The sequence below is a fragment of the Leiobunum rupestre genome, chromosome 6, assembly GCF_980474605.1.
Source record: "Leiobunum rupestre chromosome 6, qqLeiRupe1.1.hap1, whole genome shotgun sequence".
NCBI lineage: Eukaryota > Metazoa > Arthropoda > Arachnida > Opiliones > Sclerosomatidae > Leiobunum > Leiobunum rupestre.
This window is the reverse complement of record NC_143389.1, coordinates 51,405,033-51,526,472: the sequence shown is the minus strand read 5'-3', so window position 1 is coordinate 51,526,472 and position 121,440 is coordinate 51,405,033. Positions and strand designations below refer to the sequence as shown.

At 39.7% G+C, this 121,440-nt stretch overlaps 8 protein-coding genes across 9 annotated transcripts; 7 read left to right on the top strand and 1 right to left on the bottom strand.

Moving 5' to 3' along the window:
• The first annotated feature begins 4,533 nt into the window (after window positions 1-4,533).
• LOC149941441 (integrator complex subunit 12-like) lies at window positions 4,534-6,883 on the top strand. The gene is made up of 6 exons (XM_090178888.1): window positions 4,534-4,977; window positions 5,037-5,174; window positions 5,234-5,575; window positions 5,637-5,726; window positions 5,783-5,932; window positions 5,993-6,883. Exons 1-6 carry the CDS (start codon window positions 4,798-4,800, stop codon window positions 6,494-6,496), a joined length of 1,404 nt encoding a protein of 467 aa, XP_090035014.1. The 5' UTR covers window positions 4,534-4,797; the 3' UTR covers window positions 6,497-6,883.
• A 29,472-nt stretch (window positions 6,884-36,355) lies between these two features.
• Window positions 36,356-38,629, top strand: LOC149941440 (sialin-like). 2 transcript variants are annotated; one of them, XM_090178436.1, is made up of 9 exons: window positions 36,356-36,466; window positions 36,595-36,929; window positions 36,993-37,265; window positions 37,341-37,484; window positions 37,549-37,687; window positions 37,751-37,816; window positions 37,883-38,030; window positions 38,099-38,213; window positions 38,284-38,629. In XM_090178436.1, exons 2-9 carry the CDS (start codon window positions 36,753-36,755, stop codon window positions 38,437-38,439), a joined length of 1,218 nt encoding a protein of 405 aa, XP_090034562.1. In that variant the 5' UTR covers window positions 36,356-36,466; window positions 36,595-36,752; the 3' UTR covers window positions 38,440-38,629. The 2 variants fall into 2 exon arrangements, with proteins under 2 accessions (XP_090034562.1, XP_090034561.1); XM_090178435.1 differs by having other exon boundaries at window positions 36,539-36,929.
• Window positions 38,601-39,658, bottom strand: MagR (Iron-sulfur cluster assembly 1 homolog MagR). Its single transcript, XM_090178437.1, has 4 exons — window positions 39,437-39,658; window positions 39,130-39,183; window positions 38,960-39,065; window positions 38,601-38,907 (listed from the first exon to the last, which is right to left on the bottom strand). Exons 1-4 carry the CDS (start codon window positions 39,512-39,514, stop codon window positions 38,759-38,761), a joined length of 387 nt encoding a protein of 128 aa, XP_090034563.1. The 5' UTR covers window positions 39,515-39,658; the 3' UTR covers window positions 38,601-38,758.
• A 362-nt stretch (window positions 39,659-40,020) lies between these two features.
• Gdi (GDP dissociation inhibitor) lies at window positions 40,021-44,090 on the top strand. Its single transcript, XM_090178160.1, has 8 exons — window positions 40,021-40,197; window positions 41,817-42,024; window positions 42,105-42,239; window positions 42,328-42,526; window positions 42,591-42,994; window positions 43,067-43,211; window positions 43,276-43,330; window positions 43,397-44,090. The coding sequence occupies exons 1-8, from the start codon at window positions 40,153-40,155 to the stop codon at window positions 43,538-43,540; spliced, it is 1,335 nt and encodes a 444-aa protein (XP_090034286.1). The 5' UTR covers window positions 40,021-40,152; the 3' UTR covers window positions 43,541-44,090.
• A 14,413-nt stretch (window positions 44,091-58,503) lies between these two features.
• Window positions 58,504-62,313, top strand: LOC149941437 (uncharacterized). Its single transcript, XM_090178350.1, has 11 exons — window positions 58,504-59,665; window positions 59,740-59,805; window positions 59,872-59,907; window positions 60,235-60,343; window positions 60,408-60,724; window positions 60,789-60,914; window positions 60,983-61,072; window positions 61,185-61,273; window positions 61,594-61,672; window positions 61,743-61,997; window positions 62,089-62,313. The coding sequence occupies exons 1-11, from the start codon at window positions 59,105-59,107 to the stop codon at window positions 62,230-62,232; spliced, it is 1,872 nt and encodes a 623-aa protein (XP_090034476.1). The 5' UTR covers window positions 58,504-59,104; the 3' UTR covers window positions 62,233-62,313.
• Window positions 62,314-65,861: 3,548 nt separating this feature from the next.
• Window positions 65,862-81,814, top strand: LOC149941436 (uncharacterized). Its single transcript, XM_090178732.1, has 5 exons — window positions 65,862-65,889; window positions 66,777-67,189; window positions 80,705-80,853; window positions 80,921-81,252; window positions 81,318-81,814. Exons 2-5 carry the CDS (start codon window positions 66,795-66,797, stop codon window positions 81,639-81,641), a joined length of 1,200 nt encoding a protein of 399 aa, XP_090034858.1. The 5' UTR covers window positions 65,862-65,889; window positions 66,777-66,794; the 3' UTR covers window positions 81,642-81,814.
• A 16,110-nt stretch (window positions 81,815-97,924) lies between these two features.
• LOC149941435 (uncharacterized) lies at window positions 97,925-101,393 on the top strand. Its single transcript, XM_090177713.1, has 2 exons — window positions 97,925-98,036; window positions 98,504-101,393. The coding sequence occupies exon 2, from the start codon at window positions 98,632-98,634 to the stop codon at window positions 101,125-101,127; it is 2,496 nt and encodes an 831-aa protein (XP_090033839.1). The 5' UTR covers window positions 97,925-98,036; window positions 98,504-98,631; the 3' UTR covers window positions 101,128-101,393.
• Window positions 101,394-108,135: 6,742 nt separating this feature from the next.
• LOC149941434 (uncharacterized) lies at window positions 108,136-109,605 on the top strand. Its single transcript, XM_090179704.1, has 3 exons — window positions 108,136-108,497; window positions 108,874-109,218; window positions 109,291-109,605. The coding sequence occupies exons 2-3, from the start codon at window positions 108,879-108,881 to the stop codon at window positions 109,317-109,319; spliced, it is 369 nt and encodes a 122-aa protein (XP_090035830.1). The 5' UTR covers window positions 108,136-108,497; window positions 108,874-108,878; the 3' UTR covers window positions 109,320-109,605.
• The last annotated feature ends 11,835 nt before the right edge of the window (window positions 109,606-121,440 follow it).

Below are 121,440 nucleotides of genomic sequence, written 5' to 3'. Positions count from 1 at the left end.
ATTTCCTAATCGGAGATGCGCTCACCGCAATACCCGAACCAGATCTCACTTCTGAAAACGTCAACCGCCTGTCACGTTGGCAATTGGGCCAACAAGTACTGCAGCACTTTTGGAACCGTTGGCGAAATGAATTCCTCTCTCGCCTTCTACAACGTCCAAAGTGGACTACACCAAAACCGAATCTACGAGTCGGCGACTTGGTCTTGCTTAAAGATGAAGATTTACCTCCAACCAAGTGGAGAATGGCAAGAATCACTGAACTTCATCCAGGACAAGACAATCAAGTTCGCGTCGTAACTGTCAGAACCTCTGACAAATCACTGAAAAGGCCCGTAGTTAAATTATGCCAGTTACCACTAGACTGATTTTAATTGTATTCAAACTGTTTACTAAGGGTTATTTATGTATGCAAATGTAACTTTTCGGACTTTTACTATCTCATTTGAAATTCGTTATTTCAAGGCGGGCGGAATGTTCGGTTGTACACATCGTAATTTTGTATAGTACATGTACCTATATTCGTTTTCAAATGTTTATATAGCGCACGCGCGCGTGAAAGTGAGTTTTTGGTTGCTGTTAAAAAAGGTGTTATTTTGCGCGTGTAAAAATAAATTAACGGCCAGTTCTGTTTTGAAATAAGAGGAAAAAGGTTTACCGGTTTTTATGTCGGAAAAGTTCGCGTCTTTTATTTCGCTGTTCACGACACTCATAGATATAGGAAACGTACATAAAGGTCTAGATAAAATACTTCAAAGGGAGTGAATACGGAGGTGACAGCTAGCAGAAACGCGTAATTTCTGCAGGCTATTCTTATAAGGCGCTATCTATCGGTAAGAAAGCTCGTGCTATCGTCGCGAGAGCCATTGTCTCCTGCTTAAAAATTATACTAAAAGTCACCAACGGATGGTGTCTAAAGACTACGGCCTGCGGAAAGGTCAAGCTCTTAGTACTAAAATGCTAAGAGAGCTCGCGCTCTTGGTCACGTGCCGTCCTCGGTGTCTGCTAGGTGTCAATTCCGTATTTTATGTTAGGCTTAGACGCCCTGAAATTTATCTAGAACTTTATATACATTTCTTATATCTATGTGTATTCTTCGGGGGTTTTTTTTTTTGTTCATTTTCAAATTCCGCGCCTGGAGTGAAGGCTTCTGCTATTATGTACACCAAAAACTTGTTACCTTTATTTCGAATTTTCGACCCCCTCCCTCCCGAGCAGTGATGTCAAGTCGAGGGAAATTTTCCAGATCTAGGGAAATTTTGTCCCCTAAAAATCCAAAACGCTACCTGAATTCCAAACCGGCCCGCATAAGTCAATTTGTGTGTTATTTTTTTATTCTATTTTTCGAAAGCACTATCAAACCTTTATACCTGGGGTTAATTTTAAAAAAAGTTATCGGAAAAATAAAAAGTTATTCAACTTTTCCAAAACCGCATAAATAAATTAAATTTTATCTGGTCTCTGGTAGTCGCGCCGTAGGCTGCTGCTGACAAATTTATGCTTGACTGTCCGCTAGCCGATTGTAATAAATTTCTGCAATACAGGTTGCTGATCCCTTTAAGATTTTCTCGGAATTTTCGAGGGATCTAGTAAAATTTCAATGCCAAAGTGGCCCTTTAAATACAAAACACAACAAGAATAAAAGATGTTTTAAGAACCGATATTTGATCTCCCGCCAAATTATTTTGACACACTTTTGTTAATTATGTCACTTTTGGTTAAACTAAAAGTGTTGAATAATTTGGCGGGAGATGAAATATCGGTTCTTAAAACATCTTTAATTCTTGTTGTGTTTTGTATTTAAATTAAGGGCCACTTTGGCATTTAAATTTTATTAGATCCCGCGCAAATTCCGAGAAAATCTTAAGGGATCAGCAGCCTGTATTGCAGTTATTTGTGAAAAGTTGGGTATAGTGAGAATACTAAGTAGGCGCGAAGCTACGTAGAAGGAATGATTAGCATAATTTAAGGACCTCTAAATTCAAATATGCAACGTAGGTTGCGAGAGATAATAACGAATCTGGAGCGAAGGGAAAACATTAATTACGTCCGTACGGGAACCCAAAACGTAAATGTTAAAATTATATTTAAAACTTTTCAGTGACACTCCTTACAAGGGAGTACAAATTAAATAATTTTTTAAATATCTGTGGCCTCGTCGGTTACCGAAACCAGATAGCCGTAGGTCAGATAAAAAAGCGTACAGGGAGCCAGAGAAATCAGGTTGTTTATCGGAAATATATCTGATATGAGAAGTAGTAATCAGTTTGGCCAGTACCGTAAATAGACATTGGCGGGGTTGGCAATCGCGAGGGTAAGGGGCGCCGTTTGGGGTTCAAAAGCTTAAACCAAAAGTGACATAATTACCAAAAGTGTGACAATCCCTGTACTTTCGTGTGCTAAAGGTTTAATGAATGCCACTGTGAACCAGTGGCGTAGCTACGGGGGAGCAGAGTCCGCAATGCAAGCGGGCCCACGGGCCTAGGGGGGAGACCATTCAAAATTATAAACATACTTTTCTAAACGGCAAATTCCAAAAAAGGTCCATGGAGTCTAGTTGTTGGCGGGTCCAAAATCTGAAGCTACGTCACTACTGAGAACTTAACATTTTTTAACCTCGTTTCCGGGTCCTGTGTGGCCTTACCGCGGTGGCACCTGCCTAGTTACGGAAATGGCTCTAGGCGCGGGGCCTCCAGAAACACGGGGCCCGTAGCATTTGCTACTTCTGCTCAGATAGACGGTCTCTGTTCTGCTATATGGCTAATCCGGCACTGCAAATATTAAGACTCAACTTTGTTCAACGGTCGCGATGGGAAACTGGAAATTTTTTATGGAATGAATTTAAAGGAATGTTCACAAGAAATACAGGAACCAATTTGTGTGCCAATAAGAAATACAGAAAATAATTAATGTGCCAATAAGAAATACACGAACCAATTTGTGTGTCAATAAGAAATACGAACCAATTTGTGTGTCAATAAGAAATACACAAACCAATTTGGGATTTGCCACACACTTTGTGTGGCAATAGCAACAGCCTTCCCTATGTCCGCGATTCGCGCGGGAAACTGACGAATTTCAAACGCCGGTGGGGCCCTTTAAGTTAAACAACATTACAGTTTTTCTCAAAAATGCCATAATGTTTACTCTTTTTTAAATACTTAATATATATTCCATGTTCAATTATAGTCTTTATAAAACGAATGTATTTTATATTCTATTAAAATAATTTTGTGTTCTGACTTTAAAAATACTTAGTTTAACATAAATATATTAGAAAATAAGGTTTAAATCAATACATTACACTTTGGAAATGAAAGAACGATAGTGTTACCATATCTCAAAACCAAATAAATAGATTTATGTGGTTTTGGAACTAAACATTTCAGTGCCAAAAACAAATAAATCATTTTATTAACTAAACTTAAGAAATAAAAAGGAAATAAATTCACCATTAAAAATCACACCTAGAAAATGTGTAAAATAACCTAATATATTTGAAAAATATTGAGGAGCAGGTTTGAAAACTACAAAAAGTCGTTTTTCTAAAATTGAATTTTTTTAGATATCTGGTTTTGGAACTCAGGTAACGAAAAGGGAAAATTAGACCAAAAAATTTCGAAATCTAGGGAAATTTGACGTGGTGTGATTTTAAAGTGACGGTACCTTAGACATAATAAAGAAATAGACACAAGATTCTACGAGCGGTTAATATGGAAGCGACGCCAAGCAGATAAACGGTAGCTGTTCCGTATTCCTAGGGTACTACGTTTAAGATATGTTTTGTTTGAGTAATTACTCCTAAAATATTTAATTAACCATTCTTCATTTTTTATTTAAAAAAAACTAGCTTTCTATGATTTGAAAGAAACGCGTTTTCTAGTGCGTTCTTAGCGATTGGAAATTATGGTAAAAAGAAAACTATTTCTAACACTAACCTGTGAAAAGATGTTTTCTTTTGTGTATTTACTCTTACATGATTTAATTACGCAATTTTGAGCCATTCTTCAACTTTAATTAAACATAAGTCGCTTTAAAGATGTAAAAAAAGCCGCGTTAGCATCGAGCTAAAGTCGGCCATTTAATCTTAGGCGAAATAGAGTGTTAGTTCACCAGTGTGACGCAGATGGCGTAACTTTCGTTTCCAGCCAAACGAAAAGCATGGGCCAAAGGCAGGGTTTTTTAAAAGTTCTAATCAGACCACGCGACAAAATTTCAAAAATCGTTCTCTAGTTTGTTATCCGATTTCTATGGTTAAACCATTCGTTATAGCTTATAATTAAGCAATGAAACTAACTGAAACATCTAACTATTAAGATAAATTGGGGGCGTATAGTTAAATATGGTTTACGTAGAAGGCGCTATGTATTCAATATTACTTTCTGAAGGCCAATAAAGAAATTTTTTCTTAAGGTTTTGGAAAAACTAGGGACTATTTGGGTCAAAAAGTGGAATTTTAAGACACTCTGAGGGAAATTTCATTTTTGCGACCTGGCATCACTGCTAACGAGTCGTTTTGACGAATTGACGGTGTTGTTGGGAAACGGAATTTTCAAGGAACGGATGTGTTTTAACTGCGGCTAGGTGCAGATCATTATTCTGTGCTTTTATATTTTTTCTAAAAGATCGGAAGCTGTCGAAATTGGGATTTAATTTTAATTGGGTTGTAAATTTATTAATTCAAAGTTTAGGGTTTTAATTTAATTTATATCTAAATCCTTTGGGCGTAAACAAGGGGGAGGGCATCGAAGGGGTGATGATTTTTGGGGGGTCGTCCATAAAGATTTTAAATCACGTTCCATGGCATCATTTGATTTGGATCCCATTTTCCTGAAGGGACTTAGATTACTACATTCAAAAGCCAAAGATTCAGCCGATCAGCTTCGTCAACTCTTGGAGGATGTTCTCGCCCACAAACATAGTTCTCCATTACCACCAATTACCCCAAGAGAGAAAGGATATTTGTCTACCAATAGAATAGCAAGTTCTTTTAAAACTACTGTAGAAAATTATTTAATTTTTATGTCTGAATTGTTTAGGAGAGTGAAAATAAAAATAATGGCTCCAAGAAGAGTTCCCCAAGACATTCTAATGAATCAAGTTCCCAAAGTAGCAGCAAGTCTAGTCTTAGTGATGAACCTAAGAAAAAAGAAGCTGAGAAAAGACACTTTGAAAAGGTCTATAGCCCTAAAATGGTTTTTTTTTTTTCCAAAATTACTAAATCTTTTTATTTCAGCTGAATCAAGAACTTTCAGAGTTATTTAACTACGATTCCGGTACTAAGAGACCACGGTTAATGGGGGAATCCCCAAGATCTTCACTTTCCTCATCCCCAAGTCCCCAACCAAACGCTATCAAAGTAGAAGAACAGACGTCTTCATCCACAACTTCAGGATCTGCAAAATCTGAATTTATGGGCTCTATAGCTATGCTTGCAGCAACAGCTAGTGGCGGACCTACAGATGCTGAAGACTTCGCTATGGAAATGGGCTTAGTTTGCATAGTTTGCAAGCAACTTGAAGTAACTTTACGTAATCAGCTTATTGAATGTCAAGAGTGCCATAGTCTGTATCATCAAGTAAGCAAGTTTTTAATTTTTTATGTAATAATTTTTTTTTTAAATTCTTAAAATTTTAAAGGAATGTCATCGTCCCTCAGTTACTGATACTGAAGTAAATGACCCAAGACACGTTTGGTACTGCATACGATGTACCAAAAATATGCGTAAAGTAAGAGTTTTATACTTTTTAAATAAGAATACAATCTTTAATGTCATAATTTTTAGGCCACAAAATCGCAAAAAACCAGCGTTAAAACTTCAACAGCATCTTCTAGTATCAGAGAGACTGTTATATCCAGTAAAACGCAGAAAACAGTTGAACTTCCATCTCCCGCTACTCCCAGTCTTTTACCATTCAAAAGATCAGAATTGAAGGTAATAGTTTTCTCAATTTCAAAGGCTATTTACTAGCTAAAGTAATTTGGTTTATTTCAGGCCTCTGGTGCGAGTCAAAGTAACGGGTTGTCTCATGGAACTAGTACCGTCGCTTGTTCAAATAAGCCTACAGGATTGGCTAGTTTAGCGGCCAATTTTAGTAATAGGTCCCCTGCAACATCCACGCTCTCAACAACCTCTAGTTCTACTAAAACTGGTTTTGGAAGTAAAGGAGGACTTTCGTCTTTAGCTAGTTCAAAATTGCCAAGCTCTTTCCCATCTATTGCGGGTTCGTCATTGAGCAAAGGGGGAAAACCACCTCCGTGCGCTCTCATTTCACTAGCAAGCTCTGTATCTTCCAAATCAGTGACTGCCCCCACTCGTAGTTTGAGTACCACTACCGCTCCAGTTAGTGCAAATTTAAATAGTGGAGGAAATGGTGGAAATTCTGGCAAGTCTTCTTCCACCTCCAGTTCTTTAATGTCAGCTGATAAACGACTTCAAATTATGAAGAAGAAAGCGGCACAGAAAATGCAAGAGAAAAGACGACTTTCTTCTAAATAGACTCTTTAATTAGGTTTATATTTAATTTCTATTATTTTAATGGATTGTGTCCATTTTTTTGGGGGGGGGGGGATATTCTTTCTTAATCTATATTAATAATCCATTGAATTGTGAAAATAGTCCACAGAGTGAAATGAAAGACAGATGTTTTTGTCAATTTTGACAAAAAAACATCCCCATGTGTACCAAATTTTGTATTATGTTTAAAAAGCCTACTGTTAAGTAAATCCGTGTTTTTCTAATTTGGATATTTATTGATGACCCCTTCCTCTTTGAAGAACAGAGTAGGATTCTGGACTACTGAATTTGGTTAAGTGGGATGAGTAGGATTTAAACCAATTCTGTTTACTTAGTGAGATTTATGGCTACTTCATAAATAGATACTTCTCTAATAAGTAATATTATAAAATAAAACGTATATTCGCCTGCTTAAGGTAGATACCAATTAACCTTTTGATTTTAAATTGAGCCACGTAGCGGACAGCGACAGAAGTACATAAAATACTGGATTATCGTCTGCTAAACAGATAATTTGCTTTTATAAAACGATGCGTCTACAAAATTCTAACAATGAGCTTATCCCGATTCCCGTCATCCACTACCCAGCTTTATGTAAATTGCAGATCCTAGTTGGCAGGAATGTTTTACCAAAAATCCATAATCACGTTTGAAATTTACCATGTGTAATCTGATTACCCCTGTAAAATGTTAAAATTACACCCCCTTACAATATTTACTTATTTATAAACCATATTTTTGTCTCTAGTAGTTCTAGAAAATAACTATTTTCACTAGTGCGAGTAGCAGTCGATTAAGTTGGACGGGGGGGGGGGAAGCAGTTTAAACCCGGGGGGAGGGGCGGTGCCCTGACGATAAATTGAAACCCAAAATCCGACTAGGTTTAGTATTTTTAGCATTTGGATTTAAATTGATAATATACAGAAAAATTTTATGAGGTTTTAGTTGAACAGCGCGTCATCAAACTTGGCCGTAGCAAGAGGAAATAGAGGCCGTGGTCTTATCTATAGTTGGCTACAGTTTATTAATTCCACCAAAAGTAGCATAAGACCCAAAAGTGTGTCAGCTGTACCTTCGCGCCTATTAAAATTTGTAGTGAGACCTAGTCACACTATAGACTACATAACCTACTAGCATGCTACTAGTTGGAACAGTACTAGTCTGGCGCGATTTTTTCTCTTCGATTTACTCGCCCGTATTGATGACGTATTTACCGACCCCCCTTCGTTCCCTTTTTTATTTTGCGACAAACTCTCATTATCTACTATACCGTTCTGACATACTTTTGGGTCTTATGCTACTTTTGATTCCACCTAATTATGAAAATTCAACTTGGACCAGTTTAATAATTGCTAGTCAATCGGAGACTGGAAGTTCAGCAACTTATCAACCTGAAAGTTCAAAACAAATCTGATTGTACTATATTAAATTTAAGTTGACTATTTTGAACAATTAAGAAAAAAATATTTACCAATAATTACGATGTTAGATTAAGCCTGGGAGGGCCTTGTGTTTCTGTGTAAACAATTTCTTCTAATATTGGGACCATAGAATTCTCATAGGTAACTAGAATGCTGCCGCCTACGGCCGAGCTTGACGCCAGTTCGCCTTGAACCTTCAGCCAATGAGAGGCCGTAGAGTGATTCCGCCAAGGAGGATAATAATCCTCCTTGGAACCGCTACTATAGCGGGAGATAGGTGACATCATTCTCTCTGGTGACATTAAATTCTTGGCAGAACCACTCTTTGAGCTCTGATTGGCTGAGATCTGGCAACCGTCTGCCACGGCGTTTGGCCCATTTGCCAGTTACACGGCAGCATTCTAGTTACCTATGAGATTTCTATGATTGGGACAAACACATTGGGCTAGTAAAAATTAAGAGCAAGGGGTCATTGGCCCAAGGACCAATTAAATAATGGTAAATGTAGGGGTCGGAAGGTCACAAGGGCCAGTTAAAAAAAACCTTATTTCCAAGCCTGGTTGGCTACGTCGCTACCTGAATTCCAAACCCGCATAAGTCGATTTGTGTGTTATTTTTTTTATTCGATTTTTCGAAAGTACTATCAAATTTTTATACCTGGGGTTAATTTTAAAAAAAGTGCCAAATTATTTTGACACACTTTTATGTAACTTTTGGTTAAACTAAAAGTGTTGAATAATTTGGCGGGAGATGAAATATCGGTTCTTAAAACATCTTTTATTCTTGTTGTGTTTTGTATGTAAAGGGCCACTTTGGCATAAAATTTTACTAGATCCCGCGCAAATTCCAAAAAAAATCTTAAAGGGATCAGCAACCTGTATTGCAGAAATTTGTGAAAAGTTGGCTATAGTGAGAATACTAAGTAGGCGCGAAGCTACGTAGAAGGAATGTTTAGCATAATTTAAGGACCTCTAAATTCAAATATGCAACGTAGGTTGCGAGAGACAATAACGAATCTTGAGCGAAGGGAAAACACTAATTACGCAGTGGCGTAAATAGTGCCCCCGCAGACCCGCGGCGCGGGGGGGCCTCCGAGAACTAGGGGCCCCCAAACGTTTATGATTACAATCGGTGCTATTTAAAAGGGCCCCGAGTTGTTTTTCGCGGGGGGGGGGGTTCCTAGTTACGCCACTGTAATTACGTCCGTACGAAAACCCAAAACGTAAATGTTAAAAATTATATATAAAACTTTTCAGTGACACTACTTACAAGGGAGTACAAATTAAGTAATTTTTGAAATATATGTGGCCTCGTCGGTTACCGAAACCAGATAGTTGTAGGTCAGATAAAAAAAAAGCGTACAGGGAGCCAGAGAAATCAGGTTGTTTATCGGAAATATATCTGATATGATAAGTAATCAGTTTGCCCAGTACCGTAAATAGACATTGGCGGGGTGCGCCCTCGCTAAGGGCGCGGGAGGGTAAGGGGCGCCGTTTGGGGTTCAAAAAGCTTTTTAAACCAAAAGTGACATAATTACCAAATGTGTGACAATTCGTATGCTAAAGGTTTAATGAATGCCACTGTGAACCAGTGGCGTAGCTACGGGGGAGCAGAGCCCGCAATGCAGGCGGGCCCACGGGCCTAGGGGGGAGCCCATTCAAAATTATGACCGTACTTTTCTAAACGGTAAATTCCAAAAAAGGTCCATGGAGTCTAGTTGTTGGCGGGCCCAAAATCTGAAGCTACGTCACTACTGAGAACATAACATTTTTTAACCTCGTTTCCGCGTCCTGTGCGGCCTTACCGGTGGCACCTGCCTAGTTACGGTAATAGCTCTAGGCGCTGGGTCTCCTGAAACGTGGGGCCCGTAGCATTTGCTAATTCTGCTATATGGCTAATCCAGCACTGCAAATATTAAGACTCAACTTTGTTCAACGGTCGCGATGGGAAACTGGTAATTTTCATGGAATGGATTTAAAGGAACGTTCACAAGAAATACAGGAACCAATTGGTGTGCCAATAAGGAATACAGCAACCAATTTTTGTGCCAATAAGAAATACAGCAACCAATTGGTGTGCCAATAAGAAATACACGAACCAATTTGTGTGTCAATAAGAAATACACAAACCAATTTGGGTATCAGTAAAAAATACACAAACCAATTTGTGTGTCAAGAAAAAATATACGAACCAATTGGTGTGTCAAGAAAAAATACACAATCTGTGTGCAAGGGTAAAATACACAAATTGTGTGTCAATAAGAAATACACAAACCGATTGGTGTGTCAATAAGAAATGTTACTAAGATAAATAATATATAATAATAATAATAATAAAAAAAATATTTAATTGAAATCTTAGACGCATAATTAATACATAAATCCATTAGTTTTTTACTACGAAAATACGAATTAATCATTATTTAAAGTACCGTGTGTCAATAGTTTCTTCCCTAATGACACACAAAATTGAATGTCGTAGTAGTGAAGTGACTATTGACACAAAAAGTATATCAATAGCTAAGAGACTATTGCCACACTCTCATTGAGTGTGTGTCAATAGTCAATCCGCTATAGCCACAGATTTCCCTATGTCCGCGATTCGCGTGGGAAACTGACGAATTTGAAACGCCGGTGGGGCCCTTTAAGTTAAACAACATTACAGTTTTTCTCAAAAATGCCATAATGTTTACTTTTAAATACTTAATATATATTCCATGTTCAATTATAGTCTTTATAAAACGAATGTAATTTATATTCTATTAAAATATTTTGGTGTTCTTACTTTAAACATACTTAGTTTAACATAAATATATTAGAAAATATGGTTTAAATCAATATATTACACTTTGGAAATGAAATAACGATAGTGTTACCATATCTCGAAACCAAATAAAAAGATTTATGTGATTTTGGAACTAAAATTTTCAGTGCCAAAAACCAATAAATCATTTTTTTTACTCAACTTAAGAAATAAAAAGAAAATAAATTCACCATTAAAAACACACCTAGAAAATGTGTGAAATAACCTAATATATTTGAAAAATATTGAGGAGCAAGTTTGAAAACTACAAAAAGTCGTTTTTCTAAGATTGACCTTTTTTAGATATCTGGTTTTGGAACTCAGGTAACGCCATACAAATCGGAGAAATAACTTAAACGCTCATTCGAAGGCGGGAAGCGACCTTATTATGCTGAAGCTTTGACCGTGCTTTTTGTTTGGCGGATGACGAAAGTATCGCCATCTCTTTCGTACCTTAGAAGTTCATGTTCTTATATGTGCCCAATGTGGCCAGGACCTTACAGCGCACGGAGCACCTTCCGTTTCCGGAGGCCCGCGAGTTGGCCAAATCACAGAGTTATGCTCAGGTATCCCGTCGGACCAGGTCTCGAGCTCCCGGACCCCCGCTTGTCCAGCAACGGGCCTCTCATCCCCAAATTACGCCGGCTCGCATTACTTCCTCGGAGGATTCGCAACAGCCGCCCTCCTCCCAGCCCCAGGGGGATAACACCACATACTTGGGCATGGCGGAATTTATCCGAGGGGTGGCGCAACTTCTCACGGGGGCACCAGCTGTTCCTCATCAATTGGATGCTGCTCTCTCCGTCTTGGTGGATCAAATTGTGGGACGTTTAGGCAACTCTTCAGGCGTCACCGTTAGTCCTCAGAGCTATGTCGCTGTCTCCGCCCCCACCGGTAGGCGTTCCACTCCCCCTCCCGCACCCCAAGATGGGGCTACATAACTTCGCCCTTCTTCAGTGGAACACGAAAAGCGTTAACGCCCGCCTTGGAGAACTGTTTAACCTCATCCGCATCCATAAGCCGTCCGTTATAGTGCTTCAAGAGATATGGCTTCAACCCCATGACTTTCTTCGTTTAGACTTTGGTATTTACCAGGTCTTCCGTGTTGACCGTCCACACCAACCGCTCTCGAGGGGTGGCGGAGTCGCTACTCTAGTTGATCGTCATCTCAACCCTACCAAGATGCCCCCACCCAGGGGTGGCGGGGTCGAAGCGTGCATGGTCTCATTCTCTCTCGATGGTCGACGTGTAACTCTCGCCAATGTCTACGATTCCCGGCGCTCGGTGGATCGATCTTTTCTGGGTCGCTTTTTACGGGTTGCTGGCCGCTCATGTATTCTTTTCAATGCGCATCATACGCTCTGGGGCTGTCAGGAGATAAACTCGCAGGGTGCCCTCCTTGTCGACTGGTTAGAAGATGAAGATAGGATGGTCCTGCTTAATACGGGTGATATTACTCGTCATACCCGGTCTTCTGCCGATAGTGTGCTGGATCTGGCGTTCGTCACTTCTGGTTGGCGCCCACTCTGTCTTGGCGGACGCTCCAGGGCGGCTCCAGCGACCATCTCCCCATACTTCTCTAGTCCAATACTCTGCTTGCCACCCACACCAAGAGTGGGACATGCTGACACTACCCGCTAGCAAAATTGGAACGGCTTCCGTCGGATGTTGGAGGCTGGTGTGGCCGAACCGTCATTTGAAGCAACGGTGGCCTCCACTACTTCTCTTCTCCAGAGCGCGGCCAAGGCGCATATTCCGAAGAGGGCAGTTGGCCCCGCCTCACAGCCTCGTTCTCCACAGTGGTGGGTTGCTTCATGCGCTACGCAGGCTAACCAAGTGACGGCTCTGCGGCGGAGGGCTTTCGTAGCAAAGACACAGCAGTATACATCAAATTCCGTAAGGCTTCGGCCGAGTTTCGGCGCCACGTGAAATCGCTTAAGCGGAAAAGCTGGCAAGAGTACTGTCATAGGCTGAATGGTCACTCATCCCTGGGGTAAGTCTGGAACCAAATAAAATGGTTCACGAAAGGATCCACCTCGCCTAGAGCCATTGCGTTGGTTGGTGGTGGACACAACTACATCAATGCGGTTGATGTTCCTAGAATTTTGGCCGCCTCCACCAGGCCCCTGGTCATCTTCCACCAACCCGCCGTTTTTTAGCCGAGCCTTCGATCGTTGACCTCCCTCAGGGGGCCCAGTATAACGCACCCTTTTCGTTTGCGGAACTTGCTATGGTCTTGTCGTCCCTAAAGAACACAGCTCCAGGCGCCGACGATATTTCCAATCTGATGTTGACGAACACACCCTCGCTCTTCCGCGAATCCCTCCTGAAGCTATTTAACTCCTTGTGGGATGCGGGCTCCTACCCAAAGGCTTGGAAATAAGCTATCTTGCACCCGATCTGCAAGCCGGGCAAAGGTCCCCAAAAGGCGTCTTCCTACCGAGAAATTTCCTTACTTCCGACACTTGGCAAGGTCTTCGATAAACTGGGGCTGGGTCGTTTGACTTGGTTCTTGGACGACAACGCTGTCATCCCGCATTCCCAATCCGGCTTTCGTAAGGGCAGGTGGCCCACGGATAACTTAGTGTGCCTCGTGCAGGATACTCAATTGGCCCTTACCAGGGGACACTCTTGTGTGGCTATCTTTTTGGATTTGAAAGACGCTTTTGGAATCATTCACCATGATGCGCTGTTGGAGAAACTCCGGGCGAAGGGTTTGTCAGGCTCCCTTTTCCATTGGCTGGCAGATTTTCTACGTGAACGGACGGCGGCGATACGAATTGGGTCACGCTAGGCGCACCGCAGGGGAGTTCACTTAGCCCAACGCTTTTCAACGTCATTCTCGGGGCCATCACGGACTCGTGCCCAGTGGGCGTTTTACTCGGTGAGCATGCCGATGATCTGGCGCTCTGGGTCACTGGTCTTCATGCCGTCACCCTGCAGGAGCACTTACAGATTGCACTTGACAATATGGTGGAGTATTGTAGCGAATGGGGCCTAACTTTTCAACCGTCTAAGTGTAAATACATGGTCTTCTCCCGCAAACGAAGCGTGGCCTTTTACGATGATATCTACTTTTCACTCGGGACCTTTCCTTTGGCGAGGGTGGAACAATTTGTCTACCTCGGTGTTACCCTCGATCATAAACTGACCTGGCGCGCCCACATTGGCGCCTTATATGGATCGTCCATGCAACGGCTAAATTTGTTGCGCGTGGTTTCTGGTACATACTGGGGAACCTCTCACCGCGCCCTCAAGGTGTTGTATTTGCAGTTTATTCGCTCATGGATCGATTATTCTAGCATCGTCTATAACTCCGCGGCTGTCACCCACTTACGGCGCTTGGACCGTCTCCAAAATGCTGCGCTTCGTGTCATCTTGGGTGTTCCCAAGTCGACGAGTATTCAGTTAATGGAATCTGAAGTGGCGATCATGCCGCTTTCCCACCGTAGAGATCTGCTGGCTATGCAGTTTGTCAACCTAGCTGCCGCCGCTGATGCTCCCGACTACTACAGGCGCTACATAACTGGCTCGGTGGCCACTCTCAGTCACTTTGAACACATCTGGACGTTACATAATACTTCAACGATTCTCAAATACTGGCGTCAACTCGTCACTCTTAATCTTGACTGGCTTCATGATTTGGTTAATTCTCCCAGCTTTTCCCTCCTTCTTGGACCCCTGTCCAGGCGGACGTCAACTGTCGCTGGCTGAGCTCCTCAAAGTCCGATTTCACGGATGTCGAGTTGCGCCAACTCTTCTTTTTCGAACTCCATGCAATGGCTGGAGATTCCGTGGTCATATATACCGACGGCTCACTCCAGCTGTGCCGGCGCCAGCTTCTGCATTCCTGATCGCGATGTCGCTCGTCCGTTCGTTGTGGATCCGGGCCACCCGATTAACACGGTGGAGCTCTTGGCCATTAATCAGGCAGTGAAGGTCTCGGGAACATTGTCGTATGCTCCGACTCACAATCGGCCTTGGCTATGACTTTGGGGAACGGCCCTGACCCTCAAGTGCTACGTTTCCGGAGCCTCTGTCACGGTTACCCCGGGCGTGTTAAACTATTGTGGTGTCCGGCTCATGCCGGTATCCCAGGGAACGAGATGGCGGACAAATGTGCCACAGTAGCGGCTATCGACCATCCTGCGCGGCCGATGGTTTTTTTGCCTCGCACCAAAAGTTACCTTAAAACACGGGTTTCCGTTCTGGTTACGGACTCTTGACGTTTCGCTTGGGAACGTCTTCGGTGTTGATCCGGACAGTGCGCGGCGATAGAGACGCTTCACCACATTCTTTTTGAATGTCGGGCTGCTAGAGGTCCCCGCCATTTGTTTTTGGCGTCGCTTACTGCAGGTGACTTTCTCCATTCTGTATCGGGTCTCCGTATGGCCTTTTCTCTAGGTGTACTACCGATTATTTCGGACGTGTGTACTCTGCCTTTGGCATTCGATAACTTTACCGAGTCCAATAGTTTTGTTTTTGGTTTGTTTATTTCTCTTCCTATCACTGTTTGTATATACTTTAAATTTGTTGTATAATTCTGTATGATGCACATGGTGTGAAGGCCTCCGCTGCCATATACACCAATAAAGTCTTTCTTATTTTTGAAAAAATTCAGAATTCAAATGGCTTTGTCATACACGTCGGTCAACCCTGAAGGCGCTTTGGTTATTTGCTCGGATTTGACGCAGCTTCACTCTCGTTCTACGGATCTGGTGGTCACCACCATTCACGACCTTTGTGATGGATCATGTTGGAGATCCAGGCAATGAAATGGCGGACCGTCTGGCGGGGGTTACTAAGCTTATACTTTGGACTTCCTCCTTCCTTCCATCCTCGCGGAGCTAAATGGCGTCTGCTGAAGGGCAATCTGATCGGCATGGTATCAAGGGGGGTGTCAAGTTTTTTTATATTGTACTACATGATTTAACCATTAAATATATAAGAGAGCTAAGATTGAAGCTACTTTATTCTCCTAGTCCATTTACTTAATGGCCCTGTCCCCTCCTAGAGGGCGTTACATCAGTATCACATAAATATCACTATGACATATTGTGACAGGTTTTTTTCTTTCTTTTTTTTAACAAGGCAATAGTCTTCGAGTAGACGGTTAGGCATTTTCGATATTCTTCCACTACGTGTTATTTGAACAGGAATTCCACGCGCAGTGAGTTCAGCAGTTGAACTAGGTAATGGGAGTCCAGGCTGAGGTCTGTCGTAGAACATGGTAACCAGTGGGGTCAATTCTTTAGGAACATCGGTATTATTCTCCATCACAGCAATTGAGTCTTCAGTATCTTCCTTGTTGTCATTATACCCAGTTTCATTAGCCTGATTATTGTCAATATCAACGACAATAGCTTCTGCATTATCTTCACCGACTACAGCGAGTTGAGGTCTTGAGGAGGCAGGAGAATTGCAGAGGGAGCTGGAAGAAGAGGGAGGAAGCTGGGGTGGTATTGGGGTAAGGTGGTTTGGGGTAAGAGAGAGAGAGAAGTGTGAACCGAGGAATGATTAGGCTTTAAATGCAGTTCAGTGCGTCTGTAGCGGGCACCATTTGGAGTTTCGATAATGTAAGAGTCAGGTTCGTCAGTTTTGGCAGCAATGGTTGCGGGAATCCAGTTGCGATGGGATGCAAAGTAACGAACGGAAGAACCAACTTCGTAGTGAGTAGGAGGTTTTGCAGGGTGTGTTATCAATTTTGACCGACGTTCAGTCAGTGCATTGTGAATATCATGACGAGTTGGGTAGTGTGGAGTTAGGACCTGGGAATTTGTAGTTGAAGGTGTTCGTAGAAGACGGCCCTAGGAGGACATAATGCGGATCTATGTCAGCGGCTTTTGCCTTGGACAATAGATTTTTATCGTTTGTATGTGGCGCTCTGATATTCCGTTGGATTGTGGAAAATGAGGACTTGAAGTCGTATGGGCAACACCCCATTGCTTTAAAAATTCCTCAAACTCTTTTGAATTAAAAGGTGGTCCGTTGTCGGAAATTATCCTTGAACTCTTCAACCAATCCCCGAGGAGTGTCGTTGGGATTTTCAAAAGCCTTCATGTTCTCTAGTGATAGAAGGTGAATAGTGTCAACAGATTGACTCGGTTTCTGCTTTGTGGTGAAAAAACGGTATCGCGATATTATTACGTTTTTATAAGGGGCAAAATAATTTTCAAAAGCATCAGTTACGTTCGTGAGAGTACGAGTAGCTCCCTGTGCTAAAGCTGGGAGATCCAATATCTTGAATATGTTCCTGCCTTCAGAACCAATGACATGTAGTAACATATTTATCTGCACACTTGCTGGCTTAGTTTTGAGTTCTGTGGCCTCAGCAAAAATATTAAATTCTTCATACCAATCCTCCCAGGCATCAGCTTGTTCCTTATTTAATACCAGTTTATATGGAGGTGGGAAAGTTGTGGTGGTTGTCATTGTGTTGTCCTGACTTCTACTGTTTCCTTTATTGTGATGTTCCCGCCTTTTTGTGTCCTTTTCCGCGGTTTTTTTCTTTTTTGACGTTATTTCAGTGATGGGCGACAAAGGCCCGAAATTGCATACACTATGTCGTACTTGTGGAAAATATATTGTTTGATTCCGAAATAATTACGTTAGTCGGTCAGTGCGAATATCTTGACAGCACTTCTGACACCATGTCAAGTTTTTTATATTGTACTATATGATTTAACCATTAAATATATAAGAGAGCTAAGATTGAAGCTACTTTATTCTCCTAGTCCATTTACTTAATGGCCCTGTCCCCTCCTAGAGGGCATTACATCAGTATCACAAAAATATCACTATGTCATATTGTGACAGGGGGTCAGTAACTAGGACACAATGACCTCTTCTGTGTTGTATTTACTTAGACTTCATTAAAACTCTAATATAACTTGTTGTATATGTAAATATAGGGATGACGCAATTAGAGATAGAGGGCGCATGCATAGGTTAGGAGGTCTGAAGGTGAGGTGAACGGAAGATTAGGACATTCGGTATTTGGGCACCGTGCGATACAGTATGACGATTGTATAATAATTATGAATAGTGTAAATAAATTAGTTTTTATTATCTATCTAATTAGTCGTTATTGTCAATGACAAACAACGTACATAACAACTGGCGACGGGGATAAAGATAAAGAAGGATAAAGACTACGTACGACGCACAACGACGTACAGGAATCGGGCCTTGGCGACGCCATTTTGAAAAACAAAAAAAGGAACAGCTCTTCGTAAGCCTAACCACTCAAGATGCCTACATATGGTCACTTAGATCGGTTCGATGCCAATACCGAATCATGGGTCGCATACTCCGAAAGAATGGAACAATTTTTTGCAGCTAACGATATCATAGATATCAATAAACAGAAGGCAATATTATTATCCAGCATTGGAGCAGAAACTTATGGAGTCCTGAGAAATCTGTTATTACCAGATAAGCCGGCAAATCAATCCTTTCAAGATCTAGTAAAGCTATTGAAAGATCGTTTTAATCCAATCCCTACTGAAGCAGCTCAAAGATTCAAGTTCCGTAATAGGATGAGACAAAGCAATGAAACATTAGCAGTCTACGTTGCCGGACTAAGAAAACTTGCGGAGCATTGCAACTATGGAGCGGAGTTGGATAACATGATCAGGGATATGATAGTATCAGGAATTGAAGATGAGCGAGCGCAAGTACGACTCTTAGAAGAAGACTCATTAACACTAGCCAAAGCCATGAGTATTGCTCAAGCTGTGGAAACTGCCTCGAGAGATGCACTTACCTTGAAGATATCTAATGGTCAATCCAACGGGGGAGCTACTAGAGATGTCAACGCCATATATAATACGAATAAGCGACGACATAGAGGAAGCTCATACCATCGTGGAGGGAAAACACACACAGAAATGGCAATGAGCGTATGCACCATCAGTCTGGGAACACCAAATGTATCCGATGTGAAAGAACAGATCACAATTCTAAATCATGCCCATATCTCCAATCCAAATGTCGTAAATGTCAGAAAATAGGGCATTTGGAAAGAGCTTGTTTTGGCAAGACAGTCACCAATAATAGAGGTCGTGGAAATAGTAGAACTTATCATTTACAAGAATACGACGTGTCAGAGTATATGTTGTACCATATACGGAGTACACAAGAGACTAAAAGTCGAGTTAATATTGTGAAACGTGAAGAAAATATACCAGTACCTGGGGCCTATTTTTGAACACCTTACTGTTAATGGTATTGCTGTGACGATGGAAGTCGATACCGGAGCTGGATTCACACTTATATCACAAACCGAATTTAAGAAGATTCCTAACACAGAGGAAATTAAACCATGTCACATTTCTTTGACATCATATTCCGGACATGATGTAAAGATTATTGGACAAGTCATGGTCAACGTGGAATTTAAAGGACGTAAAGCCAAGCTACCTCTAATAGTATGTAAAGGCCAACGACCAACATTGTGTGGAAGACTGTGGATATATTCCGAATTACAAATCATACCATCTAAAATATCGCATATACGAAACAATGACTCAACGGTGGAAGAAATGTTAAGACAGTATGCAGAAGTATTTTCTCCAGGAATTGGCAAATTAAAAAGTTTCAAAGTTCATCTATATCGAAAACCAGACTGTCAACCAACTTTTATGAAGGCACGGAGCTTACCATATGCCACTAAAGAAAAAGTGGAACTGGAAATCGATAGATTGGAACAGGAAGGAATCATTTCCAGCATACCCCATTCACAATTTGCAGCACCGATTGTCACGGTTATAAAGCCAAATGGACAAGTACGTTTATGCGGAGATTTTCCCTTACAGCCAATAAAGCCATCGAGGTAGAGAAGTATCCTATTCCCAAAGCTGAGGATATTTTCGCCAACATGGCTGGGTGTAAAATCTTTACCAGGCTAGACATGAAGGAAGCCTATTCACAATTGGAATTGGACGATGAATCAAAGGAGCTGTTGGTGATAAACACATCAAAAGGACTTTATCGAAATAACCGTCTACCATATGGTGTGTCATCAGCTTCGGCAATATTCCAACGTTGTATGGAGACTATTCTACAAGGTATTAAAACAATTGCAAGCCGTATTGAAGAGATTTAAAGAAGCAGGTATTAAGCTCCGTATGGAGAAATGCGCTTTTTTACAACCATCCTTGGACTTCCTCGGATACCATTTGGATGAAAATGGATTGCATCCACAAGTCTCGAAAACCAAAGCAGTTGATGAGGCTCCTCAACCAGAAAATATAGAAGACCTAAGAGCATTTTTGGGGTTAGTTAACTATTACGGCAAGTTCATCCCTAATTGTGCACAATTACTGGCACCATTATACCAACTTCTATGTAAAGACGCGAAGTGGCAATGGGGTGAAGCTCAAGAAAAAGCATTCAAAGACGCTAAATCCGCTTTAACAGCATCAACATTGCTGGTACACTATAATCCAGAGTTACAACTTTATCTCGCATGTGACGCATCACCAAAGGGAGTTGGAGCGGTATTGTCTCATATTGTTAATGGTCAAGAAAAACCAATCGCTTATGCAAGTAGGACGTTAATATCGGCTGAGAAAAATTATTCTCAGATCGAGAAAGAAGCTCTCGCCATCATTTTTGGAGTGGTAAAATTCAAAGACTATTTACTTGGACGAAAATTTGTGCTAATTACGGATCATAAGCCGTTGGTAACCATCTTTTCATCATCAAAACCCATTCCTCAGACTGCAGCTGGACGACTGCAACGTTGGGCATTGTTGTTGGGTGGTTATAGCTATGAAATACAATACAAAAAGGGAGCACAACATTCCAATGCAGATGGGTTAAGCAGGTTACCATTGAAGACGGAAGATAAACCTGTACCAGTCCCAAGTGAATATGTACACAGTATTGCTGAGCTGAATATGGCACCATTGAACGCAGAGATACTCGCAAGAGAGACAGAAAAAGACATAGTCTTACAACAAGTTTTTAAATATATGCAGAACGGATGGCCCAAGAAAGTACAACTTGAACTCAAGCCATACTTAAGAAGAAAATTTGACTTTGCAATTCATCAAGGAATCCTTATGGCCAGTAGCAAAGTGGTAATTCCACGAAGCTGTCAAGAGGAGGTTCTCCGGGAGTTGCATAGCTCACACCAGGGCATTGTTCAAACCAAACAATTGGCCCGTAGCAAAGTATGGTGGCCTGAACTCAATGCTAGTATTGAAAGTAGAATCAAGACATGTCACATTTGTCAACAATATGCGCCTATGCCTAAAGTACAATATTCAAGTTGGCCAAAAGAGCAACAACCATGGATCAGAACGCATATTGATTTTGCTGGTCCTGTTTACGGAAAATATCTTCTAATCCTTGTAGACTCAATGTCAAAATGGATGGAGATAGGCGTAACAAGCAATACTAGTTCATCCGTCGTTATAGCATTCCTAAGACAGAACATGGCACGTTATGGTCTGATGGATACATTAGTAAGCGATAATGCAACCTGTTTCACGAGTGGTGATTTTCAAACGTTCATGAAGAATAATGGAGTAAAGCATGTTACCATAGCGCGTCATCATCCCGCTTCCAATGGGCAGGCAGAAAGAGTGGTGAGAACGGTTAAAACCGGACTTAAAAAGCTAAATGGAACTACAAATGCAACACTCGAAACCATATACGATGGACTTCAAAAATATCCAGAGGGTTCCTTAGAGACCAGAATAGCAAGATTCTTAATCAACTACCGGAGAACGCCTCAAGCTCAAGGAAAATCACCGGCTGAAATGTTTTTTGGAAGACCAATCAAGACTAGACTTGATATTTTTCACCCTAAAAATCTCAACACCAAAATCACAACGCAACAAGACAATAGAAGTTTCCAAACAGAACAAAACGTTTTTGCTAAAAACTTTGGAAAAGGGGAGAGTTGGATAGCAGGAGTCATCAAAAAGCGATTAGGCAATATGATGTACGAAGTTGCAAGTGATAGAGGAATTCTGAGAAAACATCAAAACCAATTACGGCGCAGGGAGGAAAATCCAAACATGTATGAAAAGAACATACCAACAGAGGAAAGAGAACCCGGTCGATTCAATATTAATCAAAGTATGAAGGTAAACCAAAATCAGGGATACAGGTCAGCCGTGACTACAATTGCACATCAAATACCACCAGTGCAGAATAGAAATAGTCAGCCTGAAATTCAGAGTGTAATTAGAGTACCAGCTATAGAACCTATAAATTCCACAACCTTGATGAGCAGCAAGCAGCAAACTCGAACAGAATCATCTTGTCAAAATTACGACCAGAGTCATAAAAAGTCAACTCAACTACAGCAGGAACATCCAGTCAACACGCACCAGAATCTTCAAGAGTCAATAATAGAGACGAGTCAACAACTAGTTCCACTCGACCATTCTCAACCACCATGTAGTGTCAATCCAGATCAACCAGTTCCAGCAGCCTCTCAAACTACCAGTCTTGCTAACGCTGATGTTAACGAATCAAAAGTACGCTGTCCCCAGTCAAAAATAATTGTTTGGAAAGACTTTATTAAATCACCAACTTCAAATAATCCCAGAACTGCAGTGAGAAGATCAGTTAGACAGCGCAAACCAGTGAAAAGACTTTCCTTGTAAATAATTGAACATTAAGTGACGATTTCTAAAAGACTCTAGCTTTTATCTTAAAGGGAGAGTGATGTTGTATATGTAAATATAGGGATGACGTAATTAGAGATAGAGGGCGCATGCATAGGTTAGGAGGTCTGAAGGTGAGGTGAACGGAAGATTAGGACATTCGGTATTTGGGCACCGTGCGATACAGTATGACGATTGTATAATAATTATGAATAGTGTAAATAAATTAGTTTTTATTATCTATCTAATTAGTCGTTATTGTCAATGACAAACAACGTACATAACATAACTTTAGCATTATTCTTTAATACTTTTTTAAACTTCTCTCTGATCTTGAGACTGCTTAGTCTCTTTTTTATGTACATCTCGTTCTGCCCTCTAGCGAGGGGAATTATCATTACATTCATATACAACAACTCTTTTCTTTTTTTTTGAGAAGAACAATAGAAAGTTTTTAATGTTCATAGCGATGGTTTGGTCGAATTGGGCGACCATAGTGAGAAGTTGAATGTGGAGGAGCAGGGGTGGTATCAGCGCGAAGCGCGACCGGATTGGATGTTATCAACGGGTGAGGGCAATTGCCAGGAACTATGGGGTCATCTTGTGGAGAAGGTGCGGGTGGTCTTTGTAGTGACGGTGAGAGTGATGTTGTAGCTTGGGGGCGGTTGTGGACCTGTAGAGATTGTTGATTTCTGGTAGTAGCAAGATTGGTATGTGATTGCTGGAATTTCGAGTGGAGACGTTTGTGCTGTAGCGTGTTCGTAGGTGCGGGAAGTGGTGGTTGGCGAAAAGAGGCTGGCTTGGATGAACCACTGGATGATGAAGGAATCGTCTGGAGAGGTGAGGATGTAGGTGGCGTTGATGAGGTGCGCATGATAGTAAGATATTGGGGGTCAACGTTTGGGTATTGTGTAGATGTTATGGGTTGTGACGTAGTCGTGAGTGGTTTAGAAGGATAAAAAGTTCGGGAACGGATGGGTGGAGTAAGATTAGGGCGAAGAGCAGTGCGATTGCGACGGTAACGTTTACCTTGGGCATCTTCTATGATGTAGGAGTGTGGTTCAAAACCGATGGCAGTGACAACCGCGGGAAGCCATGAGCGGTTAGCAATTTGATACAGAATAGATTGTCCTAGTTTCAGTGGAGACAATGGCTTGACATGGGAAAAAGAGTCATAGTTTTGTTTCATTAGGTTTTGCTTGTGTTGTAGTTGAAGTTTAATGTCCGTAGTAGGAAAGTGAGGGTTCAAGGTATCTTGAGTGGTAGTAAGTGGAGTTCGCAGGCGACGACCCATTAGCAACTCGGCGGGACTAGAAAGGCCTGAATGCGGGGTTCTCCAATACTCCAGAAGGACATAACTCAGTCCTTTACCTGATTCTTTGGCTTTAATTAGAGCGTTTTTTATGGTTTGAACGGTGCGTTCCGTGACGCCCCATTCTTCAAGGAAGCTATGGAACTTATTTGAATTAAAGGGGGGTTCATTGTCTGAAATCAGAGTGGACGGTGCACCATGACGTGCAAAGTGGGGAGCCATGAAGGCCATTACTGAATCCGCTGTTGTGTTGGTAAGTTCCTGTGCTTCAACAAACTTAGAGTAGTAGTCCACTACCAATATCAGGTTTCGGCTATCCACATGAAAGAGATCCGTCCCAATCACTTGCCAAGGTAGATTAGGAATTGGATGAGGTTGAAGAGGTTGGGAAGAGTTTGAAGTTGCACGAGCTTGGCAGATTGAGTATGTACGGATATGATTGGTTATGTCTTGTACCATGTTTGGCCAGAATACATGTAGTTTTGCCTTGGCGATACAAGGTGTGATACCTTGATGCGTAGAATGAAGTTGGGTAAGGACTTCTTTGCGCAGGGTAGGAGGTACCAGTAGGGTGGTGCCACGATAGATCAAATCTTCAGAGAGATGCAATTCATCTCTGTATTGGCAGTATTGATGTAAACTTTGAGGGATGGACTTTTTAGATGATGGCCAATCCTCTTGTATGTACGTTTTGAGTTGAACCATGTCAGAGTCGTCAGAAAAAGCTTTCGTGAATGCGGTATATTTAGCGTCAGATAAGGAAGTGAGTGTATGCACTGCTGTGCAGGGTCCATCCAAGTCAGAGGTGTCAAATGAAGTTTGTGGTCGTGGGGAGCGGGAGAGTGCGTCCGCTATAAATAGACTTTTTCCTGGAACATATACTAAACGTATATCTTATCTTGACAGTCGAAGAACTAATCGCTGAAGGCGAGGAGAGTGTAGGTGAAGAGGCTTGTGCACTATGGCTAGAAGCGGCTTGTGGTCCGTGTGAATCGTGACTTTAGTGGCAACGAGATAATAGTTGAAGTGTTCACAGGCATACACTATTGCTAAGAGTTCCTTTTCGATGTGTGCATAGCGGCACTGCGTCGTGTTGAATGAGATGGAGGAATACTCCACTGGATGATCATCTTGCAGAAGAACAGCTCCGGCACCTGTGGGACTGGCATCAGCTGACAGCACGATAGGTCGATCTGGGCGAAAGGAAGCAAGAACAGGTGCGGTGGTAAGACAGTTTTTAAGGTGGTTAAAGTGTTCATTGTAGTTGTCATCCTAGGTGAATTCAGTTCCTTTTTTAAGTAGATTACGCAAGGGTGAGGTATGAGTGGCAGCATCGGGAATAAAACGTACTAGATAGTTAATCATTCCTAAAAAACGTTGTAGACTTTTGACGTCGGTTGGGGGGGACATTGAGGTGATAGCGTCAATTTTGGCGGAGTCAATTTGCACTCCAGCGGGTGTCAGTTCATTGGCGAGATTTGATTTTGTCAACCGCAAGTTGCATTTTTTGTTTGGAGAAGGTTAGTGAGTGATCTTTAGCTGTGTTAAGAAATTTTACGAGGTCATGCTTGTGAGATGTAATGTCAGGTGATGGTAGCAGCATGTCATCCGATATACACGGTATAGCACTTTTGTGTAGTTTTATGTCATGTTCACCAGGTAAAGAACCAATAGCGTCGAAAAGTGAATTGAATTGCTCGATTATGTCAGAGGGTGAAACAAGGGAGAGATTTAGCTGGTCCGAGAGATGTTTTGGGACCGTCGCGGGTGTCAGTAAGGAATCGGTTGAGAGATTTTGGTTTGTAAATAGTGGGTTTTCAATGCGTTGAATATAACCAAATTTTATAGAGTCTTTGGCACCAAGAATGGGCTGACTAGAAGCTGTAGTAATATAAAAATCGCAGTAAGCTCGTCAAGAATTAGAGGCACATGGAAGGGTGACTACGCCCACAACCGGTACGGTATGACCTGCATAGGCCATTACTCTGTGAGAAGGTTGGTGTAGGGGCGGTTGTAACGGAAAAGATTGATATAGCTCTATCGGTAGCATGTTCAGAGTTACAACTTGGTTGTAGATGTACAAATCATCAACCATGTTTGTGGTAGGCTTGGCCGTATATTGTTGAGAATTGTAGGTTGTGACATTGTGGATGTCAAGTGTGAGGCCGTATAGTGAGAAATCATCGAAGTCATCCGATAATGAGTCGGGGTGTGATGGAGTAGGTATAAAGTAGGAAGGTGCATCGCAAGAAGAATAGGCATCTGGCCTTTCATAAGGTAGCAGGGTGTCTGTGTCAAGAGCAAATGCCTCACATTTACTGGCCCAGTGACCTAGAGATCCGCAACGAAGACAGGAAAATCTCTTCACTGGACATTCATTACGTTGATGTGATTTACCACAGTTATTGCACATAAGTGATCGAAAGTGTGCTTGGGCGTGGATGGGCAAGTGACGTGAAGAAGATTGAGGAGGACGTGCAGTGTTGTAATTTGTATGCTGTTGTTGTCGAGGGAAAGTTGGTTGTTGATAGTCATTACGTGGTTGTGTGCGATGTGGGGTAGAGAAACGGTGGGAGGATTGGTGACTCGACTCACGATTAAATCGTTGGGGTGGTTGTATGTAAGAACTATGTCGGTTATTGTATTTATGTTGAAGGGCATCGATATGGCTTGTGACTGCTGGTTGACTGATACCCGGAGATTCCATTAACGATGCGTGTGTTTTGGCTAGCTCGTCAGACTGGCTGAGAAGACTGGCTGTATCCAACGTCAGGTTGGTGTGGCGAGTAACGTTTTTCGTAGTTTTTCATTACGTATGCCACAAACTATCATTAGACATAGCAAGGAGTCAGATAGGGTATCAAGAGCACACTCTTGATCTTTCGTACGGAGATCGAGGAGAAAATCATTGAATCGTTGAGTTTCAGATTGGCGTGTGTTGAAGAAAACGTAACGCAAGTAGAGGAGGTTTTTCTGTGGTGCATAATATTTGTCAAAAGCATCAAAGATTACTTTGAGTGTAAGATTATCACCGGTCTCAGTAATACCCAAAGTTTTGTAGATTTTTCGTCCATTAGAGCCAAGAGCATGGAGAAAATGAGCTACTTGAATAGGGACGGGATCCTTAGTGAGTTTCATAGCTGTGGCATAAATGGTAAAGCTTTCTTTGTAGTCTTCCCATGCTGTGGCAGGGTCTGATCCGGGATTAAAATTGTCAAGACACTTGATACTGGCCGTAGTCGAGTGAGTTGATTGTGTCATCTTTAAAGACGCCGAATTTGGTGGGAAACAAGGCTTAGCAGAGAAGGGGAACTTTTGTAACTGAGTGGAAAGTAATTTGGTAAATCTTAGAGAGGAATGGATTCGAATAGAGTTGTCACCATGTTGTATTTACTTAGACTTCATTAAAACTCGAATATAACTTTAGCATTATTTTTTAATACTTTTTTAAACTTCTCTCTGATCTTGAGACTGCTTAGTCTCTTTTTATGTACATCTCGTTCTGCCCTCTAGCGAGGGGAATTATCATTACATTCATATACAACATTCTGGACGCGAATCCTTTTCCTGGCTCTCAAGCCATTATGCGGATAACTTTAACGCGGTGGGATGACACGCTACTCGCGCTTCGGCTGTGGCAGACTTCCCACTAGGGCTGTTCTCCATCGCTTTAATCTAAGTCCCACGGCCTCCTGCACTCGGTGTGGAGCCGCAGTGGATAACGCCTCCCACGCCTTATTCGCTTGCCCAGCGCGACGGACGGCTCGGGCTTTTCTCCTTCGGACGCTTACGTCTTGGGCTTTGCCGGCCAATCTAGCAGGCGTCCTCAATGCGGTACACGCCGGATTCTTAAACGTCGTTGCGGCCACCTGTGACATTTTACGTAAAACCATTCAAGCTTGACTATAACTCTTTTCGGACGTTATGTATTTTGTGCTTTTTTTTACCGTTCTTAGTTTGTTTGTCCCTTTTGTATTACTTGATGGTTTTGTAGTGAATGAGTCCCACTCCTGTGTGCATGGTGTGAAGGCTTCCAGCAATATACCCCAACCTTTTACACGTTATTCTGCCCCCCCCCCCCCCGCCTTTTTTATATATAATGTAGGCCCCCTTATAAATAATAATTATGATAAAGCTTTATTGATTCATCGGGGTCTTTGTCATTTCCCCTAACACCAGAGTTCAACAACTCGCATAACATAAGAAGTAACTACTTATTAGAGCAAGCTGCCAATTTAGGGATCTACGTTTTGAAAGGTAAATAAACCATTTATTTATAATTTTCTTAGTGCATGCTGTCAGAATCAATAAAGTTAGGAAGGTTTAGACTTAGATTTCGGTTTCTAAAACACTTTTAGTGTCATCTGGCTTAGCATCTTTTGTAATCTCTTATGTTATGCAAGGAAATATAAATTACCTAGCTAGTGCATTTCATAAAATATGTTGTTTATACCACGTACTATACGTAAGATAATTACAGCTCGTTTTCTATATTTCGTAGTAGTCCAGCAGCTGCTCACCTATGAAAATAATAGGTATACTTTTGCTTATGATAAGTTGAATTTTTTTTTATTAATAAACTAGCCGAGAAGCTCGCCCTACGGGTGGGCCCTCAGCTAGCATTGCTCAGCTAGTTGTGTGTTTCGAGACGCATTAATTAATCATATAAAGTTATTCGTGGTATTGTACTTTAGAAAAATAGGTAAATGTTAAAATGAAACTCAATGAGACTTAACCCCAAAATATTACGTGGACAAAAACTCTTTCTCGTCCCAAACACCCCATGCGAGAATTTCCGTGGTTTCCCCGAAAAAATAACTCAAAAACTCGCCATTCTCTCTCTTGTCCCTAACCCCCTGTTTCCAATGGTAGATTTGCTGCTTCCTCGTGACAAACCGAAAAAATTACACTCCCCAAACGCCAGAATAGACGCTTCAATAAATCATCTTCCCAGGAAATCGCCAAGAAGTAATATTTCCGAGAGCCAGGACGTGCAAGTCACTGTTTATATAGTGCTTGTTATAAGAGATAGCGCCCACACCGTCCGCGGCGTGTTGCTTTTCAGAGTGTTGAGGCCATTGAATTGGGAATAATACTGCTAGAATTACAATTACGATTTCTGAGAAGAAATTCATCTTTATAATTAGGCGGTAGCGCCATCTATATTTTGTAAAGTTATATGGCTAAAAATAAATAATTATTAGCTAACTCACCGTAACTTGTGTTAAAAAGGATGGTGTTGACAGAATAAAATTATTTTTAAACAACTTCAAAGGTTTGTTTGTTACGAGAAATCATACATTTTAATTTCGCGTCAGATTCGCGCAAAAATTCAATTGCCATATAGTGGCCACCACCAGAGACAGATCCCGCCACGGTAGAACGATAAAGTTGATAGAGTTTCCTTATTGAAAGAAATTGGTCCAGCCAGATTTAGTTGTATCTCTATTTATTCCCAACTCAATGGTTGAGGCAAAAGCTCGAACGAACGACCAAATGAAACCTAGATAGGTAGCAGCTAAAGCAGACGCTCTTAGATTTTCGTCATCGTTATTCGTAAATTTGACTATATAAATAGTGATACTTGCATTTTATTATAATTTTTTTGCATCGTTTGCTTTTATTTATAATAATAATAATAATCAGCTAGGCTAATACCCAAGGCACCACCCTAGGCCTAAGTCATCGAGCGACTTTTAAAGCCTTTTTAATTCAGGTGGCCGGGTTACAATGTGTAGGAGAGTGCTGGCAAGCCCTGCAAGCCGCGCGAACCAACAGCTCCCTACACTAACTATTACCGTTAACCTCAACAAGTTTTTATGGAAGGGGAAACCGAAGATCTCGGGGGAAAACCCCTTAAACCAGTGGGGAGAGAACTTGCATACTCAACGCAGAAGGAGTTGTTCCGAGTTTTCACCTAGGGCCACAAGTTGGGATCGAACCCGGCTCCTCTTGCTGCGAGGCGAAAGTGCTAACCACTCCGCCACCCCACTTTTGATAAGTTTATTTAAGAAAAAACGTTCTTATGACTTTTTAATTGGTCTGTAGCAGACGCTAAATCATAGGCGCAACCTCCGAGAAGCTTCAACCCCCTAGACTCGTTTTGGTCGCGATTCTCGCGAATAAGAATTATGCGATTAACCCTACTATTTAGAGCTCGGAAAAGCTTAACCAGCCACAATGTTTCAAAGAGCCTAAATTTTGGCAAAAATTAAAAAATGGTCCGTTACAAATAATATTTACATTTTTGTAATAAGGAAATAATGGAGAGTGACGCAGCACCAAAGGTTTTTAGCTGCGACTCTTAGCTGTGAAGTTACTTTCCTAGAAAGAGCACAGGGCTTTCGTTGGTGTCATTCGATAGATATTAGCCATTTAGAACGCGGGGAAAAAATTCACAGTCACAAGTTATTTCAAACAATAGTTTAAGTGTTAGAAAAAGCCATTTTGGAGCATGTTAACACGCGATTTATTCCGAGAGACGCGTGTAGATAAATATTTTTTTTCAACGTTTATTAGTAAACATTACAATTTTTCCATTTAATAAATTTTTAAGTTTCCCTTCCCAAACCTTTGAGACAATTGGGTTTAAAATTTAAAAATTAATAACTAAATTCCTTTGGAAAAATTTGGCTAGAAATAATTGTAGCAGAATAGTCCAACCTTTGCGCCAATTAGTGTTACGACTTGATAAAACCAATATATATGTATATACATATATAAGTTCTTGATAAAACTAATTTGCACACATAATTATATTGGAAACAATATTAATTTAATCTAATTTGTACCAGTAATCGCTAAAGTACATAAAAAAGATTTTATTCTCAGATAAATACCGAGGGGCTGATAACTCCCTGTAATAGGTGTACCAACTTGTAGCTTTGACTGTACTAAAGTGATTACGTAACTAATTACAGAATTCACATTGCCAAAGGCTGTATTCAGTTTCATATGCCTGTAATCGGTGTACACAATTTTAGGAAGTGGTTAGCCCCTCGATAAATACTGATAACAGTTTAAAACCGTGTATAATAGCAACTCTATCATTGTCACCTGTATTATGAAAAGCCCTCAGTTATTAGAGTCTAGAGATGGCCATGAATCTATCCGATTTTTTTAAATGCGTTTTCATTGGAGAGCGTGGTGCCATCTATTAATGACAAAGGAAGCTAAAATTCAAAATAGTACATCCCTATCTCAAAGGGAAGTGGAGGGTTGACTCCTAGGCAGCCTCCGTGGTGGGACAACCACTGCTCAGACAAAGCCAAGGCAGTCCAACGGGTCTGTTGCTGGACCTGGTCGCCTACAAGAAGGAAAGGGCCCTTTACAAAAGGCTGTCCCGGAGACGAAACGAAACAGCTGGAGGGCCTACTGCGACAAGCTTCATGCGCATACACCGCTGACTCAAGTCTGGTCCCATGTCAGGTGGTTCAAGACTGGCAGTAGTCTCAGAAAACGTTTAACATAAAAAAACGAAGATGAAGTAATCACGGATCAGCAGAAGGTTGCGGATTGTCTGGCTATTTCAGCCGGCGCCGATATCCCATCCCGAACCGGTCCTTAGGCCGGATCAGGTTTATGTTCCAGAACTACTTTTGGCGACACGCCCAACCCGTTACAACGCTCCGTTTTGCGTCATCTCAGGATTACATAACACTTCTCTGGGAGTAGACAACGTGTCGAATTTAATAATCAAAAACACCACTCCTGCGTTCCGTAGGGCACTCCTGACTCTCTACAACGATTTTTGGGAAGCGGGAATCATGCCCACGAGGTGGAAACAAGCCATCTTGCACCCAATCTTGAAACCGGGAAAGTCTCCCACCGATGCGACCTCTTACAGAAATATCTCTCTGCTTCCGAACCTTGGGAAGATATAAGAAAAACTGGTTCTTGCCCGGCTGGTTTGGTTCTTGGAGACTAACCACGTTCTTCCACAAGAACAATCCGGCTTCCGGAAGGGCCGTCGACAAACAGACAACGCAATCAGGCGTGTTACGGCGACCCAATACGGCAAGGCCACAGGTCAGTATTTTCTTGCAGTTTTCGTAGACCTTAAGAACGCTTTCGGTAGCGTCTTTCACAAATCGCTTCTATATAAACTCCAAAGCTACGGCCTCGAGGGCAATCTCCTCCGTTGAGTGGCAAGTTTCCTGGAGAACCGGACGTCTAAAGCCAAGCTAGAGTTAATGGTGAGTTATCAATGCCTTTTACTGTTACGAGAGGCGTTCCCCAGGGAAGCTCTATCAGTCCAATACTCTTTAGCGTCATGCTGGACGGGATCTCCCGGCTTTGTCCTAGAGCGATTTGACAAGGGGTGCACGCAGATGATATCGCAACTGGATTAGTGGTCGGAGTCTTCGCATTCTGTACGACTATGCAAATCACTCTGGATAATATTTCAGCCTACGGAGTCACATGGGGCCTCAACTTCCAGCCACTCAAATTCCAGTACATAGCCATCTCCAAAGCGAAACAGATCCCACTAGGTCTCACTCTCAACCTAAAAAGCACCCTCCTGACACACGTGCCCTCCTACACGTACTTAGGAGTAGTAATTGATGATGGCCTTTTATGGAAATCACTTATCGAGTCCCTCATTTCATCTTCGATGATGCGTTTAAACCTCTTGCGGGTAGTCTCAGCGACTACTTGGGGGGGGGGGGGGGGCGTGGCGTTCTACAGCTTCTATACACCCACCTAACCCGCTCTCGATTGGACTATTCCAGCCCTCTCTATGCGTCAGCGTCGGCAACCCTGCTCACCAAGTTGGATAAAACCCAAAATGCGGCTCTTCGAGTTATTTTGGGAATTCCGTCATCTACGCCTATCAGGTTGATGGAAGCCGAGGCAGCTATTCAACCGCTGAGTTCTAGGAGATACCTCTTAAACTTACTTACTTTGGCTCCGTGCGGTGCTGTTGATAATCCGGATTTCTATCCAGCTCTCATGAGATCTTGGAGCACCACTTTTCTCTGGGCAGGCTCCCCTTTCTTCTCCAGGCGTGGCGATTGGCTCGGGTTCACAATCTAACCTGGCTATTCCACTCCACCAGGCGGCACATTCCCCTCAAGTCAACCCCACCATGAGAACCTCCAACAGCGACGATTGTGCCGCGGTGGCTCACAGCTCCCAAAGAGGATCATAGTTCGGACGCACTCCGCCAGATTTTCTTCGCGACTCTCGAACCTTACGACACACTGACGGCTAACTCGCGCCGGACTCGGAAGTGGCAGGTGCGGCTTTCGCGATTCCTGCTCTGAAAGTCGGTGCGAAATCGTTCTTGGATTCCGGGCACCCCATCAATAGGATTGAGTTGTTCGCTATCCAAATGGCTCTTTCTTACGCGTTGTCTCATCTCCACGGGCCTCTAGTAATCTGCTCGGATTCAAAAAGCGCCCTTACTCTACTTTTTTTGCGTGCTGCTGATCCAGTGCTTCAACTAATTCATGCCCTCTGCGACGAGTACTCTAGTTCCATAACTCTGTTGTGGTGTGTGGCACATGTGGGAATACCGTGAAACGAATTGGCGGACAGTCTTGCAGGGAATACTAAAATCCCGCGCCCTGGGCGGATTGACTTCCTCCTTCCCTCTACTCTAGCGGAGTTAAAGAGTGCATGTGGACGGGTTATTACCTCGGAATGGACACGGCACTGGCTCTCTCTCGCGGGTCCCTGGCCTCTTCGCGATGCGAAGCTCAGTCCTGTATCTCGTGCTATTATGCGCGTTAATCTTACGCGGCGGGATGACACCCTGCTAGCGAGGCTCGATTGCGGCAGACTTTCTACCAAGGCTTTGCTACATCGTTTTCGGCTGAGCCCCACCGACTCCTGTATTCGGTATGGCATGCGTGAGGATGCCTCCCATATTAAGGCAGATGGCGCTATATTTCCTAACCTCGAAGCATATAGGAAAAGACTAATATTTGCATAGGGGATCTTATAGGGTGTTGAATAAATTCAATGTTTATTTTATTCTAATTAGAGTGTAACTTTTAAAATTGGACGAAAGGTGACGGAATGAAGTATTTTAAACGGACTTCAATCCCCACCCCCCCACACCCACAGCTCTCCCTTGAAAATCCCTTTAAACTATCTACCGATATGCATTCTCGAAGTCAAACAAATGTAGAATGCAAGAAATTAGTTGAAAGTTGTAGGAAGTAAACTAGCTAGGGTGGGATCAAAGAGTATGGAGGAAATAGAGATAAAACAACCGGGAGAGACCCGCAACGAAACTTTCACCACCGAGGGGGTTGACAATGGGGAAAAACATCTGTAAGCCGAGCTTAAAAATGGGATACGGCAACTTCAAATGTATTTTACAAAACCTTGAATAGGGAAAGTGATTTTTAGGCCCATGGATAAATTCTTTAAACACATTATCCGAACGTTTTAGGTTTCTAAGTCTAGCAAATTTTAAATGAACCCAATTTCACCAAACGCTGTTTTGCACAGTAACTCCGTACAACAGTGGCGCAGACAAGGGGGGATTTCCGGGTCCATACCCCCCTTCGGCCTACCTTTGACTGTACTAAATTTTCACCCTCTTCTCGACCCCCCTCTTAACATTCACATACAGCGACCCCCCCTTGACGAATTTCTTGCTACGCCACTGCCGTACAAATAGGCGCTTAATTAAATCATCCTCCAAGAAAATCGCCAAGAAGTAATATTTCCGAGAGTCAGGACCCGAAAATTATTGTTTATATAGTGCTTGTTGAAATAATGGTAACTTTTCACCTGTAAACAGAACGTCGTGTTTTTGCCAAGCCTTAATATATCTAAAAAGCTACCTGGTTAAAAGGGAACGCTTGTTGCTGCTGTAAAGCTGAAATTTCTTCATCATTTTACACTATATAAACAGTGACTTGCAGGTCCTGTCTCTCGGAAATATTACTTCTTGGCGATTTACTTTAAGATGTTTTATTTAAAGGGGCTCCAAAGTTCGGTGGTAAAAATAAAATAAAATTGAGCATGCTTTTCATTCCCCCCAACCCCTCACTCGGTCTTGGCAGAGGCGGGCAGAGTCAACCCTAAATTTCGCACTTTACTGACTTTACACACATTTTGCCACCGAACTTTGGAGCCCCTTTAAGCGCCTATGAAGGGCCGATTTTGTACTGGGAGAAAGTTACTTCTCTTTAGCTCGATCCACAAAACATTTCCGGGGTTGCGCGTTTCAAATTACTTGAAATTTTCTGAAAAATACAACTTCACCGGGCCCTTAGATTGAGCCTGTTGATGATAAATCGACGTTTCGCGGGCTTACGTTCGGAGTGTACTTACCACCACCATCAAGGCGATATGGTTAAGCAGCTAGGACGTACACAAACTGGTGGTATTAAAGGGGCTCCAAAGTTCGGTGGCAAAAAAAAAGAAAATTGAGCATGCTTTTCCTTCCCCCCAACCCCTCACTCGGCCTTGGCAAAGGCGGGTAGAGTCAACCGTAAATTTCGCACTTTACTGACTTTACACAGCCGGGAGTAGTGGCTCACTCCTGTAATCCCAAGCGTCTGGGAGGCAGAGTTTGTGGAAGGCCATGTGAGGCCGATCACCAATCCCCCAACGGGTGGTCGGGATACTTCCGCCACGGGTGTCCCCACCCCTGTCCCCACGTATCCCCCCGTTGGCGTGGCCGTTACACATATCTCACCCTGATTACTCAGTTATTGTGTGTGTGCAGGTGTCTAAGGCCTAGGGTCGGCACCGATGTGTGTGAATCTAAAAAAAAACACTGACTTTACACACATTTTTCCACCGAACTTTGGAGCCCCTTTAAAGGGAATAGAACCTCCATCACGTTCTTTATGGAAGACCCCATCAATTTCCTTTATTCCCTTCACAATCAGCGATTATCAGCGCCGCAGGTGTTAAAAGCCATGGGAGGCAGCGGACAATATTGGAACCCTCGGAGGGCGACAGAAATACGAGAGGTTATATTCCCTTTAATGTCCCAAGGATTCTATATTTTTAGAAGGATACTAAGTGATGGCGTTTTCACGCCGGGAAGAAAACGCGCGACTGCGCAGTAGCTCCTTCCAAAAATTACCCAGCCAAGGTCATCAAATATCGCTACCGTGAAGGCGCTAAAGCCCATTATTTTCGCCGTTGAACGATTTGGCCTTGGAGGTGAGTAAAAGCGGTAAAAGTGACGTCACTCTTTTGTAAAACTCCACGCTCTTCCCGCCATCCCGTTTATACAGGGGAACCTAGTAACTTCCTATCCTTCTAAAAATATAGAATCCTTTATTCCTTGAATGTCCCTACTGTTACCTTAGTAGCAACATGTTGTCGCTTTTTTCTTTTGACTGCTCTTCATAGCGCTCCATTTTCATGTTCCAGGTGCGGACCGTGAGTGTTCCATTTGCTGCTTCCGAGCGCTTCGAAATCGATGGATCGAGATTCGCTCTCGGAGATAGTTTTTTTCATGCTCCAAGCCTCCAACCATTACAACGCGCTCGATCCGCTTTTAAAATAAAGCGCTCCCCTCTTCAAAATAATATTCCACCTATGACCTATCTCGGGGAGGTATCTGAGCTCAATATGGAATAAACTATAAAATTAAATCCGACACGTTAGTAATAGATCTGAAGTGCGGGACGCATATTTACGAACCTTGGATCTGAAGTAACCGAATGATATTAACATAAAGAACACATTTTTTTTCAATAATATAAAAAAAAAATGAAACCGGAACTAGCTTTCTGCTCTTGAACTTAAAAACTAGAGAAGATGAAAGACATGACCACGTCTTTAATGTATTTAAGTGGTGTCAGATTTTGTTAAGGTAAATATGATTAATTTCAATATATAGCTATGATTGTTATTTTATTTTCTTTTCTTTTATTGACATTTGAAGGGAATGTTAATGCGCAGAAAGGGAAAAGTCAATCTAAAAAACACTTTTGTTTTAAGCCTTGGGTCTTTCCATCTGCTTTTGCTGACAGAACAATGTAGTATCAACACTGTTCTTCAAAAAATTTGCTACCCTTCGTAAATATCTGTTATAACTCGACACAAAATGATATATACGGCCTCATATTTTGTTACGTAAATAAATTGAATAAACCAAAATGCTGCTTAAAACTTCAAGAACCATTGCGTTATGTGCGATGGCTAATTTTATTAATGCCGCAGATAGAATCATAATGCCAATTGCTATAATACCAATGACCGATCAATATAAGTGGAATCTCTATTGGCAAGGATGGATTCTAAGTGCATTTGCATTTGGCTACATTTCTAGTCAGGTATATATCTGGTCTTGTTAAATATAACGCTAATTGATTGTATCTAATATTTTGAAATTTCAGATATTCGGAGCCAGTGCTGCATCGAGATTTGGTGGAAAGGCTGTTTTAACAAGCGCGGTCTTCCTTTGGTCATTGTCAACTATAATAACCCCTTTAGTTTCCTCTTCCCTCTCAACCTTGATTATCTGTCGAGTTCTCTTAGGATTTGGGGAGGGCTTAGGACTCCCCACAATTTTTCATATCTTTGCACATTGTGTACCTGTTGAGGAGAGATCTCGAGCATTTAGCTATCTGGTAGCATTTGGAACAATTGGCCAGACTGTTGCTGCATTGGTATTTAAACTTTAGTTTCATAGTTTTATTGTACTTTGTGTTAATTGATTTTGTTTAATAACATTCTATTTCTAGGTATGCCCTCACATTCCATGGCCCTGGATGTTCTATTCATTTGGAAGTCTCGGTGTCGTATGGGTGTTACTTTGGTTTCTCTTCTTTTCAGAAATACCAAAAACACCAGGTGGTGATGATTCACTACCACTTGTCTTTCCTAAAGTAGGAGTTTTCTCAAAAAGTAGTGATGACCATTCCTATTATTTAACACCCTAATTTCTTTCAGGTAACAAATCCAAATGTGCGTTGGACTGAGTTCATAGCTCATTGGCCACTGTGGGCTATTTATGTGGCTCACTTCTCTATGAACTGGTCAAACTATTTTATAATGCAGTGGCTGCCAACATATTTAGCGAGAAGTCTTGGTTTGTATATTTGAAATTTTCAACAGTAAGTGTAATTTTGTTTAAAAATGAACCTTTATGTAGGTGCCAACAAAGAGGACATCAGTGTTACTGCCGTGCCTTACGTGATAAACTCTTTATTTGGTGTTGGTAAGGGAATATTTAATATTTTTACTAAATATGGATTTTGTTCTATTTGAGTGTTTTGTTTCGCAGTGGCTGGTCATTTTGCGGACAATCTAATAATCAAACGTAGATGGACTGTCTTATCAGTAAGAAGACTAATGACGTGTATTGGACTTGTTGGGCCCGGGGTTTTCCTACTGTGTTTTTGCGCAGTTAATAGCCTTATGGCTGCTGTTGTGTACGTTTCAGAGCTTTTTTTAAAAATGTTATTGGATGGTAATTTGTAATGTGTACTTGTGTTTTTAGATTTATTTCTATTTCTATGGGACTTTGCGCATCAAATGCTGCCGGCCATCTTAGTAATCATGCTGATGTAGCTCCTAATCATGCAGGAATTACATTTGCAATTTCAAATACTCTGGTAATATGCTTTGTTAATGTATTTAGCAGCATTTGTGTGGTGACTTGGACTTTCTTTCATTTATGAATAGGCTACAATACCAGGAATATTATGTGGACCTTTAACTGCTGAATTGGTTACCCAGTCTCATGGAAGATGGTTTCCAGTTTTTGTTTTAGCAGCGGGAGTTAATTTTGTCGGTGCGATTGTTTATGTAAGTCAAAGTTCGGCGAGCCAAGCACTTTGATTTTAGATATTGTGGAACCTTTACATTTTTAAAAGTACTGATTATGATAATCACGACTTGTATAAAAAATTGCGGTTAATTGATCGCGGACATTTGTTGAAATGAATTAGTGAGGAGTTTTATGTTCAGTGATATATATTTAATCACCAAGTTTAATAAAATTACGGGGAGAGACCCTTTAAAAAATTTTCATAGGTTTTATTCAATTTTATTCTATTTCAAATAGAAGGAATATCACTAGTAATGTTGACAAAACTAATATTTACAAATTCTATTTACAGAAGTATTTAGAAAATAAATATACTAAATTTTAAGGAAACTAAACTGTGAAACTCTCTCCACAACCACATGTTCCTTTCACATTAGGGTTGTTAAAAACAAATTCACTAGACAATTTATTTTCTACATAGTCCATTTCAGTACCCAATAAGGTTAGCTGGGCTTTAGCATCAATTAAAACGCAAATGTCTGAAAAGTAAATTTCATTAGATGATATTAATTTTTTAGTTCAAAATATTACCATCTTGTTTGACAACTTCATCTAATTTTCCTCTTTCTGTTGCATAATCCAAAGTATAACTTAATCCACTGCAACCACGCTGTTTTACACCAACTCTTAAACCAATCTATATAAATATATATTTAAAATTAATGTTTATGTAGATTGAAAATTGAAAACTTTTTTAATACCGCTTCTGGTTTTTTAGTCAATATTTCTTTTATTTTAGATATAGCAGCTGGTGTCTGCAAAGAAAATAAGGTGTTAACACTTATCTCCAAATATTGGATTTATTGAAATCATAATCTGAGTAACCCTGAGTTCAACCATGGGTGGTTTAACTCTGGGAGGGAGGTGAATCAAGTTTTAGATGCACTTCTGCCCTCCCTACCTAACATGCCTCTTTCGTGTAGAAGATGCGCATGTAGGGCCGGTCCTGATTGATTTTCCAAAATTTCTGAAACTATTTAATAGTTTGAATGGTTTAATCGCAATTACCAAGACTAAAGCAGATCTTGAAGGAAATTTCCTAGTTTTGGCGACAGCGCGAACCGAAGCAATTACGGTACTAGACATATTTAATTTCTAGAATTGTAGCAGACGGCTGAGATAAATTTTCATAAGCAGGCAGGGCTGTAAACTCATCAATTAAAAATTATATAACATTCGGATAAATATTAACGTGTTATACTTATACACAACATAAATATATTTTTTCTCTATTTTTTAATACAAAATAGTAAAATTAGTGAAAACGTTTTAAAGCAGATTGAAAGCTTTCAAAATTATAGGAATTTTAGAAAATCTGGCAGAGCTGTTGACGTTTCAGCGGAAGGATACACAAAAATAGGGTTGCCGACTCGGTGGCCGATTGTATTAAATTTATACGTAATTCGAAATTCGCTTTATTTTACTCGTATTTGATGTTATAAAAACCCCCAGATTTTTAAAAACTAAAATAAAATCTTTTAGTTCGATAATAAACATTTTTTAAATGCTGCAAAAGTAGGCCTAGTTACTATACATTAGGTAGTGATTAGGTTTACGCGTGCGCCTACAGCGAAGAAAGTAGGGTTGCGGTATTTTATCGTTTCATAGTGAGAGAGAGAGAGCGCTAGTCGGTTTCGGCTATTTCGTGGTGTACTTCTGAGTTTCCTTAAATTGATATTGTATTATTATAAAAGTTTGATATTTTTACCTTATAAGCTCAAAAAATGGATGAAGAATACGATGCTATAGTCCTCGGAACCGGGCTAAAGGTATTTCGAATTCTATTTCTCTATATATTAATACGCCTGGTAACAAAAAGCCAAGGCTTACAATTTAGCTTAACCCTAATGTGGGCGAAACGATCATTCTATTTTGCGATTTGTCAGTTTTTGGGCCTTGTCATTCGATTAACCGTATTTTACTTTAAACTATAATTTTTCTTATTTTACTTCGGAGTGCTCTCCGAGTGCTAGCCCACTCGGATTACTAAAGTATTGCAATCTGATTTAGAATTTTAGAAATGGAACATGAAAGTCATCTGTGGACTTAAAATTCTACAAATAAAATGTTACCTTTCTGAATCCCTAGTTAGTGAAAGGTTCGGTAAATAGTGTATGAAGTGAAATTTTAATCTTACGGAAATATTTTAGTTTTGAGAAGTTTTGGAAATAAAATAATCGGTTTTCATTGAATCGAGAACACCTTTTCAATAACCATCATTGGGACTAGGACTGGGATAATCATTAGCAATATTTTTTCCATAATTTTTTTCTGTATGTATAACAGTTTTTTTAATAGTATTTTGGTATTAGTATTATAAGTATATAATGTACCGCTTATGAGTGTAGTATTCATCTAGCCCTTAAAAATTAAATGTATTTCTGAAGCACTTTTTAATGGGCGTGAATTTCCCATCATATATATATATATATAGTGGATATGTACAGTGCATCAGAACTCCAAATGTATTGCATGTATTATTCCACCCAACTATGAAATCTAAGAATTATACTTCTGGATATTTACTTATTTATAAACATATTCTAGTCTGTAATAGTTTTGAAAAATCAGATGACTATTCTTAACATTGGCAAAAAGAGATAAATTCTCTTGTAATCTTTTGGTATTATTTATAGAATTGGTTTTAAAAGCACCTTTTTGATGTTTTCAATAAATTTGTTTGGAGTTTAATATCTAGGGTAGGGGCGTGGAACTTAACAATTATTAATGGGAATAGGGAGCTAACAGTTCTACGTCTCACGATGTCACCCATGCTTTTTCCTATTGAAAAAAAAATTCTACCCAACATGGCGGCCAAAGCCAAAGTTACGGAGTGTTAGTTCCCTATGTTATCTTTATGTATGGCTTTCGTAGATAGTTTTTCCTTCAATTTTTTTTTGGTATTATTGAGTAGATTTATTTCTTTTCAGTCACGCTTTGCATTAGTTTTTCTTAACCATATTTAAAAATTTTAATTGAAAGGAACTTTCTTACAGTGTACTAGATATTTCCTTGTTCTAAATTATTTTAGGAGTAGTTTAAATTAATCAAAATATTTATGAACCATTAGAATAGTGTCATCAGTTAAATTAATCCTGTATTTATTTACCTGTTATCTGTACAAAGAGAAGCACTCCCTTATTTAGGAAGACGCCTTCATTAATGGAGTTTGGGAAACTCAATGGTTTCATGAAAAAAATACAATGATATTGTTTAATATCAGCTTCTGATAGAAATGTTTTAAGAAATTTAGCTGCCAGTTGCCTTTCACGTGGCCATCTTTTGATTAAGCATTGAAGTTGGCTATAATATAACTATTGAGCCAACACTATCTTAATCAACAAATGGTACAATTTTCTGGGTTCTAAGATTTAATATTTATTTTAAGGAATGCATATTAAGTGGAATGCTCTCTGTGAGTGGGAAAAAGGTACTGCATATGGACAGAAACAAATATTATGGAGGAGAAAGCGCATCTATAACTCCTTTGGAGGAACTCTTTGTCAAATTTAACATTCCCTCAGCTCAAGTCGAAGAATACGGCCGTTCTAGAGACTGGAATGTTGACCTTATTCCCAAGTTTCTGATGGCCAATGGCAAGTTATATTTTCCCTTTCAACTATTCAAATCTCGTTGGCTATTCAGTGAGAAATATTTTGGGTTTCTTATTGATTAGGGCAACTGGTTAAACTTCTGATTCACACGGGAGTGACTCGATATCTCGAATTTAAGTCGGTAGAAGGTAGTTATGTCTACAAAGGAGGCAAAATCTACAAAGTTCCCGCAGATGAAAAGGAAGCTCTTGCATCCAGTGAGTATTTTGAATACATAGTATTGCAGATAGCATTTCAATTTTTAAACACTCATCTCCACCTAATTTTGTCAATTTAATTTATAAGATTTGATGGGTATGTTTGAAAAGAGAAGGTTTAGGAATTTCTTGATCTACGTCCAAGAGTTCACCGTTGAGGATCCGAAGACGTGGAAGGAAGTTGATCCTAATGTAACAACTTCAGCGCAGCTTTATGAAAAGTTTGGTCTTGATAAAGATACTGCCGATTTCACTGGCCACGCACTGGCTCTGTACAGAGATGATGAGTTAGTATAAAGCATTTATACCCTTCTTGCTTCTTTTTAAAATAAAGCATAATCTACTTCTTAGTTACTTGGCCAAGCCATGTCACGAATTGATTCAACGAGTCAGGCTGTATAGCGATTCATTGGCTCGTTATGGGAAAAGCCCTTATTTGTACCCGCTGTATGGCTTGGGAGAATTGCCTCAAGGATTTGCCAGGCTGAGTGCTATTTACGGTGGAACGTACATGCTTGACAAGCCTATAGATGAAATTGTTATGGAAAATGGCAAAGTTGTAGGTGTTCGCTCTGGTGATGAAACTGCCAAATGCAAACAAGTCTATTGCGACCCATCTTATGTTTCTGATAAAGTCAAAAAAGTTGGGCAGGTTATTCGTTGCATTTGCTTATTAAACCATCCCATTCCTAACACGAAAGATGCTCTTTCGTGTCAGATAATCATTCCCCAGAAACAAGTTGGAAGAAAATCTGGTAAATTTCTTTGAATTTAAATATTTTGAATTTATTATTTTAATTATATTTTCTATATATGCTTTTTGTCAGATATCTATGTTTCAATGGTTTCCTATACTCATCAAGTAGCTGCGAAAAATTGGTTTATTGCCATGGTTAGTACCACAGTAGAGACTGAAAACCCTGAAGTTGAAATAAAACCTGGTCTCGATCTTTTGGGTCCTATTAAACAAAAGTAAACTTAATTAATTTTTTTGGTTTGATTTTTGTGAAAACTAACCATATTTACTTCCCAATAGATTTTCTTGTACCAGCGACGTATTTTTGCCTACTGATGAAGGAAAAGACAGCCAGGTATCTTACTTCTTTCCCTATATTATACCTATTATATCTTTACTTTATTTTACTTTTCCTTATTAGATATTTATTTCCGGCTCGTACGATGCCACCACTCATTTTGAGACCACGTGCTTGGATGTTCTTGATATCTTCCGACGTGCCACTGGCGAAGATTTTGACTTTTCTAAAGTAAAGCATGATTTGGGAGACGAACAAGAACAGTAATTCGTGTTTAACAATATAGAAACAAAATATAACCAAAAAATAAAACAAGAGACCCACAAATGTAATTTTCCTTAAAAAAAATCTCTAAACTTTTCTTATTTAAGCATTTGTAAATTTTTCATTTTGTATCTGGCTTGGCCTTTAACATCAAATAGGTATGCGTAATCCTAAATTTTTCACACCAAACTGGAAGGTTTGGTTTTTGAGAAATTGGTAAGGTAAAAAACCTAAAAAAATTTGTATTTCCTTTGCTGTTATAGTTAACGCAAATTGCTATGCACATAATTTCTCTATGGTTCCAATTTCAATCAAACAAAATGTGTAATTTCTATAATTTATCTGAGGACCAATATGCGTAATTGTTTAAGAATTTAAGAAGGCAAAAACTCCCAAATTTTTAGAAAACTTTTTTCCCAAGGTGTAATTTAAGGTATTAAGAATAAAACAAATTTCTAAGTTATATACATTGTTCTATTCCTTTTTTTAAAAAGAAACTGAAACAAGCAAATTATGTTCCTTGTTTTATAATAAACAAGTACGCTTTTGAAACATTGAAAAAATGTAATTGAGGAATTTTTTATTAATATAAAGGAAGTGTTTAAATGTGCTTCAAAATATATTGGAATATGTGATCATGAAATGCATCGCGTTGAACAGCTTGAAAAATAAAACAACTTAAACTTGAAACATTTTATAGCCTCAATCAGTTCTGTTAATTAACATTGACCACTTTATCTTTCAATCGAACATAAAGTAGATCAATTTATAATGGCAGCATCAACTGTGGCGTCCAAATCACAAGGATTGACTTATTCCAAAGAAAACAGAAGAAAAGAAATTTCATTTTTGGGATATGTTAGAGCTAGTGACAACTGGTGCGTCTGGTTTATTGCAAAAAGGGATACAGAGCTAATAACTTAAAATGTGTTTTAAGTACGAATTTGAAATTTTAAGGTTGTATCTAGTTTCTCATGAAAATTTTGATTCCTTAAAACTAGTAGTTTTATATTTTAGGGAAAAAGAAATTGCTACATTGGGGCTCTGTTAGGTTGTAAGTACTGCAATGTTGGTTGAGGTACTGGGTCCGTAGCAGAGTGGCCATAGAGGAATACTATTCCTCCATGGTGTGGCCAAGTATAAATAACTAAACCTCCATACTCAAGAGAATAATTATCCGATTTCCTCCTAAACTGATAGAGAGATCCTCCTACCTATTTCCTTCTGGTTATACTTATCGAAAAACTACTAGAATGGGAGAATAGTTCTCACCAGTCGCCAGAGTCAAGGTGTTGCGCGCCTTACCTTACAAAAACCTTATTCAAGATCATTCGAAAATTCAAAAGTTGTAAGGATATAGTTGTTAACTAGTAGGACTTTCAAAAATAATTAATATGTGTTAAAACATACATTTCAATTAAAATACTAAAGGAACTAAACCTCCATACTCAAGAGAATAATTATCCGATTTCCTCCTAAACTGATAGAGAGATCCTCCTATCTATTTCCTTCTGGCTATACTTATCGGAAAACTACTAGAATGGGAGAATAGTTCTCGCCAGTCGCCAGAGTCAAGATCATTCGAAAATTCAAAAGTTGTTAACTAGTAGGACTTTTAAAAATAATTAATATGTGTTAAAACATACATTTCAATTAAAATACTAATATTTATATCAATCAATGACAGAATGACACATTAACGCCTTTTTCGCATTATGAAACAGGTTTTGTACGGTAGTCAAAGAGTCTGACTAACTCTTACTGAATTTTTGCTTCCAACTATCGAAACCTCCTATGAGAGTCTACCTCCTGTTTTTCCTCCAAAGTTCCTAACTTTTTCCTAGAAATAGGAGCACTACGTAGGCCCAAATGGCCCACCACTCTAGGAGTATTAAAGGGCCACACCGGCGTTTGAAAAAATTCGACCCGGATTTACCACGTGGTAACAGATACGCCAATCATATTCTAGAAATTCAAACGCCGGAGTGTCCCTTTAAATACTTCCGTACTAGCATCACCTAACAATGTCGACATAACCAAGAGATTATATATCGATACACTTAGAATTAATAATAGCGTTTTCCATTTGAATCCTCGAGATTCGCTGCGAATCCGTCCCTGACGTAATAGACGCTTCAATAAAACATCTTCAATGAAATCGCCAAGAAGTAATATTTCCGAGAGCCAGGACGTGCTTGTTACTGCTTGTTGAAATAATAGGCCTTACTGTAATGTTCCGAAGTTTGTTAGCATTATAGAAACAGAGTAGATAACGAAGAAAACGTTTATCTACTTTCTATTCGCGGTTATACAAAAACTTAACCGTTTTCTATTCCTTTAAAAAAAACTACACCCTCTTTTCCGCACGTGATAACATATAACAAAATCATCCACGTGAAATTTAAATTTTAAATGTTTTAGACAAATATATATTAAGATAAGGATATCACATCTCCCCCATTAGAAAGATCAAATATTTTATAGCAAGTACAGAAAATTTCATCAAAATCGGTTAAGTGGTCTTTGAATTATTATAAAAAGAAGTCGAAATGGTGGAAATCGAGTTTTTCGGCGAATTTCCAGACTTCTCGGCACCCATGACGTCAGAAAATGCGAAGCGTATCATTGGCTAATTGTCTGTAATACATTTCTTTACATCTGGGATTAAAAGCAGGTTGATTTAACACCCAGGAAAAAGTCCTACGCAGTAGTAATTGAAATAGGCATACACAAGCCTACGTAGTAGAAAAACGATATGAAACCAAAGGCTCCTCGTAAATTTTTTCTGATAAACGTCGGGTAGCGCGTAAAAATGTTTTTTATTTCGATAATAAGCCTAATATTATGATTAAAAACCTCTGGTTTGGAAACTTCTACAAGTAAACAGAATCCGTTCACTTCAGTTCCTTTTATTTTAGGAATAAAACTACAGCTTTGATTTGCCCCAAATTGCTCGTGCTACGGAGGAGAGAAATTCGCCGAAAATTTCAAGATTTTGGGGAGCGAAAAAGGTATATCTCTTTGGTGGTCCGACCTTGAGTGTTGAGATTCGTCGTGAAAAAGGGACGTCTCTGATAAGCGTTAAGCGGCTGAGACGGGAACTTCTTTGAATTTGGGAGTGTTGAGGAGAGCCTCCACGGTGATGTGATGGTGGCGCCACCATCACGGGAAGGTTGATTTCCGGGTTGTAATTGTTGAATCGCGATGTTCACTTGTCTAGGATGTTGAGCATTAACCTGTTTTGTATATTGAGCGTGTGTTTGTTGTGTCAGGTTATTGTTGACTCTTTGAGTGGCTGGTGGTTTGTTTACGAAATCTTGGTCGTACATATTTTGGTAAATGTCTTTGTAACCGAATATGAATATCATGACAAATAAGCTTTGATCGGTTTGAGCATGGAGCTGTTTCGATTTAATTGTTTCCCATCGGAATTTTGGATGATTGTATTTGATCTATTAACCTTTGTAACAGTCCATGGGTTGATATCTAGTAAGGTTGAAACTTAGTTCTCTCTATGACCTTCGGGAGACCTGTCTCCAGGTTTGAGAGTGTGAGGCTGTGAATAGTGAGCGTTGTCAGCTCTCTCTTTCACAATTGCTTTATTTTGTGTATCTCATTCTCGTGTTTCGTTATCAGACGGAGGCTTAGAAATGATTGTTGGCAACCGAGTGTTGATTGGACGATTGAAAAATAGAGTTGCTGGGGATTGACCACGGTGGTGGGATGAGTTGTTTCTCGGTAATTCAGTAGGTGATAAGATAAAGCTGTAGTCCACGATCATTGGTCAATAAGCGCAGTTCGAATAGCTTGGCCTAAGATAGGCATCTGGCGCTCTATTAGGCCATTCGCTTATGGCCAGCGAGGAGTAATATTTTGATGTTCAACTCCAAATCAGCAAAATCACGGCTATTAAAAGGTGGATCGTTATCACTTTTGATTTTGAAAGGAACCCCAAACATAGAAAAAATATCCTTCAAAGTCGGAATTATGGAAGTGGCAGATGTCGAGATTTGAGTAGATGTTATTGGGTAGCGGCTATATTCCTCCGCGATGACGAGCACTTGTTCCCCCGTAGGTATAGGTCCAAAGAAATCTAGTGATACAGAATGCCAAGGGTGTTTAGGGAGAGATGACATGGAGAGTGGATGATATTCAGTGGCGGCCTAAGGGGGGGGGCGAGGTTGGCGATCCGCCCCGGGTACCAGGGTAGCCAGGGGTGCCATCGGAGAAGCTTGAGGGGGGGGGGGTTCAAATCAGAACGATTAAACTTGAAGAAGACGGACGTGAAAACTTCTGCACGGTCCTAGGGGTGTCACAAAACACTGCCGCCGCCCCGGGGACCCAGCCTTCTTAAGCCGCCACTGATGATATTGTTTATTGGGTGTACTCGATTGACATGGGATACAAGTCTCTATTATTGATTTGATCTGTTCGTTGAGATTCGGAAAGCACACCTTGTCTCGAGAAGAGTTTGTTTGGTTCGAACATTGCCGGGTCCGGGATGCCCTTCATGTGCTATCGTAATGGCTCGACCTATGAGCGATTCCGGAAGAATAATTTGGTTTGCACTTTCTTCTTCGGATATTACATATCTTTGGAGTTTGTAAACATTCCACTTTCTCATATCGGATTTTTCGGGTACAAATATGTCCCACAGAGTACTATTCGTTAAGGCTTCACGAATAATGCGTAATAAGGAATCCTTTGATGTCTACATTTGGACTTCGGAAAGAGTTATAGCACCAAGAGACGAAAGAGATGCAGTTATCAAATGTTCTGTAGGATTGTTGGAGTTCTCGATTGGGGACGAGACATATAGTCCATGGGATTAGTTTTTCCTGGGTGATAAACCACCGTGAATGTATATTGTTGAAGTCGTAAGAGAAATCTTTGAATACGGATTGTTGAATATAGGAATGAGCGGTTTGTGATCAGTTATGTCCTTGAAATTAGATCTAGCAAGATGGAGATGGAATTTCTCGAAACTGAAGGTAATACCTAGCGCTTCTCTTTCAATCTGGGAATAGCGCTGTTCCGTTGGGGTGAGCATGGACTAATTAATGTATACATTAATTAGTCCATGGGGTGAGGGCTCGACTGGCGAATTAAATCACAGTTTCATTTCCATTCTTATCTGTTTGAAAGATCAATTACTGTGGATGATTTTGTACGATCATAGAACTGTAAATTGGTACATTGAGTTAACATAATTTTATACATTGAATCCTGGTGAGTGCTGGTCCAGACGCAATCCACATCGTTCTTTGTGAGATCACGTAGAGGTTCTGTTATTGTGGCATAATTGTGAATGAAGCGAGAGCAGTAGTTTGTTAACCCTAGAAAACTTCGAAATTCTTGAATGTATTTTTGGTGCTGGAAGCATGGTGATCACTTTGACTTTCTTGGGATCAGGTTTTATACCCGCTTTGGAGAAAACGAGTCCAAAGAAAGTAATTTAAGATTTAACAAATTCACATTTCACTTCATTGAGAGTTAAGCCTGAATCCGCGATTCTTTTTAGTATAATTTTAAGCTTTTGGTCGTGGTCTTGGTTGTCTTTACCACCTATAAAGATATCATCGGAGGTGTTGATTGTGTTTGGTGTGTGACCAATGATGTTTTCTATTGCTTTTTAGAAAATTTCGGAAGCAGAATTAACCCCAAAGCTTAATCGTTTGTATCGGTAGAGTCCTATGTGAGTGGTAAAAGTCGTGACGTCCCTTGATTCTTCATCAAGTTCTAGTTGATGGTATCCGTGATTGAGATCAAGCTTAGTGAAAATAGCCATACCACTCATCACGTTGACGATGTCCGCAGTTGTTGGGCCTGGATGACGAACTCGTTTGATGACTTTGTTGGGTTCGCGCATGTCGACACACAAGCGGATTTGTTCATTAGGTTTCGGAATAATTACTGGTGGAGATAGCCACGAGGCTGGACCAAGGGCAGGCTCGATTACATTGTTGTTTAACAAGTAGTTAATTTCAGTTTTCACTTTGAACCGGAGGTGAAAGGGTATGCGATGTTGTTGGATTGCTACCGGAGGGATCGAGTGATGATCTAAGTATAGGTGAACTTGAAAATCTTTCAATTTACCACTACCCTTGAATATGGTTGGATCTTTATGTAAAATGTCCTGATAACTGCTTGTTTCATGAGTGGGCTTCGGTGTAGAAAAAATTGTAGCAATGCCTTTCAAAAATCCTACAATGTTGAAAGCGATCACATTTTTTTCTAACACGTGAAACTTTGTGGTAAGACTGACGTCGTTGTATGATAGATGGCCTTGAAATTTTTCAATAAATGATAGATGAGTTGTCGAGGCAAAGGTATATACTTGGATTGTTGTTGGCTGTATTTCTGGTTGCGGGTGTAGAGTAGAATAAGTAGCATAGTCCATAATATTGACGCACGCTCCGGAGTCAAGTATAATGTGGAGAATTGGACTGTCGCAAGGTGAGAACGTGTATATGTAGGATTGTTTTGAATAGTAAGGTGAACTGACCTCTGTTGTTGCATCATCGAATTGCATACCTGTTGAAAATGTCCTAGTTTATCGCAGTAGGTACAAACAACATTTCTCGCGGGCATTGAGCGCGACCCATTGGATAAGGAAAAGATCCCCCACAGTTCTAAAAAAAGGCAGGGCGATTTGATGTTGGATATCGTTGATATACTTGTGGATGTGGATTCCGGGTTGAGCCTCGTATTTGAGTTGTAGGGTAGAAAGTTCGGTTATTTGAATGTTGCAATGATGGAGGTCGTTGGGTGACGTTGAAGTTTTGTTGTGGGCATGATGTGTGAATAGTCAGGGTTTTAGGTAACGTAGTTTGTGTAGGAGAGGCTGTGGTAGCTGAACTAGAGTAGTTAGTTACAGCCTGGTTACAGCGTTTAGATCCATAGTGGATAACTGTTTCATTTTTGCTTCAATTAAATTTGCTTGCTTTTCCGATTCTTCGTAGGACTTGGCCAATGTGATAAATTAAGATTTAAGACTTAAGATTTATTAATAGACCCGTATAAAATACAACTCTTTTGAAACAGAGTGGCTCACCACCATATGTGGGCGCACGGTAAAAAAAACCAAAGTTTTAGTCGGAAATAAAATTACAGATATTTAAAATTTAGAATTAAAAACTAAAGACAAAGACAATTATAGTAATGGTGATAGTTCATATTAACAATTCAGCCTACGCCATTCAGCTTTGTATTTCTTCCAATAGACTAGTATATGTTTCACCATGTTCAAATGCTCGCACCCTCCCGTAAAACCTAACATGCGACATTCCAGGATGTACTAAGCCACTTCCGTCTTCGGGCGGTGAAGGAGAATTATGTGATGGAGCTTCATTTTCCCAGCCGCAAAGCTTACAATTTTAAAAGCACTACAAATTATCGCGATGCCACGTGTCCTTAGCACGTTTCCATAAACCAAGGATGGTTTTAACTTGTTTCAGATCGCCATCGTCGGTGGTGAAGCCCAGCAACTCCTCCGTAGATTTCGTATTGTTAAGTGTCCGCCTTTCATCGATGTCTTCCTTTATATCTAATTCCGGACAATCTAGTAGAATGTGTCTGATATCCTCCAAATCATGTCGGCACAATTTGCACGAAGGTGAGATATTATTCAGGAGTTCAGATTGGCGCAGGCTGGTTAAGAGAGCGCTTGAACGTGCGTCAAACAACAAACCACTAAACCAGGAACCGTCATAGAATGGTTCCGGTGCAGGTTTACTCTTCGTTTTATATACCAAAAGGCTACGTTTTCGAGCAACTTCATTTATCCATAGTCTTTCCGCAGCATCTCGAACCTCCTTCGTGACAGTGACGCTCCATTGATGTTCTGATGTCGATGCTCCCCTCTGGGTACCCTTTCCATAGATCCTATCCAACTGGTCTACTCTCTTAAGGAACTTCGTTCTAATTCCAGCCTGTCGGAGGTTTCTGAACGCTATACCAGGAAGCAAGTTGGCCGGCAGCAGTAGAAGTTGTCCTAAATACTTTAATTTGCTTAGCGCTTCACGATCCCTCATTGGGCTCCAACCCATTTCTCCCTGAACAGCCCCATTAGCTTCTCTTTGGGCATAATCCAAGGCCTTTAGCGTTGCACCAGAAAGAGTAAGAACCTCATTTGCATACGTCACCGCAGGGACAGCAACGGTTTTCCACAAAGTACGGCTCACGGTATACTTATTGTAAGAGTTTTTTGCCAGGTTTTTTTACCGCCCATCTTAACCGCGTGGCCTTTAGGGCCAACTCCTTTCCGTGTTCCTGGATATAGTTGTCTCCTACCGTAGATAAGAGGACGCCAAGGTACGTATACTCCGTGGTAACATCAATTGGTACATTATGTAGAAAGAACTTATCACTGGTAGCTTCTTTTCCAAAAATCAAAACCTTCGATTTAGCACTTCCAAAGTGCAAACCCTGGCGATCCGCAAAAGAAGAAGAAATGTTGAGGAGATTCTGGAGATCAGACGGACTAGACGACTAGTAGCCAAGAGAAGGATATCATCAGCAAATAACAGGGCAGAAACAACTAATCCATCTTCCCCATTTACGAAAGCTCCGAAGCCTGAGCTTTCCAGATGATCAGCAAATGCACGAGGGGCTAACCACTCTTAGAAAGTCTGTACACCGGATTACACTTAGATTAGCACTGCCAAAGGCAGGGACTTCAAAGATTACGCGTAATCCCATTAGTACAGTCAAAGGTACGGCTCTGTACACCGATTACGCGGAGTGATCATTCCCTCGCAAATGCATTGATGTAGATTGAGAACAGAACTGGGGAGAGAGGACATCCTTGGCGAAGCCCGACGGAATTTAGCATTGGTGAAGTGGTGACACCCTGTGTACTATATATGCTGGTAGCGCCATTGTATATTTGCTTCAACTTTCAAATCGTTTTATCTCCAACGCCTATACCGCTCAAGGTTTGCCATAATTGAGGAAGCCGAACGCTATCATACGCCTTTTCTAAATCCAAGAATCCATAAAATAGTGGTCTGTTCCTCAATCGATACATTTCAATGAGTTGGGTCAGCACAAAGAGGTTGTCCGCTATCCTACGACCATGATGAAATCCATACTGTGACTCATTTAAAAAGCCATTAAGCTCCACGTAAGTGGAGATCCGTTCTTTCCAGATAATAGCGTAAATTTTGTACATGATAGACGTCACTGCTATTGGTCTGTAAGATTCTTCAGGTTTGGCTTTTCAGTTGTTTATAAGACTAACTCAACAAACCTTCCAATCGGCAGGGATGTCACCAGACTCTTTGATGTCATTATAAATATAGCAGAGACAATTTAGTGCCCGATGACCAAGCGACAAGATGCTTTCAGCATAAATTCCATCAATACCCACAGCTTTCCGACGTTTTAACTTTCTAACTGCACCTTCAAACTCCTTTTCGTGTAACGGATCGTTAAGTTGCTCAGGATCTCTCGCGGACGAAGCACCAACAGGGTGGTTCAACAGGTCATATTCTAAGTCAGATATATATTCTTCAATACGCGCAATCATTGCTTGTTTCTCGTACAGTAGCACTCCATTTTTTCCACGAAAGCCAGTTTTCTTATACGCTACAGAAGAAGCACTTTTCCGAAGCTACAAGACAAATATTTCCAAAACTTTTTTCCCATTGATTTTCCCGAATTAACAATATCGTTCTCGACTCGCTTATTGACCATCTTTATTTTTCGAGCTACCATCTCCTTAACAGCTTTCTTCGTCCATTTAGCACGGATAACATCTTCAGTTTGCCCCTGGGACTTAGCTTTCCTGTGGTCACGGCAAGCCTGCTGTCTTAACTGAATAGCCTTAGCAATCTCTTTATCCCACCCTTTCTTTGGAAAGACACCACGTTTCAATGCCTTCGAGATAATTTCATCCAGAGTAATGGCGGGGTTACGAAGTCCTTTGCGACGAAGAGCGTTTGAAAGACAAGTATGAATCAAATGTCGCAATATTTCTTGGTCAGGGTTGACAAAATCGCAGGTAATGGATAGCGTACGACGACGAGTTTGACATTCATCTATGGTTTCGGATTCATATTGAGTCGCGTCGTAAAAGTTGATTACCACAAAATCTGGATTTCGGTTAGGAAGCAGATGGTTGTTTAGAGCTTGTAGGATAGTATCATATTCATTTTGCACCGCAACACCTTGTCCAACGGGCTGAGGGGCCGGAATAGTCAAAATGTAGTATAAATTTTGAATATCGTCTCCGCCATAATGTATAAGAAGTGACCGTTTCCGATGATGATTAGTAACGTTAAGAGCATCCAATAAGATCTCAAATTTCCGAATCCATTTTTCCCGCCCAGGCCCAATGTTGTCGCTGGACTTCGAAATCAGAAAAGGGGGAAAGGTAGCTAGGTAATAAAGCCATAGTAACTTGAGCGATCGTAAGGTTGAATTATTATTATATTGTAGAATTATGAAGTTGAAGAATTCAGAGAAGGTAGGACTTATTTATTTATTTATTTTTTTATTTATTTATTCAAAAAAAGAGGATACATAATACGCCTAAGCCAGTGAGGCTACTGTGGCGTCCTCTAAAAAAAAACAAAAAAAAAACACACACGCACACACACACACACACACACACACACACACGCACACACACGCACACACGCACACACGCACACACGCACACACGCGCGCACACACACACACACACACACACACACACACACACACACACACACACACACACACGCACACGCACACGCACACGCACACGCACACGCACACGCACACGCGCACGCACACGCACACGCACACGCACACGCACACGCACACGCACACGCACACGCACACTATATAATATATACCGTACAATATAAACAAAGAATACGGTGAAAATTTAGCTATCCTTAACCCAATCAATTAGCTTGACACGAAAAGAAACCTTTGATTGACTGTTAAGGATATCTTGAGGTAGTGAATTCCAGTCGCTTAAAGCTCGAAAAGTAAGGTGATTTTGTCGCACGGCGGTGTTTACTCGCGGTTTGAAAAGTTTTTCAGAATGACCACGCATACGGCCGGTATTATTTAGAGTAAAAAATTTTGAAAAATTTAGGGAAACGTTGCCTCTCAAAATGTCAAAAATAAATACTAGGTCATTAATTCTATGGCGGTCAACTGGGTCAAGAAGATCGAGTGAAGAGTTACGGTGACGTGGAAGAAGATCTGTAAGAATTAGAGCATTGTATATAACACGCAATATAGGCTTATAGCGGTAAAATAAATTTCGGCGAGTGAGTCCAGTGATAGAATTGATAAGACTTACAACGCTTTGGGTATGCTTGGAAAATTTTAGGTTTTCATCAAAAAGAATCCCAAGATCGCGTATAATAGGCACATTAGGAATAGGTTCTCCAGCAATTTTGTACGTGTGGCGAACATTGGAGTTACCTAAGTGAAGGACGGCACTTTTTGTTGCATTAAAATTCATACCATAATTTCCGACCCAATCAACAACGTCATCCAAGTCCAATTGTAAGTTAGCCCTATTTTCAGCGGAATTGGTGTTAGTAGCCAACTTAGTGTCATCTGCAAACAAGTGTGGGACGGAGTGCTTAACACACTTTGGCAATGAATTTATAAAGATTGAAAATAGCAGTGGTCCAAGTACTGTGCTATGAGGGACACCACTGAGGGTAGATCGTAGTGAAGAAGAGCAGCCCTTCAGGACAACACGGTGGAAGCGACCTTCAATGAAATCACCAAGCCAACGTAAAGCCAAATCACAAATCCCAGCATCCGAGAGAGACCGTAGCAGATGACTATGTGGAATAGTGTCGAACGCACGGCTCATATCTAGGGAAATAATGTCCACAGGTGAACCGCTATCGAGCCAGCTAACGTAATCATGTGTTGCAGATTGAGGATTGGTAGTGCATGAGTGACGGGGCCGGAAACCGTGTTGGGCATCAGATAAAAAATTTGTTCTAGTGAGAAAGTCTTCTGTCTGGGCTTTAGATATGCGCTCACAAACACGAGCAATATGGCTGGTTTTGGTAATAGGTCTATAGTTTTCCTTCTTGGTTCACGAACCCTTTTTATGAATAGGGGTGATAGTGGCAATTTTCCAGTCTTCTGGTACTTTTCCTAAGGAAAAACTAGGATTGAACAGCGTAGACAGCGGCGCACAGATAGAGTGGGCGGTTGCTTTTAAAAGAGCAGGATGAAGGCCATCTGGACCAGCTGACTAGGAAGTGTTTAGTTTGCGTAGTAATCGAATGACATCTTGAGGAGTGCAACTAAAGATATGCAGTGATTCATTAGGAACTGTTGGAGCATAAACGGTAGGAGCTGGAGGTACATTGGAGGACACATCAGCGAAATAGTCATTTAACGTTTCAGAAATTGTCGGAATATCAGTGGTCAAGGAGCTATCTGAGAGTGCCATTTCCGAAACAGTAAAATGTGAGGTTCCCAACTTACGCACATGACTCCAAAAGACCTTGGGGTTCAAAGATATCTGTTCGGTTAAGTGTTTTTCTTCTTTACGTTTGCATTTTCGAGACGCATTTATATAAGCATTACGTGACTGTTTATATTTAGAATGAAGTTCTCAGGATTAGTCTTTTTATTTCTCTTAGCTTGTACATATAAACTCCAAGAAATCAATTTATGCCTACGGGACATAGTTAGTCTTGCATAAGAGTGCTTATCAGGCACATAAGGAGTACGAAAGGGAATGAATTGTTCAATACCATGAAGGAGTATACTTTTAAATGAGTCCCAAATGAGGTCAATATTAATAGACGAAAAAGTGTTTGACCAGTTGATTGCTAGGAGATAAGAGTTGAGTGCATCGTAGTTCCCTTTGAAGAAATTACGGCATAAACGTTGAGGAAGAAATGGCTGGCGAACAGGAAACGCAAGTTTAAACATTATAACTACATGATCGCTTCGTCCGATCGGAGAGCCATAGTCCAAGTCGAATACCAAATCAGGTTCCAGAGTAAGAATTAAATCAAGGGTATTGCTTGTCACACTTAGGCCACCATACCGAGAAGCATCAACTACATGTTGAAATAGACTATAATCGTTGATGAACGAGCAGCGATGGAACAATGGTTCGATGGTAGGGAAATATTCCAATTTAGGCCTGGGTAGTTAAAGTCTCCTAATAACAGCAAATTGCAATTGTTAGTTGCGCAATAACGCAGTGCCTTTTTAATAATCGTCATGGTTTCTTCGTGGTTGGTATATGTAGGGGAACGATAAATTAGACAAATTAAAAGACTGCTTGAGGCGTTAAGGCATTTAACTGCAACAAATTCAAGTCCGAGAGTAGCTGACCACGTATCTTCTAGTACGCTATCGATAAGTGGAACGACGGATGTAGTGTAATCTGTTGAGACATAAATAGCCACGCCTCCACCTCGCTTGCTACAGTCGCGATCGCGACGATAAAGGGAGAATTGCTTAATACTTATTTCACTATCAAGGATGTCACTAGTAAGCCAGGTTTCAGTTATGGCTGCAATTTTGGTAATTGGCGAAATGCAACGAGTTAACTCCCTAAAGTTATATTTGTGAAGGCTACGGATATTGGTGAGAAGGACAGAGACATAATTCGTCAGAACATGAGAGTTAGACATTAAAGAGCCATCGGTAACGGAACTATTATAATTTTGAGTGACAGAAGGAATAAAAGATACAGCTAGAGTGTTTAACGAACAGGAGACAGTTTTCGCAAAACTAGTATATTAGAGTTAAATTCATTACTTTTCCGAATAGAATGGTTAGGGTTAGTTGTAGGAAGGTTAGCCGTAGAAAGTAAGCCGTGTGCGGAAACGTTGTTTGCAAGCGAGGCAAATTTTTTACTTTTATGTTGTGACCTGTGTGCCGGAATGTTACACGAGTTTAAGGTGAAAGTTTTGGGAAAGTGTGGTGTAAGAATATTGTGAGAAGATGCTTTAAGACATGGACTAATTAATGTATACATTAATTAGTCCATGTTTAAGATATGTCGCCAATGTAATGTTCCGAAGTTTGTTAGTATTATAGAAACAGATTAGATCAAGGGTTCCGCTGTTGGCCGTTCCCTCCCTTGGCTTTAAGCTTTTCAGCGTTGCTTAGTGATTTACTGGAGAGGTAATCCGATAAATTAGGGGGTCTTCCATAAAGAACGCCTTGGAGGTTATATTCCCTTTAAGCGATCACAGAACACTCTAGAGCAATAAATGGGATTAAAGATGATATCAACCTCGTAAAAATTTAAAATAACTGCCTTGCGCGTAGACAATTCGCTCCCTTTGGTTCGCCAGGTAGTGGCTTAAGCAGACGCTAATAGTCTTTCTTCATCGTTATTCGTTAATTTGACTTTATAAATTATGATACTCGCATTTGAATATAATTTTTGCATCGTTTGCTATATTTTGATAAGATTATTTAAGTAAAAACGATCTGTTGACTTTTTAATTTGTCTGTAGCAGACGCTAGATTTTAGATGCTACCTCGGAGAAGCTAGCATCGTTACGCCACCTAGACTTAAATCTGGATCAAACTCGGAGGTTCCCAATTGACGGATTTTGAAATGACGTTTTAGCGCGCGACACTACAGGCACACAGCCTTTTTTGCGTGCTTTTTTGACCATAACATGTAGAGGTATTTTCACGCGCAAAATGAATTTTAAAAGCCGTCAATTATGGAAAACGCTATTATTTCGGTCGCGAATAGCGTTTACCCACTTTCTGCAGGAACTCAGAAAAATTAGCTTCATAGTTACTATAGTAACCAAATACAGATAGCGTCCTACGGCAACCGGTGAAGGCTGATTTTTTAAAGGTCACGTGCCGGAAGTGGATAATCGCTTCTTTACAAAACCGTCAATCGGAAAGCTCTCTGAATTCGAATCTAGTTTTATATCTCTGATGGAATCATAAAACACGCTAAAACAATTTGCTAAAATGTGTCGGAACAGATCCGAGGGCAAGTCGAAAAAATATTTGATCGGGGCAGTCGAGAGCAGTCAAAGGGAAAACGCAAACCCCGATTCTTTTTCGCATAGAAGTTCCAGTGCAAAGTCAAGGATTAAAGGGCAACAAAAGTGGCTTTGGTATAATGAAGCTCTTTCTAGTGTAAATCTTCGCTATAAACCACGCCCGTTTCTATCTGAATCATCGTGACCACCACAGTCTTGAGAAGAGTCCCTTTGTTTATTTTCATTAGTCCATGGACTCCGAGGTGCATCGACGTCGGAGTTTGGGTTCTGAAATTCCTAGGTCCTAAAAATTTCAGCCTGCTTTGCGAAAAGTAATACAAAAACCCAAGATAGTTTAAATATTGTTCATTCTAAAGAAAGATAAATCGTGGATGAAATAGAATGACAGGTTTACCCAATTTAAATAGTGATCAAATTTCGTCATTGTGCAGTTACATCTTTAAAAAATTTTTTTTTCGCCAATCACAGTGGGCTAATTAATTCTGTCCAGTTTTTCCATTTGACCATTCTGCTTTCAAATTTAGTGTTTTTGTCCCCGTCCATTTTTTAAAATTGTCTGTTGAAGCGTCAAATACTACTGTATTATTGTAATTTAAATATGAGTGCAAATGCAGATTCCAATTTGGATACTCAAAATGATTCGGAGTCACATTGTAATGAATGTCATCTCTTGTTTGAGCGCAACTGGGATGAGCTAGACAAACAAACTAAGACCATAGATAATCTCAGTGTGCCTCTAACTAATTTAAATCAATGCTCTACTAAAAAGAAACACTTAAATACATCTTTGAACATGGACTCGTTGCAATACTTATATTTATTACCTAAAACACCAGAAGGGCAAATCATGTTGCTTACCTGCCCTCAACATACTGTGTACCGAATTGGACATTTAAATAGATGCAGTAAACATCCATCCATAGGAGAACAAACTACGCAGTTTCCTAGAAAATGTTATAGTTTACCTCGGTGCTATAAGCCTTGGAAACCATTAAATGGGAACTACCTTCAGGATGACTATAATGCAACATCTTGCGATAATTTGGACTATGAAAACTATCGACGCTCGTGTCCTACATTGGCAGTTCCTAGTTATTTTGATAATGTTCCTCGTGGTAAATATAAGATGACTGCTGCTGAGTTTAAGGGTAAACTAGATGTAAGCAGTTTCATACATTAATTGGTTAAAATTTAAATCTGTTACTAAATTAAACCAAATTGACCTTTTTCCAGATAATGAAACAGTGGTTTTCGGAATTCTCAGATCAGCAAAAAAACTTTGTTTTAAAAACGCTTTTGGTTCGTATTATAAAAAAAATACTAGTTAGTATTTTTATGTATACCGTTTTTTTTTTATTAACTTAGAATCAATGCAGTGCCACTCAAAATCATTTGCTTAGTGTAAGTAAATTTTAAAATGTATAATCTTGTATAGGTGGCTAAGCAAAGCACAATTTACTACTACACTCAAAATAGTTTTTGTCCTATTGCTTGTTACTGCGTTCCCCTTTGCATTGTCTTCATAATAGTATATTTGAATGAAACCACACAGTACAAAAAAATCTGGGATTAGTAAAATATTACCTGAAACTCAAAAACAAATTTCAATGTCAAAAAATGTCTCTGTCGAAAGTAAAAAAAGCCTGAAACACGCATACTTGCTCGACCTAATACTTATTGCATAGATTCAACAGAATACGAATAATATATGTTAATTTTTAATAATAGGTTGTCATGGCTCCTATTATGCATCAACATTGTCCGGTTAATTGCGAAGATCCAATTTTAGGACTACCTGATCCAATCGTTACTCGCATTTTATCCTACCTTGACCCTGGTTATAGTTTATGAATATTTCTATTTTTACATTTTCCTTGTATTCAAATATATTTTTATATTAGTGAGTCTTTGTCGATGTACAATGGTTTGTCGAGCTTGGCAAGAGATGGCTAGCGACCCTTTTTTGTGGCACAAGTTTTGTCTATCTCCTCAATGGCAGCTCTCGAGGGCAGCTGAACAAAAGCAAATGATTATGTTCAGACTTCCCCATGGAGGAGTTGACTGGAAGCAAGCTTTTGCTGAACGTTACAGGTTACAGCGTAATTGGATTAAAGGCAATTGCCACGTTAGAACGTTCCACGGACATATACAAGGTGTTTTCTGCGTGCAATTTGATGACACTAGAATTGTCAGTGGGTCATCAGATAAAACTATTAAAGTAACTTGAGTGTTTCTTTTTTTTTCTAAAGTAACGATTTCTTATTATAACATATTTTCTTTAGGTTTGGAATATTCGAACAAATAGTCCCTGGTTAGTGATGACATTAGTCGGTCATTCGGGAACTGTCAGGTGTTTACATTTGGAGGGAAACAGATTAGTTAGTGGCTCGAGTGATTGCACTATTAAAGTAAATCAAATATTTAGATATCAATAAAGCTAAAATGAGAACTGTATGTTTTAATCTCACTTTTAAAGGTCTGGGATTTGAGTACTCAACATTCTTGGTCATCCATAGCTTGTAAAGTGACTATGATCGGACATAGCGATACCGTTAGGTGTTTGCAGGTAACGTAACGCTTTCCAGGGTCCAAAGAAAAATAACTGAAGTTTTTTTTTGAAATTCACTTAAAAATATATACCTTTTTTCCCCTCCCTTTATTGGTAATGATTCTTGTAGGTAGATGAGGACAAAGTAGTTAGTGGTTCTTACGATTATACCTTGAAAGTTTGGAACATAAAAACTGGCGCCTGTCGAATGACATTAAGGTACATGATTAAAAGAAATGTAGACCAAATTTTGTTGAAGACTCATGTGGGCGTTGGTTGGGGAGTGCTGATATCAATATTCCATTGAAATCGTGCTTTAGAAGGGAGCTTGCATCTTTATATTATATAGATGTTTTGTCTTATATATACTTGCTAAAATAGTTTGCGATCGGATGTGAAATTTGGCAATCTTATAATCCCTTGTCTGTCCGTCACTTCCGTTAGCTTGAACGTGCTTTGGTTGTTCTACGCATGCCAGTTTGAAAACTAAATATCACCTGAAATGTGTGGATAAAAATTATTTTCCAAATGAATTACAGAGGGCACGAAGGAGCTGTGTTATGTCTACAATTTGATGATAATAAAATTGTGTCTGGGTCAGGTGACAAAACTATTAAGGTATTTCTTTTCAGTAAAAGCTGGCCACAACATAGTTTTATACATTTTGGTTAATTTAATTTTTGGTTAGATATGGAAATTAATAGATGGAGAGTGTTTGATGTCATTAGAAGGGCATCAAGATGCTGTTACCTGTTTACAATTTGATAATTCTAAAATTATCAGCGGATCTCTTGACAGAACCATTAAATTTTGGAGCTTAGCAACGGGAGAGTGTCTTAGCACTCTAGACTGGATGAAGTCCGAAGGACATACAGGGGTAGTCAGATGTTTACAATCGGATCACTGGCGAATTGTTAGTGGAGGCGATGATAAGACCTTAAAGGCAAATATCTATTACTTTTTAGTATAGATTATCACACTATCTCTCGCATTATGTACTTTGATTTTGTAACTGATCATCTTTTCGTATTTAGGTTTGGAGTTTAGAATCTGGACAGCGTTTAGTGACATTAAGAAATCATACTGATGGAGTGACCTGTTTACAGTTTAACGACAGTGTTATAGTTAGTGGTTCTTATGACCAGACCGTTAAACTATGGGATTTTAGCGTGTGCTAGTGTGTACATCCGTTCCTGAAGATAAACTTAATAAATACTTTATATTTTTGTATATTTTTATTTCCTTAAGTTATTAAAAAAAGTTTTAACACATGATTTATCAATTCACTCCTCATTCGTAAGTTGCCTACTATATATTCCCTTTTCTTCTAATTGGTTTAATCAAAATTGCCCCTTAATTACTTGGTTATTGTTGTACCAGGAATCAGTGGCGTAGCCCGGATTTTGTTTGAAAAAAGTAAAAAAATTAAATATTTGTACGTACGACCATACGTTTCGGGGGAGGGGGGCATTTGCCCCCTGTGCCCCCCTGGCTATGCCACTGCCAGGAATTATATGGAATCATGTCTTGGGTGAAGCCGTCGGTGGCTTAAACCACGTCGAATGTAACACGTGACGTGTATTTTCAAATTGAGGGCTTTTAAAATTCGTTTTGCGCGTGAAAATACCTCTACATGTTATGATCAAAAAAGCACGCAACGAAGGCTGTGTGCCCAAGACATGTACCCAAGCACGTATATAAGGGGGGGTTTAGGGGGTTTAAACCCCCCCTTAGGAGTCGATTCCTTTCGATTAAATGTATTAAAAAACTTCGTTTGATACACGTGCGGAAATGTCATTGTCACTCGTCCCGAGTCTAGCCAGTACTTTAAATATGCGTTATTGCTAACGAAAAATTTCGCGCTCGCTACGCTCGCGATTTAATCTGGTTGTGTTATAACCCGTCCTCGTAGTGGCGTAGCTGATGGTCCGCAGGGCCCGCGGTGCGGGGGGGCCTCGAGCTTCAAGGGGGGCCTCAAGCTTCGGGGGTGCCCCGCTAACCATAAACAAAATTGAATAGTGGGGCCTCATAGAGATTTTTGCGGGGGGCCTCTGAGTTCTCAGCTACGCCACTGCGTCCTCCCCTTAGACTTTCTATATCTACGTGCTTGCATGTACCTGTAGTGTCGTGCGCTATAACGTCATTTCAAAATTCGTCAATTCATTGGCTGGTCGCTCTCGCTAAGTAGCCGCCGCCGCAGAAAAATGGGCGACGCTCATCCGACAATAAACTTGCCGTATAATGGATTTCTTCTGACACTGAAGTTCTGGGATCATTTATAATATTCTTCACAGAACTGAGCTAGTTACGCATAAATCCATTTAATTAGATGTTTTAAAAAGACAAATGAGGTAGGTTACAGTGGCGTAGCCAACAGTTTGATTCGGGAGGAGCACACCCAGTGGCGGCGCCAGGAATTTTCACCAGGGTAGGCAAACCAAATGAATGCCCCCCCCCCCATTTTCAACAAAATGCTTGAATAAATAATTACGATTAAAACCTTTTAATATGCTTGGTTCCTGGAATAAATTTTACAATGAAAGACTCAAATATCACTTTTTCGTTATACATTTTATATAAGGAATTAATGAGATTCGCCTATTGCCTCTTTTAGCGAATTTTATATCTTGGGAGAATTTTGAGCCCCTTTCTAGATCAATTTATAGGATGATTTTGGGGCCCCCTTGAAATTTGAAGGTAGGCAGTGGCCTACCTGGCCTACCCCCTGGCGCCGCCACTGAGCACACCATTGAGAATAAAGTTAAAAAAAAAAGATTTGTACGTACGACCATAGAGTAATATCGGCGTGAAGTATGTCGACGTCATCCTAGTTATGTTCTATTCGAGCTAAGGGCTAATTTATTTCAAATCGGTACCAAGGCACGAGCGAAAATTTAGACTGTAAGACACGCCCATTTCTATGGGAATCATTTTCATGGCTACACCGCTATACATTTCAAGTGAATACAAATATGCTTATATTGCAATTGGTCCTTTTGAGGTGACGGTTTTTAAACTAGGCTTCTCAAAATCAGATGATAACGAATTAGCCAAACGTTCATACACTTCTGTTAAAATTTAATAGATGTTTCTGCGTTCTATAGCAACCTCCAGTCTCTTAGTTGTAATTAACTATTACCATATTACTAGGGTAAAAATAAACATTGGTTATTAATTGGCGCCCGTTATCTAGCTCAACTTTTTTTTAAATCTATTTTGTAAAACGCTATATATTCACTCAATTTACCTATGTTATACCATAAGTCTATAAGATTTGATAATATTATAGACTTATGGTTATACTTTGTTTATATATACAATTTTTCTTTCTAACAATACATGGTCGTTTTTAGAATAAGCGAAATACTTAGGGAAATATATATTGCTATACCGTTATTTAAAATTTCCACCATATAATTATCGTAAAATAGCGTTTCCCATTGGGAAATCGTTCTCGCATGCTGTCTAAAGATACCCATAAATTTTACGTAATCCGAGCAAGAGTTGAGATAAATTTCGGAGCAGGTAAAAGATTAGAAAGCGTTGGAAGAATACTTATGGATATAGTTATTTATGCTAGCTTAATTAATTAAAGGATAAACATTACTTTTAAAGTCATATTCTCGTAACTGCGAAAACGCGACCAAGTTTAGGAAAATTAATAATATTTTTATTCGGTTCATAAATTCTCAATTACTGGAAGACTAAAAAATTTATTTACGGAACGATGTAAAATCGTAAGTAAATTCTTTCAATAACCTTTAAACCAAAACCCATGCCAACACTTTGCGAATTACAGCTTTGTTCTGTGGTTCTCAAAATGTTTCATGATCTTTGGTTCCACGTTTTTGTTGAGCTGGGCACAAACCATTCAGCACCTGGTACATATAATCAGCAAAATTATAATGTTTTGATATTTAATACATATGTGGATATGACCGCGGGTCACGAACGGTAACATCGAGTCACCTAAATAACCGTCGCAAATTTATTTTAAATTGATCTAATGTAACCCTTCCGCCTGGATTAAAGACAATAAAAGTCGCTAGCTAACTTGGATTGCCGGTTGGTACCAAGCTATTAGACTAGCTAATTATTATTATTATAATTGGATGCTTTCTCAATTAAATAAGTGCTTAACATCAGAATTACATTGGCGAGCGCTATCAATGGCAAACTTGTGCTGAAAAAGGACACACCTTTGTGTGTTATATTGCATTTAAAGCAGAAATGAGGAAATACTCAAAGAAATATTGTAATACAAACTAAATTTTAACGAAAAAACCTTATTTCTAAACATAGAGCGCGTTATAAGTTACACGACTCCCCTATTTGAATTATCAATGAGGGATCATTATAGTATACTGTCAAACCCCTCTAACATTCGACGTTATTACTTAATTCTCAAAATTGGGTGTGAACTCGAAGGAAGGATGGAGATAGTGAGAGTCGGTCGTCGTTATTTAGAGCTACTATAGGCGTTTTCTTCGAGGGCCAATGAGATATTACTTCTCCGCCTCTGTCAAAATAAAGAGAGTCAGAGATGTTTCTCCAGCGTGGAGCTTGCTACACGGCTAATACCTCAACGTCAGACTCTTTAATGGGCTTAACACGCCACTCGTCGCGAAACTCTCGTCGTACTGCACTATTGGAAACGCTGGATCTATTAGCTAGTTCCCAAATCAACGCGACTTTAACGATTTGAACGTTCGATAGTTTTGAATTACGTTAAATACTAGTGTACTCATAAATATTTAGTACCAACTTTATATTTAAAACAACGTGATTCTAGGAAAGTATATTTAGACGGAATCCAGCTTGAAAATCCAGAGCAGGTAGGAAAAACGTTTTTGATTTGTTTGCGGAAATGTCCTTTCAATCAAAGTTGACTCAAGAAGTTTGTCCTTGTTAAATAATAAGGTTTGGTCACAAAATCGGATTCATTTTATATTAACATGACCTAACAGAGCCTGAGCGTTGGTAAAACAATAAATCTGGGCTCCAAGACAGCCATTATTACCATAAAGATAAGTATACGATTTCTAGGAGAAACTTGTGGAAGGTGCCAAGGAAATTCGGTCCGGCTTCCCTATCGCTTGTCGGGCGTAAACAGAACTGAGACACAGGACTGTCTTTACAGTATTACAGGTCCCTAGGCAACACATAGTAGGTTCCAAGTTTTATACCGTTTTTACAAACGTGTAGGATTATATATCAATTATTTGGGTTCTGTATTCAATGCATTCCACCCTTTTGATTGATGGGGCCCTTGGGCATTGTTTCCCGACGGAAAGACGGTCCTCATGAGACACCGATACCCTCAATGTGAACAGGCCCGACAAGAGAGGGGGAAAGCCGGTACATACTACCGGGGCCGCATGCCGCCCTGGGGCCCGAGAGGTATACCTCTCCCGAATTTCTCTCCAGTAGTAACGGCTCTCTTGAGACCCGCAACTTATATTTTACCGGGGCCCGGACCCGCTCTCGGCGGCCCTGAATATGAAGACTCGAAAAGTCGGATCATGCAATTCTTACTACTATACTACTATTTAATATGCGAACAAAAACATTTTAAACAATCCTATGTTTTCGCCACATTTATGACATTAGAACCAATTAAATAACTTTTATTTGAACTTGTTGAACGCCGCTCATTTCTGAAATACTTAACGATCGTACGATCAAAAAGCGTGTGGAGTTGCTAAGATACGATTCTTTGCAGGTATTGTCGTCGAATAAGATGAAGCCCGATTGTCATCTGGCTAAGAGCTCTCTTCCGAGCAGTTCCGCGTTGACACTTTCGAGTCGGATGCCGTCACTTCGACATCCCCGAAGCGCCTTCGAAACGCCGAAACCGTACGGTTCCCTCCGTCGAGGAGTCGCGCAGCAGACCAGGCCTCTATTGGGTGTCGTCGGGTCCTTGAAGCACGCTTCGGCCAACCACTCTTCCCAACAGCACCATCATCATCGAAGACTCCTTCGGACTCCTAAATGCGCTCGTTGTCGGAACCATGGCGTAGTCTCCTGTTTGAAAGGTCACAAGAGGTTCTGTCGATGGCGGGATTGCCAATGTCCGAATTGTCTCCTGGTCGTTGAGCGACAAAGAGTCATGGCTGCCCAAGTTGCTCTCAGAAGGTATGTTCGAAATTTCTATAGTAGAAACGAATCGTACCTCGACTGATTTTGCGGATCATAAAAACCCTGCTAATCTTTGGTAATTGTACGATTTTAATTGTAGAAGAATTCAAATTTAATGTTAGTTCAATAAGAGATATGTTGCAACTTCATTTTATACGGTGACCGGCTGTAGTTTCGAATATTTATCAGAGTATAATGTCCGAGGTAAGATCCACTCAAGACGCAATATAAGAACGATACTCATCGGTGAATTTGGGGTGGATAGATTTATGAACACGTTGTATCATAAATTCATCGCGTTGAGCATGGGGACAAATTCATGAATACACCTATAAAGCTATGAGGATTGCCTCCCCTTAGACTTTGTACGAAAAGAACCACACTAAGAAAAAGGTCCCACGCATAGCATTGAGTACTATCGCGTCTCATATGAATAACTAAAAACATCAACGATTGGTCTGATCAAAATTCCGAAACCCACGAAAAATAACTGAGGGTCCTTTCCAGGAAGAAATTGGGTTTATATTCCACCGAATCTAACAATATCAAGTCCAATAAATCGAGATACATTGTTATCTAGAGCCAAATTAATTTTCAATATAGGAATAGAGATTGCACAAAGAATGCAAAATCCGCTTTGAGAGAGTCGTGGGGAAAGGTCTATGGAAACGCGTATATGCTCGATGGGAATCTTGGCGAGTCGCAACCGGATACGCGATGCTCTTCTTTGAAGATCTCCGCGAAGAAAGAGAGAATACAACGAAATCATTCATAGCGAGACATTCGCGGCGATTCCCGGAACATCTAAAACTAACATTTTTAAATAACACGCGGCGTTCGTGTTTTAGATCTCTTTCCCCTTTTTCATTTCATTTCTCTTTTTTTTTTTACATTTCATTCGTTTAAAACTTTTTTTTTTTTAATCTCCTTCGGGTCCGCACCCTAAAACCGCGGGGAGATTTCGTTCGGGGAAGATATAATAGGGGTTTCCTTTCATCGCAAAGGCGACTCGAGGTGGCTTGTCGAGCGCGGTGAGCCCGCCGCTGCGCGGTTCGTTTCTCCACGGTTGTCATTGCCAGAGGGACATCGTCGCCGGGAGGAAGGAGAGTAACTCAACACCCTGACGAACTCGCGGATGTTAGCGAATGTAGAATCGCGTCAGTTTAGACTAATGAAGAGCGTCTCGAGTTTCGATCCTTGTAAATCTGCCGCGGTAGCTAGTCAGCCCAGCTCGGATACGAGATAAGGACGATTCGAAGGAACAAATTCCTCGCCCTCCGCCATCGCCCTCGCCAGAAAGAAGACCGCCGACGACTAATCAGTCTGAAGAGACGCGCCACGCCGATACGACGCGGAATTACGTCAACAAGGACACGCGTCGCGTCTCACCGGACATTTCGCTTTCAATCTAACGAAAGGGTGTAGTTTGCGCGTTGCCTATTAATCGAATAAATAGTTAATTTTATGAAAATAATCGCGTTTTCACAATGACGTCGTAATCGAAACTTATACTTTTTTAATACGTACCCTAGTTTCTAGAATCGACATACGTATAAGTGGCTATTTTGTTCTGAATTTAGGTATAAAGTTTGACAATACGATTCATCGAGAATGTAGAACAGCACTCTAACAAAATAAGTTATAAGGTTTTTCTTTAAATTTGAAGAAAATCAATTCAGCGTTAGGGAGTGCTATGATATTTGAATAATTTTTTCTTCTAAAACTGCTCACTGAAAAATGACCAATAATTATACTTCTAAATTATTCACATATTTTAAAAATAAATCCTAATGGATTGTTATTGTCATCATAAGTAACAAAAACTATAAGTATAACATAAATACGATGTCGATTAACGACGCCATAGCAAAGCAGATCCCGGAGAGAATCGCAGTTTACAATGCGACGTTGCTCCGTGAGAGAGTAGATAATTTGTTGCTCCCTGTTGCTCCAAGATCAGTAACGGAGCAATGGAATTGGGAGCAAGTTTGGATTCAAAAGAATATAATTTTGAGATAAAATGGAGGCGGTCAGGGAATAAAGGTTGAAAACTATTAAAGGCCTAGGTTTTCTTCCGCCTGTCACCCTTGAAATTTACTATCCTTCCAAAAAAATACCCTGGTGGTAGGGCAACAGCAGAACACGTTGGCCTACCACCAGGGTATTTGTTTGGAAGGAAAGTAAATTTAAAACGTTACTGGCCTTTAATGTTTTATTATATGCAGGGCTTGCCACCACCCTCCTACGCAGTGTAAGGCGGCCACCTGAATTAAAGGCTTCAAAAGTCGCTTAATGACTTAGGCCTAAGGTGGTGCCTTGGGTATTAGCCTAGCTGATCATAATTTTAACAATTGAGAAGCTGGAAAGGTTTTTGCTGGCCTACTATTAAAATAATTCATGGTTTACATTTAGAACGTATCTGGTATGTGTACTGACAACTACTGGTCTCTAATTATTATCATTTTGGTTAAAACAAATCTGACCTTTATGGTTTTAATTCGGAAGCTTTTCAGTTAGGTTTAATAATAACTTCAAATTGTTTTTAGAGTTAAGTCATTTAGGTTTCCCAAATCAAAATGTTACCCAGAGATTTGAAAAGCAGATCAGTTTAGCCATTTTTGGTCTATGCAGTATTCACTACGTAGGAATTTTAGTTTTACTTCAAAATCGGCCGATATATGAGTCGCCCTATATGTGAGCTGTTCATTACAATTTATAGTGAAACGCTTTATCACAAAACTGTAGCGCGGCAGTTCGGCTTTAAATAATCCAATTATATTTCCTGGCGTTCGCCCTTTTGGAGTTCAACAGTTGCTATATTTGAGCTGTCCAATCTATATTTTTAATGAAATTCTTTACAACGACTCCTTTATTATTGTGTATGTTTTTTCTTTATTAATTTTTATGTTTTAAGCTAAAATATTTATTACTAATTCGTGTTCTAAAAAAATCAAAAAGGTTTCGTCTTCGTCGAGCTTTCGTATACACGCTGTAATTGATAAGAATAAATCAAAAAAGTAATTTTGAAAATAATAAAAATTTTATTTTTCATTTTTAATCAACTTGAATGGTTGCGGAAATCGTGTATGTAGCAAACCATAGTTAAAGACACTCAAACACTCATTGAACAACTAAAACTGTTGCGTTTTTTGAAATTTAAAATCTCCGGAACAAATAATTGTCTACAGAAATTGATTTAAAAAAAAGTTAATACGAAAACTTATTATGCCGGCGGAAGAAAAATATTTGGTGGGGTACAAAAGTAACAATTCTGGGCCGTCCACAGCGCTCCTACAAAATTATGTATTTGTATGACATATTTGCTAGTGATTTTCACGACAAAAGAGCCGAGTTTAGGAAATTGAAATTCTAATTCAGTATTTAATTAAATCACTTTCTTAATTCGTATAATTTTACAGGGTTGGAAAAAAACGATTTTTTTAAATAAAAACCTAACAAAAAAGTTTTTTTTTGTGTTTAATCCAGGTTTTTTGGGTTTAAATCAGGTTTTTTTAAACATAGCTTTATTTTACTTTTAATCTATTTTTCGCTTTTGTTTAACCATGTATACATATTACCAATCAACTAAAAATTAATATGTGTATTATTACAAGTCTCACGTGACCAGAACAAAGTTTTAGATTTTTACAAGTCTCACGTGACCAGAACAAAGGTTTAGTTTTTTACAAGTCTCACGTGACCAGAACAAAGGTTTAGTTTTTTACAAGTCTCACCTGAACGAAGTTTTAGTGTTAGTTTTATTTTTGATTTTGTATAAATGCAGGATGACCAGGAAAATGCCTCGAATATTTTATAGAAAAAGTATGAAATTTTCAAGCGAATTAAAGGAAAATAAAGGAAAAACCATTAGCAAAAATAAGGATTATTATCGAAAAACCGTAGATAAAATAAAGTGAAATACAGGATGAAGAAGGGTACACGACGACGGAATGTTTTCAGGTTATATACTATATGAGATAACCTAATTAATTTATAGGAAGGTATTGAAAATATAGGAAATGTGATCACCTTGTAAATGTTTTAGAAATGTAATCATTTCGGTAAGAAAATGTATACACCTTTTGGAATAATTTTTAGTCAATTAAAAAACCTAATTATTTATAAAATCACTTGGTTTAAACCATGATTTAAAACATGGTTTAAACTAATGTGTAATTTTATGAATATATTATTATATTTTGTATATCATTATATTATTATTATATATTATTATTATTATTATAATATTTCTGAGGGTTTTGGGGTTTACAAATACAATTATTGTACCCCCCCGGCTGAAATCTAGGAGGGTACCGATGGTACAATGTACACCTGAGCCCCCCTATTAATTATTTAATAATATATTAAATAATATATTGGCAATTGATAAATTTTCAAACCATAATTAATAATCAGCTAGGCTAATACCCAAGGCACCACCTTAGGCCTAAGTCATCAAGCGACTTTTAAAGCCATTAATTCAGGTGGCCGGGTAACAAGTCCAATAAGGCAATTTATTAGAAACCATTCTGAGTCGCAGAAAATGTTAAATCCCATTTAAAACCTTTTACGTGCATGATTAATGTTTTTTAACCCTTAATTGACCATTTGAAAACCACAATTGTTCTCAAAGTAGGTTTCAAAAATGTACATTCATAGGCGCGTGGATACTTCTTCCATAGTAGATGTATTATAAACTTCTGGTCATACTTATTACTATATCGTGTTTATATTTTTCAAATTTTATGGGAGGTTGACGCGCGCTGTTAAATCCTGGCAAAAGCTGCCGTAACTAACGCCCCAAATTCACAGTGCCGGGTTCCGTTACATAAAGGATTTTCACGACGTAAGAAGACTGAAACTCGAAATTTCCTCAGCGAAAAATGTATACACTCTCTCTCACTCGGAGTTCATTTTGCTTTCGTTATTTTTTGAGCGTTTGCTCTGACAAGAAACGCTAGTCAGCGGCAAAGTCGTGGATCATTTCCGTCTGGATGAACAACGGAGTTTTCCTCTCTCTCCGAGTGCTGAAAAAGTAGCGAACAAGATCGCCGCCAAAGAATATACTTCTAGCCCCGCTTTGACGCAAAAATGTGTGAAGGACTTCCAAGAGGAAAATTTCAAAGATAGATTTAATTTGAACCCTAACGTGACTATTCCAAAGGAAGTGGTCCGCTAATGGATGTAAAAATGAACGTACGCGAACATTTTTCAATAAGAGCGATTTTCCTGCCAAACCGCGGATGCGTACACCGCATCACGGCTCAAGATTTACCGAGTGTATTACTCCGCCTGGCGATGTAAAATTTACAAATGACACTCTGTAGGAATATTTACTTATTTATAAAGCGTATGTTTGTTCTTAATAGTTTTACAAAATAACCGGAATAACAAATTTCAGCCAGCACTATTTTTACTCCAGCAGGAAGATTAATGCTTATCGTATGACGAAACGAAGTTTATTATTTCAGAGATTGATCTACCAAAGATACTTCAGAAATGTTTCATACTTACGATACAGTTCAGAGGTAACCAGAGCTCGGGGTTTGAATCAGAAATTTCCCTCTCAATCTTTCTTATCCATAACCGAAAAATATCGGAATACAATCTTATTTTTTGGATATTAAATCGTTTTATAGCCGCGAATAAGAGGTAAAGAGATAATCAGCTAGGCTAATTCCCAAAACACCACCTTAGGTCTAAGTCATCGAGCGACTTTTAAAGCCATTCATTTAGGTGGCCTGGTTACGACGCAAAGGAGGGTGGTGGCAAGACCTTCATGCCACGCGAGTCAACAGCTCCCTACACTAAATATTACCGTTAACCTCAGCAAGTTTTTATGGAAGGGGAAACCGTAGAGCTCGGGGGAAAGGTGGGGTGGCGGAGTGGTTAGCACTTTCGCCTCGCAGCAAGAGGAGCTGGGTTCGATCCCAGCTTGTGGCACTGGGTGGAAACTCCGAACAATTCCTTCCGCGTTGAGTTTGCAAGTTCTCTCCCCACTAGTTAAAGGGGTTTTCCTCCGAGCTCTTCGGTTTCCTCTTTCCATAAAAACTTGCTGAGGTTAACGGTAATAGTTAGTGTAGGGAGCTGTTGGTTCGCGTGGCATGCAGTGCTTGCCACCACCCTCCTACTCATTGTAACCCGGCCACCCGAATTAACTGCCTAAGGTGGTGCCTTGGGTATTAGCCTAGCTGATTATTATTATTAAAACCACTTGAAGAGAACTTGCAAACTCAACGCGGAAGGAGTTGTTCTGATAAATAAACAGATAACTGAAATTAAATTAAATGTTGGGGGTTAATTTATCTGTTTCCCGCGCTCTACTGGTAACGATGTTCTTTGAGACGATTCTCAAAGTTATCTGGGCAGTGTCTTCAAAGTATCTCGAAGCTACCTTTTACGGGGCTGGCAGCTATCCCATGACTGAATGACCTATTTATTATCGTACACGTACAAGGGTCGTTTAGCCTTCGCGTAATAGTAGCGATTAGGGTTTATTTCTAATGTAGCGTTAGGATCATTTCTCAAAGGGACGTCCCCTACCCTTAAAGGGAATATAAACTAAAACGCGTTCTTGACGTAATGTCCCAACCACCACCACAAACCACTAAAATTTTAAAAGCCATATTGGAGCAAATGGACAATATTGAAATCCTTTGTGGAGTGACAGAAATCGCGAATGCGACAATTGGGTGGACGACAATTGGGTGGACGACAATTGGGTGGACGACAATTGGGTGGACGACAATTGGGAGGATGCGACAATTGGGAGGATGCGACAATTGGGAGGATGCGACAATTGGGAGGATGCGACAATTGGGAGGATGCGACAATTGGTAGGATGCGACAATTGGGAGGATGCGACAATTGGGAGGATGCGACAATTGGGAGGATGCGACAATTGGGAGGATGCGACAATTGGGAGGATGCGACAATTGGGAGGATGCGACAATTGGGAGGATGCGACAATTGGGAGGATGCGACAATTGGGAGGATGCGACAATTGGGAGGATGCGACAATTGGGAGGATGCGACAATTGGGAGGATGCGACAATTGGGAGGATGCGACAATTGGGAGGATGCGACAATTGGGAGGATGCGACAATTGGGAGGATGCGACAATTGGGAGGATGCGACAATTGGGAGGATGCGACAATTGGGAGGATGCGACAATTGGGAGGATGCGACAATTGGGAGGATGCGACAATTGGGAGGATGCGACAATTGGGAGGATGCGACAATTGGGAGGATGCGACAATTGGGAGGATGCGACAATTGGGAGGATGCGATAATTGGGAGGATGCGACAATTGGGAGGATGCGACAATTGGGAGGATGCGACAATTGGGAGGATGCGACAATTGGGAGGATGCGACAATTGGGAGGATGCGACAATTGGGAGGATGCGACAATTGGGAGGATGCGACAATTGGGAGGATGCGACAATTGGGAGGATGCGACAATTGGGAGGATGCGACAATTGGGAGGATGCGACAATTGGGAGGATGCGACAATTGGGAGGATGCGACAATTGGGAGGATGCGACAATTGGGAGGATGCGACAATTGGGAGGATGCGACAATTGGGAGGATGCGACAATTGGGAGGATGCGACAATTGGGAGGATGCGACAATTGGGAGGATGCGACAATTGGGAGGATGCTACAATTGGGAGGATGCGACAATTGGGAGGATGCGACAATTGGGAGGATGCGACAATTGGGAGGATGCGACAATTGGGAGGATGCGACAATTGGGAGGATGCGACAATTGGGAGGATGCTACAATTGGGAGGATGCTACAATTGGGAGGACGACAATTGGGAGGACGACAATTGGGAGGACGACAATTGGGTGGACGACAATTGGGTGGACGACAATTGGGTGGACGACAATTGGGTGGACGACAATTGGGTGGACGACAATTGGGTGGACAACAATTGGGTGGACGACAGTTGGGTGGACGACAGTTGGGAGGGCGACAATTGAGTGGACGACAATTGGGAGGATGCGACAGTTGGGTGGACGACAGTTGGGAGGGCGACAGTTGGGAGAGCGACAAATGAGAGGATGCGACAATTGGGTGGACGACAGTTGGGAGGATGCGGCAATTGGGTGGATGACAGTTGGGAGGGCGACAATTGGGAGGATGCGACAATTGGGAGGATGCTACAATTGGGTGGACGACAATTGGGTGGACGACAATTGGGAGGATGCGACAATTGGGTGGACGACTATTTGGTGGATTTAGATTAAAATAAAATAAAACACTTGGTAAAAAACTAATTTATTTTTGGTAGTAAAATAAAATAAAACACTTGGTTAATACTTTTATCTTTACACACAATTATGATTTTTTTTATTTTATTTTATTATATTTTCAATACACCAAATTGTCGTCCACCCAACTATCGTATCCACCAAATTGTCGTCCACCCAACTATCGTATCCACCAAATTGTCGTCCACCCAACTATCGTATCCACCAAATTGTCGTCCACCCAACTATCGTATCCACCAAATTGTCGTCCACCCAACTATCGTATCCACCAAATTGTCGTCCACCCAACTATCGTATCCACCAAATTGTCGTCCACCCAACTATCGTATCCACCAAATTGTCGTCCACCCAATTGTCGCATCCTCCCAATTGTCGTCCACCCACAGAAATCATATGTAAAATAATTACGCATAAATATGCCATATTGGTATTTTCTTTAATGAAACCATGTTCGCGGGATATGACGAATATTACGTGACTTCCAACTGGTGACGAAACTCGCGTCATAAACATTATAGATGGGTAGCTAAAGTTAGTGAAGCTGATCATGGACCAAGAATATAAAGGGACTCATTGTTAAGGCCTTAAAAAGCACGCGTTAATATTGGGAATAGGTAAATCACGGGTAATTTTAGTTCCATATGGACAAACTTGGCGTCGCTGAAGTCGATATCTGACGTAGTTTCGTTCACGTTCAATTTTTACAAAATGGCGCCGTTGTTGTCGGGTAAATGATTAGGCTTAGTAAGTTTTTGACCTTTTATTTTTAAATTGGACCTTTAAAAGTTTAAGTAATGGTAATTAACCATTGTGTTAAGTAAAAATAACCAGTAAGCCGCGTACGGCTGAGGTTTTTTAATCAAATTTATTGGAATCCATTTCATTTCTAAACCTAAAAAATTTAATGAACTAAGCCTAACCTAACTTTATCGCACGTACTGTCTACTAAGCCCCAACTCGCAGTGATAGTTGAACATATTTCTTGAGGCGCTTCAAAGCGGCTGATGTACCTCTGCAGTATGCCTTCCGATTTAAACCACGCCTACCGTGTCCAAATATCGGGAAAAGTGAGTCCCCTTAAATTCTTGGTCCACGATTAAAGGTAGATTCCGTGTGAAACATGGTCTCATTGAAATGTTATACGGAGGTGTACTTGCGAGCGATTATGTTCCATATGTGATATTCCCTTTAACGCGTCTATTATAGGGTTTTGGAGGGAGTATTGAACTTGGGAGTACTATTTAGAAGCGCCGTAACCCGCGAATGCATTAGTTTCGGGCGAATTACTTCGCGAAGGCGCAAAAACGGAAAGCATTTTTCATTGGGGTAGTTGAAAAATGCGGGCGACACGGGCACATTCGCCGTTGTTTTGAAAAACGTCGAGAAAAAGTCGGTTCCACTTTAATGCTAGAAACAACCGTGGCTCACGGAACCGAAAGTTTCGCCTTACAGACAACTATTTCTCATTCCCGGAGACGAATCCGACAAACAGCGGCCCTAATCCCTACTATTACTCCCTACAGTCGCGCGATCCCAAATTTAAAATCTAAATCTAACCTATTTTACAGCGTTTACCGTCGGCGGCGACTTGTAAAAAGAAGAAATTCGAGTCGGTTTGAAAAGAAACTTTGAAATTTGAAAGCCATTAGGCTTCCCTCGCCTCTTCAATTAGCGGTTTAGGCGCAATCCTATATTTTAATTATAGAAACGGTCGCGGAGGAGACGAAGACTACCTCGTATAATTCCTGGCATACTCTCGCTACTGCCTCCTTGATATTTCTAACTTTATCGCGTTCCCTTTTATTCCGCGGAGTTTATTTTCCTAACGACGTTATCGTCGACCGCCAAGTTCTATCTCGTTCGCACTATTGTGGTCGAATCTGTCGAGCCATCTTCTCTGGCTCTGACACCCGCGAACACAGTAATCACTCTAATGGGAACGAATTCAACGACAAAACCTTTTTTTTCACTCTTCTCCATTCTCGAGTTCTAAATGAAAAATCTTGTAAAGTCTCTCCCTCTCCCGTGTTTGGCGAATCTTTCTTTTTGAAAATCGAAACGACCCGACGAGCCAGCGGAATACAATCCCGTTTTTTTTCTCCCCGCGTCTCAAAACGTTATTTCAATGACTCTCTTTGTTTGAAAAGATTTACCGCATTTTTCTACATACCCGATTCTTCCCTTCGCGCTGTCTTCACGCGCGCATTATCACGTAAAGTTTGTTGATTTCGCTGTCTAGTAGAGAAAAAGCGAATCTTTCGGTTTAAAGTTAAGCGAGCGCCTTTAGCCTTTCGCTAAAACATTCGAGCGAAACGCGATTCTAGTATATATTATACCGAGTTTTACACCGGCGAAAGAAAGAGAAGACAAAGCCGTGGTCTTTACAACAAAAATACTTTTCGTCGATCGTAGACTAGAATTTCGCTCGTATCTCCGTCGTTGAAAGCGGGATAAACCAAATGTCTCTTTCATAACGCAAGACCTATTTTGGATTTTGTAAGCGGGCCCCTTTTTTCTTCGAATCTCCGAGACCTCCCGCGAAAGCGTTCAAATCAAATCAAATAAGTTTAATCATAAGAAATTCTTTTTAGAAGTAGTTACGTGATTGTAAGCCCTTCGTTTTTTACAACTTGCATCAATAAAAATCAATTAGAATACAAATAAACTACGTGTTAAAAAATAAAAACATGTATAGAGTGTAATGTCGTCTGAAACCCTGCGACGTCACCATTGTAATTTGCCTATTGATAAAAAACGGTAACTGTCTTGGCGGCCACTATTAACACTACAGCTGTGACGTTACAAGTTTTCAAAATCGTATCAGACGACAACACTCTGTAATATAGACACGACCAACTTTGATCACGCGCTGTTCGCGCTACAGCGGCCAACACATTCGTCGACATTCATTTTTCCATAATAAATGAATTTAAAAGAAATCCAAAACAAGCCTTTAAGATATATTTTATCGTTTTATTTTCGAAATAGGTGGGATCAAAGTTCATGCGTATGCCTATTTATACATCTAGGGTGATTCCCGGTGAATTTTAAATACTTCTATCTTGTACAACCTTGAGTAATATTTTATAGAAATTATATGATAAATAAAATAAAATTACTTACATTAATTGTTATATCGTAGACTTTTTTAGTCACCGACGCCTCTCGTATGCATTGCCCTTGAACTACTGAGCTGTCTTCGTTCACTGTTTCCCTAAGGTTAAATATACGATTGCCTACCAAAATAGCTTGACCTTTTCTATACGTAGATTCCCTAAAATATTTTCTAAGTCCATTTAACGCCAAAAATTTCACGTATTTCGTTATTTGTTTCGTATTACAATTAGCGTTCGTTATCATTTAACGATAGTAATCGGGTTTTTCAGTTTCAAAATACGCGGTAGATTAAACCGAGGCTTAAGACCGGGCAAGATTCACCGCCTTAAAATTTTCGTCTACTTTAAAGATACATTGTGAACGAACCAATGGATGAAAAATTATGAAACTAGCTATTAAATAAACTTTGAAACTTATTTCAAGTCATATTTATAATTCACTGATGACAAAATTCGCGAAAAGTATTAATATCGTTCCGAATTACAACCTACGTTATAAAATCTCATTTTGTTTTCTAATACGCGCCTTGACAACGCAAACTTTACCTAGACGAGCAGCTGTTCGATTATCTACATGACGCGTTAAAAATGTTATTTTTGAATGTTATAAAGCGATAAATGATTTTTCAAGACTATTTTATCATAATCATAATCAGCTAGGCTAATACCCAAGGCACCACCTTAGGCCTAAGTCGTCAAGCGACTTTTGAAGCCATTAATTCAGGTTTGCCGGGTTACAATGCGTAGGAGGGTGGTGGCAAGCCCTGCATGCCACGCGTTCGAGCCCTTAAACCAGTGGGGAGAGAACTTGCAAGGAGTTGTTCCGAGTTTTCACCCAGTGCCACAAGCTGGGATCGAACACGGCTCCTCTTGCTGCGAGGTGAAAGTGCTAACCACTCCGCCACCCCACGTTACATTTAAGTTCATATAAACGGGAAAAATTGTCAGTTGAATATTTCTTATATCATTTGGTAGGTTAATTAACGTTTAATTATCGCCAACTTTACATTAATTTCAATGGGGCGGGGAAAAACTTTTAACCAAGTTACGTTTGAAACCGACAAAGCCTGCTCTACCAAGTTTAGATGTAGAAATTTAGAAAAAGATGTCGCTACTGCCCTATCGTCGTACGTTAATTATCGTCTCTCCAGAACAACGCCGTAACCATGGACCCCTATGGTAGATCTTTACTTATGGGGCCCTTATGACATGCTTATGATAATATTTAAAATAACATTAAGATATTTTACAATCGATCCCCGATTCTACGAGAATCGCGTGCTTTTTATATCTATAGTAAAGTTAAAGTGTTGGTTGCACGAAAAACCGATAGTAATAAAAACGAATGAATGCGGGCTTGTTTTGAAGCCCAGGACGTTCTCTTTCCAAAAATGTCATTGTCGAAACAAATTTCCAAGCCTAAGTGTATTAACTTTGAGTCCGAAACTGACCTTTTTCGCTCCCCAAAATCCTGACATTTTCGGCGAATTTCTCTCCTCCGTAGCACGAGCAATTTGGGGCAAATCAAAGCTGTAGTTTTATTCCTAAAATAGAAGGAACTGAAGTGGACGGATTCTGTTTACTTGTAGAAGTTTCCAAACCAGAGGTTTTTAATCATAATATTAGGCTTATTATCGAAATAAAAAAAAAAAATTTACGCGCGCGCGACCCCACGTTTTAAGAAGAATTTACAAGGAGCCTTCGGTTTCATATCGTTTTTCTAGGCTTGTGTATGCCTATTTCAATTACTACTGCGTAGGACTTTTTCCTTGGTGTTAAATCAACCTGCTTTTAATCCCAGATGTAAAGAAATGTATTACAGACAATTAGCCAATGATACGCTTCGCATTTTCTGACGTCATGGGTGCCTAGAAGAATTTTAGAAGTCTGGAATTTCGCCGAAAAACTCGATTTCCATCATTTCGACTTCTTTTTATAATAATTCAAAGACCACTTAACCGATTTTGATGAAATTTTGTGTACTTGCTATAAAATGTTTGCTCTTTCTAATGAATCATTAATTAGCCATAGCTAAAATTTCGTGCAACCAACACTTTAATTTCGAGAGGCCTATATAGTGAAATTTGAAGCTTTCTATAGTCGCTAATTTAATCCGTAGGCAACAGGCGGCCGAGGGCAAGAAGGGTTCCGTGGACAGCAGCGACGAGAAGAGTAAAACGGCGGAAGCCCTTTTGGAACAGAAGAAAATTTATCAAAGGCATCTTCGGAGTTTGCAGAAATCGACGCTTTCCAGGGACGTTTTGCAAAGTACGTTTTCGTAGAGTCAGTTGGGAAAGATTCGAATTTGCTTCATCGTCCAAATCTCTTTTCTCAGATTACAGAATTCGTCTGAACGGATTCGGCGACGGAAGTCCGGACGGAGGGGCCACGAAAGGAATTTCGTCGTATCTGAACGAAAGAATGCGCAAACGTCGCTGCTTCGCGGACAAGGAACTGGACGCGGTGATGGAGGAACGCGAAAGACAATTGCTTTGGCATCGACATCATTTGGAAGCCTTGGCCGCCGTCTACGCGCCTTGGTGTCTGACGGGAACTTCGCAGAATGCCACGCAATTACCGACAATTACGTCCGTACCAGTCGAAGTTGAAAAAGACAGCCCCGTAATTTCCAATTCGCTGGCTCTCCTGACCATGGCTGCTCGTAAAGTAAGATAGTACAGATTGCGTTCGCAAACAGCGGTAACGGACAAAATTCCTCTCGCTAATTATAGATGGCCATAGAAAGCGGAGACGAAACTAGACACGCTTCTTCATTCACCTTGGAATCGCTCTTCGCGAACGCCAATGAAAATCAACGTACCACGGTGGTGGGGACGTCGGAATCGGAATCGTCGGGAAAAGGACAACTGTTGTACGCGATGAAGGATGCCAGAGGTGACAAAAAGTCGATCCCGGATAAAGGGAATTACTCGAGCGCGAAACAAGAATGGTCTCCCTCAGCGGCGAGCACCCGCCACCAAAGTGATCAAACCGCGACGCCACCGCCAAAAAGGTTGTCTTTCTCCGTCAGATCCTTGATTGGAGAAGACGTTTAGAAACGACACTATTTGCCAGGAAAAGAAGAACAAACTAAGACTTATATTTCGGTTATTTTATTGTAAATAAAACGGGACTGAAAGGACAATTTATCAAACGATCCCCGACATCGCTAAGCATGATCAAAAAACAAGCCGCGGAATATTTACTAATTCGAGTCACTTACTCAATTTGTACGAAAATATAAACTAATTTAGGGAGTAATGACTATCCATTGCAGGGTTTAATTAAGGACAATTCTGAAAATGTATAAAAAATAATCGCGATTAATAAATTCTAAATTATTTAAACCAATCTTTAAAATTTTAGTGTTAGTCTAAGTCTATTAAGATTTTATATAAGACCAGAAGTTAATGAACCGAAGTTATCGCATTAGCGCTCAGAATCGGAGGGCATTTTCCTTATGAAAATGATGAGAAAATCGAGTCAAATAAAAGCTAATTTCCATCCCCGTCTTTTGACGCGATAAATTGCGCTTGAGAATTGTGGGTTTAGCTATTTCTATGTATAAAAAATGGTTTCATAAAAACAAAAACTTTTGTTTTCGGCCTAGAAGCGCGCAAAATTTCTAATTCGAGGTCAAAATGTAACTTCATAAGGAAAATGCATCCAACATGGGGAGCATAGCAGTCTGATAACTTCGGTTAATTTACTTTTGATAAGACTTCAATATAATTTATTTTGATAAGACTTCAATATAATTTATTTTGATAAGATTTCAATATAATTTATTTTGATAAGACTTCAATATAATTTATTTTGATAAGATTTCAATATAATTTATTTTGATAAGACTTCAGTATAATTTACTTTTTATAAGACTTCAGTATAATTTATTTTGATAAGACTTCAATATAATTTATTTTGTTAAGACTTCAATATAATTTATTTTGATAAGACTTCTATATAATTTACTTTTGATAAGACTTCAATACAATTTTTTTAAGTAAAAAGTAACGATTTAGTGAACGTCTAAGAGGAATCTGGGAATATAACTAAAGTTGAAAGAAAGAAATATTAGCCGGGATAATCTCGGTAGCGGCGTGAAAGTAGATTCTAAAAAGAGAGAAGCTTCGAGGTTGGCTCGAGTATTTAGTCAGACCATTTAGGAAACGGCGGGGAGGATGTCGAGCTAAGTCGAACAATTTTGGACGATTTATCAAGAGTCGAGACGAGGAATGTTTCCAGCCAAAGGAAGGAAATGAAAAACTCGACGTCTATTTCTCTCGAGTCCCTCGGCCCGCGAAATAACAGCGGAGGGGAGGACGCCTTCCGAAGGGAGTCACAGGTGTCCCGTGGCTGTTACCGAAATCTATCTATAGCTTTGGCGCGCGCTTTGGGTATTTGTTCGCGGAGGAGGGGTAACAGCGAGCAAACAGAAGTACTTAATGCCGAGCGGAATGGAAAGGGCTGGTGACAGAGCGCCAGCCAGCGGGAAGCCCGAATGCTTGTTCATCTTCGTCCAGACGATCGAGAGATCTAATTACTTTGACACTTTGGCCCTTTCCCGACGAACCGCTGGCTTTCGGCGTGGTGCGCTGGCTCGACTATTTAAAGAAAGAGCGCGGCGAATCGGGAGCGCGCTAACATTATGATAGAGTGACGCGGATGGATAAATATTATTAAGGACAGGAAGAGACGGGTTTCGGGTTGCCAATTTTTACAGGGAGGGAAACACTCTTCGTACGAGCACCCGCGACATTAATTATAAACTCTCATTCTTCCGTCTTGCGTTACCGGAACGAATAATTCATAAATATGGGCCGCGACTAACCGCTCTCTTCGGGGACGCTGATCGTGGGATGGCCCGAAGATAAGTTAAGCTTCCTAGGTTCCTCTATCCCTCGCGTGCCAGTACTCGTTCGATCGCTACTGATGTGGGTAAACACTCGATGACCTTGAACGAAGAAAGGTCATAAAGTAAATTTACTGATTAGCGTGACATATTTTTGGCTACTCCATTGACGACTTCAGATTTTAGAGGAGTCCTTTACACGTGTTTGGAGGCTAATGTTAATGTCATCTACAACTTTTCGATTGGTTGGAAACTTTCAATTGACGAGTTAAAGATGCCTAATGAATCGATAACTCATCCTTTTCTAGAAAAGCGAGAAATCCCGGTAATTTGATAATCTGCGCCAAATCGAGGGCGTTTTGGTTTTCAGGAAAATAAAACGTTACGTTGGACGTTTATGATAAGAATGTTTCGCAGAAGCAATTTTGATAGATTTCCTTCGTCGAAAATAAACTACTTTGACCCGATACATATTTTAATTTATAAATTTTGAAATAATTAATTTTAATTACTGTCGCTTTCTATTAGTTTAGCCCCAATTAGAACGCCGTTACGACTACACAATGCTTTCAAAACTATTTTGTCATTTTCGGCTTTAATTAAATTATTTCGGCACAGTTAGGACCAGAATATTTAATTAGTATTTTACCTCTCTTTACAAACTTTTCTAAAAAATGAATTGGGAATAGATAAATATAGTAAATCTTAAAAACATTCCGTTTTTTCATTCGATAATATACCGTGCCTCGCTCGTAATGTCTATTAATTTTCATTACCCCGCAAGCAGACGATGGGACCCTAGTAGGTCCCTTAGTACCGCGTAGAAAACATGAACTTGTCCAACTCCAAGGAGGCGCAATTTTTATTTTTGTGGCCCGTAAAGTTCTGGATTTGACCTGCCATCAAAACAATTTGACCGTTTTCTGGGAACGAATGACATATAGCGAAAAAGGGTAAGTTATTAAATCAATTTCCAAAATACATATCAGCTAGGAGCAACAAACACAGCACCCCACACAAGGAGAACGCAACCCGTCAAAAGTAGTGAATTTCCTTGCGTACTGTTTTCATTGGTTAGACGCTTTAGCGCTTGCTGCCGTCGGAAGGCGAAAATTCGGAAATTGTCTCCCCCCCCCCCGCCCGTAAAACGCTCAGCGTAAAGGCTCGTGACGCTCGTCCAATGAAATTCGTACACAACCCTTCGTTAGCGTGTTTAAAGGCTAGCTGCGTTCTCCTTGTGTTTGTTGCTCCTAGATATCAGGGACTTGAATTTTTATTAGTGCTCCGGCTCCGACTATTTCGGCAATGGCTCTCGTCGGCCCCGGCTCACTGGTTCTTAAACCTTATGATAATTATAATTTAAATAACTTCTGGCTAAATTATGAACTTCGCAAGTTCACGCACATTTCATAGATGGACCTTTGTATTTTGAGAAGCGACTGGAAGTTAATGGCAAATTTGCACGCGCTGCAAAAATATTGTATTACAAAATATATCGCTAAATATGTAAGGCAGTTTCGGAATTATTCTATATTGAAGATATTTTCAGTTATTTTAGTTTTAATTATATTTAATATAATTAGAAGTTTATGTTTGAGAGGGCTTTAGCCATAAATGCATTTACAAGGGGATTTCGAATATTTTATAAGGTGCTTCATTATGTTTTAGGTGGCTCAGGCACCCTATATAACACCCTAGTCACACCACTGATGACAATAATAACAGCTTTCTTGATAACAGTCAGGTCCGGACTGGCCAGGTCAGCTGGTCGGTGATCGCCGAGGTCCCCCGGGTCAAGGGGGCACCAAATGGCTTATAATAAATTTTAATGATAAATATATTTTTATTCCATACCACCCCGAGGGCCCCCAAAGGAGTCAGTCCAGGCCTGGACTATCCGTTATACTTTTACTCGGTATTTATGTACTGTGCACTAATCATAAAACAGTTGCTTTTGAAGTTTTTTCTCACGAGTCCCACTTTATTTGCGAGGCAAACTTTTATCGAAAAGATCTATGCTTTCGGATTAAAACTTATTTATTACAAGTATATTCTCTTATTTAAAATGTTAGTAAATTATTATATAACACTAGACCATGGTGACCGTGGCAACACTAGACCATGGTGACCGTGGCAACACTAGACCATGGTGACCGTGGCAACACTAGACCATGGTGGCAGTAGCCACACTAGACCATGGAGACCGTGGCAACACTAGACCATGGTGACCGTGTCCACCCTAGACCATTGTGACCGTGGCAACACTGGACTATGGTGATCGTGGCCACACTAGACCATGGTGGCCGTGGCCACACTAGACCACGGTGGCTGTAGCCACACTAGACCATTGTGACCGTGGCCACACTAGACCATGGTGGCCGTGGCCACACTAAACCATGGTGACCGTGGACCGTCTCAATGTAGTCACTCTCCCGACAGTATAAATAAATTCATTCTTGCCTTTACTTAATTTTAAAACTTAATATTAATGACCTTGAAAGAAATTATATTCGAAGAAGTGCCAAGGCAGATGTTGGCATTTGCGGGAATTCAATTGCAATAAAGAAAATACAACAAATATAAATACTCCCTCCAAAAACATTTTTACAATAACGAATCCACAAAACCACGCCACTTCCCAAGGTGAAATAATTTCTTACAACATAAATATATATTGTTAAGTGGGTGAAATATACTCCACCCTAAACGTTATGTATTTAAAATGGCGCGAAATTCCTTAGCTTAGAAACAGAAGCCCGAAAAAGTGGCAAAACTCGAAGAGAAAAAAAGGCGGCCATTAAGAGAAGGGAAGGTTTCGTGAATGAAATCGCGTTTGCAAACTAAATTCCGGTCTCGTGTCTAATAAACTTGAATCAACTCGAGTGTCTTTTCGAGTGTTTTTAACACTTTTCGGGCTCTGGCCTTAACCGCTTAAAACGAGTGTTTTATTAGTAATCTTTTGAACATTCCATCCCTTCGTAGCCAATAAGAAGAACCCCGAAAAACAGTAGCATTCGGGCGGTAGCTCGTTGAATCTAAGTTTTCATTGAAGAGGGACAACCCTCTTGAAAGGAAAACGTTTCTCTCGAAATAAAAACACGTTACGATGATGATGATGTAAAAAATGTCAAGACTCCGGTCTTTCTCTTCATTTGTTGGTGGGGTCTTTGCGAGTCTTCGCGGTAGGGGACAATGCTTTCTTTATTCTGTTTGGGGAATCGGGGAGGGGGTTCGTTTCGTAACTGAGAGCCCTGATGAGTGAAACGCGAGGCGCGATGCTTTCTAGTGGGCCCGAAAACCGGCACTTTTCAAGTTTTTAATCTACTCTGCTCGCAACCGTTTCACACGAAAAAGTGTACGCTTTCGCAAAGATTTCTTGACGTTGCTGAAATTTCCAAAACGCGAAACCTTCACGTTTTAGGCTTTTAGCTACACTAAATATTTTAGGTTCGAAAAAATTGTTTATATTGTACCATAAGCCTATCATAATGTACCCTTAGGTAAAGTCAATGGGTTTTGTTCCGAGGGCATTTATCAGTTATTAAGTGATAACAGAAGTACATAATATACATCTTACGAGATAAGTATTCATCTACCTATCCTGCTAATGTTATTGGCTAGAAAAAAGTATCTTCCGGATGAATTTCCAAAAGAAAAAATACTATTATTGATTGTCTAATAGTATTTCATAGGGAAAATATGGTTTATTAATAGGTAAATATCCCTACGCAGTGTAATTTTAACAGGCCCGGAGCCAGGATTTTTCAGTGGAGGGGGCCCGGTAAATTCGTAAGGGGGCACCCTTAAAAATCAATTTATTTCCTAGGCCTTATGAGGTTATGACTACTTTAAAATGAGCTTATAATTCCACTCGGGCCACACTGGAACATCTGGTTTAAATAAATATGAATTAAATTTATATAAAAGGTAAATCGAAGTTGAATTTCCAATCACATTAGTTTGGTCTTTATTTCTTTGTGATTTTACAACAAATTTATCCATACTTGGACTTACAATGACTTGATTATTCTAATGCGAGCCGATAGCGAAACTAAAATGGTGTAAATTGAGAACGTCCCTACTCGGAGGGAATAAAGTAAAATAAGCCGCAGTTAGTGTACTTCGGTAAAACTAAATAAACGACGACAAACTACAATAGTATATAGACTACAGTACTACGGAAAATTAACCTTAGTTAGTATAGTTAATAAATTAACAGCTTTTCAACAATTATCAGTACACTATATGTTAGTTAGTATAGTCCAATCAATATTTGTTCTTGATTACTAATATAGTAAGGTACACGAAAGTAAATAATATAGTTTGGACTTAAATAAATATAATATGTGAATCGGATATTTTTCATTGATTTTGTTTATTTTTCTAGAGGCACAATGATATTTTTAAGGAAGCACAGAAACATTTTGTGGGGGCACGATAGAGCACTCTCAGATTTTTTGAGGGGGCACAAATTATTTTTGAGGGGACCCTCCTCGCTGGCTAAGGGCCTGAATTTTAAAATTTTACACCCTTAAATTTAGGGCCGTGATGCGGTGTACACATCCGCTATTTGGGGGAAATTTACGTCCAATAGACTTTGTAGGCTTAAGCTTAGCTAACTGTAGAGAGGCCCGAAACGAGGCTAAACAGAGCAGGTCCTAGTAGTAGACCTTTAACGTGATAGCCAAGGCTTATTGAAAATTGAAAGGCTATCACTTTGACCTTGGATTAATTATTAGTTCAAGCTTTGACAAAATAGTGATGAGTAGTTCAATCGGGACGTGAAATTGACTATTTCAAGCAGTAGTTAATTTCTGCTCTCGTGGGCAATGTTGTTATTATGGTAGACATGTTATGAGGGGATCTTATGATAGGCTTATAATTGTACGACGAAAATGTATAGAAGAGGAATGGAAACTCAAACTGTAGCTTCTATGAGGCGTTAAATCTATCCCGATGTTTCAAAGCTTTTCAATTCGTTCGTGGGACTTCGAGCATAAGTTTTTTTGTCAGAATTTTAAATTAAATGTGGGAACGTTGTTAGCTCAAGTAAAATATTTCAGCCTGAAACATGAAAATCTAAATTTCTTCAGCTATATTTTATAGTTTAAAAATATTACAAGAGATGTCTCTCTGTTTTCTCCGCTCAAGGCTTATAATCTGGAACCGAATCTGTTCATTTGAACCTAACGCAAGAACCAACGAAACAACTGATAACCGGTTAATTTCAAATTTACGCTATCACAATAATGTGATCAAACTATCCCTTGAAACCAGTTTCCACGGCTAGTTTCTCTCAATTGTACCGCAAGTAACATGATGGTTTTAATGCTCTTAGCAAACCTCTCTGCCAGCTCCGTTTTGGACTCTCAACTTTACTGAGTGGTAAATAGGCCTCTCTATAAAGTAACATTGGCCTTCTTGTTTAGATGTATTGGGCGCGTCACTCGTGACGTAGAAGTGACGTTTCACTACGATAGCCAATAGATGCTAGCATAAACTCTATTTATGGCTGCGTTCAACAACTATCAACGGAGAAAAACCGCTGAGTTATCGTTGAGTTCTTTTAATCAACGCTACGTCACAAAAATCTAAAAGTTGTTGTACGATTTATAGTTCGCTGACTTAACGAACAAAATATCGTCTGCTTTCCCTCCTTTAACTTTGTCGAATGACGTCACGACACCGATGAGCAACGGAAAAACCATCTCGCTCAGCCGATGTTTCCGCTGAGTCTCCGATGATCAACGTGACGTCAAAACCGGAAGTCTAAAAACCCGTTCAGCAAAAAACCGCTGACCGTTGAGCTTAGCGCTGAGCATTTTTAGAGTTGTTGAACGCAGCCAAAGTCGTATTCAACTTGTTAAAAAGTTCCACGCGCGTCTTGATATTTTAGCGTAAACGGGCTCGTGCGATTTCACGCGTGCTCCTTAAATAACAAAAAAGCGCGAGCCTTTTACGCTAAAATAATATAGAGCGCGTGGAACATTTTAAGAAGTTGAACAAGACACGAATTAAAATTCAACGAGTCGCCCTTTTTATAAAGATCTAACCTTCAAAACTGAACTGAACTCCTACGTATCTCGTGACGAAAGTGATACATTCAAACAAGTTCGGCAAACGTAATGACTTTATAGAAAGGCTTATTATCGTCCTGTTAGTAATATATTTCGCCTTGTCGTATTTAGACCCTAGGGGGCTCTGTGCTAAACTAAACCTTGATTGCGTAATAACTCTGAAAACCAGTTGGGTGTTAATTCTTGCAAAGTGCCATACTTATTGCTATTACACTACTTTATTTTATTAGTCAAAACTAGCATTAATCCGAGTTTTAAGGTCTAGTATATATGACCGTGATTTTGATTTAGGAAAAGAGAGGTGTTTCACAGAAAAACACGCATTGTTTAGAGGTGCATTAATTATTTGGAATCTCAATTGATTAGATCGTTAAAATTTTATTCGTTTTTCCAAAATTCGCAAACGTTGAAATTGAATACTCAACTTTCTAATTGAAATGATTCTTTTAAGAAATTGTCGTTTAATAAAGAATATATTTTCCAAGAAGTTAGATTCGAGGCGCGAGAAGGAGCGAGACCTAATGACCCGCACACAACGGCTACTTTGAAGATAATGTTACGCGGTTCCATACCCAGAAGAAGAAAAAGCGTTTCTGTAAGAGACGCGAGGCAGGCCGGGTGGCTGCCAAAACTCGAGACGTCGGGCGGCATCTCTTTGTCGGGACGGATCCCTTTCATCTTTGGGTCTACAATCTCGTCTACCACCCGAAAGAAGTGGATGGTGGCCTCCGAGCGAGCCTATTCCGTTACAGAAATGCTAAAGAACCTTTAACGCGTCAATGAAACTAGAGGGAGCTGAATTATTGTTTGGCACACGTGCCCGTCATGAAATTCTTTCAATGACTAATAAAAAACATCCTATTTTTTGTCCGTTACGTATCGCATCTTTCCCCGGAGCTAACTATAACTGAAAACAATTCAGCCAAGGGCATTTTCAATGGACGACTGTCCGCGAATCATTCCGATATGGCTCATCAACTGAGCCGACCGAACTAAAAGGACTATATTCCCTTTTTAAGGACTATACGGGAGTTATGAAATGTACTTTGTCATGCCCGCTTCATTTCTCGCGATAATGTTAGTGTTGAAAACGTTGCTGAAGGAATGAGAAATGTATTTGCGGATTTGGACACGCTTGACTGTACCGTGAAACTTAGGACTGTTTTCGCCGCCTAATGTTAAATAATGCGAGTAATGTCATATATGTTTGTATATATCCTAATTAAAAGCAACATTAAAATTTTGTTAAATCAAAAACCAATTAAAATTAAGTGTATAAATAAAATCTGGAATTGTTAACTTAAGCTTAAACGTAAATATAAACTTCTAAACCTAAAAATGTAAAATTGTAGTTCTTTAAAATATGATCTTTTTTGATTTGCGTATTTTCCCTCGTAGAAAGAGCACGAATATTTTTTTCTATAAAGTATTGATGCTAATATCCTGTGTAAACCTGGAAATTTCCACGATGCCCCATGTATACTAGAAAGTGCCCCGTCATCACGATCTCTTCCGAAAAAATGGCATAACTCACTAGTTGGTCATAGGAGCCGTTTATAGATTACGTCACGCAACAATTTGCTGATCCCAAAACCATCCCGCGACAGAACAGCCGCTACACCTAAAGAGATTCTTCAGCTAATAAAGTACATTAGATTTAGCTTACTAAGTTACTCCATCAACTAACTTGACAAAGATAAACAGTTGGAAAGACCGTCTAAATTACGTAACAAATATTCTGACCACAATCCGTTATAATACCGCTACAAACCTCATAATTATTAAGTTATATACTTTCTAAATTAATTTTATATTTTTTGTTTATATCTAGAAAACTAATTATATTATTATTATTATTGTTATTAAGGCAATATGTGTAATTCACGAGACGGTAGATATTTAAGGGGGCTATATAAATTAATATATTTACTTAAATTGAACCTCGTCCTATTAGTAGAAAGGTTTTCCTTATTTTACAAAAAGTAAATGATGTGGTTAAAAATGGTTCTACGGTGATACTTTATCAGCTCTAAAATTTATTTATTTGGTTCCAAGGTATATTGCATTTAATTAAGCAGTCAGTACCTAATAATTTCTTATAAGCTACTGCTAAATCCTTTTTTTAATTCCATGGCGTTTCTATCCTTTTATGTAATTAATAAAAGTTAATATTTTAACAATTAAAAATAATTTCGCAATTTATATGTTTACAACGTTAATTTTTTTAAATAAAAGTAATTTTGAAGTTTTGTAGTTCATAAATATTAATGAAATACGAAGAAACTGCCAAAATGTCATGACTTAGTTTTGCAAAACGTATCGTCATAGTTCCGTAAAATATGTGAAACATTTTAGTCCTTTCCATAGTCACGTTGCCTCTGAGTGCCGCAATTCGTTTAGTTTCGATAACTTAACTTTCAGAAAATTGGGATTAATCTTTAAGAAAAAGTGGTCTATTTAATCCACACATTTTTAGTAGATTCTCAATCAAAAAGCGAGTGTCAGCCATAACATTGTCACACTCATCTAACAACAATATAAGATTTGCAATCGTTATAACTTTATCCGAAACTCCCCAACTCAATGCCCCCCCCCCCCAGCATTCACGTAAAAAAGATACCACACCTTAAGGGGTATGTTCTAACTAAATAGTTAACAGTGTTGTGACTTTTATAATTAGAGAATCTTAGATTCTACATTTTTAAATACTTTGTCGAGGAAAATTTTTGGGATGCCAAATCTATTATCTTCGTTTATGGATATTTCATGAAACACTGCGGCATATATTAGAGAGGTTAAGTAGGACGCTCTAGACGTTTGGACGACAACGTAGGGAGTATATAGACGTTCCTGATTTTCATTTCTTTAAAATCAGTTAAGAGGCTTTCACTTTGACTGCTAAAGAAAACATTCAGAGTTACCATATAATTTTAACACATTTTAGAAATATTTGCTAAACCCGGGTACATGACGAAAATAAAAGTGTTAATCCAATACTAAAACGTTGTATGGCTGTGAGCATTGTCTACAGACAAACATTTGTTTTCGTGTTCCTGCTTTACTTTAAATATGTCTTCGTTGTCCGATTTCCCCTATAATATACGAGGCTTAGGAGCATTTCAATTTAAACAAGAATTTACGATTGCTAAAACGCACGTTGCTAGAAGTAGAACACATTTAATGAAGTCATGATAATTAATACCACTGACATTAATAAAAGAAAAATAGGTGGCCACCACTAAATGATTACCAAAATAACTTTAAAGGAAAAACTATAGAACGAGGCATATCTCGATTCTTAACATTCGAAAATACATTATGCGATTCAATGTTCGGTGATAATAATTACCTGACCTTATGGCCGTTACGCGTGTGGGTAGAATCTACCAACAGGACGAGTAAATGAACGTTCGATACTTAAATTGTCCGGATAGGCAATGTAGCAACGGTGGTCATCCCACGTAGAGTTCGAATTCTTGGTGGCCTCGGCTCGATGGCTGGGTTCCCTCGGCTGATGGATTGCCTCGTCGTTGACGGCCGGATCACCATCGGTCTCGTTGCCGCATACACCCGTTTCATGACACATTACTCGCGTATCCAGAGTTCTTCAACTTCTCCTTCTTTTTTTAAAACTCGACCGTATTATTTCGGACAACAGTCCTGACTGACGTCATAATACCCTTGACAATACGCGCACCAAAAACATCGGAAATTTACAGAGCACCATACGCACAATATTTAGTAAGTACAATGACAACCCTCCTTTTTGAATTCTTAGAAAAAAGGTGGGCAAAGAGGAAACAACTAGTTTTGAAAATAACTAGGAAAAACCCACTAATCCCAAGGAAAGAGAAGCGAGCATCCTCAAAAAGGAACGAAACACGAGGGCAGATCTCTGGCCAGGGGTACTGACCCTCGCGAAACGTCAACACTGGCAGTGACAATGGGAACGCCGTATCTCCTCAAGGCCTACGAGTCCAGCGCGCACGCCAAGAAGGGACTTGGAATTCCCAGAATCAATGCGAACAAAAGTTAATAGTACACTTATTATGAAAGGGCTAATATTTTTCGTTACAATGTGTCTGATATCCTCCAAATCATGTCGGCACAATTTGCACGAATGTGAGATATTATTCAGGAGTTCGGATTGGCGCAGGCTGGTTAGAAGAGCACCTGAACGTGCGTCAAACAATAAGCCACTAAACCACGAACCTCATAGAATGGTTCCGGTGCAGGTTTAATCTTAGTTTTATACACCAAAAGGCTACGTTTTCCAGCAACTTCATTTAGCCATAGTCTTTCCGCAGAATCCCGAACCTCCTTCGTTACAGTGACGCTCCATTGATGTTCTGATGTCGATGCTCCCCTCTGGGTACCCTTTCCATAGATTCTATCCAACTGGTCTACTCTCTTAAGGAGCTTCGTTCTAATTCCAGCCTGTCGGAGGTTTCTGAACACTATATCAGGAAGCATGTTGGCTGGCAGCAGTAGAAGGCGTCCCAAATACTTTAATTTGCTTAGCGCTTCACGATCCCTCATTGGACTCCAACCCATTTCTCACTGAACAGCCGCATTAGCCGAAAAGGGTCCCGCTGATAGGGCACTACGACCCGCTTCTCTTTGGGCATAATCCAAGGCCTTTAGCGTTGCATCCCAAAGAGCAAGGACCTCATTTGCATAAGTCACCGCAGGGACAGCAACGGTTTTCCACAAAGTACGGCCCACGGAATACTTATTGTAAGAGTTGTTCGCCAGGTTATTCACCACCCATCTTAACCGCGTGGCCTTTAAGGTCAACTCCCTTTCGTGTTCATGGATATAGTTGTCTCCTACCGTAGAGAAGAGGACGCCAAGGTACGTATACTCCCTGGTAACATCAATTGGTACATTATGTAGAAAGAACTTCTTTTCCGAAAATCAAAACCTTCGATTTTGCACTTCCAAAGTGCAAACCCTGGCGAAGAAGAAGAAATGTTGTGGAGATTCTGGAGATCAGGTGGACTAGTAGCCAAGAGAAGGACATCATCAGCAAATAGTAGGGCAGAAACACGTAATCCATCTTCACCATTTACGAAAGCTCCGAAGCCTGAGCTTTCCAGCTGATCAGCCAATGTATTGATGGATTGAGAACAGAACTGGGGAGAGAGGACATCCTTGGCGAAGCCCGACGGAATTTAGCAGTGGTGACCCCTGTAGCACTATTGTACATTTGCTTCAACATTTCAATCGTTTTATCTCCAACGCCAAGACCGCTCAAGGGTTGCCATAATTGAGGAAGCCGAACGCTATCATACGCCTTTTCTAAATCCAAGAATCCACAAAATAGTGGTCTGTTCCTCAATCGATACACTTCAATGAGTTGGGTCAGCACAAAGAGGTTGTCCGCTATCCTACTACCATGACGAAATCCATATACTGTGACTCATTTAAAAAGCCGTAAGCTCCACGTAAGTGGAGCTCCATTATTTCCAAAGAATAGCGTAAATTTTGTTCATGATAGACGTCACTGCTATTGGCCTGTAGCACTCTTCCGGTTTGGCTTTTCAGTTGTTTATAAGACTAACTCGGCAAACCTTCCAATCGGCAGGGATGTCACCAGACTCTTTAATGTCATTATAAATATAGCAGAGACAATTTAGTGCCCGAGGACCAAGCGACAAGATGCTTTCAGCATAGATTTTATCAATACCCACAGATTTCCCACTTTTTAACTGCACCTTCAAACTCCTTTTTGTGAAACGGATCGTTAAGTTGCTCAGGGGATACAGTCCTTGGTTCTTTCGACTCAGGATTTCTCGCGGACGAAGAATATATATTCTTGTATACGCGCAGTCATTGCTTGTTTCTCGTACAGTAGGACTCCATTTTTTCCACGAAAGCCCGTTTTCTTAAACGCCACAGAAGCTTAGATAAATATTTCCAAAACTTTTTTCCCATTGATATTCCCGACTCAACAATATCGTTCTCGACTCGCTTTTTAACTGTCTTTATTTTTCGAGCTACCATCTCTGTAACAGCTTTCTTCGTCTGGAGTATGGTGGTTCACTTAGCACGGATAACATCGTTAGTTTGCCCCTGGGACTTAGCTTTCCTGTGGTCACCTAAGACTTGAATAGACTCCCGGGTTCGATCAGTCTCCGCTTTTTGATCTTGAAATTGGATAATATCGACTGATATCTGTAGCCTTTTGACTTGAATCCTCAGTTCCGTATTCATTTCTTCCTGATCATCTTGTCTTTTCTCAAGTGTATTGTACCGTACCTGGAATATTCTGTCCCGTCGTTCGAGTTCGTTTAACAGAGTCGTCTGTGTTCCAGTGTGGCAAACTTCGACGCCAACATAGATTCAATGCCATTTAGCAGCACTTCAAGTGAAAAACCGACCACGCCTTTCACGACCATACCACCTTCAGCATTATCGACAACGGCCACCTCCCCAAGTACTGACTTCCTTGGGGTCATTACCGGGGTAAAGGTTTGTCCAATAGTGCGTATTAAGGCGTTGCTGGTACCATCATCATCCTTTGGAGGCCCTATTTCGTCCGTTGAAAAGCACTTCATACATTTAAAAGAATCCTGAACATCGCCTGGAATTGTCCTCTCATTGTAGACCACCACACACTGTATCGTTGCACACTCAACTTGGTACCAGTACAGACACTTTTCACAGCGAATCCACAGATCCTTGAAACCAGTGCCTTTAAAGTACATTCATATTTGAAACAGGTCTGGCACTTTTGACTGTCATCCTTACGCAGAGTACGACACTTTCGTAGCTTGAGACATAGCTACAAAGAACAACCCTACCGCCCGCAAGACGATGCCTCTTACCCCGTACTATGTACAGGGTGCGCCGACTTGCAAACGGCTACTCCGCTAAGCCTAATACCCTGTAAAATATCAAGGAGGATAGGAAGGGAGGCGAAGTAGGAGGGATGAACGCGCCAGCATCCTTGTAAGAAGCTTAGCGCGCGCTCGGCGGGAAAATTTCGTAAAAATGGTGGCAAGATTGCGGCCGCTACGCTACGTGTATATATATACCTAATATATATTTTTGCTAAGCCTAACTTTTAGAAATGGATAAATAAAAACGAATTTGAAAAAAGCGCGAGAAAAAAATTAATGCGACTTAAAGAGATAGTGCCAACTCAGATTAATTTAAAATTTTGTTCTTTGGCTTACACGTTATGATAGATTTTTAAGTCCTGAATCCGAATATATATACATATTAGCACTTTCAATTAATATTTAGTTAAAATTTTAATGTAAAATAATGGTAGTTCAATAGCCGCGTCAAAACTTTACAGATTGTTGACGTCATGAGTTTGGTCGATTTCGGCGCGCTCGAGCGGCGGGGAATTTCTAGTAGTCTTTTTCTACTATCGCGTAGAGGATTTGTTAGCGCGTTTTTTGACTTTCTTCTCGCGGATCACGCGGTTCGAGATTCTCGAATCACGACTTCACGAGCCGGCTACGTGTAAGAATATTATTCTCAAAGTAGAAATTGAAGAAAAAATCGAAAACAAGGTATTGTTTATAAATTATATCATTATTTCTTATACGTCGTCATTATAACAATATTTATATTCTACGGAAAGATGCCACCGAAAGCACCGAAGACGTGGGCGCCACAGCGTATTGTGCAGTTCCTTCCTGCAGTAATAATAACAACAAAAGTGGCTTATCTTTCCATTACTTTCCATCGAATGAGGGTCTTAAAGCGTGCGAAAGCGGGAAACTCGGATCAAAAGAAAGCGATGGGAGTAAAATTTCCTCTGGATGTAATCCCCTAAAAATTCTATCTCCAGCTCGATCTAGTAGCAACCAAAAAAGATCAACCTATCTATGACGTAGAGAGTATGTGATAAAAAAAAGTTACGCTATCTTTCTATTTTATAATTTGAAATTAATCGTGAATATTTATACCAAATGTTTTATAACTATATTTTTCTTTAATATATTTTTCAATAATTGATGAAAAAACTTCGTATACGTAGAAACTTCTGACACTATCTCTTTAATATTATACTTTCAAAGTACTCAGCAACATTTAAACAAGTTGGGCACTTTTTATTTTATAAAATCAACGAATATAAAGTATTAAAATAAAAACTTAAAGTGTTATAAGCATAATGCATAAAATGATTTTTTTCAATGAAAGTTAAATTAGATGTTTATTACTAAAAATTTTTTCAATTGGAACCATTACTAAAAATAAGTACAAATGTTAAATATTTATCTCCAAAATAGATAAAATATTTAAAATGCATTCCTATAATTAGTATGATTTAACACCACCCGTGGCTGGGTGCCAGCTATAATGAACATTATTTTAAAATAGCATAAGCAGAGGGTGCGCGCGTGTCACGTTGCACGAGATCAATTTTATGAATTTCAAAATCGTGTCACAAAATTCCAGTTAGGCCCAATTTACTGTCTAACAGATCTAGCGAAAAGAAGGTCTAATTGTTTTTTTTTGCAAAAATGGATATTTAGATAATTAATAAGTTTAAGATCAACAAGGTACGCTTACTAATTTACAATTACCCGTTTGGCTCCATGTGAGAAAATCAATTCTTAGATCTATATCGGCTGTCAATTAACTATCATTAAGTAATATAATTACGGTATGATTCGCGTTAGGGTTGACTCTATGGTTTGACTATTATTGGTGCAAGTATTCAAAAAGTCGTTAACTTTACTGGCTTATTGGTTAATTAATTTAACAACTCGTCGCGTACAGTAAAATTACGTTATCTAATTGCTTGTGCAAAATATTCCATTTGCACTTTTTACTTTATTTTAATATAGCTAACGTACGCTACCTTAGCTATATAGGAAATAGGTACGTTAGAGCTTCGTGCTTTGGTAATGCCAACCGAAAAGGTGTGAACGAAAAAAGTGATAATTGACAATCCGTTAATATAATTATTGTAAAACGTCTAGCCACTTAACCAACGAATTTTAGAAAAGTCAATTGAATTAAACAGATCAAATGGAAAATACACCTTTGGAAAGCGAGACTGTGTGAAGTACAACTGTGTCTTCTATCCCGCAATCAAACAAAACGATAAGCTTTTCCGGAACTGAAGTGTTGAGCAACCGAATTCTGTAAACGATGGCTCCTACACCCATTAAATCTCGTGAATCTTCAAGAGCGTCTTCGTCCCGCGAAAGTTTAGAAAATCAACCGGGTGAGTCCATCTATTCCGCGGCCATAAACGCGGTTGCAGCTTCATACTGTAAACCGGAAACCGACACCGGGACAAAATCCAAATCGCGACACTCAAGCGTGTCTTCGCCCTGCGAATGTTTGGAAACTCAACCGGATGAGTCCATCTATTCCGCAGCCATTAACGCGGTTGCAGCTTCATACTGTAAACCGGCGGCCGACACCGGAACCAAAGACAAATTGCTACACTCAAGAACCTATTCGGAAACTACAAATTTGCATAAGCAAGTTGGACAAACTTCATCAGACGATGGATCGAGCGTTTCTTCAATCAATAAAGTCCCTCTGACAAATGCGGTCCGCAACCAGATTGAAAAAGAAAAATTGACAAGCCCGTCTGCGGGAATTAAACCTAAATATCCATCAGACCATTCAACAGTTTCTACAGCCAATAAACCCGCCGGAACAATCCAGCTTCCTTCTACATCGGCCACATATTCTAATTCTAAACATATTGAGGCTAGTCTGTCACCAGAAGCCAAATTTTCTGACGAAACACCTTCGGCCTCTGCCACACAAACTCCAAAGAGAATTACAATGGAAAGGCCCACTGCCGATGTTGAAACTGCTACTAAAACCGTGACAACTTCCTCTCCGATAGCTTCCGGAATGCCAGTAAAGCCACAATCTCTTCTTCGATTGAGCGGACTAATATCTCCAATTGCTCCTACAGTTGCACCAGAAAATCGTTCAAAAACCACCTCAACGTACGAGCTTCAGACCAGCCCGCAACAGAATAGTCGTAACACCTCGACAGTTTCTTCTGCCAGTAAAGTCACGAACTCACCTAGTGCGCTGATCGACCAGATTACCAAATCCAATTCGACAAGCTCAGGCGCGTCTTCAGGAATTATACTTAAAACTCCATCATCCATGTCAATCGATTCTACAGTCAATAAATCCGGAATTAATCAGCTTCCGTCTACATCGGCCACTGATTCTAATTCCAAACATATTGGGGCTAGTCTCTCACTGGGAGTCAAAGCTACTGACGAAACAGATTCGGCCTCTGAATCATCACAAACACCAATAGGAATTGCCAGAAAAAGGGCTGCTATCGATAATCCAAGTGATACTAAAAGCGCAAAAGTTTACAGAAGATCAGTACCGCCACGATCAGTAGCGCCACGATCATCCCCTCGGAAGGTATCCCAAAAAGCAATTACTCCACGATTTTATCTTCGATTAAGAGGACTAGCACCCCCAACAATTCCTCGAATAACCGAATCTTCATTTGACCCATCAAAGGACTCGACTAAAGCGCTAACCATTCAAATGACGAAAACCAATTCGCTGAACTCAATCGTCACTCCGAGAACTAAACCATTGGGTGGTCGGTTTGCGCAAACACCAATAGCTAAATCAAAGACTTCTTCGGCTAAGAAATTGAGAGTCAACCAGAGTGCGTCTAAGCCGTCAAGGAACTCTACCAAAGCAGTAACCAGTCGAATATCGAAAATCAAACCGACAAGTATTGCTAAAACTAAAGCGTTGAGTAACCGGATTCTGAAGGCTTCTGCAGCCAAATCGAGAACTCTGGAAGTCAAGTACAGGGGTCCTGCAGTCCAGTCTAGGGCTACTGCAACCAAATCCAGAACGCCTGAAGTCGAGTTTAGGGGTCCTGCAATGAAGTCTAAGGCTTCTGCAGCCAAATTGAAGGCTCCTACAACCAAATCCAGGGCGTCTGCGGCAAAGTCAAGAAATCCCACAGTCAATACAGCGGGAATGAACTGGTTTATCTATAAGGCTGGACACATATATCCTGGGGATAGTTTTGCTGCGCGTAAAAATTCATTTCGGGCCGCTCCTTCTCAAGGAAAATCCTCGGCCAATGTTCCCAGTATGTCCACCAGCGTCACCAGTCGACAAAGTTTGAGCTCTACTCCCTCAATTTCCCCCAGTATGCTCAAACCAATCGCCACTACTCGACAGGGTTTGAGAACTACTCCCAGTATTTTCAGCAGCGTCAGCCGACAGGGTTTGAGCAATACTCCCAGTATTTTCAGCAGCGCCAGCCGACAGGGTTTGAGCAATACTCCCAGTATTTTCACCAGTGCCAGCCGACAGGGTTTGAGCAATACTCCTGATATTTTCAGCAGCGCCAGCCGACAGGGTTTGAGCAATACTCCCAGTATTTTCACCAGTGCCAGCCAACAGGGTTTGAGCAATACTCCTGATATTTTCAGCAGCGCCAGCCGACCGGGTTTGAGCAATACTCCCAGTATTTTCAGCAGCGCCAGCCTACAGGGTTTGAGCCCTTCTCCCACCAATGCTCCCAGTGTGTTCACCAGCGACCGCCAAGAAAGGTTTCATCCCTACTTCCGCCTAAGTTCTCAGTTTGGCAACGAGCCCCAACAACCATGGTTTACCTACTCATTTTAAACTTATTTCAATAAAACCAATCCGATTTATGCGTGAGCTCAAGCCAATTAGAGACGTCGAATAATATCGTTTAATCTATTTTGGAATCTATTGGAAAATTCGTAAAAGTTAAAAAAAAATTATATTCGGGAGTTTTATTATTTTTATGAGGTTTATTTTGAAAACCATTGCCAAATTCATGGTAAAGTTGTTAAATTGTATTTTATAATTTGCGATATATTCTGAAAATAACCGAGAAATTCATAGTATTGTTGTTAAAACTGTATGCGTTGGAAATTAAATATTTTCAACTACAAATTCAGTTCATTTATTTAAAAAAACATAAAGTTGATAGCTTTGTAGGATTTCTAAGCAGATCTGCGAATCACCAATAGCTCTAAAAAGACGTCGTTAATGTTTACCTACTGGATATTTTTCGCTTAGCCCGCTAATTGCAACCCCTTAAAGGGAATATAACCTACAACGGCAACGAATTCTTTACATTCGGCGAAATATGACACTTTCTACCAATAAATTACGTAATTATAAATATATATATTAAAGTTAAATTATACTAAAAGGTAGAAGAGCCCATTATAAAAAGGGGGCAAAAAGCTAAACCCTAACAAATTTATAGTAATGATAAAACTGACGAAATACTCGGACCAATAGGTCTTTGAGAATAAAATTAAAACGCGAAACTCGGACCAAATAGATCTTCGAATAAAAAACAAAATAAAATGGAATTAAAATAGCCAGAATTTCCAGCGGTAGACCACGTTTCGCTGGAAATTGTGGTTATTTTAATTCCATTTTATTTTGTTTTTGTCTCGAAGATCTATTTGGAATCTGACCGTTTTAAGTTTTCATTCGGTCTCAATATATGTTTGGATCCGGTAAAATGCAGCAGCTTTAGGATTATTTGGATAAATATGGTAAATACATCAATGGATAGCAAATATTGAGTCATTCCTTAGTTGTGGATGCACTTTAAATGGGGGATGAAAATATATTAGCCAAGGGCTAATAACCCAACAGCTTCCTACACTTACTATTACCGTTAACCTCAGCAAGTTATTATGGAAAGGGGAAGAACTTGGGGTAAAACCCCTTTAACCAGTATGCTTGGATAACTTGTTTAAATTGTCAGCGTATATGCTGATGACCAGCTTGTGGGGGATACATTAAAGAGTTGGCTTAACCGGTCTAACAGTGACAATGACCAGAAACAATGTGGTTTTAAATACTTTTAAATATTTTAGTTAAACTGGGGCAAATTCACTGGCCCCCTACTAAATATAAACATGTAGCACTATAGATTCCGTATCGATGGTGTTAAAGTTCATTCTCTATGAGAGTATGCGGCCTCCGCCAACTACCCTTGCTTTTCTAATGACTATTTAGTTTTATTCATGTATATTTAATTTTATTAATGTATATTTAATTTTATTAATGTATATTTAATTTTATTAATGTATATTATATTTTATTAATGTATATTTAATTTTATCAATGTATATTTAATTTTATTAATGTATATTTAGTACTACCCTTGCTTTTCAGGTTACGTACTCTACTTCTAGCCTACCAGATGGATGAACGTTGTTATTATTCAGTGGAATAATAAAAGTGTGAAATGAAGGATCGTGGAGCTTACAAATATCATAGGAACTCATGGGCCTTCAGTTGTTGCCCCCCACGATACTTGGTTGCGACCATCTGATTCTTGTCACCAAGAGAAAATAGGGGAGAGTGTACATGTAGCTCTTCACCGAACGCGCGCGTCGCCTTGTTTGAGGGGCAAAAAATCCCCAAGAATAGCCGTCACCCCCCTCCCGCAAAAGCCTCTTCACATTTTCATTAGTATCTCGTTTTTTTGTTACCGTGCGATCAAAAAATAGTTCGTTTTTATTTTAATTTAAAACCGAGTAAATGATTGTTTTATATGATATATTTAACTTATATAGATATTATATTTATAAACAAAAGGAGTGTTAAAAGTAAACTTATATTTTCAATTACGAAATTTAGATCAAAGGGATATTTCGTCACGTGTTTGCTAAGCTTTGTAGTAGTCTGCCTGCCTGGAGTTTTACGGCTTACGTCAAGTCAAAATGGCACCGCGAGGAATCATATTAAACCCAGTCACTTTGATAAATAATTTTGAGTTAGACGAAAGTATAATTTACAGGAGCATAATAGAAAAACTACAAAACAGTGGTGTAAACAAACTTTGTAACACTTTGTGCATTATTTAAAGCCTTGGCCTGATCAAAGGCCTGAGTTTATTTGGTTTTTAGTTCTTTCATCTTGCGTGGTGGCATATCCTTAAGCTTAAATAATTTCCCGTAATCACAGTAAAACAAACTAATTACAAAAAAATATATGTTAAATATATTAAAACCGAATTCACCTACGTAAAAATTAAAAGCAAAGAAACCAAGGGTTAATTTTCTGACATTTTAGATCGCTTTTCGTAGAAAATGAAAAATAAACGTATCCCAGACTCGAGCCCAAACTACCTCGGTCAGCACTATATTCCCGAGAAGAATGATTCTCGCTCGCGGGAGGAAGTTTGAAAAGATTTAGCCCCTCAAACAAGGTACACTGTTAAAAATAAAGGTTTATAAAACGACCAAAATTGGACTTTTAATTTATTTCAAACCATTTGGTTACTAAAAACGGACTAATCAATTATTTTAGACCCATTTTACTCTCTCTTGTTTAATACAATACCTTTTGGGGTATTGAAAGGGAACGAGCCCTAAGAATAAACCTTTTCCAGTAAGGGTGGTAAAGGCTTAAAAAGTTGTGTTCTAACATTTAGTCCTTTTGAATACCCATTTAATTCCCTTAAACGAAGAAAAAGATTTATATGGACCAATTTCGAGACTAGTATTTGAATACTACGTTATTTATTTTTTAATATTTTCTTTAAAATAACTTAATGCGAAGAAATTCAATCACCAGGAATATTTAACTAAGGTTAAGTCTTTAAAAATTTGATAACAGATTTTAAATATAGGCGATATTGATTAAGGCGTCAAACTATGATAACCCAAATATCGGCACTTAAGAATTTTTGCTATGTGTGTATCAAAAACTGAAAGAATTAAATGATAATTTAGGTGAACAACTCCCTTCGTTCAACGACTTCAGGGACGCTCATTCGGCAATTTCCCCCGAGCGAAAACCAGCCTAATATATATTGAATAATAATTAAAAAATAATTAAATAAGGCTATAAAGTTTAAAAGGATTAACTTCTTACTGTTTATGAAGTAAAATGAATAAAAGAGTGTAAAAGAAGTACTTAAACACTCCACGAAAGGACTGAATTTGGGGAGCATAAGGTTTAAATATGTTTTATGATAAAACCCTGAATGGTCTTATGGTCTTAAATATTGGAAAAAGTTTTAACCACTTTAGAGGTCTAAATTAAAACCTTTATTTTTAACAATGTAGCAAGCGAAGGGAAAGGTATTTTTGGTTTTAAAAGCTACACTATCCCCTATTTGCTCTGTATTTTACTTACTACGCTCTCTGATTGATACCCGTCCGATTATGCAGTGGTCTCAGCGAGATTTTGGGCCGGAAGTTTGTATGGTCCAAATTACCTCTTATGAGGGGGGGGGGGGAAAGGCTTTTATAATTAAGGGGCGACTTTAATGCCCATCACACTTTATGGGGGTGCAGGACTTATAATGAGATTTCATTGTTCGTTGGCTGCGGGATACAGATAATATGGTCCTCTTGGATATTGGGTAAATTACTAGACACTCGTTAAATGCGAAGGAATGCGCCTCGGACTTAACGTTTGTAAGGTCCACCGTGGCTCACAGGCTTTTCTGGAAGACACTACGGAAGGGTTCCAGCGATCATTTACACATCCTCATTGACTTTGTGGACAAACTTAAATATTGTAATTAAAAGTCAGATGGCATTAACTGCCAGCGAATTGGCCTGGATTAGGGACACTCTAGATCAACACAAGGAGTATTACAAACCTGATCCCTCGTTGGTAGGACTCCCTTATTGCCAGACTCAACTGTGATAGAATCTCTGCTAATGACAGACTAATTAACATGGTCTACGACAATCAAATATTTGTACTAGTTGTACCTCTACTTTGGTGCAGACCGTGGAGCATCTACTTTTCACGTGTGATAGTAGTAAACACGTTCGTCCAAGGCTTACTCATTCTTTGGTTAAGGTTATTTACGATGTCAACATCAATGGTATAAAAAAAGCCATTAGATTCGCGGATATTCCAGTGATATCCGATATATCAGGTGGCAGAATGTCAAATTACGCGATCCAACATAAATATAAAACTTTATATTCTTTTTAAGTTCTACAATACTTAATTCTTCGTTATTTTTTAATCTCGATAGAAATTCTAATATTAATACTTAAGCAAATATCAGAGGTTGGAAGAAAGAGGGGGATTATAAATCGATGTGCAAACAATAATTAATTACGGCCCTCGGTGTAAACAGGCCTCCCCTCCGATCAGTTACAACGAAATTGGTGTTATCAAGGCGCAATTATTAATCTTTATATGGCACGGAGCAAATTAGTCGTAAAAATAGAAGAGTGATAGAGGCAAGCACGTCCTTCCACGCCCACCGCAAACGCAAACAAATTGAGGGAAATATATATATACGGCTATTTTGAATGATATAACAAGTTTGCAAAGCTACAATAGCGATATCGGTATTATTTCGCGGTTACAATCCCTATTTTCCGATATATCGAAGCAACGATACTGTTAAAGGTTATAGCTCGATGAAAGGGTCTGAACAGCCATCCGTCCCCCCCACCGGATTTTCAGTTCGATTTTTGAGCAGGTAATTTGTTTTCCAAAAATATGATCCTGATTTTAGAAAAGGCAAATTTTCAATAGTAATTCTGAATTCACTGTTTGAACTGTCGCGATGTCGTAGCGGTTAATTAATTGGGCTCACAGGTCTATCTTACAACAATCAATCTACAATATAACTATTTGTATATATCGTTTCCACCTCTGTATATCGTATAGATCTACCTACTTTTCATAGGGAATGTGACGAAATACATTTAGCAGTTGTTGTGGTAATGATACTACACTCGACTATTATTTAATTTAAAAATGTTTCATGGGAAGTCATCTATATTATACAAACCAAATATTTAATTTAGGTTTTTAAAAAAGTAACCAAACAATTTTATCAAAACGATTAAGAAAAAAAACTGTATGTCGCAAAAATTTCAAACTTTTTAGAGAAATTAAGCGATAGTTTTGACGTCAGATAAAAAAAAATTCATTTAGAGTCCACTAGTAGTCTTCACTCATTTCGCTCGACCAAAAAAATTGGAATTCTCAGAGATCACAGGATCTATGTATTACACTAAGCTAGCGTAGTCTTGGGAGGCAGAGTATGTGAACCTCCCCAACGGGTGGTTGTCATACTTCCGCCACGGGTGTCCCGTCCCTATCCCCAACTATCCCCCCATTGGCGTAGCCTTAACACATATCCCCTGATTAATCGCTTAGCGACTAGTGGACTGAACTGCCCCAACTACTCTAATCGCGTAACAAAACTGAACAAAAATTTCCGACTTTTGAAGGTTACATTCAGGGGTGAAGGCTGACACTCCAGATCACTTTTACAAGGAGAAAATGTGGCTATGTACTAGGAATGGGTCGGTGCGAACATCGGTAAAGGAAACAAGTATCCGTTCATCAAGTCCAGCCAAAGAAAATTACAAGCAGAACATTTTGTCCTCACCTCCGGAAGTTATTTCAACCGTGACATCTCGAAACCAATACCCTAGGTTCAATACGTTTCTATACGCCTATCCTTTATCATCCTCTAAAAACTGTCTCGCTGGTAATTGTCGTTTTAATTTTTATTTATTAATAGCAACAGCTTACGACGGCTCAGTATTTCATAATTTATTTCTTTATCGGAAATAAAGTCTCTATAGTTTCGGGAAAATTTATAACGTAATTTTTTTTTTATATTTTTCGAATATTTAAGGGAGAAGACTACAGTAGCAATTGTCTACTTTCGCGCTATTTCAAGCTGAACTCTTTTAATTTTGAATTTTAACTTATAAAATTAATATTTCAGTGTAGAACAGTCTCTTGTTAAGTGACTAAAATAATTTTGACAATTTTAAATTTAAAAATAATTAAGTTATTACGTTTCAATTCGGACCCCCCAGAGCTAAACAAGTTGGGCAAGTGCCCAAACTACCCTTTAGTTCGGACCTTATACCTCGTTAACTATTAATATTAGAATTATCAAAATTATTTTAAGCACTAGAGGAAGGTTCAGCCTAATAAGAAAAATACAATTCAATTATGTAATTGTTAAAACATAAACGTTCAGCTTGAACGAAAAAGAGGCTTTTACTGTATTCTTCCCCCTTACGCGTAACGTTTATTTAAAAAGGAAATATACTTGTAGCAAAACGTGTTATTTATGGGAGGCTTCGGTATTTGCAAAGTCAATTGATTAATACTAAACCTTGAAGAGAAATAAAACCCCAGTAATGGCGACCACTATTAAAGCTACGACTACTACGTGTTGTCATTTGTAAAACGACATAATGTGGACGACATTCGCATTCGTGGCAATGCTCCGGCGAAAACCGCATATGGCCGGAGCAAAACGGATCCAGTTGACGTTAGATACGCGTCTAGCTATATAATCAGTCGTTTATTCGCGGCGTTACACTTAGGAAGGATGTAAATTGGTTCTGTAATTTCATTCGGAGTAGCAAAATAGTCGTAGCCTGACGCGTTGACTTCGGCGGAGGAGGATAATAATAATATATAGGGTGTAGAGCCGCGTCCTAAGCCTAATTACCAAATATATCGAGCACACTCGCCAAAGAGGGAGATAAACCGGGATTGGCCAAGTCTTAACGACGGGAAAACCTTTCGATAATAAAATATATATATATATATATATTTCCGAGAGCGAATAATTGGAAGATTAACCGACGTTCGGTCCGGTCAAAGTCAGACTGAAATGTCACGTGAGCCGTACCTTCGCGTTGCCTTTGGACGAGCTGTCCGGTCGTTAAGCGGCTGACCAGGACCCGAGAGCGGGTATTTATTGGATCAGGTTGAGTGTGGAAGGCTTCTTTCATCGGCAGAGTCGCTCCGGGAAGTGGCGCTCCGTCCCGAAGACCGCGATCCGCGATGAGACATTCTCAATAGGGCGCCGGCCCAAAGCGAATCATGTCCGTGAGACGGAAGTGGCTCATTTCACGTCCGATTTGTCCTTTCAACGAAGCCCGTAAGGCTTAATTAAATTCCCCTTTTACGAGAAAAGAGTGGATAGAGCGGCGAATTTATTTGTTAATAAGACTTCCGTTGACATCCTCGAAGGAACGCCGGTAAGTGTCGACTCGTTACGCCCGGATTATTCACGACATCCGGAAATTGGACATTTTGACCCAGCCCGCTTTTCTATAATTAGCTCCTTTTTTCCGAGAGGCCATGCTCGCGTCACTTTTGAGGCTTTCCCGTTTATCGGATAGTTGGCTGCTGCCATTGTTTCGAGGGGAAATATCGCGGTTTAACGGTGATTAACCCCACGCGAATGCGTCCGAAGAAATTGTTAATTAAAATACCGTCCATTATCCATACAGGGTGCGTATAGAACGCCCGCGTTTACGATGTAATTTTGGGACTTTTCTAAGGCTTAAGATTTTGTTAGCGAGTAAATATTCAAAATGTATGTTACTTTTGGTAATTTTGATCGTTTTCTAGGAGACATGTTCGTCGTGGTGGCGAAAGACTGTCAAAACCGGAGTAGGATTGTAATAACGAAATGTACCGAGGAAAATCCTATCAAAGTGCCGGATCCGGAAACGCTTTTGAGCGTGGGATGCTACGTCGGAGTCATCTTGCTCCTCTTCTTCGGCGTCACGTCCGTTTTCCTGTACTACCATTTCCGTTCCAAACCGGGCTTGAGTGCGGCCAGAAGAGCGTCCTTGTCCAACCATTCCGCCCTCGAGAGGATCACTGGCAGATACAACAAGGGCAACGAGGCGGACACGGTTTCAGTGACGACGGTGACCACCTGCTTCACTCCCACCAAGAAAATCAGCCCTAGTGAGCCCGACAAAGTCTGCCTTAAAAGCATTGTCACTTTCGCCAAAGTAACCATCATTCTCATTATTTCAGTTCGAAATTGTCTCTTGTCGACGAACTAACAGAGCCTCGTAATGGGCTTTGAGCTTAGAAAAGTTAGCGCCATCTACTTTAAAACCTGTCAACTAAATGTGTGAAGAAATAGCAGACGACATTTGAAATGAAACATTCAGTTTTTATATCGAGATAATATTGAATGACCAGACAGCTTTCACTCATTCGATTTAAAAGTCGGTAGGCGGCGATACTTTTGACCAAAGTTTAAACTACGTACGAAGCTTATCACGATATTTAGTTACCCGATAATAAAATATTCAAACATTTGAATATTTTATAATTTATTTTAAGGTCATCATACGGACAATAGATTTTGCGTTAAGAGAATTACAATTTCTTATAACATAATTCTTCAAAGTATCGAGACTTTATTCTTAGATATTTCTATTTTACGCTACTTGGTTTTCTGTTATTATAGATTGTTGATTTAAATGATAAACGTTCTCTAACAATTGCTATATATTCTATATTTTTGTACATAAAGAAAATCAAACAAAAAACAACATTTATAGATCTTCAACTAACGGTCGAACAAAATATGACGTTAGGCTTAGGGCACTGTTCTATAGCGATCAAGATACGTTTAGGAAAATAGGCGAGAAGGTCGAGACAAGAAGAGAAAACAATGGCTAAGGAATCCTCGTTTGTTCGTGGAAAAACAATCTAGCTTGAATAAGTGGGAAGAAGAGAAAAGGGAGGCTCCGCTAAGAAAGAGGTCGTAAGTCCCGAACATTACAACTACGCGGAAGAGCGGGGCCTCGCGCGAACGAATCAGTCACCGTGGCCTGGAACTACTTTCTGCCGGGAAAGAACATTAGGCCGAAAATGGAGTGAGAAACCTCCTGACTTACGGAAAGAAAAAGTCATTTTCGCTCTTCGTGCCGAGAAAGACACGCCACTAGACAGTTTGTTATACCCCGAAAGACCTTACACCCAGACTTTAACGAAACTACCGGGTTAGCGCTGAAAAGAGAATGAGTCTTGTCCCAAAATGTTGACTTCGCCTAATACACCGAAATACTGCTGTTGCAACACTTCTACAGGGGTCAGTAGGCCATTTTTAGGTGAAAATGTATTAACATTACGAAATGTGTGTTTTTAAATAGTAATTGTAACGTAGATGTAATAAACGTAATTAATTTATAAAATTAAATATTACAGTAAAGGGAAAAATTAAGTTAATATTCGAATAAATATATTTCTGGAATTAAAAACCATTAGATTAATGAGAACCCAATGGTTTAAAAAGCTAGTTTCAATTATCGCACCCACTACCATCTATCGGCTTTAAAAGTAACTTTTTACCCGAAATTAAACTATTCGTCCACTCCTTTGTGATTAATTACTTTACATCGTACACTATTGACCAAGGGAAGCTGGGATTTGGGTTACACTTTCTACACCTCCTCAAAAACTAGAGTAAATAGAAATAATACTTTTCGCATTTTCCGGAATTTCGAGGTAGACTCTTACTCAGTTAGATTTTGGGTTAATTAGTGTACATTTCGGGACAATCGAAAAGAATCCACTTATTGTAACACGCTCGTTGGTTTTTTCGCCCAAAATGAGCGTACGTCGGCGGTTGAAACTCGCTTATTAAACAACCGCTAATAAATTAATAATGATATTAGTTTTACGTTGTAGCGACTAATTGATAAAAAACAGCTCATACTATTGAATCAAGATATTTGCAAATCTATTTTTAATTAGCTCCACTTTAAGCCACGGAAATAAAAAGGGTAGTAATTTCTTCCTGAAAAAAAAGCCATCTGGGAAAGTAGGGTATAGGAAGAAAACCCCCTTAATTGGTTTGGCGTTTTTTATTAGCGGGGCCGAGGCTTAAATGAATGCAACGAAATTACGTTAAAGGAGGCTATAAGGATGAGGCGAGGCGGCCAAAACGACTTGACGAGATCCCAAGCTAACTTCAATCATAAAAATGCCGCTCCTCTTTCGTAAAAACTATACCTTCCATAGTAGGATTCGCGCGTACAAAACTAGTTCATCCTAAGGCTTGGAGGGGTGAACTCTACGTTTCCCATTCGTGAGGTTTATAGGCCCATTGTCGGGTGTATTTGGACTCACGTGTAATTCGTTGGGGGAAGTTGGAGCGACTATAGATACGAGGCCTCAGATCGAAGAAGATGGTCGAAAAAATGAAGAAAAGGAGATAAAGCAATACCCTCGTATAGGGCTTGAATTTATGGACAAATTTTGCAGTAAATCTTCCATTTTCATATTATACGCGCCCTCGATACCGCAAAAGATGAGCCCTAAAAATTCTAACATATTTCTTTTAACGCGAAATTGAGGATTTTCACTTTTCAGTTCCGCTATAAAAAAGAATGTATTTTGATAACTTTTTAACAGTCAAAGTTAGCTCGAGATACTGCAGCCTATAAAGTCGTCAATGTTACAAACCAAAACCAGAAATAAAAATGCCAATTTCAAAGGTTCAGAAGTTAAATAATATATTTTATTGTATAAACTAAAATTGCGATTTACAGCGCTGTACTTTTTATTCTGTCCGAGAAATAGCCCTCGCGCGTTACCTCTAACGCCGGGATGAATATATTAAATTAAGACCTTCTCCTCCTGCTTTCTCTCAAAGGACAATTTCCCTTAATCGAACATGAAAGGAGCGTTTTCTACCTCACACTGTCATACCCGATCGATAGAAAGGCAAATCACCTCCGATGAACCTTCTCCATTTCCAATGACTAGGGTGGGGTGCGGCCACTCGTAACGTATTTTACAAATGCTTGAACTTCAGTTATTTTTAAGCCTAGATAAAATTTAATCGAGTGATACCATAAGTCTATAATATTGTTTCATAAGTTTATCACTTTGGGCAATATTTTACTGAGAGCTGGTAACGGAGTGACGTTATCACCAGAAGAAAATCTCCCCCTAGCGAGGCGCTGTCAAAGGCTACGTGTGACGCGTTAGCAAGCGGACGCGAAACTTTTGCACGTGAAGAATTGGAAGCGTCACACTTATATAAAATATTATGCACTTATGGTGATACCAAGACAAATTCTAACATCTTTTCAGTTTTGTAAGACTTTTAAATTTTCAATAAACTCAATTTCTCCAAATACGATGCTGGCGGGTAACTTCGAATAAATTCATTTAACTCTAAAACTAATTGGTTATCAACCAACGCCTCTGGGTAACAAGAAAGTGCATGCCGCCAAAGATAATAAAAACCTCGTACCCTATATTCGAAATCAATGCCTCGCGCGTAGCAGGCCCGTCTTAAGACCTTTTGGGGCCCTGGGCTAAATTATTTCTTAAGACCCTTGCGATCCTTTGTATGTCCGTTGTCTAAGTTCAACTACACAATAATCAAACCAAAACTTTTAATTTCAAAATTATAACATAGGCCTACTGAAAATAAGATTTTTACTGACAGTGACTCTCTGTTAGGTTTTAGAAATTGTTGGTACCGTAGGATACGCGATGTGGCGATGAGTCAAATTACTTGAGACGTAATTAAACGATACGTAATATGAAATTAGAATAAATAATATTTAACCAACTAAACCGTTATCTCTAGAGTAGAGACTGTATGGCAGGCCTTTCCGGGGCCCTAAAACTGGCTGGGGGCCCTAAAACTGGCTGGGGGCCCTGGGCTGTAGCCCATTTAGCCCATGCCTTAAGACGGCCCTGGCGCGTAGTCTAAATCATCTAACTTCTTCCTGTCTGAACTCCGATAATATTAGCTAGGTAGCATAAGTCTATAATATTATATTATACACTAACGAGCTATAGATAGCACCCTACAGCAACCAATGGAGGCCGATTTATCCAAGGTCACGCGCTGGTAGTGGGTAATCGGCTCGTTATAAAGCCGTCTATCGGAAATTCTCTGAATTAGAATCTAGGGCACGGAGTTCAATAATATCTTTGATGCGACTAATGTAGGTATTTAGCCTACAAATAGCCTCGAACGTTGAAGGATGGAAATAGTTATATCAAAAGTGAAAATGATAAAGAAACCTGACCTTTCGGCGTCCATCATATATCCGACATCTCCAGCTGCCATACTATTTTCAAAATATCTCATGAAAATCAGCCTTAAACCAACATTCTGGCACTAAAGTTTGGCGAGGTTATGTGGGAGTATTTTTGAAAGGCAAAATTTTAAATAATAAGCCTAAAGAGCTGTAGGAAAATAGTTAATCTTTTAAGTTTTGCGAAAGCTTAGTTGCGAGGTCATAATCCCCCAATATATTAAATATTTTTTAAATTTTAAATTTGAATTTGAACAAATTTTCAATCATCGAGTTATCTGGTTTTGGAAATAAGGTAGCGAAATGTGAACGCCTTGATTTAAATTAATTTTTAGACAATCCGAATTTTCGAGTTACCTGGTTTTGGAAATAAGGTAGCGAAACGCGAACACCTTAATTTAAATTAATTTTTAGACAAAGCGAATTTTTAGAGTTACCTGGTTTTGGAAATAAGGTAGCGAAATGTGAACGCCTTGATTTAAATTAATTTTTAGACAAACCAAATTTTTAGAGTTAACTAGTTTTTAAAATAAGGTAGTGAAATGTGAACGCCTTGATTTAAATTAATTTTCAGGCAAACCGAATTTTCAGAGTTTCCTGGTTTTGGAAAGAAGGTAGCGAAACGCGAACGAATTAGATGGCGCCTGTATCAATAGGTACAAAATTCAAATATGACAATAGTGCGAACGCGGGTTGTGGGGCGCCTCAAATTGGCCAGAAATCTCACGTAAATTTAAAATTTCTGAAAGCAACCGAAAACGTAGTTCAGAAATGATCAGTAATAACTAAAAATATAATATTTTTTAATTACGTGTACCAATACGTGTGCCATTTAGTATTTAAAGCATGACCTCATATTTCAGTAAAAAATAGGTGGACTTTAACCAAACCAAATTTTTCTTACCTTTTAGAGTCTACTCTTTCACTTTCTCATTGAAAAGTTTTATCTGCCACCTACCGGTGAAAAATACTATTTTCCAAACCATGAAAAATGCTCCGATTTTCGTGAAAATTAAAATTTAAAACGATTACTAGCCCCTGAAAATTTGGTACTTCTACAATACAAAGTTTTGGCGAAACAGCTTGTATATTGTCGCAGGGCCGGCTCAAGAATTTTTTTTCACCCGGGCAAGGGGGATTTTTGGCGCCCCTCTCATTTTGAGGCTAAATTAAACTACCCCCCCCGTAAAAACATTACCGTGTCCATGTTATAAATTTACCTTTTTCATAACAATAAATAATCTCTTTCTAAATACTTTGTGTAAACATATTTAATACCTTCTTTATGGTACATGGTCATTTTACATGGAGTTTGAAACACTAGGTAAGGTGGCAAGACTAGTATACCTTAAGTACTTTACTTATAATGTCCATGCTGAATAGGATTATCGTTAATATATAGGTTGTCGTAATTTGATCGGCCCAGGCGTTTATAAGAAAGGACCCTTTTCTTTTGGAATTTTCCGAAAAATCGTTAAATTTTTCACCGTTTTGAAATTTTTATTTTTTGAACGATAATTATAATTATTATTGAGAGGGGGCGGGGAGGCATGAATGCCCAACCATGCACTTCGACCCTAGGTCCATTGTTCTCCCCTGACCTATGACTTAGAAAAGTCCTATCTCCGACACAAACCTTAAGATACTTTTGGCTGGAATATTAAAGAAGTCGTTAGTTTCCAATTGATGCATCCCAAGATGCTCTAGCCTTTGAGCCGCATAAAAATCGCAGCTACAGAGAACGTGAGAGGCACTCTCCTCCTCGGCCTTGCAGGCCCTACATAGTGGGTCATCGCTGATACCAATAAGATTTAAATGTCTGTTGAGCTGGCAGTGACCTGTAAGCAGGCCAGTAACCCACCTTATACTAGATTTTGAGAGCGAAAGCAGTTCTTTCGCCCTTTGCCTAGAGGGGCCAGGAATAAACTCCTTAGCCTGTCTTTGGCCATCCATCTCGAGCCAGAGCTCAAGTTGATGGTTAGTCATGTGCTTGGAAACCAGGCTGCGTATCAAGCCACGGGGGATAGGGACAGCAGGTTCTGGCCCACAGAACCCAGCCGTCGCACCCTCCCTGGCCAAGATGTCAGCCTTTTCATTCCCATGATACACCTTATGTCCTGGGACCCAATAAAGTGGAACCTTATTAAGCGTACCGAGATTGAAAAGGAGATCCAAGCAGCTAAGAACCAGTCTGGAAGAAACACTAGACTGGTTTAGAGCTTTTAAAGCAGCCTGGCTATCCGAACAAATTTGGATAACTTTCCCGCGATAGTTCTTCTTAAGACAGAAGTCAACACAGAAGCAGATAGCAGAAATCTCTGCCTTAAAGACACTTGCATAAATCCCAAGGCTCTCGTAGAAGCCGTATTTGGTCGTTAGGCAGTTCATCCCTGCGCCCGCACCTAAATGGGTTTTAGACCCATCGGTGAAATAGACAACTTCCCCTCTGGTACCGAGGGTAACATTTGACCATTCTGTGCGGCTAGGGAAGTTCACGCCGAAAGGCTTACTAAAACGAAGTTTAGCAGCCATGTTGTCAGAACCCATTGAAAGAACAGGTAACCGACTGGAAATATCCCTAAAAAGCGTAGCGTGGCTGTTTTCCCAACTATTGGCCATCCACCACCCGTTTTGGTTTAGCCTATAGGCACCAAAAGTAGCAGCTTCCTCTATAAACAAATGTAGAGGAAGAATATTCAGTAGAATTTCTAGAGAAGCAGTTGAGGCTGTTCTCATAGCTCTTGTTTTGCCAACGCAAGCTAGCCTTTGAAGAGTGCGCAGTTCTGACTGCACCGTTTTAAGAGTAACCCTTGGCCACCAGACTACAGCTGCATAGGACAGTATAGTATTGAACGATAGGTGGTAGAGGAAAGTTTTCAATCAACAAGTTGTAGAGCGTACTCGAACACCATTAATGAAATTGGTTTGGTCAAAAACGGACAATTTTTCATTGAAATAATACGTCATGAAAAAAACCAAGTTGGTACTACCCAAAAAGGTTTACGACCCATGAAAAAGAAAGAGAAACCTATCTAATTTGAAATGATCGTATGTTGGTAAAGATAAAAATAGGGACTGCTTTTTAAGCCAAATCATTTTAAATCTTTTTTTTAGAGAAAATACAATTTACATAGTAGATCAATTCCAGAATTCACGCGTCTTATTTGGGGCAAGAATGTTGCAAGAAGTCCACGAAACCGTCTAATTTATGCCAACTGAATTTCCCACGTGTTTTTTATTTTAAAGAGACAGCTTCGTTTTAAAATTATTCTCTGAACGTACTCGAGTAAAATAAAAAGATGCCTTGTTATACCTGTGAACAGCGGTCCAGGATGGTCGAATTATACTACGGAGATGGTCAACGAAATGTACTTGAATTGAGTCGATTATTTCAAATGTTGTATCCTGACAGTGTGTCAGAATTTATAGCCCGGTGTACCTACACCTCCGACTTCGGTCAGGTTTGGATTGGGTAGCCTGCTGTGGGGTGGCGGGCCTCCATATGAGGGCACGGTGGTCCTGTTTCCTGGCCTTTTGGAGCACACCGGGATCTACGGTGCCAGCTGTGCCGGGTTATGTGGACTGCTGTGTTCCCGTCGTTCCCCTTTAGGAGCTCTCTCCAAAGGGTATGACCTACGTAGGTAGGTTGTCAGCTGGAGTTGTTGCTATAGCATCCACTCTTAATCCCACCACTGTGTGCGAAGTGAGAATTGGTCAACCCATTGCCGCACCTTTAGCTGGGTTGAGTGTTTTGCATCAAAGGTGCGACCATCATTAGTAGGGTACTACTACCCATGCTGGATTTGTCACCTGTCCGGGCTTTGGGACGCTGGCGTAGGGCACTATGATGATAGGCCTCTGGAGGTATGGCCCCCGTTACTAGGTACAACGGGCTAAAAATTCTGGCACACTTCTATTCTTGTAGTATCGCCCAACCACTTTTTCTTATTATTATTATTATATACCCTGGTTTATAATGTTAATACCAGAAAAATGCTTCATCCGTCAGAATTGCAAAATAAATTAGTAGCAAAAAAACGTTCATCGACGATGTTGGACATTTTGGTTGGGAAAACGATTTGTATTTCTAATTAGCTAAAGATTTTTCAAATTATGTTACGCTTTCATTAAAAAATTTATAAACAAATCCAATTCTTGGTAAACCAAAAAGGCGCACAACTCAATTTCGGCGCCCCTGTCGAACCGGCGCCCCGGGCAATTGCCCGGGTTGCCCGGCCCTTGAGCCGCCCCTGTATTGTCGCGCCTAACCCAACTCGAAATTTTAAAAAAGGTTTGAAATTTATCAAAATTATATATATATATATATATATATATATTTGATATTTAAGCTATCATATGATATATTTCTTGTCGAATTTAATTAATTCAATAATAAAATATGTTTTTAGAAAGGTTTTCAATTACCCGTAATAACCATATTCTGATTTATTATATAATTAATTTTCGAGAAGTATACCGGGCTCTGCACAAAATATTCCAATGAAAATAAGTCGGTAGGTCTAAAAGGGTTTCTCTACGAATTTTCAACGGACAAACAAAAGTGATAACTTATTCGGACTCTTTACAAAACAGTGAAGCTTTGAATAAATCTCGCCAAGTATTTAATTAAAAGACAAATTTTGCCCCGAAACCCTAAGCCTTTTCTATAAATAGAGAACCGGGAATCTTTAAGAAAATACAACAACATTTCGAGGACTGATTTCGTAACGAAGTGGTTCGATATGGCTTATTTTTGCGCTATTTATTTATATTTGGAAATTCAACGACGATTTCCCAAAGACTTCGATTAAAGTAAAGTTGATGCGGATAATAACCCGTGCGTTTTTTTTTATTGGCTTATGATTCGGGTACGTGTCTTCTCATGAAAAAATGGAGAACCATAATTTTCCTTAGTACAACTAGCACAAGCTCAATTTTATTTTCAAAAGCACAACTTAAAATTATTTTTACTCAGCACATTCATAAATTATCACTCCGCTCAGTTCAAGCTCCTTTCTTCAACTGAAGTCTAACTAGTGACCTCTCGCCACTCGTCACTCTTCTAAACCCAAAACGTTCCATGATTGCCCTCTCCCCTCTCTACCCCCTCCTAACATTCCGCGCCTGACCACTATTTGGCCATTATAGGGTAGGTCAGATTCCCGCTCATTGTTGGGTAGAGAGAGCAAATTTTCTTTGCTAGCCCCAGTTTGGGCTTTTCCATATTTCACAACATTTCTTCATTTCTATCACGTACGAAAGCTCAATACAAAAAGTACAACAAGACAAAATACCCTAAAAATTATTTACAGTAATTATGAAATCTAAATAAACATATACAAAGTGGCTATAGATAAAATACAGCAAATGAAAAGAGACGAACTGTCAATTTTTCACAAATACGGATGCCACCAATAAATTCGGAGGGAGTTGGTTTGTCAGTGCCGAGTGTTACCAGAAACGTCCGCGTCCACAAACACCGGAAGTTCAATCGGCCAACGCGAGGAAACGGTGAAGTGGCATTCATCTTGAGTTCAATGAAAAGTCTGACTTTCAGTTCGAATTGAAAAGGAGCCGCAGTCAGTCACTTGATATAAAAGAGTCTAATTTATAAGCGGACAAAGAATTGAAACGCCTAACGGAAAAGGTTTCTTTGCTCGCGAAAAAAGGTATAGATGTCTATAGGCTGAACTAGCCGCGAATAAAAGCGAAATATTTGATTAAACTGCGGGCAAGGATGAATAGACAGGCAGGCTGGGGGGATTTTGAAGGTTTCGTCGAAAAGAAAGGAATATATATTGCTTCTTTATTTTCAGTTCAATGCCGAATTTTAACAAAGTACAATAGTATCTAAAGGGCTAAAAATTAATTAAATTTAAATCAAAATAGAAATAGTAGAAATTGAAACTTGACTAGAATCGGAATTATACGTATATTACGTTTAGCTATTGGACAAATAACAACAAAGGTTAACTGTACGGTATCTTTTAATTACTTAAAAATCTTAAAATACAAGGTGACTATTTATTTGCTCACTTTAACGCGGTGGGCGCCCTACACGAGTTGAAGCCTCACTGAAGGGTTGCCAAATCAAAATTTTAAAAATATTCAAAAATAAAGGGATAAAGAAATGTGATTGTAACCGACTTCTTTCAGTGAGAGGGGGTAAAATTTAAATATTTATTATGAAATGTTCATAACATAATTGGCTGGCGTATTAAATTTGTATGTTTTTGGGTCATTTAAGATCTTTTGCTGATTGAGTTTAATGTTATTCAATTTAAAATAAGGTGATGTTATTTTCGGAAATTAAATTTTCTATTAAAGGGAATAGATTCTTAGGTATTTGATGCGGAACACCAACACATCCAATATTGAACGTTCCAATAAATGGCTTTAGATATTTCTGGCGCTAGGTAGTTAGTTCTGGCTCAAATGGTTTGGGGTTTTACATAAAGAATGCGCTGAGGTTATATTCCCTTTAAACGAGATTCGTTTGATTTTGTTGGACATACATTATTCTAAAGACGTAACTCCAATGAATGAACTCTCTGTCTTTAAATTGTAACGCGTACAAACGGATCAAGCTGCACGAGCTTCCATAACGTCCGCGCTCCCTTCAACTCGGGTATAAAAGGGCAGTCGAGCTCCAGCTCAAGTCGACCACCGAGCTCCTGCCCAACCACTAGAAGCTACTCTAGTCCCGCCGTTGGACTCTGCCCTCAACGCTACACTCTCCCTAACCCGGACAACACAGTCAAACTACCAAGATTCAGCTTTTTACAGCACAGTAAAACTTATCGTTTCAATATTCATGGGTTTCAAGGCGTTTACCCATATCTAGCCGCGACCTTGTACAAGTGAGCGGGTAGTTTTTTGTTACCACGTGCTCGTCGCGTAAATATCAACAGATGGCGCTTCGGACTCTAAAATATACGTGACGTAGTTTCGGAAACGGCACATGAACGCATTGTAACCCGGCCACCTCTTTAAAGGTATTAAAAGTCGCTAGATGGCTTTGGCCTAAGGTGGAGCCTTGGGTATTAGCCTAGCTGATTATTATTTTTTAATTTAATACTTCCGTCTGATAAACACCTGGCGATACCAAAATTTTAATTTCAAATATAATCGCCGAGAATACGAAACGAAGTAAATCCAAACAGGCCTTCGGATATTATTCAAAATAAGTTTATACGATCGATAAATTCCGTAGAAACAAACGCAGAAACATTTAAACGTAGAAGTTCCGTATATTTTGTCTCGGGCGAAAGAAGGAGGATACGTTACAAACAGTAAGAAAGATTTGGTGGTCTACTTTGGTTTAGTCAATTTGTAGAATGATTTATGGTTTGGCCGATTTACGTAAGAGTGGAAGAGATGGTCAACGAGAAAAAAGGCTTTTGCGGACTATAAAACAAAGAGAAAATATACGCTGCCAATTCGGTGACAGACCATTCCGAAAACAACAACAAAGACGGCGGTGAAAAATGGCATGGCTATTAAAACTTCTTTGTTTATTCTCGCGGCGACAGTAGCCTACATATAGTTTTTCAACGTCACAGACGCGAGTAAAAAGTTTACAAAAAGAGTTTCGCAATGTAAATAGGGTCAAATCGTCTTCTCTATTTCCCGAAATATTTCATTCCATAAAATAGGTTTCGTATAGTGGTCACCTTTTTGGGAAACACGATCCATTATCCCAAATATTATATTAGCATCCGTCACGGAAATCACGCAAAAAGAAAAAGCTTTAATAATATGTAAATTAAATCGTTTTAAAAATTCCCTTCCTGTTTAATTGAAGAGAGGAGAGAAAAGGTCAACTTCATAAAAGAGTAAGAAGGGCTTCGTCTCGTTTTTAACTCTTCAACGAGGTTAATGACCACTAAATAATTAGAATAAGGGGGCGCTTGAAAAAAATCGTTCACCGTCGGACGATTACACTCGAAAACAGCTAGCTTTCATTAACCCCGGGGAAGGAAGAAAAGATGAGAAACGAAAAAGAGTAAAAAAAAAGTCGATCTTTCACTTTCTAAGAAAACACCGCGCTTCCGAAGATATCGGCAGAGTTAAGTTCCCTCCTCCGAAGAAGGTTGTTCAAAAAGGAGAG

Bases quoted from the DNA above. Each gene is read 5' to 3' on its own strand.
- LOC149941441 (XM_090178888.1), top strand. From the start codon at position 4,798: ATGGCATCATTTGATTTGGATCCCATTTTCCTGAAGGGACTTAGATTA. The intron at 5,175-5,233 runs GTCTATAGCCCT...TTTTTATTTCAG, and splicing joins AGAAAAGACACTTTGAAAAG to CTGAATCAAGAACTTTCAGA. The intron at 5,576-5,636 runs GTAAGCAAGTTT...AAAATTTTAAAG, and splicing joins GCCATAGTCTGTATCATCAA to GAATGTCATCGTCCCTCAGT.
- LOC149941440 (XM_090178436.1), top strand. From the start codon at position 36,753: ATGCTGCTTAAAACTTCAAGAACCATTGCGTTATGTGCGATGGCTAAT. The intron at 37,266-37,340 runs GTATTTAAACTT...TTCTATTTCTAG, and splicing joins GCCAGACTGTTGCTGCATTG to GTATGCCCTCACATTCCATG. The intron at 38,031-38,098 runs GTACGTTTCAGA...TTGTGTTTTTAG, and splicing joins AGCCTTATGGCTGCTGTTGT to ATTTATTTCTATTTCTATGG.
- MagR (XM_090178437.1), bottom strand. From the start codon at position 39,514: ATGTCTAGTACCGTAATTGCTTCGGTTCGCGCTGTCGCCAAAACTAGG. The intron at 39,066-39,129 runs GTATTAAAAAAG...ATATTTATATAG, and splicing joins TGACTAAAAAACCAGAAGCG to ATTGGTTTAAGAGTTGGTGT. The intron at 38,908-38,959 runs GTAATATTTTGA...TTTACTTTTCAG, and splicing joins TGAAGTTGTCAAACAAGATG to ACATTTGCGTTTTAATTGAT.
- Gdi (XM_090178160.1), top strand. From the start codon at position 40,153: ATGGATGAAGAATACGATGCTATAGTCCTCGGAACCGGGCTAAAG. The intron at 40,198-41,816 runs GTATTTCGAATT...ATTTATTTTAAG, and splicing joins TCCTCGGAACCGGGCTAAAG to GAATGCATATTAAGTGGAAT. The intron at 42,995-43,066 runs GTAAATTTCTTT...GCTTTTTGTCAG, and splicing joins ACAAGTTGGAAGAAAATCTG to ATATCTATGTTTCAATGGTT.
- LOC149941437 (XM_090178350.1), top strand. From the start codon at position 59,105: ATGAGTGCAAATGCAGATTCCAATTTGGATACTCAAAATGATTCGGAG. The intron at 59,806-59,871 runs GTTCGTATTATA...TTATTAACTTAG, and splicing joins TTGTTTTAAAAACGCTTTTG to AATCAATGCAGTGCCACTCA. The intron at 61,673-61,742 runs GTATTTCTTTTC...ATTTTTGGTTAG, and splicing joins CAGGTGACAAAACTATTAAG to ATATGGAAATTAATAGATGG.
- LOC149941436 (XM_090178732.1), top strand. From the start codon at position 66,795: ATGAAGCCCGATTGTCATCTGGCTAAGAGCTCTCTTCCGAGCAGTTCC. The intron at 67,190-80,704 runs GTATGTTCGAAA...TTTAATCCGTAG, and splicing joins GCCCAAGTTGCTCTCAGAAG to GCAACAGGCGGCCGAGGGCA. The intron at 81,253-81,317 runs GTAAGATAGTAC...CGCTAATTATAG, and splicing joins TGACCATGGCTGCTCGTAAA to ATGGCCATAGAAAGCGGAGA.
- LOC149941435 (XM_090177713.1), top strand. From the start codon at position 98,632: ATGGCTCCTACACCCATTAAATCTCGTGAATCTTCAAGAGCGTCTTCG.
- LOC149941434 (XM_090179704.1), top strand. From the start codon at position 108,879: ATGTTCGTCGTGGTGGCGAAAGACTGTCAAAACCGGAGTAGGATTGTA. The intron at 109,219-109,290 runs GTGAGCCCGACA...TCATTATTTCAG, and splicing joins CACCAAGAAAATCAGCCCTA to TTCGAAATTGTCTCTTGTCG.